Consider the following 131560-nt stretch of genomic DNA (forward strand, 5'->3'; position numbering starts at 1 on the left):
ATAGATAGATAGATAGATAGATAGATAGATAAGATAAGATAAGATAAGGTAGGATTTTCCATACGAGCTCACATGACAGTAGTAGTACTTTCTCTGTCCTGTAGATGGTGTCAGCAAACCAGAGGAAAGTAAATTGTACAGCAGCATAGCAACTGTCTATCTGGTGTTTATTTTCTTACTGTATGAAATTATACTTTAATTTAAAAAACAGACAGCACATTTGTGTCAGAGTATAGCTTTTATCCTTATCACACCAGTTTGGCATATGAATGGAACAAATAACAATTTTCTTGTTTCCAAATTGCTCCATTACTTTTCCTAATTTGACATGAATATTAACTCTTCACACTTTGACACTTTTTATTGAACATGTAAGTAGATCATCCAAAAGAAAAAACATAGTCCAACCTTCTTGTAATGCTTTTCTTTTGGGATATTTGAATCACTGTTCATGTCTCAGCTTAATATTTCCACCACACTGGCCTACTTCCTTAATATGGTGTAAATGTATGTCTAGGATCTGTGTACCACCACTAGAGTAACTTAAATTATACTTAAATTCTGAATTATTAAATAAAAGCCAACTGGTGCTAATCTATACTTAACTATGATACTGCTACCTACCACCATGATGTATGATAAAATACTGAGGTGGATATTTGTCCATAATAAGAATCAAACTTGAATTAAAAAACATTATTGATGCACCTTGAGGATGTAACATACATAGGCAAAAGAACTAAACAAGTCACTGGACCAAACAAAGTCGTTGTGTTTTGTTGGGATTTATTTATCCATTGCAAGCAATTAAGCAAGCAAACAAAAGATTAAATGAAAGCTGGACTCCTGTTGCCTGTCTAAATATAGACCCTCCCAGGTGCTTACTGGTCCTATATACTTGCCTACATATCACCTTTAATGGCACCTTTAGTGTTGCTCAATTCTCATAAAACAAAACAAAATGACACCAGTAAACTTGATATGTTAATCAATAAATTACTTATAATCTAAATGAGGTATAAATACTATATCCAATCCAGAATAAGTAAATAATAAATACATTTATGATAAGTTATAGATAGCATCTACATACACTACTACCAAGGTAAGTAATAATAAACATCATATCATATGATCATAGTTATGTTTTTGTTTGTTGATAGTATCTTTTTTTATTTCCATCATGAACTCACTAACATCACACAGGCAAAACAAATATTGACAATAACACCCATCAACACCCCAATCCCATCAACCCTGACAACAACATACAACAACAACACAGATAATTACAAATGACATGCCCAGTTAATGCTCTGCCACAAAAACAGATCCCATGCAGACCAGAAATCAATCTAATATAGAGGTTTTCAAAGTAGGAGGCAGGCCTCCCCAGGGGAGGTTCGGTGAATGGGAGTGAAAAATATTACATTAGCTGTTACATTAGTTATTAAAAGACAGAATAGACTAAATGTGTGTTATTTGGTTAAAGAGATAGATCATATACAATATAGTTTGGGGGAATTTTACTGTTTTTCTCACTTTCCTAGTGTCAGAAACCGATAAATGCCATTGGATAGACTTTTTTTGTGGACTACTTCCTGTGACATGTGGAGTTCCTCAGGGGTCAGTTCTTGGACCCCTTCTGTTCAGTCTATATATGCTGCCTTTGGGTCAAATTCTGCAGAACTCTAATGTAGACTATCGCAGTTATGCAGATGACATGCATATACCTATACGCTTAAGAACATATCCAGGGTGAAGGGTTTTATGTCTCAAACAGACCAGGAGAAGTTGATTCATGCTTTCATCTCAAGTAGACTCGACTACTGTAACGGTCTTCTGACTGGACTCCCACAAAAAAGCATTAAACAGCTGCAGCTCATTCAGAACGCTGCAGCTCGAGTTTTAACCAGAACAAAGAGATCAGAGCACATTACTCCAGTTCTAAAGTCTTTACACTGGCTCCCAGTCAGCTATAGAATAGACTTTAAAGTTCTGCTACTGGTCTACAAATCACTGAACGGTTTAGGTCCAGAATACATGAATGACATGTTAGTAGAATATAAACCCAGTAGAGCTCTGAGATCTACTGACTCAGGTCAGATAGTTGAGCCCAGAGTTCAAACTAAACATGGTGAAGCAGCTTTTACACAACTGGAACAAACATGCAGCAGAACTGAAATCAGCCCCAACTGTGAACATTTTTAAATCCAGATTTAAAACACTTCTCTTAACCTGTGCTTATAATTGAGCTCTTTTAAAGCACTTTACTCTTTAATCTTTCATTTGCACTCTATGTCCTTTTAATGATTTTAAAGGTGTTTTAATGTTTCCATGTGTTTACTATGATTGGGTTTTATTTTTATTTCTCAAATTGCATGTTTTTATGTTTTTTTTGTTTTTGTTTTTTTATTTCCAGTTCTTACTGTTAAATGTTTGTTTTATGTAAAGCACATTGAGTTGCTATTGTGTATGAAATGCGCTATATAAATAATAACTGCCTTGCCTTTTATATACTTGGTGTAGTCTGATGTTTTTTCAAACACCAATAACAGGCTATTTTGGCTCAATTATTGATTATGTATATGGGATCAAATAACATAATCATGATCCCATAGGTACAGCGAAACTTACATTGGATGGGGTGAACTTTTCCAAGCTTTGCCTGAGGGGAGGCCCAAAGACTTTGAAAAACCCAGCTCTAATGCAATACAGAGTTGAAAAAAGAGAGTAATGGCCCCAAAAGGATATAACATTGTGCTACAAAGAAGGGAAAGATTTTTTAAAAAGAAAGGAAAAAGTTGATCAGTACCTCTACAACAAATCCTTAGCCTACATTTCATTAATCCGTTGACCTCATTTCTTATAAATCCTTACATTTTCAATTGACCTTCTTTCATGTATCAAATTTTCTTTTATGTAACAAATTCTTCCTAACAAATCTGGCCTAACCTAAAGAAAATGTAGGCTATAGGCAGTCAGTCCTGTAAAAGCAATGTATTTCCAGTGGCTTGTTGCACATGATTTCACTGACACTTATTATATCATACAATAAATTGTCGGTATCACGTGTTGTTATTGTTTAGTTGAAACTGTATCATGGATACTGTACTTCCTAATGCTTTGCGCGCACGCCCCCGGGAGCGCGGATTCCCAGCCAAGTTCTCGGGAGCGCGCGCGGCGAAGGGGCGGGGCCGCGCGGAGTCAGCGCAGGCAGGGATGAGAAACTTGTCCCGGATATTTACCTAACTCCTACCTCTACCTGGCTCTTCCGACGCACCCCGTCCCGAGCGTTTCACAGCGGGCTAGTCTGAGGAATATGATCCGTCTCTGAAGCGGGACGACTGAGGTAGAGATGACTTTTCTTTCTCTTTCTCCCCCCAAAAAAAAGAAAAGAAAAAAAAGAGAAAAACATTCACTTGTGCAAGTTGTAGTTACGAGCACCGCTGAAGGAAAGTTTGCCAGACAGACTGCTGTGTTCCTCCTTTTGGGTGTAGCTGCAGAAAAGTCCAGGTTGTCAACAGGTTCCTTGTTCGCGCTGCGGTTCAAAGTACAGTAAGGTCATAGCAGAGCTTATCGACAGGCTGCGATAGTCGGAAAACAAAAAATATATGGGCCTCTTACTTTGAGATAGGCCTTATGTGTGCGTTTGGTGGAGACTAGCCTGTAGATTTGACCTTTAACATCCATGTTGGGTGCCGTACAGATTGGATTATGGCTGTAAGAGGTTAGTAGGCTAGGTGTTAAAAGCTTTACAAATTCAGAGAACACAAGCTTTAATGTCCTTTAATGTCTTCATCTGTGAGAAACTTGTGGGTACAAGCCACAACATATTAGAAACAGATGCAAAAATGCAAAACACCCAGTGAAGTCATTATCTACATGATGATTAATCCACTTTTAAGATGTTGCATTTACTTGTTAATTCATTAGAGACCTGCCTGTGGGAAGGCTAATATGGAAAACGAGTCATCAAACTGGGACCAGCTCTGTTTTTAACATATTCAGAGTGTGTCACTGTGTTCAAACATTAACTCAAACTCTGTGTGTCCTTTCAGTAACAGTGTCACTCAGGCCGGCTTGGATCCATTAATCGTTCACCTGGAAACCAACTCAAGACAAATGTAATTACACACACCTGCATGCATATAGATGTTTATACACACACACAGACATACTCAAAACTTATTGGCTTTAAGTGTATGTGTGCATTATTGTGTCTGTTTGTGTATATTCTGCAGCAGGTGTTACGCCGTATTTGGTGACCTATCAGATTGTGTGACCTGCAGTTTTGGAGGAAGTGCTCAGATCCTTTACTGAAGTAAAAGTAAGCATATCAGTATCACAATGTATAATCCTGCAGTTAAAATCATACTTAAGTAAAGGTTTGTAATTATTACCAGATAATAATAATTGCTTTAAGTACTAAAGTAAAAGTAGCTACTAATTTTGCAGAAAATCAGGCTGTGACTGATTTATAAAAATGCTGCTTATGCACTGACTCTCACTTAAGTGAAAGATCTGAGGGCTTCTTTCCAACACCGCAGGTCACTGAATCAGATGGGTCACCAAATACAGCGTAACACCCGTCTGAGGTCTGTTGTAGTGCTGTAGATGGGCGTGTTCAGCTCTGAAAATGTTTAACATTCTTATCATTCATCTGCCTGCGAAAGGCGGAGAGACACAGAGGGAGAGCAGCAGGGAAAGGGAAGAGACATGTTCAGACCCAGGCCAAATTATAAGGGATTACACAAACACACACACATACACAGTCACTCCTTCGCATTCACACTGCATTACTCACTGCAGCCCGATGCTCCATCCAGCACATATATTACTCACCACATAGTGTCATTCTGAGGGAGGTGCTTTCGTTGGAAGACAACAGACTGGAAACATCTGATGCTGTTTTTGTGGTTTTGTGTGTTTCCAGGTCCGCTCTCAGTGACGAGCTACGAGCAGGGTGTTTGTCTTGAGAGGGAGGCAGAGTTACCGTGGTAACAGACATGCCAAAACCGGACCTGCTCTGCCTAGTTCAGCTGCTGGACGGCACTATCGAGACCTTCAGAGTCAACGTACATAACACACATAAACACACACACACACACACACACACACAGTTTCCTGTCTGTTGAGGAGATCATATGTTGCTCCTCTCTGTCTCTGCGCTCTGTTTATGATCATAATGTCAGTGTGCGATATAGTGACAAACTATTCTTCCGTTTTTCCCATTGATCCACATCTCTTGTTCATCACAACGACCTTGCTTTGAAGGACAAGCTCACCTACTGTAGCTCACAGTGCTTGTCACACTTGGGGACTTTTTACATAATCAGCATATCATGTCGCACAGCAGCCTGACAGCCGTATTCACTCACTCTGACAAGCGTACACACATGCAGGAAGGCAATCACAATATTGCTCTGTGTGACAGCAGCTGTGCAGCATCTTTATGTGAACTGCGGGAGAGCAGGCACCGTGCTGCGCTTCTAATGTGCAGGATCCTAATATTAAACTCCTCATTACTATTTATATAACGCTCCTATGTTTCTTGATTAATGTTAAGGTTTATGGCTTTTACAGATTTCCATTGAAAAAGATAAGCAAGCAAGGGCCAGTATAGACAGATTTTTGCTGTGTTTTATGTACCCACACATCAAAAGTGCATTTGCTGGGGCAAGATTACACCTCTCATTGGAGTTTACAGTAAATACGGGAGGTGGGGAGACCTTTCGTGATGAAGAGAGCTCAAAATATGCTTCCAGTAACAGAAAGTGAAGAAAGGAAAGGGGACAAAATGTAACTGAGCTGCAGGGTATCCCATGGAGTGATTAATAAAACAATAAATATTTAAAGAACAGAGTTTTGGACTGCGCTATGATCTTTTATAAATCACATTTTTACTTGGATAAATGCTTTATTAATAGTTTTTGTCTGATATACAGCTGTTGAATTACTTTTTCTAAACATGGAAAACTGAATAAGTGTCCCTCTCCGCAGACCGCAGTCTATATTCACAGGATATTTACTGTACACATGCAAATAAGCCATCGTTAAATGTCACTCAGAGTTTTGGCCCGGAAATAATGTTGTTTGTTTGTTTCCATCTTTCAGAAGCAGGATGAAGGCGTGGGCCTGTTGGACCTAGTGTGCGACCACCTGGGCCTGCAAGAGAGGCAGCTCTTCAGTCTGCAGATCAGAGAATCCAGCACAGCCATCGCCTCAATCACAGCCAACACACACTCTCCTGTGAGCTCACTGTTCATCTGCTGCACATTTTTTTGCTGAGATTGTAATGCATTGCACTCACTGATTGCTGTTCAAATGATGATAACCACAGGCAATGCTTCCACAAATGCTTTTTTTTTTTTAGCTTTTTTAGTTAGCCATTATACTTGCATGCATTTCTTTTAAATTCAAATAAGCTTTATTAGCATGACAAAGCTAACATTGACAAAGCAGTAAAGGAAATGATTAACATTGACAGATGATAAGGAATAAATATACATTAATATGCATCCCTTTCTCTCAGAGATGGTTGGAGCCGGAGAGACCCTTGAAGAAGCAGATAAAAGGTATCTGACTTATTCTGAGTACTCGTTGTCTTTACTTTGAGTGGCTTGACCAGTCAAACACACATTCTAATCCTTTTGTTTAAAATATATTTTGATAGCTTGAGGTGTACTTGTAACTGTAGATATCTGCCATTGTGACATGATGAAATCTCCCTGCAGGTCTTGCATCTCCCTTTTATCTGAACTTCAGAGTGAGGTTCTTTATGTCTGATCCTAACTCTCTGCAGCATGAACAGACAAGGTGAGTGTATGTGCTCCTCTTGTTGTGTGTTTATATAGAGGTTATATATACAGTAAGTGGATATTAACCTGGAGAAGCTGCATGCCACAGAAGGTCATCTGTGCAGGTGTTATGAATAAAAGGAAAGGTTTTTTTTAAAACTTGACACACTCGCGCCAAAAATGAACTTCCTCTTCTGCGATTCTTGTACATGACAGTAACAAAATACCAGTTGCAGTACACAGACAATACATTTGTGGGGTGGTAAAGTTCCCTTTGTGTCGTCCCTGCAGGCACCTGTACTTCCTCCAGATCAGGAGTGACATTAAAGAAGGACGGTTAGTACACACACACACACACACAGACACACACACACACACACAGAGATCATGTGTAGATGTTACAATGTGTCATTATGGAGTGTAATTGCAGGTTGCAGTGCCCGCTGAGTGCAGCTGTAGTGCTGGCCTCTTATGCTGTGCAGTGTAAGTCAGCTTCCCATCTCTTCCCAGCGAAAATGATTAATGACTTAATAATAACTTGTGTGAATAATTATTCCTGCCTGTCGAGGGCTCTCAATAAGCAGCAACTCTATTACATAACCCAGTGTGTGTGTGCATGTGTGTTACTCAGTGTCTCTTTCTATCACCTGTAGCTGAGCTGGGGGATCACTGTCCGTCCCGACTCCCTGGTTACCTGTCAAAGTGCCACTTCATCCCAGAGCAGGATGATGACTTCTTATCTAAAGTGGAGGATCTGCATCCACAGCACAAGTAACGCAGATCATCATATCTATGTGCTGTTCAAAAACAACTGGCGTGTTATGCAGCTAGTTTTTGTTGTTATTATACTTGACTCTCTGCGGCTGCGTGTGTGTTCCCAGGGGTCTGAAGCAGAGCGAGGCAGAGCTGTGTTTCCTCAACACAGCACGGACGCTGGAGTTGTATGGAGTGGAGCTACACGCTGCCATGGTATTGTGGTTGCTTCAATTAAATGTACAGTTTCCTGCTCCAGTTTAACTTCCTCTTGATCCTTTTTATGTGTGACACTTTTGTCTTTTCCTGCCTTTCTCTGTCAGGACACCAACAATGCCCCTCTGATGGTGGGTTTGGCATCAAGTGGTGTTGCAATATTCTGTAATATGATTTGTTCCAGTTTCTTCCCCTGGTGAGTGATGATTGCACTAATTAGATCTCTTGTTTCTGTATTTTCTAAGTCTGCAACCAATTATATTCTTCCTGTGCAGGGGGAACATCATCAAGATTTCATTTAAGAGGAAACGCTTTCTTATACATCTGAAACGCAAACATGTAAGCCCCTTTTTACCTTTTATGTGTTCTTAATAATTTTAAGAGAGGCTCTGCATCTATACTCTTGGCTCTTAACCCTCTGTCATCCTCAAATTGACCCCATCTCTTTTGACTGTTCCTTCTTTCATACCTCTTTCTTAAACTTTTCCTTCGTTATTCCCTTCCTTCCTTCCTTCCTTACTCCCTCCTTACTCCTTTCCTTCCTTCCTCCCTTCCTTCTCTCCTTCCTTCCTTCCTTCCTTCCCTCCTTCCCTCCTTCCTTCCCTCCTTCCTTCCCTCCTTCCTTCCTTCCTTCCTTCCTTCCTTCCTTCCTTCCTTCCTTCCTTCCTTCCTTCCTTGACCTGAGGACAACAGGAGGGTTAAAGTCATTGGAAGTTTGAATTCAGCCTGTTTCTCTCATAGCCTTATGGTTGAGTTGTAATATAATTATAGCTAAAATGTTTTCATTGTGGGGAAAAGGAAATTATGAACAATGTCTGCACAATATTTTCAACAAAAATTCACAAATACAAGTTCAACATGATGTGAATATTGTATTGATTTAAAGTTTTGTATCCACAGTTTTTGCAGGTTTTCTCTGTGTGTTTCTATGTGTGACTAGTAATAAATCCCTCTTAATAAATAGCACAGGCAGATTTATTGTATTGCCAGCAACAACTTCAACCTGAGCAGCCTAATTTATATAAGAGAGATGATGTGATGAATGTAAGAGCTACAAATAACATCAGCATCACACAAAAAACCCCTGAAAAGTGAAAAAGAGTCTAAACTCACTGTGTTGCAGGGGGAGACCCAGGACTGTGTGGTGTCTCTTGCTCTACCCTGCTCCAAGACCTGCAAGAACCTGTGGAGGTCCTGTGTGGATCATCACTCCTTTTTCAACCGTACTGCCAGGAGCCCAAAACACAACAACAGCACCGTCCAGTCCTACAGAAAGCTGATAACACAACACCTTGGCCTGGGAAACAGTAAAACTGAAAGGTCAGCTTGCATTTGTTTTAATGTATTCATACATTTTTGATATAAATACTGAACTTTTCCACATTTATTTCTGTTCTTTCTCCCCAATTTGCAGTGGTCCGGTGTGCCAGCGTGTGGTGGGAGGGATGGTGTGGAACCCAGTCCTGCAGAGATCAATTTCATCAGAGCATCTTGAGACTAAGAGTCTGCCCTCCAGATCCCCCCCAACCACTCCCAACTGGTACGACCTGCAGCATCCGCACCGGCTATAATGAGATGTCACATGTTTTGTCCTTGAGCTGATTTCAGACATAAATCAAACATCACTTTCCCCTCCCTTGATCTTGGGTTGTGTTGTCATTTCACAAAACCGTAGCTAGTTTTGAGCAGAACGTAGCTGACTGCTCTTTCATCTCTTTGGCAGGCGAAGTCCGCGAGTTCGCCACGGTATCCGGAAACCTCGCCCATCCTCCATGGAACTGACCAATGATCTGAAAGACATGTCGGAGGGGGAGGACGTCTTCTACACATACAGGGCCTCCGTCACCAGCAGCAAGGACAGCGAGGGAGACTCTTCACCACATCAGTCAGTATTAGTTAGAATAGAGATTATGTTTATCTCTACATTTTAGGCTCTGTGTCTTTTCTCTCAGTTCAGTGGGCTTTGCTGACATGATGTGTGTTAGATTGGTTTTATATTGACATTGCAAATGGATTTAATGCAAATTTTGAACAGATAGAGCCACAGTTTAAAGTCTAAAGAGGCGAAAGTTTTAATTCATTTTAATTTAATTAAACTGTTGCCACCCAATTGTCTGAAATGAAACTAATTATCTTAATTTCATCAGTTGGCCGATCTAAAAGAAACTCTGAGCTGTTGTCTGGTTTATACGCTTTTTACTGCTTTCTGTGCCAGTTTCACTCAGACAATGATGGGCTATTTGAGAAAGAATCAATTAAAATCTGTATCATTTCGACATTTTAATGTTTGGAAAAATCACAAGTTGACATATTTGTGATTATTGGTACAAACGTCTCATAGTTTCTTTTTTTAAATCAAAATATTGTAACGTGTTATCAGAGCATTCGTGTTAATCATAGGGGGAAAGACAGTAGGCAGAAATATACTATCATCATATGACATGCAAGTCATCTTTTTGACATTCATTAAAGGTGAAATATCTCTTTAATTCATCTCTTTCAGCCTCTCTGGCACTTACAGCCAAGGACCAGATGAGGTTTTGTTACAAGCTGATGACAGTATAGGAGAGGATGATGTTGACAACTCACTCTACAACAAGGTCAGTTATCATTGTTGAATGTGTTGGTGGATGTGCCTTCATACACAGTGTGCGTTTGTGTGTCTTCATTGTGAGCACTTGTGTCCGTGCAGGGTGCTCCCGGCGACGGTGACCTGTTGCTAATACGCATTGCCCCTGATCATGAGGGCAAGTTTGGCTTCAATGTTAAAGTGAGTCTCTTTCACATTTTTCTCTCTGTCTCTTACACACAGCACACAGGGCAATGTTTTATTATTTTTCTTATTTACACATAATAAATTGGTGTCGTCACTCCTCCACTGTTGCTCCATTTATGCAATTTCTCAACTCCTCCTAGGGCGGGGTGGACCAGAAGATGCCTCTAGCTATATCCCATGTAAAACCTGACTCTCCAGTAAGAAGAAACTCTGATGCATTTGTGTTTTGAAATTCTTGTTTTTTGGATGTTGAGTCAAACTTTTATATGTCACTTTTATGATGAAATGTAAGTATGAGACTCATGGGTTGATGACTGGACTTTTAAATGACTAATGTGTTTTTAGGCAGGTCGATGTGAACCGAAACTCCTGGAGGGAGACCTGGTGGTGCTCATCAATGGTCGAGACATTTCTGAACACACACATGACCAGGTTGTCATGTTCATTCGGGCCAGCAGAGAGTCACACTCCAGAGAGTTGGCGCTGCTTATCAAACGTAAAGGTGTGTGTGCGTTTGTGTGTGTAATAGAGGTAAAAGCGCTGAAAAAGCATGTGATCCAAGTGTGCACTCCTGTCATATCGCTTTGAATATGCATCGCATCCTTGAACGTCCTTGTGCTCCAGGTCCTGGCCGGGTGGCACCCCTGCTGCAGTTACCTCCCGCGCTCACACTCACCAGCCAATCACAGGGGGACAAGCCGCAGTCACCCGGCCATTCAGAGCGGGTCACGACACTGGAGGAATCAATGAGACAGCTGGAGAGAGGAATACAGTCTGGCACACTCTGTTTCCACTTTGAGGTATTTCAAAATACAGGCTTTAGCTAAACAGTGGATGGGCATTTAAAAGTGTATTTATACAACATTTTACCCAAATGCATCTATTTAGGAGGATTTATTCCCACTGAGGTATTTGGGGGTCTTTTAAATGCTGTTTTCGGGACAGATGTTGACTAATCTTCACTTGGACTACTGACAGTCTAAAACAAAGATGCCGTGATTGGCCTGGAATTTAGTTTTTGTTTATGTATGTTGCTGTGTGTGTTTATGCGCATGTGCGTGTTTGTATGCTTGTAATTTCTAGAATTTATACAGGAGGAAGCCCGGCCTCACGTTCAGCTGCGCTCGGCTCTCTGAGAACATGGACATGAATCGATATAAAGATGTTTTACCTTGTAAGTGTGGTTTATTCTGACTGTCTGTAGCAGTCTCAGCTCTGTGCCACCGTGTCTAACCTTGATCTGGAACTCACCGCTGTGCCACCTCCTGAAATTTAATTGGCTAAGCCTGCGGTGCATCGATGGCTCTGTTATGACCCTGCTGCTGCCCTGCTCTCCTTTTCAGATGATGTTACCAGAGTGGTGCTCCAGGGCCAGGAGGACTACATCAATGCCAGCCACATCACGGTGCGCATCTTCGATATGGATTTGTGTGTCTTGTCCCTGTTTGACATTTAATGTAAACTCATCCTCTGTGTGGGTGTGTGTATGTGTGTGTGTGTTTGTCTGTTTCTTAGGTGGCGCCCCCAGTGTCTGGTGTGTGTTTACGTTATATTGCAGCTCAGGGTCCATTGCCGCAGACCTGCACTCACTTTTGGCAGACTGTTTGGGAGCAACAGTCACACACCATCATCATGCTTACAACTCTGACAGAGAGGGGACGGGTATACATACTTCTACATATTCATACTGTAAACATTTATCCACGTTTATCCAGGACTACACATGAGTAAACGGCCAGGGACACATTTGAAATTACGTAGCTCAATATCAACAATTCATCAACACAGTGATTACTGCAGCTGCAGCAGATGATTGCATGCTGTTGTTTCATGTGTTATTTGATTAATGTAATTACAAGGATCAGTGGTAATGTTTATGCACAAAAATAATCAATTGACACAGTTTGAGTAATTATATGGTTTCACAGGGTAGAGAATTGCTAAATTCTAACGTGCAAGCTGGATGCTAATGACAAATAATTTGAGGATCAAGACAGACAAAGAAAGAGGCAGTGAGATATCAAGGTCTCGTTGAATGAAGCTGTCTCTGTCTGAGCTTGCCTGTTGCTTGGTAACCAGATGCTCTCATTAATTGATCATTTTCATGATATTCATCAAGTGCCCTGGCTTTCTCTCTACTTGAGGATCACACACACACGTACACACACAGTGCACTCCACACACGCACAAATTGACAATCAGTTCACATCCTGCTCCTGATGAATTGCTTTTGTTCTTCAGGCTGCCGGGTGGAACATACCATGCTGTTGAATATGAGTTTGATTTGAAGAGAGCAGAGCGGAGCTGATGTAGCAGCAGTAGTAAATTGTATCTTGACTGATGACTCATGTGAAAAGTAATATAATTTGCTGGTGATGTCATACACTTACAGACCAAGTGCCACCAGTACTGGCCGCATCCACCGGAAGTGAAGGATTACGGGCACATGCGGGTGAAGTGCCACTCGGAGGAGTGTAACCTGGCGTATGTGACACGGCAGTTCACTCTGACACACACGCAGGTACAATAGCAACATCGCAGCAGAGTGTTAGAGCTAACTCCTGCTTTCATGACCACATGAACCATGAGCTAAGCATGACCACAGTGACACAACACAGCTTTTTTTTTTTGTTTGTATGTTTTTAGTGGCATGTGCCATGCCTGTGCCATATGCCATGTAACAGAGCTCACCGCAGGCAGCAGCCACTCCTGGCAAACTAACTAACATACAGTTGCTTCCGTGTGGGTGGGTAGGTGTGTGCATGTGTGTGGGTGGGCGAGTGAATTTGTGTGCATTAACAAATGTTGTGGCATGCTTGTGTGTGGGTGGGCAGGTGTGTTGGTGAGCGGGTGCTTATTTGTTTTCTCCCTGAGAGCGACAGAGTCACATAAAGACTTTCTATGGTAGCTAATCTGATCGAACAAGCTGTTTTCTACATTAACTTTCAGGGCAAGCAGGTAAATAAACAGATAATGCTCAAGGAGGCATGAAGTATGAAAGCACACACATACATACACAGATACTGCTGTGTGGGCCCATCTGTTCCTCTGGCGGAGCAAGTTAATCCCTGCATGGTGTCACAGGCCACATGTCCATAACTCTAAACTCAGCCATTCTCCTCCCCGCCTTCACTCTTTTTTTCCCAGGTCTGGTCTTTTTCCTCTATTCTCTCTCTCCAACCCAGCCTGTTTTTTTTCTGATTTCATCTCGCTGTGTCGCTGTGTACTTCCTAATCTCAGTGTCAACTACTGGTCACGTGCAGTTTTGCTCTGCTCACCTGCTCTGTTTTTCCATTACACCGTCTGTGGTTTTTGTTTTCCTCCCATACTGATTAATGTCAGTGTGTTAAAGCCTGTAGTGTACTGTACGTCCCATGTGGATGATTTATTCCTCAAAGGTTACGTGTTTATTATGTTAAATACAGGTTATTCAATACTTTAATTCTCTGTTTTGTGTGTGTGTGTGTCTTAGCTTGGTGAGGAACGTGCAGTCACACACCTGCAGTATGTCGCGTGGCCGGACCACGGTGTACCCGATGACCCTTCAGACTTCCTGTTGTTCATCAGCTCAGTCAGGGAGAGAAGGAGAGGTGAAGAGCCACTAATGGTACACTGCAGGTAACACGCACGCACGCACATACACACAAAGAGAACTCTAATTGAACACCGCTTGCACATACTGTACACCCCTCTACTGTACACTCAATGCTGTGTTTGTTTTGGATTACTCTTTCAGCGCTGGGATTGGACGGACAGGTGTTCTGATCACCATGGAAACGGCTCTGACTCTGTTGGATCAGGGTCGGCCGGTGTTCCCACTGGACATTGTCAAAACACTGAGAGATCAGCGAGCCATGATGGTTCAGACCACGGTACATAGACACAGAACAAGGCCTTATGCTTAAAGACGACTGTTGGTATTTGTAAATTATACTTTTTACTGTTGTTAATGTCTTCCTCATTAAAATCTTGTTTCTGTGGTTACCTGTAGCACAAGGGATGTTGTAGTTACACTCCAATTTACATTTCTGTATTTTCTAAATAACAAGACAAGCTTTTAATTCTTATAAGATCCAGTTGATTTTTTTATCTACCTATTGACTAAGATGTGCTTATTTTGCACTTTATTTTAGTCATTTTCCTCAGTTGGAAGGTCTGAAGTAGCACAGGATGTAACCACAGAAAACATTAGTGTTTGAAAAGTGCAAGTAAAGATTATTAGTTCAAAGTGAAACTTGCATCTAGTCACACTAACAGTTACAATAAAGATGTTTTTATTTTTTTGTTTTATCTTAACTTATCTGTAACTCATTAGCTGTGATGTTTTTCCTGTTTATTTAGTTGTTTTATTTTTTTTTGTCTAATGTAGATTATTGTGTTTTCTTGGCTCATTCATACACAAAGAGCACACTACTATTAGGTAGCAGTTACAGAAATGTAACTTTCTTAAAGATTGGAATATAATTTACACAAAGTTCCCTGAAAATATCATGTAAAATTCCCCAGGAAGTTTTCAGGAATGGGGACTCACTGTGAGCAGAATTACTTCTGAAGATCCAGCATCTTCGTTTTGACGTCTGTGGATTCGCTCATTTATTTGCAGACGGCAAATTTGTTTACGACAGAATTACACTGATGGCTGATGAGCCTGAGCTCAAAGGCTTGGAAGTCTTTTGTTGTGACGCCTCAGTGGTAGTTGTCGAGGGAGAGGAAAGTGTTACTCGCTGCCTTGATAGGAGGTGGTGCTGGGAATATGGCAGCCCTCCAGTCAAAAGCCTGCTTCTAGGCCACTGCTGCTACCACTATCACCCCTATTTTGAAAGGAGATCCGGTCCCTCGGGCTTCTTCTCTCTGATGTTTTTATGCTGATGGAATGTTTCCTCAGGTTTCCCCTCATATGTTCCCAGTCATGAAAAACATGCACAGTCAGGGGACATCCTTTCATGCTGAGGATGGCATACGATTTTTATTTTATTATTATTTTTTTTGGAAGCATTTTTATGCTTTTGTTGTTTTGTTGCGGAAAGTTGAGGAATGACAAAAATGAGCGGGGAGAGAGAAGAGGAATGACATGCAACAAAGGTCCACAACTGAACGTGAACCAGCGATGTTACGGTTCATGGTCGGTGCCTTAATTCCAAGGCTACTGGAGCACGCTATTCTGTATTTTTTCTTAATGTCAACAAGTCCCATGACAAGTCTGTCTCAGTACTCTGCAGCCACTCTGTGGCTCTCTGCTACTTTTGTTCCTACTAAAGAGATAAAACTTCTTTAAAAGCTGGTCACAAATATATGGTTTCATGTTTTTTTCCTAAAACAACCTGACACTGTAGTTTTCAAGTGTTATTCAACTGAGATTAAAATGTGCATTTGTTTGAGACTATTTTTAGGTGCAGAATAATACACATTTTGTCTGTTGGTGAGTGTTTACGGCAGCATGGTGGTGACTGTTGGATTGACTCAAAATGTAGTGCAGCAAAAATGTGACCCGAGTTTATGGATGTTGCTTAATGACATATCTTTTAATAGTTTTGGACACCAATGACACAGAGGATAATGATACGTTTTATCAGGCTTCGACTACACAGGCAGTACTGTTTAGTGTGATTACTTCATTGTTGATTTCTTCTTTTTTTAAATTAATTGCATTTTCCTTTAAAAAAACATCAGTTTCTGAAAAACTAATAATTATTGTATGTTGTGTGTTTCAGTGTCAGTTCCAGTTTGTGTGTGAAGCCATTCTGCGAGTCCACAAAGAGAAACAGGAGGGATCTACAGTGCCGTAGTCCATATGAGTAACAGAACCAGAGCAGACGCACTTAACTGCTTCAGCCTCATCTCATAGAAAGTGACTTCCACAGAGGGACCAACAGTGCTAGAAGAGATTGACCTCTGTCATGCCTATGGGGCCGGTACACAGACTGGATATTGAGAGTGTAACTAGCGTCAGAGCACAGCTGTCTGTGATCTGTGTAGGCAAACTATAATGTGAGCATATGAATCTTACACATAGTCTGCCTTAGTTATTGCTGATCGTGCATTAAGCTTGCACGGCTGCAGGCTGCAGTATCCGTATATTTATACAAATTTGATGTGAGCTGCTAATTTCTGTCCAAGTGGCCACTCAGGAATGATGCCTCTACCTAAGCTATGTGTGCCTCAGACTGACTCCTCCCAGATCGAACAGGGCAGCAGAGGCAGACTAGGATCGTTATTATCTGTAGTTCATCTGTGTGTCCTAAGACGAAGAGCATGGCAGGCTTTAGATCGTGACAGCAGATACTGTTTGAGGTCAGTGTGGCGCAGCACTGCACACGGACCACCAGAGGAGCACCCAACCTACTTTTCATCACTCTTAAATTATTAAGACACTAAATAAACACACTGATTTCTACTTATGTGTCTGCTTTCTCATTAAAGGAAGACATGTCTCTTTATATTGGTACACTGATGATATCTCATAGGCAATACGAGCCTCTTCGTGCCACTACGCCTCCTTGCTGCTCGCTGAAGTGAAGAGTAGTCTGCTTATTTAACCTTCAGCTGAGTGCCTCAATAGCTGGCATCATGTCAGCACAACTATCTCAGCATAACAAATCAGCCCTGACTGTCTGGTTATGACAAAATATTGGCTTTAAAGAAGATACTGTGACATCTAATATTGCTGAGTATTGCAATATCTGCAGGTTCATGAGGATGATATACTTAGAGGGTGTAATAATTAGTTCAGAGTTTAGCTATGATATTTTTGCAATCCTTATTGTCAGTTTTACTGCGGCTCTTTTTTCATAAAAGCACAGTATAATGCAGGCATGTGGAGTTGGTGGAGTCTTTAAAATGCACTAATGAGCCTAATATTTGTGGGGAAGGTGCAGTATCTCATTTCACTAATAAATTAGATTAACACATCCAGAACAACCTGATTAATGTGCAAAACTCCCACATGCCATGGCAAATTGTTTTCAGGGATTGGAAGACACAGGACCCTCTTTTTCAGGGCTGGGTGACAGGGAAGTTGCTACATATGAAAGAATTTCATGCAGCTTGTGTAAGAAGACAAAGAAGTGTGTATGTGTGTAAAGATGAGGTGGAAACGTCAGATTTATAAGAAAAACACTTGTGTTTGGGAATAGGTTTTTCTGATTTACAATACTGATATATTTCATAAAATGGCATGTCATAAAAAATCATTTTCATGAAGGTAATTCACACCCTGATTTCTGTATTGTTTAACTTCAATAGATTTAAATTTGATTTTTTGTATCTCAAAATAAACAGTAAATAATTCAGTGTGTGTAAACCACTTTTCGTGACAGTGTGGAGATGTCTCTTATAACATCACGCTGAGAAATCTAATCAATCAGTTCACTAGATTGATAAAATGTTAAATTATTAGACACTGAAGGCTGGAGACCTCCTAGAAGCCCTTTAGCGACCCCTGGGACACCCTGGACCGCATATTGGGAACCGCTAATGGTCTGCTAGGGACTGTATTCCCTGGGTGGACCAATGACAGACAGGTGGCGCTGCTTCACCGGCGCTGATGGGTCGGCCAGTGTGAAGGAGCAGAAGTTTGTTCTGCGCTGTGTTTTTACGCAGGCGCAGATCATGCTGTTTGTCCAGTTTCGCTGGTTGAGTTTTACCTGTGAGGTAGACTAGTTTCGGCTCGCCGGTGGGAAGAAGAGCTACCGAGCACCGTCCGGTCCAGAGGTGACGAGACTTTTTCCTCCTCCCCTCCTCCCCTGGACCGTGTGACTCAGGGGTTCCCGCTGCGGAGCGTCGGCCGGGATTTCTCCGGGATTTTAGAGTCGGTGCGCAACAGCGAGCGAGGCAGGAGGCAGGTGCACGGGAGAGGAGGACAGGACAGGGGGAGGAGGAGGAGGGCTGCTTCCGTGAGAGACTCCTGTCGTTCACACCACAACGAATGACTGGAAATCAACTGGTTGGCGCCTCGGTGGTCGATCTGTGTGAGTTTCATTAGTATGCGGCCGGAGTCTCCCCGCTGCTGCCGACTGGACTGATCGGCAGCCCTGAAGTCTCCTCCGTGGCTGCTGAGTGACTCCTCGCCCCGGGGAGGACGAGGGGGAGGAGGAGGCGGCGGCAGCACAAGCAGGACCCCGGCTGCACCGACTGGTCGCTGGGGCTCTTTTCACGCACACAGCGCGGACCTCCTCGCCCTGTGGATCAAGAAGATGATGGGCTTTCTGCGCCGGACGTTCAGCCGCCGGTCACGGAGCCGGTTCCAGGCGAGAGAGAGGGACGAGCGGGACGGTAAAGGAGGAGGAGGAGGAGGAGCAGGAGGAGGGATGACCGGGAACCCCCTGCTCATGGCTCATCAGCAGCAGGTCGTCCACGCGCCTGCCGTAGTGACCGGTGGAGCGTCGGTCCACATCCCGGCTGCCGGGACGGCGCGGACCACCATCACCTGTAGGGTCCTGCTGCTGGACGGCTCGGACGTCAATGTGGATTTGCCTGTGAGTGAGCGGAGGGCTGTCCGGTGTGCTGACTGCGGCTCTGTGTGTTTACACTGGCCGGCAGAGTGTGTAAACAAGCGCAGGACTAGGTGGTAGCCTAGGTCAGTGCATGGTTTCAAAGTGTGGCCCGGGGACCCCGCGGGGACCTTGAGTCCCCGTGTAAAATAGATGACAGGCGTATTGAACTAAACTGTGATTAAGTCCTATAGAGGCAGAGCTGTTTTCAATTTACTACAAACCCCCGTTTTAATTCAGATAGTGTGGACAAACTGCATCACATGATTGAAGTGTGGAAACTTGATTTTCTCATTTAAAAAGTTGTCAAATATCTTAATAACACAAGTTTGGTTAGATAGTAAGAAAATAGTTTTGTTTCTTAACACCCTCTTATGACCTCATTCTGTCAGCAAATATGCAGTTAAAAGACAATACCTGAAAACAATGATCAATTAATCGATTTGTTGTCTGACCTAAAAATATTCAACAGTCTTCACCAGTTCAAGCTTACTAAAAGTTTCTATTTCTCTGCCTGTAGTGTCACAGTGGCCTACATAGTATCTGCCAGTGTATACAAGCGTGTCTCTTCCCTTTACAGTAAGAGGTGCAACTCCAGATGGTGTTATGATCTGCCAATTCATCACATTACTTCCCCATTCTGAAAGCAGGGAAATCTAACATGATAGACCTGAAGCTGCCCCCTCCTGATTGCTCTTTCACAGCATCTTCCTCTCACTTACTACCTCTCTCTCTCTCTCTCTGCTTCTCTCTCTCTCTCTCTCTCTCTCTCTCTCTCTCTCTCTCTCTCTCTCTCTCTCTCTCTCTCTCTCTCTCTCTCTCTCTCTCTGCCTCTCTCTCTCTCTCACTCTATCTGATTTTCCTCCGCTGTCCCCCTGGCTCTCTCTTCCTTGCGCCATCTTCTCTCCTAATCTTCTTTTACACTCCCTCTGTGGCCTGCTCTTTTGCTCATCATCTTACTCTTTCATTCTCTGCCCCCCCCCCTTCTTCATCTCCTCGTTTTTGCGCTCCATCCATGTCTCTCTGTCTTTTTTTTTTATTCCTCATCTCCCTGATCTTATTTAGCACTATGGGGACTTTATGCCACAAAGGAGCGCTACGAATGTGTGTGTGTGTGTGTGTGTCTGTGTGTGTATATGTGTGTGTGTGGGAGGGTAGGTGGGATGATGAGTGAGTGTGTGGGCATGCATGCGTAAGTGCCTTCTTGTGAGATGTTTTCGTTTTGAAGGTTGTGTGTGTCACTGAAGCTGTTGCGTGCGTGCGTCACCTCCGATCACCCGGCCGGTGTGTGTAGTGGGTTATCAGAGCAGAGACACTTTCTCTGGTCCTACAGGGAGATTACAGCACTAACGCAAAAAGCCACAGCTTCTGGAGGTATCACAGCTCCAATAAACAGCACAAAATGACACATGGCTCGTCATACTGGCGGCTTAGTCACGGGTGTTTTTTGAACAAGTTTGCTCATGTCTTTGTGTTTTCCCACAAGCAATGACACAGGTGCACTGAACAGAGCTGAAGTCGCCTGAAGCTCATTAGCCTGCCACTCCAGATTGAATATTACCAAAACACAAGGTAGAACAGGAACAGTAAAATAGTCATTGCATGTGATAGAGGCTGTGATTTCAATCAGCCTCTCTAAACTACACACTGCAGAATGAACAAGACTGTTCTGGTGATTTTTTTTACTCTGTCCCCAATCCCTTAATACCACTGATTTCCTCACACATTCATACACTCACCAGGAAGTTTAGACTGGTTATCAGGATCCAAAGTACAAGGCTGTCATCTTTTTACCCACCCACTGTGTGTTATATGGGGCAAATACGGGTCAGGTCTTCAAAAGAGACGGTGAGACACATCTGCTCGTAAATTGTTCAGATAATGTTTGGGGCATACACATGTGCGGCAATGACAAAGGCCTGAAAAAAGGGCCTTTACTTCAGAGGCTTTCTCCTTTTGACCCAGATGTGCACACACACACACACACACACGGACAAATAGCCACATTCATGTCCACTACAAGTCATTATGCTCCTGATATGGACACCAGGTCTGTTGCTAATTCACTTTCATGCCTAAATCACCGGAAAATCTGCAGCCACCTGAACAGTGAAACTCCTTACTCGGTTTTAAGACTCAATTTATCCACGGAAGATCCGGTTACTACAACAGAGAAGATGAAAATAAACACAAACACACACACACACACACACACACACACACACACACACACACACACACACACAATGCTCCTTCAGAAAAAATAATTCACCTTTTGTTCTTCTGTTGTAGAGCAAGTCCAAAGGCCAGGACCTTTTTGACCAGATCATGTATCACATAGATCTGGTTGAGACAGACTACTTTGGACTGCAGTACATGGACACAGACCAAATCTCAGTGAGTGCGCACACACACACACACACGCACACACACTTGTCTCTATATCCCTGTAAGGACCCTCATTGATATAATGCATTCCCTTGTCTCCTTTACCCTAACCATAACCATCACAACTAAATGCCTAAACCCAACCCTTACCCTAAACTGAGCCTAAACCAGGTTCTAACCCTCACCTTCAAACCGAGTCTTAACCCAAGATGTTCTCACAATGCTGGTTTTCAACTGGTTCTCACAAAGATAAAAAAAAACTTGCACAAACACACACCATAATTTTTGTCACTGTGGTCCACAAGCTGAAAATCATTCTCACCTTTTATTTTTTTCTCTCAGCACTGGCTGGATATGTCCAAGCTTATAAAGAAGCAGATCCAAGGTAAGCTTGAGTCAGGATGTTTTTCTAATTAGACAAACGTGTGTGTGGAGGAAATGTGCAGTGAGCTGAATGTGTGCATGTGGAAGCAGGTAAGTGGGGAGCAGGTGGCGCATTATCAAATGTTTACATGGCGATTAGCGTGTGTGTTAGGAGTCGTACCCTTGTTTGCTCTCCAGCTTGTAACAGGGGGAATGAATGGTGCTGGCAGGGGGAGGAGAGACGCATGTTGTTCTACTTGTTTGCGAGTCTTTTCTTCACTGGTAGTAGTTCAGGTGTGTGAAAGAAGTCTGATTGATGTTCAAGTGAAAGAGGGAAGAAGTAAATATGTGTGAATGAAGATTTGTGGCCTGTCTGAATGTGATTGATCGAGCGCATGAGTAGAATAGAGTGAATGAACAAATGAATGAGACAAAATGGATAAAAAAAAAGATCAGATTCAATTGAATTAATGTTCACTCGATTACTGCTTCATCTCTCTCCATCCTTTTCCTTTCCTTTTTTCTGTCTTTCTCACACAAACACACACGCTAACACACTCTCACACACAGTCTTTTCTCACACTTTGCCCTCTGTCTTTATTCCTTTTAGATGGGCCACCATTTAGACTGTTTTTCAGAGTGAAATTTTACTCTTCAGAGCCAAATAACCTGCGTGAGGAATTCACAAGGTAAAAATCTCTCTCTTATACACCCATACACATGCACACACATACACATGCACACACACACATGCACACACACACACAGTTTTCTCCAGAGCCCCGTGATGAGGTCCAAAGGGGATGTAGGGCTAATTACTTTGCTGCTGTGGGCAGATTTAAATCAAGGCCAAATGGACAGAGACTTGTTAAAACAAATTATGTGTCAGACATGAGAAAACGTCAGTGAATCAATTGATTTATGCTCTCTTGCACTTGTTTTTTTTTTGTACCCCAACAGGTATCTGTTTGTGTTGCAGCTTCGACAAGACATCTTGTCTGGCAAGTAAGTCATTGTCATCGTTAATACTCACAAATGTGACATACAGCATTGAAAACATACATACTGTACATACACACACATACTACAATGTTATATATTGCATAAATATACAGTATATATTATATATTTTTGCTGTTCAAAGTAATGGACATTTTGAATTTGGAATAAACTGAGTGATTAAAGACTGGAAACAGCTTGCCTGGCCCTGTCCATGTCAATATATACCATATAATTTACATAAGATAATATTAGAGAGATTGAAAGCTAATAGCTTGTACAACGAGCTTTCCTAAAAACTTAAAGCTAGATAGACAAGTACTCTGCCGTGTATGTGAGCAAAGGTTTACTGACATGAGGAAAGTACTGGACGTTGAGGATGGATGGCTGTGAGAGAGAGGAAAAGATAGAAAATGACAGAAGGTCAAAAATCATAAATCTTACAGTGTTGTCATTCATAAAATATTATAGAAACATCCATATCAACCTTTGTGTTGCAGAATGCCCCGATTCAAATAAATGAGCAGGTTGTATTTTTACACACAGGACTAAAGTCGGTCTGAACACAGCCTTAGGAAGTGATCTTAAAACAACCAGTATGAACAGAAGAAAGCAAAAACTGTTTCAATATAAATGTAGACACATAAACATTGTTTTAACACAGAGCATCACAGAAAACAATGTTAATGCTTTCATGAAACCTTGAATCTACATCTGACCTCACATTAACTGGAACAGAAGAGATTCTCACCCTAAAATACATTTCCCTCCTCACAAGGACAAAACAAGTTCTCATCAGTCATTTCCTTGTGATTCCTCTCCATCTGTGAGAAACTGTGCATCTCCCAACCTGGGATACACTCGCTCACCTGTGGGAGCGTACACACAGGTCACCTAGATGAGAGTTTGTGGGACTTCTGTACAGTAAAGTCTGTTTCTTATGCAGAAACACAAGCATGCATCCACAAAAACACACAAACGCACACTCAGTGTATTACCCCCTCTCCCTCCTCCTGGCTCTATCTGGGCCACGGATCCCCTGAGTCCAGCTCTATTATAAAGCTGAAGATCAGGAACAGCAGAGGGCTGCTTATTTTAGGAAAAGGGTTGCTCCTCTCCTCCTTGACACACGCACACATGCGCGCGCACACACACACACACACACACACACACACACACACACACAGTCTAGGGTATTCAGACACTTTTATGTCTCTCCAACACATGATAACATGTAACATCAAACCACGGATAGGGCAGTGTTTTTGATTTGTTGAGAGTGTGTGAAGCTCAGCTCACCACAGCAGTGTCACTCTTTTTCTCTCTTCAGATTGAAATGTCCGTATGAAGTCTCAGTAGAGCTGGCGTCGTATTGTTTACAAAGTAAGTAGATTTCACAACCTTATCAAAAAAATTGTAAAAAACTACACTCCTGTAGTTTCGTGTATTTTAGCCCATCATGTAAGAATTGTATGTTTCACATCACTGCTACCTGTTTTTTATTGCATATTGTGAGCTTTTCTCCTGATTTTCAATATGTTGTTCCCTTTTTATTTCCGTGTGACATGAAAATCAACTAGCACATACAAAACATGAAAGATGTTTTTATCGTTTGGATAATGGTGTAGTTGTGAGCAGTAACAGCTTTTGAAACTCTTTATTGTTGTCTTGGGCATTTACTTCAAAGCCCAAGATTTGAGATAAGTTGTCATAAAGCAACGAATTTATGATCTGTGGCATCAGAATATCAAACAATAAGCAGAAGTGGATGCTGTGAAAAGTACGGTATGTATTTCCTGTTTCCTTGCATGAAAAGGAAGCCTGCAAAATCCCAGATGTGAAATTGTCCTTAAATGTCCCAACCAAGACAATTTCATAAAGCAATTTCTGTTTGCATAGTGCATTATCTTACAAAAAATAATCCAATATTCGCTGTGAATTGCTTGTCTCAAATGAGTTTCCAGTATGCAGCTGTTGGAAGAATTTGCAACTTCAAAGAGGAAATGTCAGGAGTGTCATCGCCTCTCGTGCCGCTCTCCTGATGTGTTTATGTGTTTCTGAATTTCTTGTTTTTGGTGCGTCTGTACTGAACTGATGTGTGTTTGTGTGCATCATCATCATCATCCAGGTGAGCTTGGAGACTGCGACCCCTTGGAGCACTCTCCTGAGCTGGTGTCAGAGTTTCGTTTCACTCCTAAACAGAGCGAGGCCATGGAGGCGGACATATTCGGCAGGTGGCTGGACCTTAGGTGAGATGTCATGTTGTCGAGCCACCGTGGATTCAGTGTCAGGCTTTATTGAGGGGGACTAAAATCCAGGATGCAGGATACTTTTCACTGTGTCAGAGCAGCTCATTGGAAGGTGTCCAGTCGTCCCTGCAATTTGACCCGAGCAGGTTTATCTCCTCATTGGATGAAACAACTGGGGCAAAAAGCTAAACACTGAAAAAAAAATCAAGTCAGTGCTCTGCTGGCTTACAGTGCGTACATTTCCACTCACAAGGGCGTCTACATTTCACTGTCCCTCCACTCTCTCCTCCTCAGCCTTACCCGCACTGGTGTATGTGTGTGTGTGTGAAGGATTAAGGGATTAATCCCTGGAGGGTCTTGATTGATTCCAGGCAGTATTTAACCCAACCGCGGTCTGATTGCTCCCATCTCGGATTAGATTACGTACACATATGCTGTGCTTCACAGAGCCGACGGAGCCACACAAGGACAAAGACACACAAAGTTCACATCTCACACACACAATACTGAGACTGAGACTGAGTCAGAGATGCAGCCAGAAGGTTTCTCACTCAGTATTTCCCTCAGAGCTAACACCAATTACCAGTACAGGCCACGCGATTGTAACCGGTAGTTTTCTTTTTCCGACCAAGCTGCTTCACAGTGTCACAGGAGGTGATGTTTTTCTTGTGAGAACTCAACATGTGTCTTGTTTTGTATCGTCAGGGGAAAGAGCCCGTCTCAAGCAGAGATCTCCTTCCTCAACAAATGCAAGTGGCTGGAGCTTTACGGAGTAGATATGCACTTTGTTAAGGTGTGTGTGTGTCTTTTTTTTGTGTGTCACTGCATTGCGAATGTGTGTCTTTGTGAGAACTGAAGGTGTGTGTTGTATCTTCAGGGCAAAGATGGAGGAGAGTATGCACTAGGTCTCACTCCCACTGGCATCTTGGTATTTGAGGGCTCCAACAAAATTGGTCTCTTCTTCTGGTAAGTACATTAAATGCTTCTCTAATCATCGTGTCCTATTAAACTATGAAATGAAAAACTGCCAGTACTGATCCCATAACAGTGCTTTAGCTGCAATGATTAATCAATCAATTAGCCTATTAATCAGCAACGATTGTGACTATTTAGGTAGTTGTTTGAAGCAAAAAAGGCAAAATATTTGATGGTTTCGGGTTCTCAAATTAAGTAATTTGCTGCTTTTTTTGTCTTGTTCAACAACGAATATTTTGGTGGTTTTGGGTTGTTTGTCACATCATGGTGTCCTTAGGAAATCAAGATGAGTATTTTCCACTGTGTTTTGATGTTTCATAAGCTAAATGATTAGTCATTTAATTGAAAAAATAATTGAATAGTTGCAATCCAGCAATCCTCTTTTTCCTTAATTTTAAATCTTTATATCTGTGGCTGAATAAATTTCTTAATAAAAACTGTATTTACTGTGGATTGATGATTCATGCCTGATAAATGATCTGCTTAATTTGGTTGGTATTGGTGCTTGTACAGAGTACGTACTTGGAGTATGAAGTACTTTCAATAACACTCAAACTTAAGTACTAATACAGACTTGGTTTTCTTGTGTCTTTGTGTGTATTTGTGTGTTATCCAGGCCCAAAATCACTCGGCTGGACTTTAAAAAGAGTCGACTCACGTTGGTCGTGGTGGAGGACGACGATCAGGTTTGTATCTTGTCGTGAACACATGTCTACATACACAAACAAATGCAGATGTGAGGTGACTTATTGGTTGTTTTCTGACTGTGGAGGGCCGGGAGCAGGAGCATACGTTTGTGTTCCAGCTGGCCAGCTCCAAGACCTGCAAACACCTGTGGAAGTGCGCCGTGGAGAGCCACGCCTTCTTCCGGCTACGCCAGCCAGCCACAGGCAAGGCCAGCCGCAATGACTTCACGCGACTCGGGTCTCGCTTCAGATTCAGGTAGAGCTCAGAGACACACCTGCTCATCACTCACTTACTTTTATTGACGTCTGAAACTGTACTGAGGAAGGATTATACAAGTTGGCTTGCTCATCTTGTTGTGACCAGCTCTAGTACCAGCATATGGGGAATAGTGTGTCACATAAAACAGAGCCTTTGTATCTATGGTTACAGTGTATCTATGGTTACATGGATCTGTTCCTATGGCGACTGAGATATTCCACTCATATTGTTTGTTTTCTTCTGAGTATTATCAGAGATGGTCAAAGCAAATTCTCACACTTGAATGGCGCTTCCTGTCATTTGTCAGAAGTGGTATAAAGTCTGTTTTACATTGGTAAGACAATGGATCAACAATAGATGAGTTACAGGTGGTTGAAGTGAAAACAGGAACACTTGAGTTATAATAACCATACTCATGTTACTTACCTTTAAAAGAAAAGCTCAGATTTTTTTCAAGTGTGTCTTAAATCAATGTTAAAGTGATCACTTGAACATTGAACAGGTTTTGCTTCTTGTAATCATTCCCTGCAGAATTCTGAATAATGTGATTCCAAATCAAGCAGGTCTCTTTGAAATTTACCGTATTTTAGTGAAAAGAATTGCTCTTTATGTAATAAGCTGCAGTGCAGAGATAGTAACACAAAGAGGGAACGTTGCGGTAAACAGACTCTTGGCAGACTTTAGAAGATATCCACTTAATTTGACGAGCTCAGCCTCAACACTTTTTCTTGACGGTAGCACAATAGATCATTTAAAACTTTAATAGAAAAAAAATAAAGGATCAGTGTGTAGCATTTAGGGGGATCTATTGCCTGAATGTTCATAAGTATGTTTTAATTTGTGTATAATCACGTGACAATAAGAACTATTGTGTATTCGTTACTTGAAAATGAATCCTTAGGGAGTGGACCCTCTTCCATGTTTCTACAGTAGGCCAGAATGGAACAACTAAACACTGGCTCAAGAAGTATTATTAGCAGTATTTTCAATCTCTGCTGCTTACAGCTGTATTATTTGACCTAAACCTAGCTGTATTAATATTCCCCTTCTTGTGTCTGTCTCAGTGGTAAGACAGAGTACCAGGCCACTCATGGAGGCAGACTGAGGCGAGCCAGCACGTTTGAGAGAAGGCCAAGCAAGCGTTACCCCTCCCGCACACATTCACTGGGTAAAGGTGAGTCTTATCAGCAAGTACTGTACAAAGCGCTGATGACTAACAACACCTGTGTCTGCCTTTATTGTATGTTCCTGCGCATGTCATCATTAAAGGTCACACCCTGTGTAGTTGTATAGCTGTTTTAATCCAGTTTAGAGTTTTTAAATGTTAGCTTTGAACATATTATTCATTTGGAGAAAAGGATGAGGTGCAGCCCCATCAACATGTTTTTGTATAAAATGTATAATTAGTACTTTAATACGTTTCTTTGAAAGACAGTGCGTCACCTTCTTAAGCCAGACTCAAGTGTCGGCTTCCTGCAGTACTTCACTCCTTCATGATTCAAACCTTCTGTGATCAACAGCAGCTTCACAGGCGTCTGTCCTACATAAATGATCAAGTGCAGACTGTATTTACTCCAAATGGCTTTTATCTGTTAGATCTGAACAGCCATTCGACCCAGGAATACAAAAATGAATGAAGATTCAAATATTTGTAACAGAGTGCCAGAGTAATAACATCTATGCAAATAGTCTGGGGATGACTTGTACTACGTGTTCAGTGTTAAAAAGTACAGATAAATAAAGATACAAAGTCCTGCTTTCTCTTTCTCTCCTCTTCTTCTTCACTAACATCATGTTTCTCTCTCTTTTTCTCTCTCAGTTACCATTTCTCCAGCCAAGCCACCACACATCAGGTAAACCAGACATGCACAAACACACACAGATATACCTAAAACACACATGCACATTCATATTATTGTATTTGTGAGGACTTTCCATTTATTACATTCACTCCTTATCCACTAACCTTGACCTTAATCCACATAGCGGCCTGGATAATCTTAACCGTAAAACTAAAATATCCTTTTGTAAAAGGAAAAAGACGATTGTGTGGTTTTCCACCACATATAAGGGTATAGTGCTCAAAACACACACCATGTAGATTTAACAATGAATGAATTTATTTGTTTAGTTTCTTAATCTGCTATCAATTATTGTTGTCATTCTTCTTCAGCTCTCACGCCAGCCCTGATCCGAGCCTACATCCGGTGAGTGGCCTCAGATAACCCACTTTCATGCACACGCACACATGCAGCAGACACTGATCTGGCTTCGCCTTTGCGACAACATTTAATTTCAACATCTCTTCAATCCTCTCCTCCCCTCCAGTACCAGCACAACATTCCTATTGGTCACGAGCCGTGGCACCCGCAGCATCCTGCTCTCACACCCCCAGTTTACCTGCAGCCCTCTGGACGCACGCCTCCTCACAGGTAAGACAGCTGACTGCAGAGTGTGGTTGTAGAGATGGCTCAGTGTTGAGGTTGTGATTGTGAATTTGTTCCTGGATGATGTGTGTACCATCTGTCGTAGGGGGTCCTTGATCAGACTTTGACTGAAGGGCAAGTTTCTATTTTTAGACAAAGTCACTCATGTCGTGCTCGCTATTCGGTGCTCCATGTTATCTGTTTTTCATCACACTTCTTGTCACTCATCAGCCTCATATGTCTGTTTGTACCTGCCCGTCTATCTGCTTGTCTGTCTGTCTCCATGTCTGCCTCCATGCTTGTGTGTGTGTGTGTGTGTGTGTGTGTGTGTGTTCAGACTTCCTCTTGAGGCTGCCAGTCCCGTGTCCAGTCATCCTCCTGCCCCAGAGCGAACCAGTGGCACCTTCCCAGGATCCATCAGCGTGGTTTACAGGGACAAGGTCATGACCGCACTCTGACCTCTGTTTGACACCTAAAACTGACACTTAACACAGACTGGCACCGCAAAGAGAGAAGCTCTGACAATGGATTCACCGGAAGATGTTGTCTCCATCACCATCATCATTTCCACCTTCATCCATTCGTCTCCCCTCATGTGTTTATATCTTTAAAAAAAGGACAAAGGACCATATCATGATTATGGACTAAAAGACACCACTAGGACGTAACTACAAATAAGATTGAATCGCTTTGTGCCTCCGTTTGCTTGTGGACATTTACATGTAATCATGGTTGGTGTTTTAATCCCATAACATGCCAAAACTGCCTTGGAGTCAACAATTTCTTTCGTGCCTTAGAAACTTTCTGACTTTTGCTAAATTATCACATAATCACTTTAATTAGAGAAAGTGATGCAAGTGCTGAATGAGGTCATTCTCAACAGGTGAATGGGGGTCCAGTCCTGCACATATGCAGGTTTTAGGGATGAAGCTGCTTTATATTTAGTATGTAGTTCAGTGTGAGAAACGTGCACTAGAGTCCTTCTTATCTGGGATTTTGCTTTCAATATATGAGGTTTTCAATAACTTTTGCATTAATGCTCTATCAGGTTATGGATTTATTAAATCAACCAATTGTTTACAGAAAATGTGGCCCATGTTTTGCTGTTGTAGTGTGCCTTTTAGTCTATTATGTTTACCCAAATATTCACACTATGCCTTCAAAGATGTTGTGGCTTCTCAAATAAATTTAATGTTTATAATTACAAAAATGGCAAAGATCTGTTCTTTGGTGTGCTGTGTTTTGAACTTATCCCACTATAGGGAGATGGTAGAAGTCATGAAGTTGGAATGATTAGACAGTAAATTATGATCTTCTGTTCTGAGCTTCATTACAGCTGCTAGAAAAATGGAGGAAGCCGTTTTAAATGGCATTTTGTTTTGGGGGTGGGGGTCTGTTTTTGATTGCATGTGTCGTCTTCAGTTACCCTCTGAGCGGTCCTGCTACAGACCATCAGTTCAGCGTTGAGGAGAATGAGACTTCTTATTCTGGCAAGATGCACCACCATCATCGTCGCCACACACACAGCCAGGACACGCTCTGCCATACACACACCAAGAACAGTGAGTATGGTCCAAACAGTTTGTGTCTGTGAATCCGTGATACGTCTGGACTGAATGCTCTTTCATGTTCAGTGCTGCACGTTGGCTTGGAAGCCTGTTCTGTTAAAGGGCCAGTTCACCCAAATCACAAGAAAACCCCATTTTTCCACTTAACAATAGAGTAATTCAGTGTTCAGAGTTATTTAACCATACAGCTACATTTGGTCAGGTTTTGAAATAAGTGGTGCAAAGACCTCTTCCTTTACTACCTAAAATATTGTATAATAACATTTGAAAAACTTAACAGCCATGTGTTGTTGCAGAACTAATGTTTTGTCACCTCATTGTTTGTTTTCATTTGAAGCAATTTTATATTCACAGTACAAAATATTGTTAAAACCAGCTATGTGTTATCCAGAGTTTCACCTCCATGAAGCAGAGTTCTTATTGAGTTTTGGATGAACTGCACCTTTAACATAATTGTATGTTTCCTTTCTTTCTTTCATACTGTTTTTCTGTTCTTTCTGTATTTCTGTCTTCTAAAACATTAATATAAAGCATTATTACAGACCATATAGGTACTAGCTTTACCGTCTCTCCCACATCAACCCCCATTATTTATCCCAGTGAGTCTGTTCATATTAAATGATCAAAAGTGTCAGTAAAACTTCATTTCTATGTAATGGCCTACAGTGTGTCTGTTTACTCATTTAACCTTGTGTGTCTCAGAACGTCGAGTTCCTCCCTGCCCAGCTGATGAGATGGAGATCTCTCAGTCTCTTCTCAAGGCTCTGGAGTCGGACAGTGATTCTCCTCCCTGGCCTTCACTACACGTCAACATGGACAAGGTCAGACACATTTCCTGCATACCGCTTTCCTGTTCTGCTTGAACAATGAGATGTTAGCCAAACCTCTCCTCACCTTTCTCTGTGTTTCATTGGTAGGGAGATGAGAAGCAGCTTTCAGAAAAGTCTCTCCACCCTCCTGCCTCCCCAGCGATGCTCCCAGACCATCTTAAGTGTAACATCCTCAAGGCCCAGATGGAGGCAGCTTTCAGGGTGAGCAACAAAGACCCAGTTAACACAATGTGTAGCCTGCTGTGAAGTGTGACTTCACTATGACGCCCATGTCTATAATGCATTATAAACATACATATGATGTGTTATAATGATTATAGCACTCTATGATTATAGTTACAAGCACTCATAAATATTCATTATGCTTTATAAGAATAATAATAATCATGGCACATTATAAAACATTATTCTATTACTTATACTTATATGAAGTATCACCTTTTTTTTTGTTTTTGCAAGCACCGTAGTTTTCATAGTTGTAATGCATTACATTCATTTTATAGTGCATTGTAATCACTTTTATAGTGCATTGCATTACTCCAAGTGGTCATAGGGCACTTTAAGAAGGATTTAATTAGATTTAATGAAATTCCTGAAGTATAGGAAAATATAATTAATTACAAGCTCATTATAAGTCAGTAGTAGTGGTCATTGTTTGCTTTAAGTTAGGTGAACAAAATATTAAATCTATGCAAGAACAACACAAAATGTAAAATTAATTTATTTGTTGTAACAGACAATTAACTGGGTACTCCAAATTGACACAACTTTTGTGATGGTGAACAACTGTATAATGGACATTTACATGTCACTAACATGTCACTTATGTAGTGTTTCCCCAGAAAACTCACTCTAAACAATACATTTCAACTGTATCTGTACCTATTTTACTTCTATGTAAATCAACAAGTGACTTCTTAAAAAAACTCGGGAAGTGATAAGTGTTTATTATGCCTTATAAAATGATCATAATGTAATACAACTACAAGAATTATAATACACCGTGATCCTTATATAAAAATGTCAGTGTGACCAACTATTATTATAAACTATTATGATAGGGTTAGGGTTATTTTATGAATATTATTTATGTTTTGTTAAACATTACGAATATTTGTAAGTGTTAAATCTATCTCATCCTTTTCTTCTCCACACTGTAGAAGGAACCTCCAACAACGCCTAGAGGAAAGAACTCAAATGAGACCCTTAATGACAGGCCAGTACCCTTTCTTTACATGTTTACTCATCTTTCTGCACCTGTATTGATAACAAATTCTCAATGTGAAGATTCTGATCTTCAGATATCAGAGCTCGTCTCAAGACTCAGCTGGATCCAGTCTCACCGCAGACAAAACTCCCCACCGGCAAGAGTGCAACCCGACGCCAGAGAGGCCCCAACCCAAAGCCAACACAGGCACCAATCGCAGGAAACGACTGGTCAGACAGTTCAGCTTGTGAGTACACATCTCCTCTGATTGCTGTTGAAGTGCAGTGCCCCCAACCAGCTCTTGAGCTCTTGTAGGAGGAAAATTGAACTCTGGAAATGAATACTTAACTGGGTACTTGAAGCATATGTAATGCTATCTCCACTCTCTGGAAATTACATTTTGCTCAGAACAGTCCGCAGGTCATGAAAGTCATTTTTGTCTCTCTCAATTCAACCTTCATCAGTAACCATGAAGATGAAGATAATCTACCAGAAGCGCTTGCAGCCATCTCCTCCCAGAGTATGGCAAAGTCAGGCTCCAGCAGCTCATTGGACAAACAGATACAGCCGTCTATATACCCACAGGTAACGCTCACTTACGCACAGACACACCTTAAATAAACCATTTGTTCAGTGAACTGCACTCTGCTCATAGCGGGATTATTTCAGACTGTCAGCATTATCTGTAAGTAAACAGAGGAATGTCTTTGTGTGTGTATACATGAATGTGTGTTCCAGGTGGATAATATGCCAGCACTGGAACTGGGTAGTCCGTGCTGTCTCTCTCCTTCGCCTTCTCCCCACGTCTCCCCTTCTTACTATCGTAGCTCCATTCCTCACCTGGTCCCTTACTTTGCTGCCCATAACGACAGGTAACACAGCTCCGCCCTGCTCTATATTCGTTAAAACCTTTCTCCAATGATCCCGCAAAGTATTTGAAAAATTAAAGTGAGGATTTAATGGGTGTAATACTGCTCTAAGTGACTCAAAAAAGTGATTTCAGTCAGTCCAGTTCACTCGTTTTCTGACCATCGACTAACTGATTCATCCACTAATCATTGCAGCTCTACTTTTATAGTGTGTGGTGGTTGTCCTCAACTATTTCTGTTGTTTGTATCTTATTTAGCCTTTAAAAATATGTTATGCTGCCCTTTTGTCCAGGTCTGCCTTGGAAAATATATTTTATTCTCCATGAGATTGAAAAAGGAAAAAACAGACATACAGTGTCTTGAACTCATCAGGTTTTGTATGTTTCCATTTCTGTAGCGGAGAGGAAATGAGGCTGGACAGAGAGAAGATACTAAGAGCCCTCCTCATGACAGAGCTCTGAGACATTGACCTTCGACCCCTGTGACATTGCTGCCACGTCCAGCAGGCCAGGCATTGAGGGTGGAAAGTGAAAGTGGATATTGGTGACCCAAAGGTGTTAGCTGCAATCAGCATTTGTATATTTGCATAATACATTCAGTAGGTATGAATATATGTATATTTGCATAAAGGCAATTGTTATATTTGCTTAATGGTTACTTAAGAAGGATCTTTATATTCTTAAAACTGAAAATGTATTAACTGTAAGTGAGCTTGAATCAAACTGACTCACAGGCTAACTGACTGACTCACACATTCACACACATTACAGAAAAGCTACAGATGTGACTGGTGCTGCCTGCATGATAAATATGTTACAAGATGAAATGTTATCTGATTTACTTTGAGGTTATGTTTAGTTTTTATGTGATTTCATCATCACTGTGTCTTTGTTGAACTGTGTTTCAGACAGCGACTGAGGAATTTTGGCTACTGTTGTCAATCTCTACACTTTAAAAAAAAAAAAAAGGCTAGTCTAAAGTTAAAGGATAGGTTCATGTTTTTAAAGTCTACCTTAAAGGGGCCATATACATATTTACAAGTCTATATTTTAATCTGGGGCTCTACAGGAACATCTTTGCATGATTTACAGTTTAAAAAACTCCTTATTTATACTAATCCTTTATGCAGCACCTCAGTTCAGCCTCTGTCTCAAATAGACTGTTTTTACTCCTGTCTCTTAAAAGCCATCCTCCCAATGAGCTCACTCTGTTCTGTTTGGTTAGATTTCAGAAGCTGCGTCAACACACCACGAAATAAACTCTAGTTGTACGGTTTTACCACATTTTCTGGTTCTTTACTCAAAAACTCTCAAATACATCTGGACTTGTTCAAACCAGAATCTGATCCAAATGATGTTAGTAGACAAGATAATAAAGAAGTGCAACAATCTTAGCAACCAAGGCGACAGAATAGATGGTAGTTTATGACCATGTGACCTGACATCAGCTTCGGAGCAGGTTTTTGACTTGCAGGGAGCATTTCTACATACGTTAACCTAAGGTTTCTGACCATGTTTTACATAGATATTTAACATCATAACTTATGTAAATAACAGAAAACTAGAAAATGGTATGGCTCCTTTAAAACAAGACTCACATGTCCATATGTTGATTGAAACTGTTTCTGGTTCCTGTAATTGTTCCTGGACATGAAGAGATCCCCTCCTTATGCAGTTTCAATGTAGGGGCAAAATCCACAGTCCTTGTTCTTTACATAAATGAGTTCTGAAGTTCAAGATTTGAGTTGGATAATTCAAACAATATCTTCCAAAGTTACAATAATTTTGTGTTTAAAATTCCCCATGTGTGTTACTGTGTCAGAAACACTTCTGAAGAAGCAACACAAGGGAAGGGTAAGAGGTAGGGGCCTAATTTTGATGTTGGACTACATAATTTGTGCTTTTTAATTAGTATCCTTTTAAATTTTCGGTGAACTTGGGCTTCTTTATAGAGGTGTGGGAGGTTATTTGAAAATATCAGCAAAGGTATTCTTGTAAAAAAAAGACTAGCATTGAAAGATACCCACTTGATTTGTCTAACACAGACTGCTGAACTTCATCTGAACTTGATGCATTTTTGCAGACTGTAGATTTAGTCCCCTATCACTTACATTAGGATCACTTTAGGAAATTAACTGTTTTAATATGCGTATTGGAATATGAGTACTGTTCTTAGATAGAACTGAAAAGGTGAACCTATCATTAGTAAATTCACTTTCAAATCAGTTTGTTCAAAATGTAAATAGGACTTGTAATTAATACGCTGATAAATGCTTATTTCCTTACTGTATTTATTTTAATGTCAGATATCTGTTTTGACATGCCAAAACATTTGCAGAGTTTGCGTTTTTCAGAAACTTAACTGTCTGGACAGAGTGAATTGAAAGTGAACTGTATTCTGACTCAGTCTCGGAGACGCAGAGATGGGACTGTACTGTGAGTATCTGCAGGTTTTTGAGTGCGGACAGTTGCAGCCTCAATCTTCCCACTAGAAGGAGACAAATCTGCAGTAACTGCTCCTGTGGCAGCTGAACACATCTATCTTGTTTTACAGGTTGTCATGAAAAACATTTGAATACAGCTTTTTTTTTTTAACACACAGTGTGAGTTTCTCATCCAAGATCAAATGCAAAACTGGTAATTAGGTTAAATTGTAACTGTGTCGCTCAACAACATTGTCAGCCCTTGTTTTGTCACAACCACATCTGAGGCAGCGTACAATCTGCCTCTCTACTGTATGTGTTCATTGTGTTGTTCCTGCCCTTGGTTGGATCTTAATAAAGGTCAAATCTTCAGTTTGACAAGTCTGCAGCAGCATCTTTAGTTTCTGCACTGACACGGGAATGTGGATTGGCCTCGCCCTGTGTGTGTGTGTGTGTCGGTTTCACACTCCCTGTGAGGGAATGTTCTTATAAAGGGTATTGCTGATTTATCTGCCTCTACACACCTATCAGGTACGGTACAGTGAATCAGCCTTTAATTGCACCTCAGTTCTCTCTTTCAGTGAAGCACTAAACACTGGATAATTCATTTTCAAATTTTAAAGAGGCTCTGGTATGAGGAAGGGAATGTGTCATAATATATTCACATCGACAGTGACATAACTGATCACGCGGGCGAGAAAATAAACCAAACTTCCAAGGCTTTACATCCTGCTTTAAATCTTTAGATGCAATAAAGGCGTGTACTGAAATAATGGGGCCAAGGAGGAGGGGGTGGAAACTTGTAACTTTTTTTTTTCTCAACATTTTGGTTGATTTTTTTAAACAGGAAAACAAAGTTTACAAAAGAAATGTGTAAAGTGTACAACAAATATGTAAAGTTTACAGATCAAGTGCATGGTAAAGGAGCATGTCAGACTTTCTTTTTTTTTTTTTTTTTAATATTAACACATATATGGCAGAACAGCAAACACTCTGGTGTTATAACATTGTATATATCCATGAATAATATAACATAACATAACCAAAATGTAATGTAACTCAGGCAAAGACAAAGCTGCTCTCCTAAAAAAGGAGGAAGTTAGTATAAAGTTAGAGTTGAGACCAGACTTCTCAACGAGCAGATACAATATAATATTAACCCCTTCTGTCCAGTAAATACTCATATTGTTCACCAGGATATTGAGATCAGTCCACTCAGACACGGTTTCAAGTACAGATAACATCTATAAGCAGCAGATGAGCACTCAATATAGAAAATCCATGAAAAATTAGTCCTATTGTAGGCATCATGCATAAACAATATATATACATTTACAATTTTGATTACTGTCTCTCTAATTGGGAAAGAAGCAGATCCTATAATTCAGTAAAAATATCTCCTCTCCTAAACAATCTATAAGTAAACTGGTTCAAATCAATTCAACCCATTCTTTGAAAGGAGGGTTTCCAACAACATAAAATTATTCTCATTTTCACCACTTTTTTACTTATTTTTTTAGTAAATGATTAAAATTGCTCAACAGATTCTGTACTAATAAGTATTTGCTCCTAAAGTCTGCCAGTGCAGTGATAAAAGTTACAGACGGGAAAAGGTATTCTGGGCTTTGTTGCATAGATACTTAGGATGTTGCCATGCTGGTTCAGAGAGCAAGTTTCTGAGTGGGAGAATGAGCGTGTTTAAAAGGGATCGAGTTGGGTGGGGTACACAAGATTGTATTACACAATGCCAAATCTGCCCTGAGGGGGTCTGACATGGTTTTGTCTGCCTTCCTCCTTCTCTTCCCCCTTCCTGCTCGCTCTATTCTTCGGTTTTCCACCCTGTGAAAAAGGCCATCCTCTCAGATAATGTGCTTAGTGTCCAAGTGACAATAGTTTCTTTGCCCTAGTGTATGTGTGTGTGTGTGTGTGTGTGTGTGTGTGTGCGAGAGAAATGCAGATGTATTCAGTGAGGACAGTGTAGGAGTTCCCACAATTTTATCTCCAGCCACATTCTGTCATCACCAACTCCACCTGTGTGCTTATGCTCCTGCACAACACAAATCCTCCCAAAGAACAGACATCACTGTGAGTACACTTTAATGAAACGCGCAGAAAGCAAACAGTGAGATCAAACAGCTGGAGACCGGCTAATTTCACTTTATGTTTATTGTTTTTCAGCATGGCCGCAGCAGGACGTCCTGAGCAGGAAGTTCACGTCCTACTATAGGACAATGAGCCCAAACAGTAACATGGCAGGGCACAAATGACAATTAAATTCACAAGATAAATGTTAGAGGTGTCCTTCATTTCCTTTCCTTCTCAACTCTCCATTTACAAATGAGCAATCTACAAAACAGATGGATTTTAAAAAATCTTTTTTTTTTTTTTTTTTTTTTTTTTACAGGGCATTCTGTTTATTAGATGGCATTCCCTGAAATTAGCGTAGATTGTGGAAAGAAGACAAGGAAAGTGTGAGGGACTGATGAATGCAAGTATGCAGAAAAATCTTTATGAAACCACCTCTGGCTCCTAAACGTCACTCTGTAAGCCGTTAGGTTAGTCTTAGGTTAGGTTACAGAGAAGCAGGACGGTCTTCTGTTCAGATTTGAATCCAAAACAAAAGGCAAGACAACATTGGCATGACACAACATGGAAACAAACTCATATAGCGTTTACATGAAAGAATAAAGGAGGGGGGTGAATGAAGACTGAGATGTCACATTTTTGTAAGTGAAGTCTGATCAAAACTATTTTTGATCAAATTATTCGACAAACTCACAGTGTAACGTGTTATAATTCAAAGATACTGCTATTATATTCATTAGTAGTCTTATTGGTTAGCAGTGCATTGATATTTGGCATTATGTAAACATCTTAAAGTTTTACTACTAACTTCTTCATGCACTAAAGCTTCCAATACAATCACTGTGTACTGTATCAAATGTATATAAACACATAAAATGTAATTGCATAAACAGATTAGGTATTAAAACATATTGACACAGCCATGCATAATACTCACTCATCTTTTGCACACTGAAACACACTCACACACACACTTTCATTCTTCACAGAGAAGCTTAAAGAAAAGATTTAGCTCAGTTGCTACAAGGTATTTCTTCTCTAGTTTGGCTAGCAAATATATCATAGTGATTATAATATCGTAACATGTTTAAAAAAAAATCTCTATAAAGCTTTTAAAATACACAATGTGCAATATAAGACAAAACTGCTATTTTTGGCTAAGGCCACAATGATTTTGGTATAAAATACATTAATTTCTGTTCTTAAAGATATAAATAACACATCTAAAAGACTATTTAAAAAAAAACCTAACAATACATTACAAGTTTTTACACATATATCAAATTGTCAAATGACAATGTTGTATATGTGTACATGTGTGACCCTACAGCAGGGTCAGGTCCAGGTACTGTCCCGCTGGCTTGGTCATGAAAGCGGGGAGGGACATGAGAGGAGGATCACCTCCGCTGGACTGACCAATCAGACTGCTGTTCAAGACAGAAACGGACTCCGCGGGACTCTAGGAGGAGGAGGGGTAGAAGATTTGGTGGGGAAGAAAGGAAAGAGTGAGTGTTATCTCAGTGTAAAAAAGGGACAAATTCAAAGCCCATACACCAGCACCAGGCTCTACCCATCACCTTCTCAACTCCCTTAATTCTACACCTGTTATTACCCAACTACGGCATTATTATACTAGCTACAACACCATTCACCAAGTCCCACCTTAGTTACTGAAGCTACGCCTGTCAAGCTTTTCATTCTGACGCGACACCAACAGGTCTTTGATTTTACACAGAAGTAACCAAAAGTAGACTTCTTATTTCTAGCTGACCACCATACTTTTGTCAGCTGAAAAGACGACTGTCGCTACCTGATTTTATTAGCTGTGGTTAGCTAGCGTAGGCTAATTTAAACCATAAAATTACGTGAGATGGTTGAAAGCAAGAGAGATTGGAGGATGATCAATAACTGATGAGTGTGACAGTTGTAGGAGTTGCTGTAATGTCAACCCCAAAGCAAACAGAGCAGGACAGAGCAATATTGTTTAGGGCTGCAACTATTATTTTCATTATTGATTATTTTCTCGATTAATCCATTACTTATGTAGTCTATAAAATGTCAGAAAATAGTGTAAAATGTTATTAAAGTCCAAAATAACTATTTCTATGTTTTGTCTCCCCAACATTCCAAAATCCAGTTTACTATCATGTATCACTTATGAGACTCTGTAACCAGATAATATTTGATATTTTTTACTAATAAGGTAATTTGGTTATCAAAATAGTAGCTGATTAAGTTTCTGTTGATCAACTAATCAGACCTATTGTATGACCTACTTCTGCTTAGCCTGTTGCATCTCAGAGTGAATGATCCACTTCTGAACAGGTATTTCTCTACTGTAAGTAGCGAATTTTGCCCCCATGTTTTTTGTTTTAGAGAGGGGACGTTAAAAAGACATTACCCTCCAAACACGTTAGATGATGAGCACAGAGCCCGTTGCACACAATTTTAGAAAATCTACAGCTTGACAGGTCTGTAGTGCATAGCTACGGTTGTTAAGCTATCATTGGATAATTACTATTAGGTAGTTAGCTAACGGTCAATTATCCCTCTTGGCTATTGCTGTACCCCATAAAAGACGTCTTTAGAGGGCAGGAATGTATTAACTGCTATCAAATTACACCAACTGCAATAGAAGGGTCCTAGAGTCGCTCAGAGAACAGCAGCCCATCAAAATGATTTGAAATAAAACCCAAGGATTGATTAAAATCCAAGAAATTTCATTTAACCACTCACACCCAATCAAAATTGTTCTACTGTATGTGGTTAGTGGAAAATTCCCAGTCCAAATGGGAACATGTTGCGGTCGTGTTGAGCCCTTTATCCCACGATGACCAGTTGAGACCCAAGCCACAGCTACAACCACTGCTAAATCCCCCTCACTGAGCCCTCAGCCAGTCCTTACCTGCCACCTGCCTCAGACACCTTAAATACACACCCATTCTTTGGGCTGCGTAAGCAATGTCCTGGCCGGGTCGTGAGCATGCACGGGCCCATGGGCGTGCATAAGAGCATCCTCGGGGGCATACTGTGGTGTGGGTAAGGGGGAGGAATGACAGAGACAGGGGGCTGAGAGACAATAAACCATAGACACTAACCTAAAAGGCCATGTGGACCTGTAATCTCCAATATGGAGGTGTCTCTTAATTCACCCTCCTCCAAGTTTAAATAAGAGTCAAGTTCCTTCAATTCAAGTTGAAGCAAGCAGTGTTGTATGTGTGTGACAGAAGAAGGAGAGTAGACAGGATAAACTAGTTTGATAGCCTCTGGGCAAACACAGTGGATGCCTGACAATACACACCCACAACAGAAGAAGATTTGAATACAACACTTGAATCCAACAGAAGGGTGTGTGAACTCTGAAGTCAAGAGGATTTTCAAACGTAGAAACTTTATTATTAAGCATATAACATTTATAAAGAAGTGTGTCTTACCTGGTATCCCTGCACTGCATTAATGAGGTCTTTGACTCCGTTGCTGTTGTAGGTCATACCTGGCATGCGCACCAACCCCCCTGGGGAGGACAGGGATGAGGGGGAGGGGAAGTAACCTACAGTTGTAGGAGAGCCAGGTGGGCTGGAGGAAAAAAAGGAGAGGTGATATAGACATGCTGTTATCTTAAAAATATCTAAAAAGCAACATAAAAGTCTTGAAAGGAGCATGTTTCTCAGCAAACAAACAAGTGAATCATAAGGCTGGAAGTAAGTTTGGGCGTCGCCTATAAATGACCCGCTTTCAATGACACATGGCTTAACAGCGAGAAACAGAGGTCACTGATGTTTACCAAGTTCTCTGATATCACAGTGCTCAGTTATTAACTACCCTTGTCCCACCCTTTCTCCTTGGCAAGATACAACCAAACACAAACTGTTCCTCTTTCCCACTTTAAACCATAGACTCTTAGTGTCAAACACAAAATACAACAAAACAAAGATACCAGATAAAAGTACAAAAAGTATTTTGTCAGTGTAGCAGCCCAAATGAAGACCTTTGTGTTACTTTGTATTAAAAGTTTGATGATGTGAAAAAATGCTGCAGTAAAAAGTTTTTGTTTTAAAGGATTCAACACTTTAAATAACATGTAATCATTGAGCGTAAAAACTATCTTGACATGTTTTAGTGCACTTGCGCTCTACACGTTACCATAATAATTAATACCTGTGCAAACAGGAGGCTCAGAAAATCAAACATGTAAACAATGCCAGTTTAGGTTCTTATTCAGCATAGCACAGCCCACAAGTAAACACTGTCTAATAGGCTTGGTTTAGAAAGAGGAAGTCCCTTGATTCTTAAATCTATTTCAATCTACTTAAATCTCTTTATAATGGTTCTGAAGAGGTTCATTTTATGTGGGAAAATGTGATTATCGTGTACAACGAATTAGCAAACACTTCTGATTTGATTACACCTTTGCGGGGAAAGAAGCAAGCCCCTGCATTAGGAGTGAGCTTTATGGATGAACTGAATATAATGAAATGTTTTAGATCGTTTATCAACATCAGTAAATTACAAAATTTACTTTAAAGTGGTAAAAGAATTGATATCATGTACTGTAAATGTCCCTAATTCAATTGTGACAGCAACCATTGTTGCATGTCGAACCTCTCTCTCTCTCTCTCCACGTTACCTAGCTTTACGATAAACGAAAAAATGCCTCAAAAATATCTTCATTCCATTGATCAATATTAAGGGTGTTTAACTAGATCAAAAAAGTCTTAATTTTTAAAATACATATTGTGAAGCTTTTAAAATCTGTGAAATGTATCACATGAAGATGTATATTTTTACATCAGCATACAGCTGTCTCTAGTAATCTGTAAAATAGATAACTGTATTTACCTTGGGTAGTAGGCTGTGTAGTTCATGTAAAGCTGAGCTGAACTAGGGTAGTAGGCATGTCCTGGAGGCAGGGGACGAGGGGTCAGCAACACCTGCCCAAGGGGAGGGTAGAGGGTTACAGCAGCCTCTGTAGGCAGGACAGGTGGAGCATGGGTGAAGGAGTAAGATGGTGGAGATAAACCTGGAGAGGAGAGAACAGAGAGAGACAAAAGACTTAAAACCAGACAAGCAGCAACAGAGGGACACAGAGTCATGATGGTGAAGACTGGTCATTGTTTGTTTCAGAGAGACGCTCATGCAAACTTTCAAACAATGACGAACATTACTCAGCTCCTGACACGTGTAATGCATGATGGATGTATGGATGTGCACACGTTACAGAAAGAGCTGCATTCCACTGTGGCTCACTTTGAGTATTTTTATTTGTCTTCACACGTGGGTCACTTTTCTCTCCTAACTGGCAGGTACCACTTTTGATTGGTTTAAAAGTCAAATAGATGAACATGGTTTCAAGTTATGCGGTTATGAAACATTTACTATCGTAACAGAGACATTGCTTTGATCTCAGATCATATCTGCAGAACATAAAGTCATTCAATATGTGGTAAGACCACATTTATTTGCATGGTCCATGACATTTTAGGCCTATTGGTAGTTTAGTGTGTTGCTCCCTGAACCCTTTCCCTTCACCAAAATATCTTCCTGGCTACAGGCTCTGGGGGTTTTTTTCTCAACAAGAATAATAAACATTACATTGAGTCTTGATATGACCTCACAACTACCACATCACCAGCCGTGAATACCTCAGTGTAACCTTTTTCTTTCATTTGAACATTTGCGCTTCATTTCAAACAATTCATAAACATCAGACCACTTTTTCAATGCTTTAAATTGACATTTTTACCTCTTTTTGAAAACTAAGAGTGAAGAACTACAGAGTTGAAAGCACATTTCTACGCACCAGCTCTGCCCACCTTTCCCACAGCTCCACTGATTGGATAAGCACAGGAGACGCACACGGCGGAGGTGCGCCGCTCCACTGAGGTTGTATCCCACAACCACCACTACCAATCTGATAAGACTGGAGAGTTGTAAGCCATATTGCCATACTGTGGGCTAATTGGGACTACAGCTGTGTTGCTTACACTTTTCCAACCCTTTCAGATCTTTATGGATTACTTAAGCAGTGGTAAGGGTGCACAATTAAGAATGAATAACAAACATGCTGTTGAAAACATGATCTACAAGATTCAGAGTGTGTGAACACAGGTCAAATTTAAAAGAATAAACAGGTAACGGTTTCTCAGTGCATGCAGACTAGTAAATGAATCACGCTAAATTACAAAGAGGTACCACACACACAAACACACACATAAGTGAACTCTCTCTCATACACACAATTTTGAACCCACTTGGTTAGACCAGTTTTCCCCATCCTCCCACAGTTCTAGATTGGAGAAAACCCAGCAACCCTGCCCACGGCAGGAGCCCACCTACCCTGCAGTCCCGAAGCACCCCCAGCTCCCAGCAGCACTTACGTCTGGACTTACATGGCGGCGGGCTTAGCCCTGTCCCACTCCTGCTCCGGGTGTGTGTGTGTGTATGTGTGTGTGAGAGGGAGCCTCCCATCAGCACCAGGCCCATCTCTTCAGCGCTGCAGGGAAACACCTCCACATAGCGACTGTTTGCCCCCCGCTGGCTGGCCATTACGTGCTTGTGGAGCCGCTGTGAGGCCTGAATTGCCCGCTCAGCTGAGGTCATCTGGATGAAGCAGTCCCCTGAAGGACGGCCCTGGAAACAGAGACATTCAGGCGTTACGCTGCAACTTTGTGTCAGAAAGTGTGTGCATCCATGGGTGTGTCAGTGTTTTCATTTGTGTGGTTGTTGCATGTACCTGCTGGTTGAGGACCATGTGCACACCATGCGGTCTGATATCGTGTGTAAACTCGCCCAGGAAGGCGAGGATGTCCTCTATGCTCGCTGTGTATGGCAGCCCCCTCAGCCTCAGACAGTCCCGCACACCGCCAGGTGGGGGCAGAAGAGACACCGCAGGCAACATTGACACCAAAGGGGCAGGAGCAACAGGGATTAATGGGGCTGATGAGTACCGGTTCAACACCTGAAACACATAAATACAGACAAATGAAATATTCTGCATGCAGTGAAAGCAGTCAAGAAGTCAGAGCTGCTTTCTTAGTCAAATTACTTTCCATTAAGTAAAGTTTAGGGAGAATATTTTAAGAAAAAATACCTAAATTATACATACTTTATTATCAATGTTTCAAGTTCAAAAATTAAAGAAATGTATGCCACCTTCTGTCAGACTTTTTGTGCACAACAAAGACAAGTTGACGTTCATGGCTTGTTGCCAACAGGACACCAGCATGTTTGCATTTCTGGAGAGGACCAATAAAACTGGCTGTAGACTGTCATACTTAAAAACATAAGGAAAGGCCTCTGCATAGATAGGTGTGTAGGCCGTAAGCTTATCAGCCAAGAAAGATAAGAAAATTAGTCCACATGTGTTCACCTCACGAGAGAAGGAGAGAGACAGAGAGAGAAACAAAGAAAGAAAGGACAACAGAGAAACTCTGTGTACTTAAAGGGAAACAAAAACACATACACAGTCCACCTTGTTATGCAGGTCCCCACCCTTAAGCCTTGCTTCAGTATTTCATTTAAATAACTTGAGGAGCAAAGAAACACACCCACATTGTGACTCTCTACTGTGTGCACGCAAACACAGAAGTCATGAAAACCTTCAGGTAACAGAGATCAAAAGTCTCTCTAAAACCAAACTTAAGGGACAAATACTGATGGTGTTAAGTTACAAACAAACACATCAATGTATCCACTGCGCACAAGAACACGCTGTACAAAGTAGCACACCCACATCCAGGCGGACACCCTGACATACCTGTTGGACCTCTGCTGCCGTACTTTTGAACAGCTCAATATATCTCCTGCCCAGGATTTCCTTGTGTTTCCTCAAAGCACACTGAGCATGTTCCTCACAGGCGAACAACACAAAGGCGTCTCCAGTGGGACGCCCATCTGGGTAGCGAACAAATAGGATGCCATCCTTCCCTCCGCTGACGGGACACGCTTCTTTAAGACCCTCCCCCAGCGAGAAAAAGGCAAGGACCTGCTCGTGTGTGGCGGTGAAAGGGAGACCTCGCATCCTCACTATGATCTGGTCCTCGCGGGACAGGAAGATCGCTACCTCGTTGGAGGTACCTGGCACACACAAAAACACAGACACACAAAAACTTTTTAACCGTGAGTAAATAAACGGATACTGTGTTTTCTTTTATTCCATGTTTTATTAGAACATTTAGAACAATTATTCTTTCATGATTTTGAGTGATTTGTGTTGTATTGTTTTAGTACATCTACTAAATATTAATAAGGTCATTTGTGGTTTTTGGGGAGGGGTCCAACACATGAGTAACATCTTTAAAATGCAGACAATAAGTTAATAATTTAATGAATTTATGATCTGATTGATATTGTGCTCTAAATATAAAAATATATATTGATAAAATTACATGCACACAATCAATCAGAAGGATAGTTTGGTTATGTGTGCTTTTTTTTAAATCATCATAAGCATTAAATCATGTCTCATAAAAGGAAACGCATCCTGAAACCACAGCATCACTATCAAAATCATCCTGGACATCTAACCATATTCTGCAGAAACACACAACAAAGTTAATACCATCAATAATGTGACTTCACAGAGAGTTTGAACTATATGCCTCGGCCGCTGCTGGTGACAGTAAGTTATAGTACACATGTTTTTGATGTCTCACCTCCTGCTATCTTCAGGAAGTCCTCTCCTGTTGCTTTGTAAACCTGCAATTAGAAGGTAACAAGGTGGGTAATTAAGTCAGGTGAAAAGTTTAGGTGATGGGTGGTAAAATGGATGATTTCTTTAGTTTATGACCGCTAACTGGGTTCAGACCGATTACCTCTATGTATCTGTTGCCCATATGGTGTTTATGTCTTTGGAGAGCCAGGTCTCTGTGCTCCTCACTGATGAAACGAACAAGGGCTTCTCCATTCCTCCTCCCCTGAGCATTAAGACACAACGCAGCCCCTCCTCTGTACAAAATAAACAACATATAGAACTTTATAACACCCTAAAAACCTAATTTCAACAGCAGGTTTCAGAGAGTTTTCAGTATATATGATGAGTTTAAGTAGAATGAATACTCCATATATTAGTGTCAACAACATACTTGGCAATGTTAAGTCCTCTGAAAAATCGAGCAATGTCCTGGTCAGACGACTGCCATGGCAACCCTCTGGCTCTGATCACTGTGTTGTTGCACACTTTCTCCATCTTACTGCTACACACACACACACACAGCACACATGAGTTGATTTCCGAGCTTGAGAACAAGAAGAATATTTGTCTTGAGCAAACTTTACTTACCAAGTGCCGGTCTCAAACTTCTCACTAACTCTCTCTGGGTTGGAAAACGTGTGGCCTGAAATGGGAGTGCAATTAAACAATCAAGTTGACTGCATGTTGAAATAAATAATGACAGCATAAAACTAAAAAACAACATATGGTATTTTATAATCAACATAGTAACTGTCAAAACACAGATTCCTTTTACAGAAAATAATATAAAAAGCAGCAAAATGTCAGAAAATAGTGGAATATACCTATCATAGAGATAAGTGGGACATATTCAAATAAAAAACGTAACACATTTTCTGTACTAAACACAGAAACTATGATTATCATCTCACGGTAGCTGTTCTCTCGATTTCTGATCGTACTGCAGTATATGTCAAACTAAAAAGATCCTCACATTTCACCTTTCATCTCATTGTGTAAAATCATATGTGGTACTCACTAAATGGCTCAGAAAGCATGGCCAGGATGATGTTGCCCATAATCTGGACCTGCTGTACAGCTATTTCTGGGGGCAATACGGCTGATGGATCCAATGTGGCTGAGGGGCCCCACATGGCCGGTACGTCAGCAGGTATGCAAAGAGCTGAGGAGGAGGCCATCAAGGAAAGCAAACTATCCATATACATCAATGTGTGAGAGATGTTAGATGAAAAAAGTGCATGAGAAGAAGTTGAAAAACTGAGAAAAAAAGAAAGATAAAGAGCAAAGCAATAGATAGAAGGAGAGATGTTAGTTTTCCTGTTGCAGTGGGTGTGGGGTTTGCCATGTTGGCTAAACACACACTCTGTCACTGAGAGCTTAGTAAGGTGCTGCCATTGTTTCCCTATTTGCATTTCAAAACCTCTAGTCTGGCAGCCAACACCCCATGGGTTATACATTTCTAATATGTTTGTTGTTGTGTGTTTTTGAGTGTGATATGTGTTTAATACATTGCTCAACACAGAAATAACTATAGAAAATAGAAAAAAACCATCCAAAATCCCCCCAAGTGAAAGAGTCAGAACATAAATGTCACCTGCGCACCAAATGTAAACATGTGACGTGTTAAAAGGATACACTCTGCCATGCTGTGTACATTCAGAGTTTTGAGGTCTGATGACGAAAAGTGCTTCTTGAACTCTTTCCGTAGGTCAAAGAAAGAGTAGAAACAGTCTGGGACCGGGATGTTCTGGAGAGGGAAGAAATTAAATAAGGATGTGAACATGTGCACCATCGACAGCTGCCATTTTATTGCCGTCATATTGATGTTTGCTCAAGCCATCAGAGTATGTCTTCATGGCTCCGGCCTGTAAAACACTTTAGGACATGTGGGAGAATTTCATGCGCAGCACTGTGTTTTGCACAGGTACGGTATGTGCATGGGCGTGTGCAATTAGACAGGTTTGCATGAGTGACTCTGCCGAAGATCAACTTTTCCCATAAGATGAAGTTTAACCAGGAGTGCAGTGCTGTCACAACACATCCCTTTGTGGCTGTGAGAGTGCCAAAAGGTTCATGCAGCATTGAGTGAACATCCACCCTGGCTGTGAGGCGTTCACCCACCCAGCTTGCTCACTCACCTTGCTCGCAGCCTCGGGGTGAATCACTTGACGGATGTGGAGCTGCCCGTCTGTACACAAATATACAGAAGTGCCTGCGCCAGCGCTGTTCACTTCATTAGTCAGTTTTAGATGAAACTGCAAAGACAAGAGTCAAATATTTAGAAAAGAAATGCAAACTTACTTTCCTAAAGTCACTTCAGATACAGTCAGTATCAGTAAATTGTATTAATAATTACTACATAAAAGGGGCTTAAAAGGTTACTTCAAGTGACTTTAAAATACATTATTACCAGATTTAAAGCTGTCTCAAGGCTCGTGGCTGTAAAGACACAATCTGCTCCAGATCCATTCTCCTCCTCCAGGCTCTCTTCCACCACATCCTCCTCCTCTTTCTCCCCTGACAAGTCTGAGAGGTCAGGCTTAATGAGGAGCTCATTCACCCTGCCCAACTGGTTCAGACAAAAAAACAAACAAACAAAAAACACGTCAGTCTTGAAATGGTTGCCTATAGAAACTCACAGGCTGATATAGCGTGAAACGGCTGTGATAAAAAAAAAAAAAAAACTCTTATTAAATAGATATTATCACACAGAAGAACTACAAAAGTAGGAGTCTGTAAAATACCTGACAGTCATTAGGAAATGACTTGTGTCCTATCAATATTAGACTCTATATTCAAGCCATAGATGTACAACAGAAATGTATCGAGAGGAAACTTACATATGAAACATTTTTAAACAATCCAATACACATTAATGTGACTTTCTGAATTTATAGCCTACTTTACCAGTCCACTCCCTTATTCAAAGTTACAAACACATTATCTTATTGTGATAATCATCTAAATGTCTAGTTTTAGTTTTTTTACCTTTTTGTTCTTTATATCCACCAGCTGCCAAACCAACTGCCCTAGCTCCTTCTCGTCGGACCCGAGCAGCTCTCCGCTCGCGCCAGATGTGGCGGCGAACACCACCACCAGGTAGTCTACCTGCTCCGTCATTTGAACACAAAAACAACACAAAAACCTAAACTAATACCACACAAAACTACTAGACAGCGACTGAGAGTAGACACGCGCGGGAGACGAGAGGTAAGAACACCTTTACTTTCACACCTGTGCGCAAAGGTGAGCTCAGTAAATCCGGGTTTGGTCGCGTGTGAAATGTTACGTGAAGCCTCCCGCAGTCACCATCGCGGAGTAATGGCTGAACGTTGCTCGTTTTTGTAGTGCACCTACCTGTGTGACCACGTGACTCTCTACCTGCCCCCTCCCTCCTTTCAGGTGATCCACAGTTTAGTACGTGGCAAACGAATGTGTTTTTTTTGTGTTCACATTTTAAGCCTCTCTACCTATGATAATTTACGTTTCTCCAACAGGTGTCAAAGTTGACTTACCTATGTTGTTTAATTATAACAAAATATAAACTTTACACATGATCAGGGTTGGGAAGGTTACTTTGGAAATGTAATAAGTTACAGAGTAGTAACTCTATTTAAAATGTAATAAGTAATGATTTCAATTAGCCTACTTAATCAAATTAATGTAACTTATTACATTTAATTACTTTTTGAATAGTACTACCATTTAAGCTCAGATGTGTCCCATATAAGGTCCACATCCTGATTTATATGGATTTCAAAGAATTAAAAACAGCATACAGTAACATTATATATTTTTAAAATGAGGGGGAAAAACCCCTCATCCTGAGCAAAATCTTAAAGGTCTGACTTCAGATTTAACCTCCTTTGTAATCATCAACATTTTCATGAATAACTAATTTAACTACACATTTTTTTTCAGTAACTGTAACGAATTACATTTACATTTATTTTGTAATTAAATTACGTAACGCCGTTACATTTAACTATTTACATTTAACTAGTTACTCCCCACCGCACATGATTATATCTGACAGAGATTAAAATATCTGACCATTGTTTTCTTCTTGCTAAAATGTCCTTATTTTACATTTAATATGTTTTGAAAATGAACCTAAATAAGCTAATAGTAGACTGAATCTCCTAAAAAGTTCAAACAGAAGAAATCCAACATTAGGCTACTATTATAGCAATTTATCAATTTTTACATGTCCAAAATTAAGAAACACACAACAAGACTATCCAGTCTGATAATAGGCTATACCATGTAAAGTGCAGCCTGCTGGGAGTGTACCTTTTACAGCAATTTACAGCATTTGATTATAATCATTTAATACATTATAATATTGTATCATTAAACCAGCCTTTAAATTGTGCACTAAAATTCTGGAAGTAAAATGAAGATATTCCTCTGACATAATTCAGACCAAGGTCAACTAAACATTTAGAGTTTAGTTTATGATAATAATGTTAAAACTGAATACTACTACTTCTACTACTGGAATTGGAAAATTAATTGAAATTTCAGTCTTAAGGGGCTGACCTACAACCATCATTTGTGACATTACAACTGGTTTTTTTAAAGTAAATTCTGGTCAAAAGTTCAACTTACACACACAAGTGTGATGTGGTAACTTAAAGCCTCTGGCTCAAAAACATTGAGAATGGACTTTACATTGAAGTAGGAGACAAACAAAAAATATTTTTATATTTATTTTTATATTTTATTTATATTTTATAGATTTATAGTTTCTAAATTTTTAACGAGGGAGAAGGAGGAGATGTAATTTTATGTATTTTTCAAGATAACTAAACTTTCTACCTTATCAGACACAATATATTATTCATCATTGCTGGCAGGGATCTTTTAGGATGATTATTCTTTTCTCTTTTTTCTGTTCATGTATTTGTTTGTTGATGTTTTTTCCAGGTAAAAAAAAAGGATTGGACAGAGGGATGGAGAATCTTGAAGTAGAAGTGAGAGAGTCTCAGAGAAGAGACAGACAATGAAAGCTGATTCATTGAGTCATAGTGAGAGTAAACATGAATTAGAAACCTACATGGTTGGAGAGAAGATTCAGGGTTTGAAAGACGATGCTGGATTAAGAATGAAGAATGCATGAAAAAAATATTGGTCAACATCGGAGAATAACCGTCCAAAGAGAACAGCTACTGTAAGATGATAATCAGGGGAAATTAGAGCCGAAACACTTGTTTAACGCAGAAAATGTGCTAAAATAATATAGCATTTTTGAATGTGTCAATTATTTACATTTTTAAAGCCAAAAAATCCCCCCCAAAATTGATGGTTTTAGCCTCTCTGGTGCATTGTTTGCCTTATATGAAAGTAAACTGAGTGTCTTTGGGGTTTGGACTATTGGTCGGACAAAACAAGAAATCTGAATATTTCACGTTTGTGTCTGTACAATAGGCATATTCTTTATTTTCTGACATATTATGGACCAGTAGATGTCGGTAATGAGACATTTTGACCCCGGAAGTGTTCCCCGCCGGAAGTTGACCCCTGGCCCGACGGATAGCAGAGAGCGATGGCGGGGGACACTTCAACGGAGCTCCTCTTTCTAGACACCTTCAAGCATCAGAGTGCAGAGGTAACCATCCTGACAACTCCACACATGCTTGCATAGTAACTCCAGAGGAGGTGCATGCTTACAAAAAACTAAACTTATTTGTATTGAGTTTCTGGAGGGTGATGCGCAACTTCCGAGCTAACTATGCTAACTTCGCTAACGCTTATAGCGATAATGATTATTTTTCTACTACACAGTTGTGCAAAGTTGTACACCAAAGCATAACCAATACACCACTTTACTGTCATTTCGTTAACGTTTTTACATATAGCTCCATGCAGGTGTTTTGCTATTGCCTCCATGTGCGGTTTGTTTGCTAATTAGCCAACTGGCTAATGCTAACTTTTAAGCCTCAACTTGTTTACATCCGAGCAAACTGCAAAAGTGACCACACTGGTCTGAGTTGTAGTTGTGGTTAATTATGATGTTGTGCTTGTGTTAATTGTGTTAAATGCATCAACAGTTAACCAACGTAGATGTGGTGCGTTTTCCCTGTGCGGTGCTGGTCACAGAGGTACGGGTCATCCCTCCAGGGATCAAAGCACACAGCAACCTACCTGACAACAGAGCATTTGGGTAAGAGCTTATGCACTAAAGTTATCAATCGGTGGCGCACAAACACGAAGTGGCCAGTTCATTAAGAGTATTCAGCTGAAACAAATGCCAAAGACCTGTAATAACACTTATATACATCATCATCATCAGACTGTAAAACGCTACAGCTCCCAGTACCTCCCACTCCCACTGAAACAGGCTGATTTTGTCCTCACTATGTAAATCACAGGAACATTGCACACATGTATAATTTCAGGAACTTCTGCACATTGCACATTTATATATTGCAGATTTATTTACACAGAGAATGTTTACTGTATGTATATATATTTTAAATTTAAATTTTATTTTATCACTTTCACCCTTGCGCTGCTACTTTTTTCCCCTCTGTACTGCTGTGTCAATTGAGTTTCTCCCAGGGGGGTTAAATAAAGATTTATCTTATCTGAAGGTTAAACTATTGAAACTGTTTTATCTACTTCTTAATTCAACTTTATATTCATTTATTGCAGCTGTTGAATCATATTGTGTGTCTTGTCCTACTTAAGTATGCTAAATATAAATGTTGGCTAGACTAAATATTATGCAGATGTTTCAGTTAAGATGTACCTAATGAACTGGCAATCACATACTTTTGAAAGTGGGGTAAGTAGCAGCGTAAGGGTGAAAGTGATAACATGGATAAAAAATAAAATAAAATACTGTATAGGCCTACAGCAAACAATCTCTGTGTTAATAAATCTGGAATTTATAAATATGCATATATGCAATATGCAGAAGTTCCTGATATTATCTGTATGTGTGCAATGTTCCTGGGTTTTACACAGTAAGGGCAGTATCAGTCTTTTTTAATGGGAGTGGGATGTACTGGGAGCTATTGTGTTGTATAGTCTGAAGGCTGATGGAATGAAATAAAAGGTCCCCCCAAGCACTTTGAGGCACATGGCTGGATGAGTCTGTTGAATCATACTCCAACTGTCCAACTTATGTTTGCTAAATATATTAAATGTTGGCTAGACTAAATATTATGCAGATGTTTCACTTAAGATCTACCTAATGAACTGGCACTCGCATACTTCTGAAAGCGGGGATCTTCCAATACGTTGGATCAGTGTATCACACACACACAGGTGCTGATTTTATTAAGTGCATCAGGTATTGCCCAAACTGTGACAACTCCAGAATAAACACAGTGTGTCAATATCTGTAATCAAATTTGTTTTTTCAAGATTCAAGAGTTTTTCAAGAGCTCGGATGGCAACCATTAAATTCAGTGAAGTTTGGCTTCTTCAAGCTCTAGTTCCAATTCGAGTTTGTAATAAAATATGTACAATTATAATATTAAAGAAATCACTTAATTCTGTCATTGGAGGCCACTGACTCAGTTTTACATGAGAATGATCCCAATAACATGAAGGCAGCAATATACAGATTTTTAATTATAGAAAAACAGAGCTCTGGTACTGGATTGGTAATCAACAGAATATAGCTATGATAGTAAAGGTTGAATCCCCAATGGCAGGAAATCCTCATCTTCATAGCTGGAGACATGTAACCTCTGGAGATGTTAGTGTGCTACAGATACATCTGATGTATGTGTGTGTGCCTGTAGGAAATAGAGAGGCCCACTGTGTGAGAGAATGTGTCACCTGAGCTCCATTGTTGAGCAGGCCGTGATTCCCTCTAAGCCTGTTGGGTTATGTGTGATGTAATTTAACTGACTAGATGATCTCAGTGATCCACACTGCACAAACCTGAGCATATTAGGCCATTGTGTTGTGTTATATAGGGTTGGCCAATGTGTCTTTTTATATGGCATTGGTTAATCTTGTGATACACAAAAATGTATGGAGAATAAATCAAGAAATTGTTAATGAATAAAATAACCAGACAGACACTTCTGTACTTGGATCATAATAAATTAATTCACTGACAAATCAGATTACTTTTGCATATTGATGGAACAAATGTGTGAAATCTCCATAAAACTGGCCTGCTCTGTGATTTTAACATTTCCCAAATTTATGTGATGTGTTATATCTGCATCTCCTAAGTTGACGTAAAACTCAATACCAGTGAAGCCTGTTGGATAACTGTCTCGTTACTGAGTGTGTCGTTCTGTTTCTGTTTCCAGGGAGACATCTCCTCATGCTTTCCAGTTGGAGCTGTTCTTCAATAATGTCCTCAAACCCAACAGCCCCACCTTCCACAGACTGGGCAGGTCAGAATACTTTTTCGGTTTTTCCCCCCTTCTTGTTTTTGTTTCTATATTCCTTTGAGGCTCTCCTCATTTTCCAGTTCTGTATTTCCTTGCCAGATCTAAAAAGTGTTTAAGATGTAGATGTCTGTCTGACCTGTAGAACCAGTCATAGTAGCATTTGAGCCCTTTTCAGAGGCCAGTGGGGTGTGTGTGTGTCTGTGTGTGAGTGCACCCACCCATATTCAGGTGTCTTTGTTCCTACACCAGCCAACTGGTATCTCCAGAAACTCAACCCCACCCACACAGTAGCTGAGAGTGACTCAAAAACTTTTAGGTGCCAGTGAAATAGACAGGTAAAGGAATGTTTGAGTCAAGCATTTTTATTCTTACCTCATAATAACAGAGGTGTGTACAGTCGCACCAGAGCGTAAACTTGTATTTAGAAGTGTCAATTGTGTAAGAGTGGTTGAAAACTGTAAATACGACACACCCCTGTTATTATCTCTGCTGGGAAAGCAGCAGTTTGTTTTAGCTGTATGGTTGCTGGTATGATATCTCGCCAATCTTAAACAGAAATATGAGCTAAATGTTTTTTGTGACAACAGCTTGTGGTGTAAGATTCTGTTTTCATCTCCTATGGTGGTATTTGTTCCTTTTTACTGTCCTAATTGAAACCCAAAATATAACAGTTATGGATTTTATGCCTTTATTAGACAGTAGAAAATCATGAGAGAGAGAGAGATGGCTTTTAAACATCATTTACATGAAATTATTTCAACATTAAAAAAAACTTAGACTAAGACTAATTATTAACAAAAAAGGCCATATAGTGGATATTTTCTTTGTAGCTGTACCTTCTAGTTAGTGGTCAGTGATATTTTAATCTGCCTTGTCTTGCTTTCTGTTCTCAGTCTGGAATACGATGAGAACAAGTCCATCGTGTTCAGACCCAGTGGAAAGGTAAGCAGACGTTCTGTCCTCAAACAAGATTATTTATTTATTTTTTGTTGACTTGTAACTTGAGAGGTTTATATTTGTGCAGATAAACACAGATGGCCTGGTGCTGCGGGGGTGGTACACCAGTCTCACTTTGGCTGTGTACGGGACAGCAGAGCGCTCACACGGACATGACCAAGACTCACCCCCTCCACCTCCACCTCCACCCCCCCAACAGCCAAGTGGGCCCAAAAGGATTATTAAACAAGGTGGGCATCATTAAACTGCAACTGTGCGGTGCTCCCTGAAACTTAAACAACTTCTCCCCCAATATGCTTGTTGTCTCATAAATCTGTTGCACTGTTTGTTTTTTAAGAGTGGGAAAAAGACGACCAATACAATGGCAGCCCACCCAGACCAGCACCACGAGGGCCTCGGACTCCACCCGGGCCTCCACCTCCTGATGATGATGATGAGGAGCAGGTCCAAGTGACAGGTCAGAATATTTGCTCTGTGCTGTCACATTACTTCAGGCAATAGATCTTGATCGATCAACAATGACTGAGGTGCTGAATTCATTAGGCTGATATTTTATATAATTAAGTGTAGCATTATTTATTTGGAAAGTCTGCCACTGTGTTCTTGAACAGGTAAAGGGCAGCAACATGTCCTCTGATAGTTTTAAGTAAGTCACAGCATATAGTGAACATTTAAAAAAATACAGATGAAGCGTTACACCTTGTAGAAAGAGTGACATTAAGGGCTAGCGCCATGTTGTAAATGGGTTAACAAGTTAAAAAAATTGGTACGACCCTCAAGGTGTTCTGCATAAAAAGATACCTCTTTTTGGTAGATGAATACCTGGTTTTGTATGCGTATATGTTCCATATGAATGTTTTGGCTACATTTTGTGACCCCTGGACTGTGTTGTGACATCTTCAGTGGGCGTAGTCAAAGATGAGCCATGCGAGGGACGTGATGACTACCTGGAGGCCGTATCACCTGAGAGGTCCCTGCCCGCTGATGAAACGTACTCAGACGCTGAACAAGAAGAAGAAGTCGAGGAGGAGGAGGAAGAAGAGGAGCAGGAGGAGGAAGAAGACGCACGGACCGAGGGCAGTGCTCCGGAGGAAGAGGAGGAGGAGGAAGAAGAGGAAGATGAGGGTGAGGAAGAGGAAGAGGAAATGGAGGAAGGTAGGGGAGTTCTTTAATGAGAGTGGGATAGTCTACAATCCCAAATGGACGCGCAGCCCTGAACCCCTTTTGGTACCTTGACCTCAACACTACATGCGGTCATCAAACTTCCCAGGGGGCCACGGGAGCCACGTCCATTTGGGATTGAGTGACAGTTCGAGAGAAAGTGTGTGCTCTGGCGTGCTTCCTTCATCTATGATCGCTGGATGCTCCAAACTCTCAGTTAGCCTGCCTGGGCTTCTGTGAAGGCTTATGATGGATGTTCATAAGCTGTTCCGTGCAGGTCTACCTCACACATCCTCACAGCCATGGCTGATGCTTGTGCTGTAGTGACATTCTGCATGTCAAACTAACCCTGCATGTTTGGAGTGATGCTACCGTGTGTGAGTAGATTAGTCAGTGTAAGCATCTGAATGAATAAGCAAGGGAGTATATAGTAGCGCTGGCCTCCTCATTGTCACATTTTTTATATCCAAAATAATTTTTATCATCATTTTGTTTACAGTAGATCAGACAGTAGACATTTTGTCAAATTTTCCCCTAATTTTTGTCTCTCTCGCATTGCTAGGTGATGATGGCTATGAGCAGATTTCCAGCGATGAGGACGACCTGGATAATGGTAGCTTTAAGTTGCCCACCTTTGACATGGACTACACTCCTGAGGATCTGGCATCTGTTCCACCAGTCCAGTATGACCCCTATGAGCGAGAACTCAGACCACTGCTCTTTTTCAGCCCTCCATACAAAACTCGCTTTGATACCCAGTTTGAGAAGGCCAGTGTGGAGGAACCCAGGGACCCCAGCTCAGAGGGACCAGCAGTTGGAGAGGAAGCTGAGGCCGTTGCACAGCTGAAAGAGCTGCTTGCTAGCATTGGGGACGACAGAGACGCCCGCTGGGTCACAGCTCTGGAAGAAGCACCTGGACTACTAGCCAAAGGGTTGGCTTACATGATTAAACAGGGAGATGGGGAGGTGGAGGATCCTGTTGGAATACTAGTCCAGTGGACTCTCCAAGCTCTTAGTATGGAGGTTGCTCTCACACAACCAATTGCTCTTAACCTCAGACAATTGAAAGCTGGTGCCAAGCTAGCGTCATATCTGGCAGAGTGTCCGCAGGGCCTCACATTGCTGCTGCGTAAAGGGGCTCTGAGTGTGCTGCTGGAGCTGCTCCACAGGGACCATGTCTCTTCCACACTGAAGCTATGTATCCTGAGAGCTCTGGATGCCCTGACCAGTGCTCCTGCTGGGGTGGAGGCTTTCTTACACACTGGAGAGTCAGACAAGAGTGGCTATCAGGTTAGGAGCACAAAGTATACAGTCTTTTCTCGTTTGTCACTTGTTTTCTTTAAATACACATTAACAAGTGTTTCCTTGATCTGCTGATACTGTGTATACTGAAAAATACATTGGTGAAGGACACCCAGCCTGCGATGATCATTTAAATACAGCACATATTAAACTTATTGTGAAGTGTTTGTGCCTCATAAATATCTGTCACTAAGCTATTTATCCTCCACAGCATTTAGTCCAGCTGTACTTACGTGAAGAAACAGTCAGGGTCATAACAGCTGGCAACGCCGTAATACAGAAGAGCCACATGTACGAGGTGCTGGTTGACCTGCAGCGAACTGCAGCAGCATGGAGTGAACCACAGCAGGTATACGCACATACACACATACATACATACATACATACATACATACATACATACATACATTCAATATATGTCTGTAACTTTAAAGACAAAGCATATTTTTCACAAAGATCTTGACTGACTATCGTTCTTAGGAGGAGATGGAGGATGGTGAGAGCCCCATGGAGGAAGAGCCATCGCTAAGCCCCTCGCCTGTGAGTGAGTCAGAGCTTGATAGGCTGGCAGGGGTTTTGGAGGAGTTACATCACCTGCTAGAGACGGCCAGTCACTGCATGGTACAGCCCCCTGGAAAAGCCTTCCCCACTACTGCAAGAATAACAGGCCCACAAGAGAGGGACGACCCCTACCCAGCACTGTACAGGTACACATTGAACTTTATTCAAAACTCGAAGAAGTTTAGAAAGATAGACTTAAAGTTATAAAACTCTGGTTGTAAATCATTGATTGTATTTATAATGTTGTACTTGCCCTATTTCAGGTATATGCACGCATGCCACTTCCTGGAAAGCACGACAGTGGTGTTGTCAGCAGCTGCAGCCGCCGGGCACTTAGGTGTCACCCAAGGTGTTAAAGAGCTCCTACGCTTCCTGTCGCTCACCCAGTCGGGTCTGCTCTTCCTTCTGGCCCAGCCCACTCCCACCAGCCTGCTACTGCGACTCCTTGCATCTGTGGTCGAGGCTGAGGTCGAGGAGACCACCTTTACAGGAAGTGAGGGAAGTCTCACAGGGCCTGGGTTCGGTGAAGAAGGCTTTGGCGTGTGGCTGATGCAGGCACTGCACGCCTTACAGGGTGTGTCAGAACTCATGAGCCATGTGGCCACAGGAGGAGATGGGGGAGCAGGGCTAGAAGAAGGGGACAATGCAGAGGTGCTGGGCATGCTCCATGCGCTGTACCTAATGACCTTCACCCAGACTGGCCGCAGCGCTGTGGCTCACGTCCTCAGCCTGGACAACAACCTGTCCTGTCTGGTCACTCTGCTTCAGCACCACAGCAAGGACGGACAGGGGTGAGAACAGCTTCTTCTTCTTGTCTCATTCTGTAGTTTCTTGGATTTGTAGGTGTGATTTCACTTTTTTGTTCCTTTTTCTTGCAGTGAAGCCAAGGCTCGCAAAGCAGTGACGTATAACTACGCCTGTATGCTGGTGTTACTGGTAGCGCAGAGCTCCAATGAACTGAGGATGATGGAGCAGTATGCTGCTCCACTACTTGTTTTAGCCAAGGCAGATGACACCAATGCCAAGTTACAGGGTAAATATTACTTATCTAGCATTCACATATCATCCCTTAAAAGAAAGTTTATGCTATGAGTGTGTGTGTATATGTGTGTTTTTTGATGACTGGTGTTTTGGTCTTTCTTTGTATTTCAGAGCTCAGTAAATGGCTGGAGCCTTTGGAGAAACTACGCTATGAGATCGGTAGCATTCCCACCCTCATAGACTACATCAAACAGGTACAGAATACATACCCTCACTTCGTTTTCATTCACTTCGTTACAGACTCCTGCTCTGTAGATATTTGCGTCAAGGCTGTATGCAGATAAGAGTGCTATATGTCATTTTTAACATTTGTTTTCTCTTGACTTCAGAATGTGGAAAATGTGTTGACTCCTGAGGGAACTGGACTGGTCACTGCTCTCAGGGTCCTCTGTCACATTGCCTGTCCTCCGCCTGCTGTCGAGGGTAAAAATTAAATGTTTCTTCAGTTGTCACATCGGGCCTCATTGACTAATATTAGGGGTGTGACACTCAGCTCACGAGACGAAACACGATATTGGGTTCACGAGATCGAGACGAGATTTTAACTATATTTTTAAGAAAACTTCAATGAGGAAATACATAACTGTTCTTTTATTTGAAATTCACAAAATGGAAATAATACAGATGCATTTTGAAATGTTTGAACTAATCATGTTGTAATGAATTACTTCAGTTCTACTTTCTTAATATATAATTATCATATGCAGTATGCAGCACTGTAAAAGGTTTCCCCATATAGAAATTGTATAGATGGATCTTTTTGGTATTAATTGAAATAACAATCACGAGAAAAAGAGTAGAAAAAATTATAATATATAAATTAAATAAAGAATCCAATTATCACAAATTATAACATATTGCTAATAAAAAAGTAAATTACACAAATCCTGTATCACATAAATACACAAGTAGAACAACATATAAATAGTGTTATAATTTGGTAGTGTGACTCATTTTACTTTTGGCATCATTAGGCTTCCATAGCTGCTCCTCCTACCTCAGGCTCAGTGTAGAGACCTGAGGTTAACCTGCTGCTCTCCTCATCTCCTACTTCTGACTGAGATCTTCTCAGCAGGTAGAAGCTGTAACAAGGTTAATGATCCACACATGACATTATAAAAAGAAGACGTGCAAATGAGCGATAGAAAACTGATCGTCTTTTTTTCTTTTCTGTGCACCCCTTAATTATAGCTTCGCGAGACAACATTCACTTTGACGAGAAACTTTGCAAGATCTCGTCACACCCCTAACTAATATGTGTGTAAAAATGTTCTTACTTTGCACTCAAAGTATGTGCACCCGCAAAATTACCATCAGATCCATAACACATACAGACACGATCAGAGTATATTGATGAATCCTGGATTTGTGCTTAAAATGTTCGTACACATGGTTTAAGCACAGATTTGTGTGTACTCACTGTTTCTGATTTAGGCCAATTGTCTAATTTTAAGAAGGTTTTACATGCAGTTAAAAATTGTGTGCAGTTATTTAACTGTTTAACATTAATGTTGAGTGCAGTGTTTACAGAAGTGACAGCTGTTGTTAAAGTATTGTACACATTCTTCAGCATGTGTTCTTTATTTCTACAGGTCAGCAGAGGGATCTCAAGTGGAGTCTTGCAGGGGTCCAGCTGTTCTCTGGCGAGGGTCTGGATACATGTGTGCGTGTCCTGCAGAAGCTCTTTAGCGTGCTCCTGCAACCATGGCGCATGCATGGACACATGGGCCCCACGCCACAGCGCTGCATGATCCTCAGTATATGTATCAGCACACTCCGGTTGTTGCGCACCATGCTGATGGAGCTGCTCCGTGGGGGAGCTTTCCAATTCAGGGACACTCGTGTGGCCAGTGTGTTGGTGTCACTCCACATGATTGTGTGTTCAATCCCGGCATCTGGACGTCTAGACGGGGAGGAAACCAGAGTGCAGGCGCTTATTGTTGATGTTCTGCTCACCTTCACACAGGGTGTCAATGAAGAGGTGCGTGAATGAGCAAGACACACAGAAACACATAGACATGTTTGTTTCAGTAACAAATATGGTATAGAAAGTGTCATGCTGAATCATTTTACATGTTTGCTGCAGGTCACTCATACAGAGGAGACTCTGGCCAGCAACACGTGGTCTCTGATGCTAAAGGAGGTTTTAGGATCACTGCTGAAAGCTCCTGAAGGCCTCTTCTCCGGCCTTACGTTGTTGTCTGAGCTCCTGCCTCTTCCACTGCCAATGCAAAGCACTCAGGTACTTTAACTCTTTGTATATCATCCAGCTATTCTATACTTCATTTCTTCTTTGGGTGAATATTTTTCATTTAAAGTACTTGTTGTTGTTGTTGTTGTTGTTGTTGTTGTTGTTGTTGAAAAGTGCTATACAAATAAACTTGCTTTGCCAAGGGTGTACATATTTATATTGATATTCTTGACTCCTTAGGTGATATCAGTCCAAGATGTGGCTGTAGCCTTAAACACAAGGAAACTGTGGAGCATGCACATACGAGCACATTGGAAAGTATTTTCCGAGGCTTTGAGGTGTGTGTGCGCCACTAGCTGCCCTCCCCTGCTAGCTATGCTCAGGAGAGTGTGTGTTCAGCTGGCGGACCTGTCTTCACCCACGGCAACACTCATCATGAAGACTCTGCTGGAGCTGCTACTGGAGGAGCTGCAGCCGTGAGTGAACGACACACATACACACTTGATTATTTGCGCTTCTGCTGTAAATTGTATTTTAAATGTATGTAATGTGTGCTAACTGCAGGGCGGAGGGGAAAGGTGTGTGCTGGGGCCAGGTCCTGCGTCTGCTTTCTTTGACTGATGCCTTGGTGTCACAGAGAGCTTGTAAGAGCGCTATGTTACACCTGCTGTCTGGGTCTGTGTCTGGAGACGAACAACTGGCAGATCTGTTCCCCTTGCTCCTGTCTCTGCTGGTTCCTCCCACTGTTCACTCCATACAGCAGCAGCAGTGCAGTGAAATAGTGGGGACAATATTACAGTCACTGTGTGACCAGGTAAATAAAGTTATGAGTTATTAAATTAACAGATGCACAGTTGTGGCAAGTTTCAAAGCAAACAAAACACAGACACTCACAGATGTATAGTCTTTTCATTTAACAAGCCGGTTTGAACTAAACGCCATCATCCGCATCATATCAACATCATCATGCTGATGATGGGTTTTAGTTGAAATATGTTCATTTTTGTCCACAATAAATAAGAAGACTGTGTCTGTTTTTGTTTGTAATTGTAAAAACCTTTGTAATTCACATAGAGCCAAACAAAGTGCAGAGAATAAAGAATAAATATTTATTACTGTTTTCATTAGGACATTTCTCTGGTGGTGTCTCCACCCAGTGAAAGCTGTTTGTCAGAGGTTGAACTTCTGGCCAATGCACTACCTGGGCGAGAGATCATGTCATCAGTGTGCAATGCCTTGTTGGAGGTTTTGGGAAATGCAGAGAGCAGCGTCCCACTTCTCCTCACCTGTATCAGGACTTTGACATTCCTCACAGAGCACGACTACGGACTGTACCACCTCAAAGTGTGAGTGGCAGTATTCTGACATTGTTTTTTTTTTTACCAACGACTCTTTACAATCACTTCTCTTTCTACTTGTGACTGTGCTATTTTCTTGATACAACAAGACTCAAGTTAAATGTTTAACGTTGTTTCAGAGCTCTGAAGAAACACAGTGCGGAGCTGTACTCACTGTTTAAGAGATTGGTGTCTTTTAACAAGGACTCAGCAGACCTGCTCTCAGCTCTGCTGGACTTCCTCAGACAGATCCTCAACACAGAAACAATGGTGAGCTTAGATGTGTGTAATTCTTAAATCTTAAAATTCTTACATTTGTCACATTCAAGCTGCTTTTAAGTCTGGTTTAAGTTTCATGCAGATGTAAATACAAGTGAACATTCTGTTGAAGTAACTGAGACACTTGGGATGTACATCTAAGTTACTAATAAAAAAAGAGAGTTTGCATCTCTTGCAGAGTTGTATACAGTGTGTGATAGTTGGATTTCTGTCATGAATGTCTGTCTGTGTCCTAATCCAGTGTGTTGAGGAGGGCCAGGGGTCTGGTGAGGAGTCTGCCTTCGCTCCTCCTCCACGGTTGCTGACTGCCTCTGAGATGAAATCTCTGCTGCAGTGGGAAGAGTCCGAGTCACATCCACTGCCGACTTTAGAGAAACAGATTACGGTACAAATGATGCACTCACAACATTTTTACAGTAGTAGTAAATGGGGGTTGATGCGCCTTTGAATGTAACTAACGGTTTGTGTGTGTCTGTAGGAACTGTGTAAGGAAGATGATTCACTGGAGACGATGTTGGAGAATGTGATTGTTTTGAGGCAGACGCTGGAGACGGCCACAGACACGCCTCCTGCAGCTGATACTGAGCCCACTCTGCCAGCACCTGAGACACTTGGGGCCCAGTTTAATCACAGGTACTGCTTCTGATGATACGAAATAACGAATAATACTTTTTGTATACTTAATTTATTCAGTCATTAACCACGGGTTGGAAGTTACGATCCTGCAAATGATAGATGTTTTTATTTAGATATTCATAACAAAGTGATGAAAACACATGACTTTTATGTGCTTCAGTTTTCCCTGAAATGAGAATTTAACCCAATACAGATGTTCAAATATATTGATGCATTTTTTTGCCTGTAGGACGGTGTTCATTCTGTCAGAAGCTCTGGACGAGCAGCTGAAGGCTCTGTGGTTCTCTCCTTTCCAAACTGATGACATAGAGACAGACCTTGACATGGTAAGAGGTGTATGCAACACACAGTATGCACACTCACAGAATCAAGAACACATGTTAGTGCCTCATAATTATGGCAAAAATTATAATCCTGGTTCTTTTGCTAAATATTAAATACTATAATTAACCCTCCTGTTGTCTTCCCATCGACTGTACTTTAGTCCTCCCAGGTGAAAAGTGTCTGTGTGGTTTGACATTCAATTTGGTGTTAGACCTTTTTAGCCAACTTCATTCCAACTTATTCCTGTAGGTTTTACACATATTTATTTGAAATTATGGGCAATAAGCCTCATTTAAATTAAATTATGCCTCATTTTTGACTTAACGCCTGTTGTCCTCTTGGGTCAAAATTGACCCGAAGACAACAGAAATACAACTAAAATATAATTATTAATCTTTTGTGGAACATTGTTTTGCGATTTTGCACTTTTTCTTTTACAGTGCAGTATTCTTCACAGCTCCAACAGCTCAAATAGCTCATGCTCACACTTTCTGTGCTGCTCCTGTATTACTGTAAGGGGAGTGTCACAATCTGTACTAAAAAAACAGGTTAATTGTATATCTAAATGTTTGACACTGAAACACTATATGCATTACTATTAGCACTATAAAACATTTTCATGTTCCGACTTACCCAAATCTCCAGTATTACTGACTCAGTGGTGTTTTCCAACTTTGTGCAGTGCCACATTTTTATAAATAGTTTGTGTAGGACTTAAAGGAGAATTTGATTTATCAGACAAACAATTCAGTGTTAATGGGCTCATTTTGGAAACATAAAATCTTCTTTGTCGTAGGTGAAGGTGGATCTGGTGGGTTTGGCTCAGGAGTGTTGTCCAGAACTGGACCTGAAGTCAGAGCTGGAGCGCTCCTTCCTGTCTGAGCCCTCATCTCCTGGTCACACGAAAGCTACAAAAGGCTTTCGACTCGGCAAACACAAGCACGAGACGTTCATTACATCAAGGTACTGAGCTCCCACCCATACAGTTTCTGTTTGAATTTCAACTTGTTTCAATCAACTCACTGAATATTGATTCCTCATTCCTTCGTCTTTGCAGCGGTAAATCAGACTACGTTGAACCTGCTAAGAGAGCCCACATCATGGCTGCTCCACGTGGCCGCGGAGGTCGAGGAGGTTTTGGACAAAACCTCAACCGGCCCCATGATATCTTCCGCCAGCGCAAACAGAACACTTCCCGTCCTCCCAGTATGCATGTGGATGACTTTGTGGCAGCAGAGTTTAAAGACATTACAACCCCTCTTGGTCTTTTACCCCCTAAACGGCCACCTAAGAGCTCCCCCAAACCCCCCACCAGAGGACTGTTCACTGGCAACAGAGGCAGAGCCACCTTTCACAGCCAGACACGCTTTTTCACTCCACCACAACCTAAAGGTGTACTACTGTCTGGTAAGTACACACACAGACACACACACATATAGTTTCAGCCACTCACAATCCTTCCTGCTGTGATAATATTATTAAAAAATGTTCTGGTGTCTGTAATGGCGCTTTTCCACTATACAGTTGTAGCACTGCTCGACCCGACTCGGTACCGTTCCAGGAAGGACCTTTTCCATTACAAAAAAGTACCTACTCAACGTGGGCGGGGTTGTCATAGCACGGCTCCTTGAAACTGCCTTGACTTTGTTTTATACGCAACACAAACACATAAACAATGGAGGACATGGAGGTGATGGTGTACTTGCTGCTGTATGTGGCTTTCTGTCACACACAAAGCAAGAGAAGAGAAGCGAATGACTGTTACGCTGTTGACGGTATTTAAAAATGCCGGGTTTGATTCTTGTGTGGGACGGCTCATGACTCTGCCAGCGACAACTCTTCTGACCAATCAGTGGCCGGCAGTCTGTTGACGTCACATTTAGTATCGGCTCGGCTCGCTTGGAACCTCAGCAGAGCTAAAAAAGTATCAGGTACCAGGTACTATCACTAGTGGAAACGCAAAAAAAAAACGAGTTGAGTCGTGCTGGAACTGTGTAGTGGAAAAGCGCCATAAAACCTGTTTGACCTTACAAGTTAGTGCAGTTACATGACTTGAGCCCCTCAGCTAATGTCCACACATTAATCATGTGTCACTCACACTTTGATTGTGTTGTTTGAAGGACAAAGCTCTTGTGTGACAACACTAGAGATGCAACTAACTACTATTTTTCAGTGTTGATTAATCTGTCAATTATTTTTTTGATTAATTGATTAGTCATTTGGTCCATTAAATGTCAGAAAAATGTTGATCATGGTTTCCCAAAGACCACGTTGACGTCCTCAAATGTTTTCTTTTGGCCCAACCAAGTTGTGAGAGCTTTCAGCTGCATCTTAAAGTCTTCGTCAGCAGATATAATTTGCTCAGAAAAGGTGGGGTGGGGGTTGTTGAATGTTTTTAATATGCTGATGTAGAAATTAATGGCATATTGTCGTTAATGGTTTTAGCATCGAATTATTAAAATTGCTGCAGCAAAAAAATAGGAACGCACCATGAACTTTCACACGTTTTGCCACATAAAGCAATGTAAATTACAGAGTTTACGAGGTGGTCCTGAATGCACCATGGAGTCTCTTGTTTTTACAGTGTTTGGACGACGATTTACAAAGTGATCTTAGATTTAAGTGGAGTTAGTGCGACCATGCCTCTCAAGTGTAGCTGGTGTGACTGCAGGGTAAAAGCTCAGAAGATGGTGTTTGTCTGCAATGGGGGGAGAACGAGTCGGTGCAGGTGCTTCTGCGTCTGTTTGGGAGTATATCAGAGAGCCAGCGTGAGAATGAGGTGCGCAGCTCCAGTAATCAATTTGGGCAAAGATTTATTGAGGCATGGCATCACAAATACATGAATGCATGAGAAACCCTGAAAGTGATGACAACTGATCAAACTGATCTGTTAATGAAGAACAAAAAACCTTGTTAGTTAAGTCAAAGCAATAGTATAGTTTATATTGTAGTAGTCTGGAATTTGGGCACACTGCAGGTCAGAACCACAGGAAGGCCAGCAGAGGGTGATAAAACCTTTTTTATGGTCCTGTAGGTAATTACACTCGCAGAGAAGGCCGAGGTTCATCGTGGAGTGGCCAAGTCCCAGCTGTCACTCACAGAGGAACCTACAGTGAACCTCGCGGAGGCCAGAGCAACTTCACACGTGGACCTCTGCCCTCCCGACAACCCCCTGCAAGTAAGCGTGTAAACACTCTGACTTTTGTTTGATTTTGTAATATGAATCTTGAAACACTGAACTAAAAACACTGTTCTTTTGCCTCCCATTTCCCAGGTGCATATCGCCTGGCTCCACGAGATCGTGCTCCACGAGGCAGGGGAGGCACCGGGCTTTCGTGGCTCAGCGGGGGAGGAGGCGGCGGCAGTGCTGGAGGAGGTGGTGGGGGAGGTGGAGGAGGAGGCAGAGGATCTCAGGGGAGCAAGTTCAGTGGCGGGGGAGGGAGCGGAGGTGGGAGGGGCAGACACGTTCGCTCCTTCACCAGGTAAAGTCACCTGGGCAATGACTGCAGCCTTTCATGGCAACAAATGGACCAATCAGGATATTCGATATACTGTCTCCATGGAAACGTGTCCGTGGTGGGATGATGTTGTCACAATGACGTACAGACTTTGTGTTGATGTTTTATGTTTTGTTATCATGAGTTATATTCAGAGAATAAAGATCATAGAAACTGAGTTCACACTCGTGTTTTTAAACGATCATCTTCGTCCTTATTGCCTTAAAAAAAGTCAAACTTGAATTAACTGAGTTTAAAAACAAAAGGAGAAAGTGACAGTTTTGAGTCTTTCCTGTTGATTGAAACAAATGAATGGTATGAAAAGACAAAATTAGTGAATGACTGACGAAGCTTTAACATTAAAATCATGTGCATTAGGCCGCTGTGGCATTCAATATGGATGGTAGGTTCAGATGCAAACTAGAATAATTTTTTTTAATTATAAAATTGGATTTGAAAGGGTTTGAGCTTTGTACTCCTCGTGCATTAATAGTGGCACAAGGAAGCCTTTTTGCCTCAGATACTTTTTAAAGATATTTTTTCTTTTACTGTAATGAGTAAAAGTAATAGATAGAAGGGATTGTGGATTGTGCACAATGAAATTTGAATGACACAATCAGGCACATTAATCCAGGTAACTTCTCTGGTTTTACAGATTATATAGTTATTTTAATCTAAAGGGAAACAAAACATTCAGTTTTGCACGTTCTTGTCAGTTGGTGTCACCTTTCTTTTCATATGATGTATGAAGGATTTCACAATTCAAGTTAACAGCAGTATTTCAGGTAACTTAGACTTCGAGAGTTCAAAACGTTTTGTTGAATTTTAGTTCTTGCAAAACAATCAGAAATGATTTCAACATTGTACAAGTAGAAACTGCTGCATCAGATAGATCAGAGACACTTTTAATGGATACAAAATTGAAGAGAAATTTAAATGATTTTGAAATAATTAAACCTTTCCTATTCACCTATTCATTTTCAAATAAGCCTACAGTCAAACAATCACTTTCTTAGTAAAGTAGAAGAATTATACGAAACATCCTGTCTTCCAAACAACATAATGGCTGATTCCATGTACTGATTTTCTTCTTCTGCAGATTAATAACAAATTCATCCTGAATTACTAGAACGTAGTGCACCTCTGCTCTAATCTGATAACAAAATGGCAGAAATAGTTTTCCAAATATTAAAAAAATATAGATTTCATCTTTTCCAGTTTGACTAATCTCCCCTCCAGTCCAGTGTACTCAGATGACTGTGACCTCCCGGCTCTTCCTCTTGATGCAGTCCAGGGTCAGACTTCGGGTACCACCCTTGCGCGCCCCCTCACTCAGCTGAGGTGATGTAGGTGGACCTGATACATTTATAGCCTGAGATGAATGAAGTGATAGACTGGAGGTGTGTAAGGAAGCCTTCCTCGTTGGATGTCTCGTCAGCTCGGTGTGGAGCTCCCACCCGGCTGTCTGCTGGTCTTCCTCATGTTCGTCTCTGGCTGCCTGTTCGACAGGATTCTGACTCCTGGTAAGCTGCAGGTCTCTGAGGAGCTCCAGCAGTTCCCTCTTCTCCAGCTCTGCCTCCGCCAGCTCCTGTCTCCTCAGACGCTCTGCTCCCAACAGGGCACGCATGTCACACATCACGCGGGACAACTGACCCTGCATGGAAGAGTTTAGATGACATGGACCCACACAGTTCATGACATAGTGTGAACTTTTCTGTGTAGCTGACAAAGGTGTAAAAACTTTTAGGTCCTAAATGTGGAAAAACATACTTAATGGTTAAGTGAAGAAGGTAAAACAACCTTTTCCGTGTTATTTGTTGGTTACCTTGAGCTCCTCGACCTCGTTCTTCAGCTGTGACTCTTTCTGCACCATGTGTCTCCTCTGTGAATCCAAGCGAGACTCCATCTCCCGTCTCACCTCCTCCACCTTGCACAGCATCTCTGCCCTATTTAATGAGACCAGATCTATAGTCAAAAAAATACAATCAGTAGTAACTAATTTTATAATCAGGGTTACTTGCAGTGCAGTACATACCTAAGCATCTCCACTTCAGTGCGCAGCTCTGCTACACAGTTATGTTGTGATTGTTCAATGGAGAGAAGAGTGTGGCCGCAGCCGTTAGGACACACTCTGCTGCGGAAGTTACATTCTGACAGGTGAGCCTCCAAACCCCGCCGCTCCACCTGCACGGGACAACCTGAGAGGACAGAGGCACAGTGATGCATGCAAGTGCACACAATAATTAGTATACCTAAGTATTGTTTAAGTGCAGTTGCTTGGCTTCAATATTACTCATGCAGAATACCTACTTTGGAAATGACTCAAGTAAAACTACACAATCTCTTAATGAACGGTCAGACATGGTTACAGATTCAATATGCTCTCAAAAGTGGTGACCATCTTTTTATGAAAGTTCTCACAGATTACCTTACAAGCAGAAAAGGGTCTAACTTTATTGCAAAGGTATATTTACCGTATTATGCTGCTAATTTTGTCACATCAGCTGTTCTATTATTCTTTCAAGGCTATTCTTATTCAAAAGTACAGCAAAAAGAGTGCTCAGCTGCAGAATAAAGGCAATATTTTCCTCCATGAGCATATAGACCATTATATTACATTATATCTCATCTTTGACAGCTTTAAGACATTCTTTGCAGCACAGCAGTCACAGACAGCAAGAAATATCATGTCTTCAAAACTTTAAAGGTCCTGTATGAACACATATTAAAACATATAAAAAGATCTGTTTGAAACAGGAAATTCATTAAAAATTCCAGAGGCCATGAATATGCAAATATCTTTCATTTCATTTTAATATCTCACAGAAGATAGAATAGAATAGTCTTTATTGTCAAGATGTCTCCTACTTCACTGTCAAGTCCTCTCTCAGTGTTTGTGCACTGGAGGCTTCAAGTTTCCACATCACACTTGTGTGAGTTGAATACTGATCGAGGATTAGGTCCAAACTATTTATGATGTCACAAATCCTGCTCGCCCTTTAAAATTGGATTTTCATTGAGCACAGAGAAACTTTCCACTTTCAGCAGATTAATGTGAAAGCAGCCTTCTAGTGTCAAACTGCACATACATCATTCTGCACAGTGAAGATCAAACATTCAACTGTAGGAACAAGAAGAAAAACACACTGCAAACAGCTGCATGCACACACTTTGTCACTATACCTACCACAGCTGTAACATATGTACTCTCCACCTGCCAATGACAGTTCACAATCACATTGTGGGACATGAGCATATGCTTGTACATACGTTTACTGTTTTGAGATGCTCATTAAAGAATGATGGAAAGTCGACCCTGAATGCACCCTGTGTGAGGTCTGCGGGAGCTCCCAAACAAGTCCCATAGGTGAACTAGTTTGTAAGGTAGCCATGACAACAAAATAACCACCTGTTGCTCTCATGCACAGTGGTGTCACATTACCTTACACACATCCACATGGATAACCATTTATTGTCACAATTAATGTCCAAAAAACCTAATCTGAACAAACAAAACATCAGTAAATGTGAGGTTTCATACCTGCATTGGAGCAGGATATGAAAGCAAACTCGCACTCATCCTCATGCGTGTGCAGACTCTCCAGTGAGCAGACCACCTCACACCCCTGCCCTGCATTCACACAACGGATCTGCAGACGGTTCAGGTCATTACGCATGTACCTGTCATCATAAAAAATATAATATTAGAGAGAAATAAGGGTCTGCATGAAGGATTCTGTTAACTTAGTACAAATTCAGAATCTTAGTAAGAGCTAAAAAAAATTATGAATGAAATGTTGCAATGAGAAGATCACAAAGCAAGTCCACACAGATGTAGACAGACCTGTACAGTGGTTTGAGACTGCCCACATCCAGTGGCAGTCTGTCCTCAGGACAGGAGTGGTGATGGAGCAGCCAGCTGCTGATGCAGGCGCTGCAGTAGGCATGTTCACAGGGTGCCTGCAGGGGGCGCTCCAGCACGTCTCGACACACACAGCACAGGAGACCCTCATTCACATAGCCCACAAACCTCTCCAGATCATACCCCATCCTATGAAAACATCAATAATATGCATTAAAAAAGCGGAGCAAATAAAAACTCCTGTGCAAACTTGCTGATTTATATTATTTCTTCTTGAAGTCTAACAAATCCTACCTGATAAGTTCACTTTGACTTCATTCACTCTTCTTCCCTCCTTCCTTCTTCTGCTGATTTCCACTTGTTCTCCACACACAGGTGACCCTTCCTCTTATCTCCACTTATCTCTCTGCTATGCTTTCCTTCTTCATTCTCACTCTTTGCTTGTTACTCCATCAAGGTGAGGGTCTCCTTTCTCCTAAAGCCCTCCCCTACTTTTGGGAATGCGTCTCCATGGAGAGGTATCCCTGACAACGAGGATTCAGGACATAGGCAGGCAGCTGTCGGACGACATCAGATCAGATCAGAGAGACAGTATTACAGGAAACACTCACAGTCAAATACAGACAGTTTTTGCAGTGTTTGGCCTTACCGATAAAGCTGGGTTGTGATGTAGCCTTTAGAGATTACTGCTGTCCTTCAACTGTTACTGTCTCGCTTAATGACCTACCCTTTCCCCCTTCGCTCTCTGTCTCTCTCTCTCCCTCTCTCTCTCTCTCTCTCTGCATGTGGGATTAACATGGATTACACTCTCTCCCTCCCTGATTGGATTACAGACTGCACAACATCAGATGACCATGAAAATCAAAGAGCAACCCAAATGACTCGAGTCATCCCAGTCCCTTCATAATAATCTGTTAACTTCTGCTAGGTCAAACTCAGTGATGGAAGAAGTATGCAGATCCTTACTTTAGTAAAAGTAGGAATACAACAAAAAATATTAAATTGCAAATAAAAGTTATGTATTCAAAATCAGCAAAAGTCTGATCAACAAAATGTATGGTAGATTATACAGGGAAGATGTTCGATTATTATATATTACCAGTATAATTTACTTTAAGGCCTTGTATTTAGCATTCATACACAGTATATAAAAATTATGAAAATGGTTTATAACACATAATACTGTAGTTAAAAGAAGCTACAGTACATTTTAAATGTATTATTAATATACAGTATTTGTCAGCAAACCTTTCCTATGAAGACATATTTTATATTAGTATGACTGTGTTTTACAATATTATCATTTATCATCTGTTTACATGCCATAATGGATGTCCAAAGGAAGAATTGTTGAGAAATACATTAACAACAACCAAATCTGCTAATAACTATGTTAAAGAGTGTTTACATTTTTATTATATTATATTATATTGCAAACAGCATTTGATGTTGCAAATAATGGTGGAGCTAATTTAAACAATTTTATAATAATGCATCTTCACCTGACTTACTTCACCTATACAACATATATATACATATACATATGACAATGACATATATAGCTACACCTACCAGGTCCATGACTTACACATATCTTAGATGGATAGACAGATAAATAGATAGATTGATAGTTTATTAATCCCACTGGGAAAATTCAGGTATCCCGCAGCTCACAGTCCATACATACACACATTCATAAATACACATAGATACATACACAGTAAATACACAACAAAAGACAAACAGATAATAACCAACCACTGAATTATAATATATAGTTGAATAAATAATAAAAGTCGTTGTATTGTACTGATTATATTGTATACAGATTGAATTCTAATTACCTGAATTCTTCGTTTGTTTGCATTTATTCCTCTTAGTTTTTATCTTTCTTTGTTTTCTGCTTCTCTCATATGGTTGTGACAGATATTAAAAATGTTCATCTGCAAAGTTGGTAACTATAGCTGTCAAATAAATATAGTATTGTAAAAAGAAAAATAGAAATACTCAAGAAAATTACAAGTGCCTAAGGATTGTATTTTCTACCATGACTAATCTAATTGGCATTCAGTCAATTTACACCAATACGAAGGCACAATCAACTGTAAAGCGGTGGATTTGTGGACAGTATAATAAAGTATAAATATAGTATCAGCAAACAAAAATGTGCAAGTCAGCGAGGATTTACAATCATATCAGAAGCCAAAATACCTGAGGATGCCTTCTTGTACATACAAACCATGGACTGTATAAAAGGGTTTAGGTGCGTTCGATTTAATACTCAGCGATCGCCGGCCTATAGACATCCACAGATGGCGGAAGCTCCGCTCTACGCTGATAATACAAACCGAACACACCTCACCCATGTTGACCACGCCCACTGTCGGGAGCGCAGCCAATCAGGTTACAGAGCTCATCTAGCGGGAGAAACAGAGTTAAAAAAAGAAAGACAGGTCGAGTCTGTCGGTTTTGTGATATTTTGTGATTTTTTATATAATTGTTTTTATCAAGCTTGTTGTTCATTTGGGTATGTACGACATGTTATCACAGTTATCAAACATTACAATCGAGTTCAGATCGTGACAGTGTTTGTTAGCGAGTGTTTGTTGTGTGAGTTAAGCTAACTTAATGTTTCCTGTTGAACACCGCAGAGTTCCTGCATGATATATTGAGACATGTACTTAATTCAGATGATTGACCACTGGATCAATATATGAGAGTTCTGGGATATCGTGAAATTGTTTTTATTTTCCCTATAAATTTGTTTTAAAGGATTAAGCATGTTGTATTATCCATGGCGTTGAAGTGAGCTTCCTATTTGGGGTTAAGGAAAACAAATAATTATATTTAGCAGCTAATTCTCTGTTATTCCACCACTTACACTCATGGAAAAGTGTTAAACATCGTGGCAAAAGCCTTAACATTGTGTTAACATACTGTCAGATCTGTGAAACCTTTATTTGGCTTGTGAAAACAATGTCACAGACCTCACCAGAGGGCCTCGTATACAGTAAGTTTAGTGTTTTTTTTATTGATTGCACTGATTTTGAGCTGTGAATTTCTGTTTTTATAAGCAACATAAAGGTTACACGAATCTGAAATTGGGTTTAAACAGCAATAAGGTTTTTATTGTGTTTCACAAGTGTAAGTGGTAAAAAACTAGACAGTGAACTGCTAAATATCATTATTTATCTTCCTCTAACCCAGAATCATACTGTATACTGTCGATGTTAATAATATTAGCAAATATATGGAATATATAATATTTAATATATTTAAATAATATAATATTTTTTATGGAGATAGTAAAGAGGAAAAAAGCAGCTCACAAGTTGTATTTGAGACACAAAGTGGTCAACTTTGTTACTGTGTTGATAAAAATAACTCATGTAGAAAATATTAAATTACTGGGGATGAACAATTTAGTGAAACAATTTTGGAGACCACCAGTCTCCTTCTCAGTACTGATTGATTAGTGAATGCAGATCCTGGCAAAATTGTTGTGTTTTTTTATTTTTTATTTCAGGGTGTGTCTGGACTATTGAATCAAATTACATGATAATAATTAGGTCCAACTACCAGTATCAATAATTGCTGAGCTGATGTTGATTGTAATATGTGTTGTTTTCTGTCTTTTAGAGATTTATGTTATTGTGGTTAAGCCAGTAGCAGAATGCGACGCTCAGCAGCTCCCAGTCAGCTTTTGGGTAATGCTGTGAAAAAGCCTCGATTTGTGCCGCCTGGAGCGTCTACTTCACATCCTGTGGCTGAATCCAAACCCCTTTCTCCTAAATTTGGTTTAGGTAATGCACTAGATAAGGTAAATACAGGTCCCCATCTTCTTGTTTATCATCCAATGATGTTCAAACTTGCTCAGATCATAAATTCTCCTCTCATCATTCCTTCACTACTTCAGGTCCAGAGAAGTCTAGCAGCACCAGCTCCAATCAAAACAGGGTGTGATGTTCAGCCCAAAGCTGCCCAGGCTGCACCAGCCTTGTCCAGAGCTCTGGCTCGAGTCCTCAATGCAAGTAAAGAAAATGAGGCTGAGACTGAAAATCCAAACACCGCCACAGAAGAGTGCACAGAAGACAGTGGACCAGCAGGTAAGACATCAAGAGCTGTTTATGGAGCAACACCTGCTGTGGTAATGAGTATGATGTTATAAGGAACTCTGTGTGTGTGATACAGAGTGAGGGATATTTATATAGCACATGTTGGGCATCCAGACACTGGAAAGTCTTGCAGATCCCAAAAGGTGATGGCAGTGTAAAGATACTTTATGTGTGTCAGTAACAAGCTGTTATTTCCCTGCTGAGGGCCTAAATACCTACATTTTCTTGGAGATAAAGATACTCTTAATTGTTGAAATTCAATGTAGGTCGGATTGAGAGATCAACCAATTAAGCCTAGAAAGTTAAAACATATACACAGAAGTATAAAATGATTAATCAATTATCAAAACAGTTGCCGTTGATTTTAATAGTTGGCAACTAATTTATTAATTGACTAATTGTTGGAGCTCTACAATTAATGGATAATTAGATAATTTTGTCACTCACATTTTTCAATTCATGTATGTGTTTCTTAATTTTTAATTTCAGTATTTATAATTTTTAGTAGTCACAATTAATTTTTTGCTCAATAAATAACTAAAAATATTTAAAATATCTGACTGACACTTTATCTCTTCTAGGTGAAGAGGTACGAATGTGTAACATGATACTTTTAATACATGGTTGCTCTACTACGTTAATGCTGATGAACTCCACATAGTACTTACTTAAAGACACATTGTAGTCATGTCATTTTGTAAATTTGTAATTGTATAGTTATTTGGCACAGATAGATAGATAGATAGATAGATAGATAGATAGATAGATAGATAGATAGATAGATAGATAAGGTACCTGATTAATCCGAAAGGGAAGTTGTTACAGCAGCCACTTGACATAAATCAAAATATAAAAACAATGAAGTAGGTAAAACAAATACAGTTAAAGACTAAATTATTTACAATAACCAAATGACCAACTGAAATATAAAAAACAAATAGAATAAAATAGATAATAGAGATGTAATTACAACTAGAATACAGTGATGAGTCTTGCTGGAAACGTGCAAATTGCTGCACAATAAGAAAGCAGAGGAGCTTCATTATAGATATGAATAAACAATACATATAAATAAATACTAATAATCTTACTTGTTCTTTAGCTGATCAGTGATAAACAATATCAGATGAATTTGTGGTAATTATGGAAAAACGTGTTTTAATCTCCTGTTCAGCTTCCAGTTATTACAACTGATTTTGCTGTCTACATTTAAGAGGAGTTACTTCTCCCTGCACAGGTTTAATGTTGCAAAGGATGTTTTCTCAACCAGAATAAATGATGCCCCATCTTGTCTGCTGGCTGTTGGTCTAGTTGCCATTTTTAGAGGCAGCAGTGAGTTTGCTCTGTGTAATCAAAGCCAATGCCCTGTGCACTTCACCTCATATGTTACATTCATTGATGAAATAAGACATAAACCGCCACAACACATGGTCGATGTTCAAAATGCGCGATCGATGAACCAACGCGCACGTATTTAAACTCAAATGTTATTTCCATCAAATCGTTTATTAACACTTCTGACATGAATAACTGTGTGTGTCGCTGGCAAGAGTCAAACGACGAGACAGCACTCTTTCATTTCTGTGTCCTGTCTCTGTGGCTAATAATAACACACACACACACACACACACACACACACACACACACACACACACACACACACAGTAGATGGATGTTAAACCAGGCGGGCTGAGGCTGAGTGACAGCAGGTCCAGCATTATGCAGATGAGCTGGGTAGTGCAGCGGCAGCGGCGTGCAGATCAGGACTGTGCTCAGGATCACTGAGCCCCGCTGCCTCTCCTGCAGGAGCAACTAGTGCCTCCTGTTTTCCACCCTGAAAACACGCGGCTCACACACACCCACTCCGCGTCTGGCTCGACACTTTCCCCACCTGCATCCTGAACGCTTGTTTTGGATCATATGAATTAGTATTGTTGATGCAGGTTGAGATTTTAATGCCTGCATTCACCTCAGACTGCACATTACAGGGATAAACGCTGGTCTCACGGGTATGCGCAGCGCGCTCTCAAGCCCCTCCCCCCACTCAGTTAGTTAAGCCAGCGCTATTTCCAAGCGTCACTCACTTTCGGGAACTCATGACCCTTAATAACCTGCAAGACAATGTTTGAATACAGTTTCTTCCACATTTGTGCATGCACAGCCCCGCTGCAGCCGTGCATATGTTGTGTAGTGTTGTGGAGGCAGTGTGGCTCTGCTCTGTGCTGTGCTTGGTTTGGGGTTTAGAGAGACCGAGCTGTAAGTAGGTCGGGCTGGGTTTAAGCAGCTTAGCTACGTCAGCCTAAGCTGGGAGGAATTCATCCAAAGCCCTCCGCGGTAGGCGGGGGCCTAAACGAGGCTGGCCTAGTTAAGCCTGATTCTTATTGTGTGCAGCACAGCCTGTTTTTGTTGTGCAACGTAGCTGAGAGGGAACCAAGGAGAAGTGTGAATCCATGCACATGTTAGACATAGCTTATATTTGATTCAGAGAGGAAGAAGAGAAGGAAAAATGATAGATGTATGGGAGTTAGACCAGTGTTAGCTTCATCACCGTGGACCAAGAGAAGCCAGCAGAAGGGACACAAACAGACAGTCCTGAGTGTGGCTGCTGAAGGGTGACAGCTTTAGGCCTGACTTGGTCTGTGAGGGTGGGCTATGCTATAAGATGGCGTCCAGCTCTGTTTTTCTGTCCAGTATGGTGGGTAAAGCTCGCTCCTCCAACTTCACCCTCTCTGAGAAGCTGGACCTGTTGAAGCTGGTCCGTCCTCACATCCGCATCCTGGAGGAGCACACCAACAAACACGCTGTCATTGTGGACAAGAACAAATGCTGGGACACTGTGGCTGAGCAGTACAACGCACTGGGAGGGGACAGACCCCACCGGACTGCTCAGGGCCTCCGGACCCTCTACAAGAGGCTGAAGGAGTCAGCCAAACAGGAAGTGATGCAGCGGAGACACGCCCAGCCAGAGTACAGAGCGAGCATCTCTGAGCCAACCAGGAGAATTATGGAGATGATCCCTCACCTGTTTCACCACGTGCCCATCCATGAAAAGGACCAGGCACTACGCAGGTAAAGTGTGACGCACGAGCACAGACACACATTTCACTGCAGAACAGCATAGATAAGAAAACAGTCAGATGAGAGTTAAACAAGCGCAGACAACAAGACTGTATATCCTCAGCTCCAAAACAGCATGTAGTCACAATACAATTCAAGCCTTAGAGGAGGAGGAGGAGGAGGAGTGAGGGGAGGGGCTGTTCTCAGTTTCCAAACCCAATCAGATAACTGACTAACTGTGCGTTGTGATCTAACTCCACAGAAAAATACCGTACGTTCTGCCAGTGTTTATTGGCTGCTTAGTAGTAGTTTGTGTTTTTCATTACTTTACATGGAAAACACTTTGACATTGTTTAATCTGTAAATCAAATTTCGTGTGAATCACTTTGTGTTATTTTTATCTTTTATTTTTGGATGTTGTAACTTGTTTGACAAATACACATCACAAATTGAACTCCAAAATGATGTTTTGAGCTTGGCTTGATCTTCTCATGCTGCAGAAAGTAAATGAAAATGAGGCTGAAGCAGAATATCCTGACATTAGCTGTGGACACTACACAGAAGACAAATCTTTAAATCATTTATTGGAAATTGTCTTTCACGTTATTGTTTTAAGACACAAATTAGACCCAACAGTGATATTTTGACAAAATCTATATGTCATTTATTTATGCCATAATTACATGAAACAAGAAATCTCGACATCTGTGAGGTTGAACCAGCAAAAGTTTGTTATTTTTTACTTTTGGTTAATCATTTAATTTCCCTTCAATCTCCTCTAATTAGTAAACTAATCCTTTGATTAATGTGTATAATCACCAGAGGTCTCCACACACTTCAGTAAACAAGATGTAGACACTTATTAAGTCTGTTTAGGCTCTCTATCCTCACATATTTTTATCCTTCATTCCATCCTCAGATTAATATACAACAAGCACAACTCTCCCATCGAACCTCCTGGCAGCAGCTCCTCTCTGGCTGGACTCCAGGACTACTCAGCAGCTGTCCCAAGTATTCCCCATGAGGTGGTCCAGCTGGACCCTGAAGATGATGTCAAACCACCGCCCGATCTCCCCATTCTCTCCTCGCATGCAGGGTCTGGGCTGGAGGCAGGCCAGGAGCAGGAGGGGGAGCAGGACTTGGGCAGCATCCACAATTACGAAGGATCCCTATCGCCCGCCCCTTCCTCTGTTAACATCCCTCTCTCTGCCTCGCCGCTGCCGTTAGGCCACGACCTCTACCCCAACGACATCTACCCACACCACCAGCCCGACAGGTTTCGCCCCCTGCACCTCGCCAGAGAGGAGCATGAGCTGGTGCTTGCCAATCACAGAAAAGTTGCCATTTACCTGGAGGAGAAGAGGGAGGGGCTGAAGAGGAAGCAGGAACTGGAGGAGGAACTCCTGAGAGCCAAGATCAAAGTTGAGAAACTGAAGGCTGCCCGACTTAGACACGGACTGCCAATTCCTCTATAACAAGCGTGAAAATGTAGTTTTGTGGCCAATGCTGGAAATGAATACTCTGAAAAGTTTGGAGAAATGACTGAGGGGCAACTCACACTCATCAGTTTCATGTTTGAGAGATGTTTCAGAGCTTGGATTTCTTTTGAAAACATAGTGCCTCATACAGACACTTGATAGCATATCACAAAGTCCAGCTGACATCAGTCTCTATTAAAATCAGTGTTAAAAATCTGTCGCCATTCTCGCACTTATTGACAGAAACGGCAAACTTTCAAACACTCCCGTTGCTAACACTGTCAGGCCGAAATACGTTAAACAAATGTGAAAGTCCAGATTTTCAAGAATATTTGTTATAGTGACTGACGTGCATCTCACTGATTCTTCATCTGCATCGATCTGCCACCATTATGTATCCACAGGAATGTTAGCATAGAGCTGTTGATCTTTATTATCCAAGATTGATAGAAAATGTATGACACCATAATGAGACACTAGAGCGCCAGGAGTGTGACAGTCAGCCCGGTTCATATCATTTCATTATTTCGTGCTGTGTCGATTCTTTTTGTAAAGAAAAATTCCACCTAATCTGACATCTGTAGAAATCAGATGTGATAAACTAAAGAGTCATTTCCTTTTAGCACTTATAGGGAGCCATACAAGGTGTCCTTTCTCAAAATTCTGTCAGTTGGAAAAGAAAATGATGCACAAACTGTTTTTTGTTGTTTTTTATGAGCTAAAAATGATCAGAGATACCTCAGATTGCAGCACAAGTTGAACTGTCAAAGGCCTTAACACACAATGCTAATGATGAAATGATGAAATCCTTTTCAGCAAGTTGCAGAATTCAACTGAAAAAAAGTCAAAAATTGTCTCTGGTTGCTGTTTTGACGGCCAGTCGAATGATTGAAAGAAGGGAGATGTGGAAATGGTTTTGTGAAGTTGTTATTTAATGTACGTAACTACATCATTGATTGTATTGTAATGTTGGTACATGATTGTTGTCTGTTTCTTCTACAGTTTGTTCATATGTTCACTTATTTCTATTAAAACAGTACAATTCATATTCTGCCAGGTTTGTATTTTATGACATGCCAAAACGATAATATTTCGTATTTAATTCAAACAGTGCATGAGAAAACCTGCGGTTCATGTGTGAGAATGTGAGGTGGGGGCTTTGCTCCTGGTCCTCAAGGTGAAGTATGATGTGCAGATTTGGTGCAACAGTGACCTCTGCTGACAAGTTGTGTTTTTTCACTGAGATATTCAGCCACTGTATTACATGTCTCCCTTTTACAGGATTGATGAGTTCCCCTCAGTTGGGTCCTGGATCCCCTTGTACCCCTGAGCCACCTGCAAGGTCAGACTCTGGCTGCAGTCAGGACGGAGTGCGTTACTTTAGCGTGATGTGGTGTAAGGCCAGTAAGAAGAAACACAAGCGCTGGGAGGGCGATGCAATCCTGGTGACAAGAGGACGCACGGCCACACTGAAAGATATGGAGGGAAAGGACATTGGAAAAGGTGAGGCAGAGACGCCTGTGGTGGATAACATTTCAGTCTGATTAGTATGTTTAGTTTATTTCGTTCACATGAACTCAAAACAGTCATGTACAGGAAGACTAACAAAGCAAATAATCATATTTCCCCGCTCGGTGTCCCTCATCTCCACCACATCTACTAACAAGCCGAAAGGGAAACAAAAGAAAACAAAAAAAACAAAAGTACAAATAAATAAAGCAGTTTGACCAAAAAGGTGTAGGCTGAATAGCTGAAGGGGCAGTGTGGCTGAAGCCTACATTGATTGTGACAGTTAAGCTTTAACATTAGTAACTTTTGAAAAATTGTTAAATTGTGATAATCAAGTCTGTGTGTCCTCCGAACTCTCTGTTGCACCTGTAGTGATGTTAGTGATGTTAGGGTGTAGTAACCAATGTTAGCAAGAACAAGAGTTTTAACTGTTCAGGTGCTTTTTTTAAGGCCCTGAAAACATATTTTATCAATCAACCTCTCCGTGAGCAGTGATTTCCTGCATGAACACAGTTTTCTGCCAAAGTAAGAACATCTTTTGTTATTCCACGAGACAAGTCTGTCTCTTGAAGTTGGAGACACTCAGCTAATAGCTTTCATGACTTTATAACGCTTTATTTTTATGTGTTTGCTCTTATGACTCATGCATGAGGAAAACTTTCGAATGGTAACACAATACGAGATAATAATATTATGTTTGCATATTTATGTGTAGGTAGCGGCTACAAGGTGTCAGAGCTGGCCTCACTGTCCGAGGGAGAGTCTCTGATGATTGGAGGGAAGGAAATTGAAGTGATGGGCATCATTTCTGCTGCAGACTTCGCCAAGGGACGTTGTTTCCAAGAGGTCCAAGTAGAAGTAGAGGAGCCACATACTAAGACAGCTCCACCTCCTCGTCACTTTGTGTCCAAACCTTTCTGCCCTCCAACAGCGATGGGGAGAGCAGAACCTCCAGGATCCAAACTGGAGGAGGAACAGAAAGGCAGACCTCGTCATGACCCATTAGCTCCGGGTATGTGGACTGAATCAGAGCTTATTTATTGTAACGGTCTTTATTCTGGACAATCTTGGAGTCCCTATCCACAGTTTTGCATGAAAGTTTCATTGTGCTAAAGTCTATAATCAGTTCATCTTTTTTTCAGGTGCCCTGGTGATGCCTCGTCCCTCTCCCAATCATCAGTGGTCTAATAACAAGTCAGGGCTTCATGTTATAGATGTTGTGGTTGACCCACACCTGACCACTCACCTGCGACCCCACCAGAGAGACGGCTTGCTATTTCTCTATGAGTGTGTCATGGGCATGAGGTGAAGGAGCTAAAGTGTAGTCTAAACATAAAAGACATTACATATATGGAGCTAATTTCCTGAATATAATCTGTTCTCGGCCCTTGTAGGATATGTTTTTTAGTACTTGTAAGACATGCTGTGTGTCTTTCGGAAGCGTGATGTATTAGAAATGTGTTGTGTATTTGTTTGACATGTACCTTTTTTATTTACAAAACAAATTAATTAATTTGTGAGTGTTGTTTTGTATTTCCAAATCACACAGTGTTTGTTATTAATTGTAGGGCATTTATACAACATGTTTGTTTGTTTTAGTTTTAGCAGGAAATTAGTTCCATATAATTCACAACGATCACACCCCAAGTAGGATTTATAATAGTTCTTATTGATGTGTTCGGTGTGTGTGTGCTTCAGAGCTATTGGTCGCTACGGTGCTATCCTGGCTGATGAGATGGGTCTGGGGAAGACCCTTCAGAGTGTAGCTCTGTCCTGGACGTTACTTAAGCAAGGACCATATGGCGGGAAACCGATCTCTAAACGTGTCCTTGTGGTCACTCCTGGCAGCCTTGTGCAGAACTGGGGTGCAGAGTTTAACAAGTGGCTGGGCCGGGAGAGGATCAGCGTTTTCACTGTGGATCAGGTGAGGTGGAAAGGAGAAATTTAGTTTTTTGGATTTACAAGGTGGCATAAGGAGTAGAGATCAAAGCTGCACTGTTCCTGATACTCACACTACAGTGTACACTTAACTCTAAACTCACAAGCTGGAACAAGCTAGCCCCTTTTATTTATCTTCAGATACATGTCTTAAACTATTTTAGATGTGCCTTTTCCCTAAATTGTTTTATATTTGGTTAGGTTTCCTGCCTTCTCACTCTTCATTTCATGTGATGTTTTATTTCGCTCTTTTTACACATTGTAATTTATTTCTGGAAAGTTCTACAGTATATAAATCAAGTTACTGTAGTTACTAAGTGAAAAGATAATTAACTCAATCGTATAAATACCATCAGATTCTCATTTCCATTAAAGTGCGGTGTATTCACTTATTAATATGCTGTTTTGTTGACATGTGTAGGACCACAGGATAGAGCAGTTTGTGTTATCACCTCTGCACAGCGTTCTGGTGATCAGCTACGAGATGCTGCTGCGCTGCCTGGAGCAGGTACGTTCACCTTGTGTCTGACCTTCTCTGAGTGTAAATGTTATGAATGCATCCGCTGATTGACGTCTTGTGTTTTTTAGGTACAGAAAGTGGAGTTTGGTCTTGTAATTTGTGATGAGGGTCACAGATTAAAGAACAGCAGCATCAAAACGTCCTCTGCCCTCAGCAGCCTCAGCTGCAATCGCAGAGTCATACTTACAGGTACACATGGATGTTGAGATACAGAGATGCAGATCTTTGGCTGAATCTTTCTAGAAGTCTCTGACTGACAGCTACAATTTCTTGTTTTGAAGGCACACCAGTGCAGAATGACTTGCAGGAGTTCTACGCTATTATAGAGTTTGTTAATCCGGGGATTCTTGGCTCATCAACTGCTTATAGGAAAGTGTATGAGGAGCCTATTCTTCGCTCCAGACAGCCTTCCTGTACAGAGGTAATGTTGTCTCTTTTGCTTTCTCTAGTCTCATCATATATACTGTATTTACATAACCGTATTGACCCGTATATAAGACAACCCTGATTATAAGATGTACCCACTTTTTCAAGACTCATTTTTGGAAAAAGACTTACAACTTGGATTCATTTACTCTTATTTGCTTTTTAAGTAACATGATGAGTGAAGTTAGTCGTTGTCAACTCGAGCGCTTCACCTGGTTCAGAGTGAACACACACACACACACACACACACACACACACACACACACACACACACACACACACACACACACACACACACACACACACACACACACAGAGTGCTCAGCCCTGCCCACAGTGAAACAGAGGAGAGTAGAGACAGTCTCAGTCTGACCATAAATGACAGCAAAACACTTAATTTATGTGCACTCATTTCATGTCAGCGCAGTGCAAGTCTACTGCATTTTGTTGTCAGTTATAGTTGTTCTGAGTTTCTCTCCTCTCCTCTGTTTCACCGTGGGCAGCTCAGTGGAGCAGAAGAGAGACAGTGAAGTAGTTGAGTTGATGACAATACTCGTTACATTACTGTTACACAGTTTTTGATTAACTTTGCCTACTTTTGAGCCTTTGTTTGAGACAATCACTGTCTGTTAACCAATATCATGTCTGTGTCTGCCAATAGGAGGAGAGAGTTTTGGGAGAGGAGCGAGCAGCTGAGCTCTCTCGTCTGACTGGCATGTTCATCCTAAGGAGGACGCAGGAGATAATCAACCGCTACCTTCCGCCACGTCTCGAGTGGACGTTGTTCTGCGACCAGTCCCTGCTGCAGCGAGAGCTGTACATGCATCTCCTCTCTCATCGAGTCTTCAGAGCTTGCCTGCAGAGCTCCACGCAAACTCACACACATCTGGCCTGCATCACTGCACTGAAGAAGCTCTGCAACCACCCTGGTCTGCTTCACTCCACTGTCAAGGTTACACTGTTTTGTGGTCTTTAGAAGAAGGAACGTTTTCTCAAGTTTTAATTGTTGAAGTAATTTCATTTATTGATCTCTGAACATTGTTATTGAAAATCAGTTCTGTAGTTTAAGTATTGATTCTGTATTCATGTGTGTGTTTGGGGATTTGGCTGAATCATGGTCCTAACTGTGAATACTGTCTTGTTCTGTTTTCAGGAGAGAGCAGACTGTGGGTCAGTGGATAATTCTATATATGATGGTCTGGCAGATCTCTTTCCAGAATCCTACTCTTCAGGTGGATTGAATACTGCTGACTCTGGAAAACTACTGGTTCTGTCAGACCTGCTGGCCGCTATTAGACACCTCAGCCCTTCAGACAGGTGAGTCAGGTGGTTGCATTTGCATGAGTGCATTTTTTACATCTGTTTATACTTTATCTTCGCAGGTATGACAATGTATGTGTTGCTTGCAGGGTGGTCGTAGTATCCAACTACACTCAGACACTTGACCTTCTCCAGGACCTGTGCGTACACATGAGTTACACCTTCTGTCGACTTGACGGACACACACCAACCAGCCAGAGACAGCGGCTTGTTGATGGCTTTAACAGCCCATATTCTCAAAACTTCCTGTTTCTGTTGAGCTCCAAAGCTGGTGGGGTGGGGCTTAATCTGATTGGCGCATCTCATCTGGTGCTGTACGACATTGACTGGAACCCTGCCAATGACATTCAGGTAATATACACAAACATTAAGTGATAGGCGTGCAAAGGTTAAAGTCTGTAACACAGTTTTACACACAGACCGGGTCTCTTGTGGACACCCACACGTCAGGGCATGGTCACTTTCGGGGCCATTGCTTAAACTTACGTTAATTTCCTGGAGACTTAGTCTAAACCATCACCACCTTAACCAAAAATCAGCCTTTTCCAAATGAAGGACACAGCTTTTGTCCCCAACTAACTGGTCCTCAGTCGGGCGTGCAGGTGGTCGAGTGGTTAGAGCGCATGCCATATACACAGCCGACCCAGGTTCAAATCCCGGTCAGAGGTCCTTTGCTGCATGTCACAACCCCATGTTTCCTGTCTGTCTACTGCTCAATAAAGGTCTATGCCAGACAAAATCTTTAAAAACAAAAAAAAAAAAAACTGGTCCTCAGTCTGAAATTTGTCCCCAAAAGTAGTCTATGACAGACCTCACATACAAGCAAATATTCTAATTGTAGCATTTCCGTATCCACCAGGTGGTGCTGTGTACATGCGTGTCTCTCTCCTCTGCAACACTGTTTTATTCTGTGTGCTTAGGCCATGGCTCGAGTGTGGAGAGATGGACAGAAGAAGACTGTGCACATCTACCGTCTCCTCACTGCAGGTCAGAATACACAATCACACAATGAGCCAGAAAATTCAGCATACTATGAACTAGACTGATGTACAGTTTAATGTGTTATTCCCTCTCAGGGACCATTGAAGAGCGTATATTCCAACGTCAGGTGGCGAAACAGGGGCTTTCTGGGACGGTTGTCGACCTGGGCAAAGGGGCGGATCACACCAGCTTCTCCCTCAATGATCTGCGAGATCTTTTTAGCCTGACGGACACACCTTGCTTAACTCACGACCTGCTGAACTGCGGCTGCAACATGGATGGATCAGTCACTGGTAGGCTCATGGAAATGCCCCACATGACTTAACTGAGACTCACAGATTTCGACGTGCATGTGTTAACTTTTTCCTCCATTCTCAGCCGATGCAGAGGAGGAGGAGGAGCAGGTCTCCAATAGGCCATGTCAGCTGGGCCGTCAATCTGACCGCGGAGGGGCAGCGCAGAAGCACCTCAGCATGTCCGAGCTGATGCAGTGGAGACATTTCTCTGGTGACACACACACCTTCTCAGACCCCTACCTCGATCACGCACGAAACCACATCACTTTTGCCTTCCAGACCACCATCTGTCACACAGCTCAGTAAACAAACATCACATGCCAGACTTCAATATCTCCAAAACCATAGCATCTTCACACGCGAACGTGTCTGCTAAATGTTTGTCTTTAGCCTCTCTGGGCTTCGTCTGCAGCCTGGCTACAACATACAACTAAACACTCAACAAGTGCTGCAAGTTTAGCCTCAACCCGCAATAGTACAGTCGTCAACAGTTTCAAATATGAGATTCTGTATCTTTTCCTGAACATATTTTGTATTTCCTTTTATTTATTTGAAGAAATGTACTGTAAAATTTCATGAAATAAATTATATCAAAAAGGAATGTGTGTAATAAAGAGGCTTTTAAGCAGCTGGACGTTTGTTATTGACCAAAGTGTTCTTGCTGGGGAAAAAAGCAGAGCCTGTGAGATGTATGTATGTATGCATACGACAGATTGGAAGTGTTTGCCTATCAGGTATGTTTTATAGCCACATGGTGTAGATAATAGTGTTGAGGAGCGTTACTTCTGTGTCCATCTAGAGTAATATTTACTGTGTCAGTTAGAGGATTTATGTTATTCTGGGCATGTTTAGGTGACACTGAGCCTGGTTGGTATGGGCAGAATGTGTATACAACCATCCATTCAAAAGAATCTAGTTCATCGGTAGCTCCGTAGTGAGTACATCGATTAATAGAAGAATGATTTATTTTTGTTTTAATACATAGGGTGGTTTTTTTGTGCTGTAGTGTCACAGTTTATGTATCGGTTGTAGTGACCTTACACACTGCTGTTTAGTGAATCTACTGGGTTTTCGATGTGGGCTACTCTGATCTGTTCAGTCTGTTGTTTTGAATAACACTAGTCTGTTCATGCACTGCAAGACAAAGCTGCTGCGTGGGAGTTATGTAGTTTTGTTTCTGTGTGTGTGTGTGTGTGCGCCCTGAATTCACATATGATTTGTGTTTTCGGGTCTGTCAGATTGACTGAGCTCCAGTGCATTGTGTGTACTTACATAAAGTGGTAATTATTATTTATTTGATGATCGCCACTCTGTGTGATTGTTAAGCAACTTTGTTGTATAATAACTGGGTCTCTAGGATGTCAAGCATGTCCTTTTATACATGTGACAGATCTCACTCTGCGGCCTGTTTAGTGTGTGGTACGTCGGAGACAGTGTGGCGATTATGCAGACACCTGCTGTTTCTCTGTGGTCATAGCGTGAATTCAAACTGTTGGTGCCAGTTCTGCGGCACAAGTCTTCAGGCTTATATGAGCCTTACATGTTCCGTTTGTTTTTATAATAGTTTTCTCACTACAGACTCCAGAAGCTTGCTAGTTTGGGAGAGCAAAAACGGACTGCATTTAAACCACAATACAAAGTCCATGAGTAGAGACGAGGAAAGGCAGCAGCTTGAACCTCAGAGGGAGACCAGAGCTGGCATAGCAACTGTCACCAAGCAACTTCGCGCTACTGCCCTAGCCCGGCTTTGGCCATGTAAAGATACTGTTTGTTTTCAGAGCAATCACATTTTGTGTCGCAGGGCTTCAGTATTGCTATTGGACACGTGTCCAGCAGATGAGTGTCACTTGTCCAAGTGGGATATTGATCCAAATCACATCACTAATAGTCTGCAAGGCCATGTGCGGGTCGCTGCATGAGGTGGAATTTGTCTGTTTAAAGCTCTTACCAACCGCTTGCTGGCTGCACCACCAATCCCTCTTTTTAAGCCCCACGTTCCAGCCTGACAGCTCAAAGACCTGCTGTATGGGTTGAATGAATGACTTTCCACTGCTGAAGGGGGAAAAGGGATACAGTTGTTTTGATGGAGAGACTGAATCACAGATTGGATGTTTATTCCCTGTGATCCCAGGACCTCCGGTGGAAGATCTCAATGAAGAGGCTGGTTGGCCAAGTCTCTGGTATTAACCCTCACTGAGGTCACAAGTCTTCTATTTCAGAAGCATTGGAGATTCACAGGACTAATGTAGTCTTTTATTAGAGTTTGGAAATCCTCATGAACTCAGTGCTTTTCAAGTCTTACATCCTTCAGTGGTGAAGTTGCAAACCTTTTCTCTCAAATACACTTTCAGGCTCACTTTGCTGAACTCCTCTCCCCTCCGGAGAGCTGGACAGTGACACTGATTACCCTACTTATACTTCATTGTTCTTTGACTCTTATGCACTCCTCTCCTCATAGATTACTTTATTCTGGTGATAGGAGGTTACAACCTCTGTGGCTCAATATTGAAGAATATAGAGGGCAGAAGATGTACAGTGAAGGATACTGAATGTATAGCTCACCTGAATTTCATAAAAAATGTCTCCCAGTTTATTTTATAGTACTTTATTTGTGTATTTTAAATGATATCATCTTGTCACAGTGTTCAGCTTTGTCAGTTATCCTGTTTTGTGTTGTTTTCCTGTGATCTGTGGTGAAACCAAAGGTCATTTTCCACAGTGTGGACTATAAAGTATGTACCAAAATTCTCTGTAAAGCTCTTGAAGTCCATTTAATTAAAAAAAAAATCGAAGTTCTATATTAAAGTTCTATCTTCTCATCCTAAATAAGCAAATTGAATGGAGATATAATAAAGTCCATGGGATATTGTCACCTCTGTATATGGACAAATACTGACAATCATTTAAGGTTTCTTCCCCCATTATCTGTCTTTGTGTCCCAAATCTTCATTTACATTACAGTGTTATAAAGATAGAAGCTCTTGACCAGGGAAGCATGTATTGATAATTTCTTTGGCATTTTTTGGCAAAGATGGGAGGGAGTGATGCAGTTCCATGCAGATGGGGCAGCACAAGGCTATGTTTTGGCATCTTAGTGAAAATTGCATAATTGCACAAAGAAAAGAGATATGAGCTGGTCTGTTTTTGTGCACCAACAGTTAGTTAATAAATGGGTCATCTGTCTGCACAGTCTGTTCCTTGAAATGTATAGTAACTACAGAATAATGCAGACTCAAGTAAATAAACACTTATGTAAACCCTATTCAGCAGCAGATACATTTAGAGTCACCTCAGAAATACAAAAGTAACACAACTATAGCAAGAAAAAGCCCACAAAACCTTTTATACTAAGCAAAACACTGACGCCAGAAGTAGTATAGGTTATAATATGGGCATACGGGAATATGTCCTCCTTGACCTTGCTCTCCAGCGGTCTCTACACATGTGTTGTTAAAAGACCCCCGAGGCTTTGATTGTGTAATTACCTCCTTGGCCCAAATCTGAGGTAAAAGAATTGAAAGACATCTGAAATGAGGTCACTGCAGTTAAAACTTCGAGACCATGATATGAAGTTCTTCTGTTTCTATTCAGCCTAAAACAGACTTCGCTTCACTTTCCACAAACCCACAGTTGTACTCATGAATTTTACATTTTCTGAGCAAAATATAAATCTGAGGCAAAGGTACCAACTGTTGGGTACATTTCATTATCATATATTTATTTACTATTAAAATCCATTTAGGAAAAGTTACTTAAGTTAATTGTTACTTGCATTGCAGTCCATCTTAATGGCACTTAAACGAATGGATAGGTTCCACTGGAAGTTATGCAGGTACAGTATTTATACAATAAAGTAATAGATTTCTGTACTGTCTAGTTCAATACTGGCTGGGCTGTTTAAAGTCGGTGTGGCTGCTGTCTGAGCAGAAGTTTATTTGGCAGTAATATGATGTGAGTTGTTAGATTGTGAACTGCAGAGCCTTTTGAAGTTACTGCAAGCAGTGTATCTTTATAGTTAGCCTCTAAACCAAAGTTGTATCAGATCATCAAGCAAAGATATTGTCAGAGTAAATAGGTGAAATCAGTTGTAGCTTAAGTTTTACTAGGGTTTAAAAAAGGTTCCTTTTGAATTTATCCTGTGCCTCCATTGATTTAGTGTGCAAGTATATGCAAGTATAAATATGTTTGTTTCTCTTGTATGCTGTTCTTCCAACATCTAAACTGTCTGACTGACCTTAAGAGACTGCGTATGTTTTATTTTAAGCTGAGTAAAGACAGAAAAACTGACAGAAAGAGGTCACTTTACACTCAGCTTCCATCTATAGCCATCATCACCACTCTGCTGATCTGCAGCCAGCCAGCCAGCCTCGATTCCCTCCATCGCCTCCCCCTGACCCTGGTCTGGCTCCAGCACTTAACAAGGATTTCATGTCGCCCAATCATCTGTCAGGCAGATCAGATCAGAGCTGTAATACACAGCAGCAGGTCCCACGGATAAGGCCGCGACCCAATACAGAAGTCCTGAAAAACAACAGCCGAAAAAGCAACATAATCCCACAATTACTGTAATAACTGTCCCTGCTGGCTCTGCATCGCTCTTTCTCTCAGACGCTGGCACACAGAGCCGTTTGGCAAATGTAAATCTGATATGGATGAGATGAGAGAGAATGTGATGCAGGGTCTCTTTTAGCGTCTGTGTACATCCTAAGGTGGGTCATTCACAAAATACCAAGTGGTGGTTGCCAACCTATCAACAATATGATGATGCTGCTGTCAGTAGATATCAGGCTTAAATGCTAAAAGCCTCTTATGAAAGCTTTTACTCAGTAGCTCCTGATGGGGGGATCCAAGCTTTATTTAGATGTTCTCTGACACCAAAAAGACACCAACTGGAGCTTATATGACTTTTCAGGTATGCTAGATTTCATCACATCACTCCCAACTCTTGCAGCTAATAATAATCAGTCCATATAACTTTCCTGGGGCGTGTTGAGTAGTGATATAAAACTCTGTTATCAGCTTTGACCTGCACCTTGTGTCTTTGTTCTGATACTGTTGAAAGTAAAATAAGAAATCTGCCAATACGGTTTACTGAACTGATCTTTATCGGCTACGTGTCATTGAACAGTTCAAGATTGGAGAGGAATAATTTACTTGCCACATGTTGTGATCTAGCATGTCTGTTAATTGTCTCTCAGCTCAGACAGGCAGCAGAGGAGGTCTGGATCAGTTATTCTCATCAGCTCCTGTTCAAAACTCTACCAGCATTTAATAAGTTTTTAAATAACATGAATGCTTGAAAGATGTAAATTATTAAATCATTTTATACAAACTGGATCAGCCTAAAATCCATATATGGTGTTGGGTTTTTTTGTGTGTGCCTAAACCAAACCAAACTTTTGCCATAGCAGTGTAAGACCAGAAAAAAGCAACAGTGATTTCTTTGAGTATTATAAAAGGCATAGACAAACAAGGCTTTCTGTTGTGTAGACGTCATATTAGAAAACCCTCACGTTTTTGTTGAGGGGAAAATTACAAATAGTGTATTTTGTTGTTTAATTTGAAGGACATATTGATCACTTTAATTGTTTTCAGTTGTTGTTTCAGTTCTGTCAGAGCTCCTCGTGACAGCTGCCTGTTGCATTCAGTGGAAAGAACAATACTCATGGTGAAACAATAGATTGTCATAAAATATTGAGGCTATGACATTTGCAGTTGTACAGAAGAGGATTAGAGCCACTATGTGGAAAAAAAGTAAGTTCTGACTTTTTTTCTCAGAATTCTGACTTTCTCATTTTTTTTCCCCACAGTGAGTTCCTGTTGATTTGGCCAGTTGTCTGTTGAAATATATCAATTTGGGAAGGAACCTTTGATCTTGCAATTTAAATGTACAGTAAAAAAAAAAAAAAGTTTTACAAGCCAGTCTGTTTTTACAGCTGATAAAGCCGCTTTTTCAGTGCAGAGAATAACAGATACATGACGTCAGAGACCCCACCCTCGCTGTGTCTCCCTGTCTCTCTTTGTCGCTCTCAATGATGGCCCTTTCTTCAACACTTTGGGCCTGATTTACTAAGATCCCAAATAAAGGGTACTAAATTGCGTGCACAGTGCAATAGATTGCGCATTTCGTTTGCGTGCGTTTTGCGGGTGATCTACTAAGAATAACTGGGTAAATGAAAACAGGTGCAACAGGGTGGAGACAGCAGTATTTAAATGAGGGTTTTACATGTCTGAAAGGAGAGTTTGGACGAGTAGAAAGCTGCAAGCGCAAAATGAAATGTGATCAGGTGCTAGTGGAAGAATTTAACAAATATATTAAGTTATAAAACAAATATTGCCAGAAAAACCGACATATGGGGGAATATTTGTGACAAAGTCAATGCTGTTATATTCCACTCCAAAATATTAAAAAAAACACGTTTTTGCACACGCAGACCTTTAGTAAATCAGGCCCTATGTCTTGGACCAAGTCAGTTTTCATATGTTTAACTAAAGAGTAGGCTACTGTCTATACCTATGTGTAAAATCCCTTGAGATGACTTTTGTTGGGATTTGGATTTTAGATTGATTGATCAATTAAGGATGGTAATTAACTTTTTAATATGCAATCATAACCATGTACTTGGCTTACAAGACAACACAAATAATTAATATAGGCTAAACCAGATACAGAATACGGTCATCCATGTTTTAATGAAAAAAAAAATAAGACTGATGAACTGAAGCCAATTCATTTCATTTATATAATGGTGATCTTCATGTTTATGACACAATTCATAAATTACTGATGTAATCATACTGTCATAATTAATGTAAAAGTGTCCATCTGGCTTTCCTTTGCAAGCTATTGAGACTTAAACACATAAACATTGAATAAACATTCCACTTTTTGATTACTTTTGGCTCCTAAGGTTTTGCAAGCTTATTAAAATGGGAAATAACATTTAGCTCAGAGTCTGAAAACACTCACTGATCTGTAATGTGTCTTCATTTCTTTGAACAGACCAGCAAACACAGCTTTTGATCCTACAAGTACAATCTCTGTTTCTGCTCATTTGCTTTAAAAAAAGTTGACTCCTTTTAACTATTGACATCAGTGTGATGGTTAAAAAGAGCATTCAAGGAGATGTTGTTGTCTGATGAGAGACAGTAGTGTGTCATCTACAAAACAGTGATATTTGACATTATGTTGATTCATTATATTGACCAGAGACAACATTTATAAAGAAAACAGAAATACCAAATGTCTGAATGAACAATAACTTACATAAATTGATGTTTATACATTTGAGAAGTTAATCTGTAACAAAGAAACACATTTTTTAAACTGGTGATATGTTTAAAATGTGAAATCTCAATCTGTAAAGTAACAACTAGCTGTCAAACTAAAATAAGTAAAAAGTATGTTATTTCTCCAACATTTTAAAACGGTTCCCTATGAAATAGTGAAATGGTAGGCTACCTCAAAATCATACACAAATGTACCCAGACCACGTCTACTTAAATATCCAATATACAATAAGAGCACATCCATTAATCCTCAGAAAAACCCACATATCTCTAAATATAAATAATTATTTTACTCTTATATTGAAGCCTTATATCTCTGTTGCACAATTCAATACTTCTTTGGTGTAACTAATCCCTGACTGTGTGAGAATGAATCAAAACAGTTAAAGAAAAAAAAACCCACCACATCCAAGCTGCTCCACTTGAATGACACCCTCCTCTCCCTCCTGTTTATATAAAGCAAAGGGAAACTCCATCAGAGCATCAGACACTCAGTTGGAGATTAACGATCCAGACGTGAGCACATCAAGAAGTCACCAGCTGTAAATGTCGCTCCGGGATTTACCAATCAGATGTTTCTGCGATGCCCGAATTCAAATTCAGTTTTTAATGCTTCGGGGTCTTTGCGTCTCAGTGTCGTAGAAAGACTTTTATCTGGCTTTTAGTTGCGTCTTTTACGCAAGGATGAGTTGTGATCGCCGCTGGGATGTAGAGCACAGAGTCGGACTCATTTTACCGTGCTGTGATTTTGGGACACTTTAAACATCTTTTTTGGCGGTTACTTGTGTAATAAAGAGGTTAACGAACCATCTTGCAAACCAAACTCCGGTTAATCCAGTTCATCCTTTTATTGTCACCGGCACCATGCTGTCCACCGTGCGCCGGCACAGCCTCCGCCTGCAGACCGAGCTCCACCGGTGGAGCATCTGCGACCCCGGCAGCCACCTACTCCCGGATAGTTTCCTGGCCCGGGTCCCCACCTGCATCTCCCGCTCCAAGTCCTGCGCCAGCTCCGCCGGGGAGTCAGATGGGAGCCGCGGGAGTTGGTCATCCTCAGATTCAGTCATTTCCACCGACTCCGCCGGGGAGCCCGCGGGTCCCGGGAGTCCGTACCGTGTGGTGCTGTTAGGGGCCAGCGGAGTTGGTAAAACGGCATTCGCCAGTATCTTCGCCGGTGCTGCTGACAGCATGGACAGTGATGACTGCGAGCTGTGTGGAGGTGAGTAAGAAATAACTCTCATATATAACAACCAAACTAAAACTTATCGTACTGTTATTATAGACAAAGACTCACATTAATAAATTACACATAATAGACATGACAAAAACTACTGAAAACATAAGTAAAATGCTGTCATGCTTAATAAGGTCATGATATTATCAGTGATAAGTACTACACAATTTAATTGAATCTAACAATACCATAAAACTGTAGGCTAAATATATTAATATGTCCATTAAGTCTCTGATTTCACTGATTTAAAAATGTTCTTGTGTCATTTTGTGTATCATTTCAGATGAAGTGTGTGAAAAGGAAATTGAAGTTGATGGAGAGCCTGCAACAGTAACTCTGCTGGACAGATGGGATGCAGAGGTGAGATTTAAAAAAAAAGACTTGACACTTGACTCAGTGTGAATTAGAGCAGACTCTGTGCCAGCATGCACAGACTGAACATCCTTTCTCTAACTTGGTGTGTGTTTGTTCTGCAGACTGACAGTGAATGGGCTCAGGAGCGCCACATGCAGGCAGGTGATGCCTACCTGTTGCTGTACTCTATAACTGACCGGGCCTCATTCCTACGAGCCTCTGAGCTCCGGATAACCCTGCGACGCTTTCGTCCTGCCCAACACACACCAATCATCCTGGTGGGGAACAAGTGTGACCTGGTGCGACGCAGAGAGGTGTCCGTCAGTGGTAAGGACACACTGTCCCTCTCTATTTATATCTCTTTTTTTTTAAATGCATGTAAAGATCACTAACTCGCTAATGTTCTTTATGTTTCAGAGGGCCGTGCCTGTGCTGCCGTGTTCGACTGCAAGTTTATTGAAACTTCAGCTGCCATGCAGCACAACGTGTGGGAGGCCTTCCATGGCATAGTGCGACAGCTGCGTCTACGCCAAGAGTCAAAAGAGGCCAACAAACGCTGCAAGCACAAGAAATGCAGCTCACGCCGTGAAAGCCTTCCTAAGAAGGCCAAACGTTTCCTCGACAAGATGGTAGCTAAGAACAATCCCAGTGTGGCGTTCTGGTTGAAGTCAAAGTCCTGCCATGATCTCTCTGTGCTGTAGGAACCTGACGGACATATACCAAACCTCTGAGCAGGTGAACATGTTCAGCCTGGAGGACAGAGTATGTGGGCATTGGCTGGATGGAAACCTCCCTCTGAAGGGCTACAAAGTTGGATGACTGAAACAAAACCAGCACAGTCTACCTGAGAGGTGTTTAAAACATTTCTGCACTGATGTTTATGTATTTCAGTTGAAACTACACTGATGGACTGAGCTCAGTGTGCAAGCCTTTTGTGATGGACTGACAGTCAGTCAATGAGGCTGGAGGTCAGAGGTCAACTGATGGAAACAGAGAGAAGAATGTGACGTGTTTACTCATTTCTGTGTTTTGAACAACATTCATACTAAGTTCCTTTCACACGTTTCTCTCTGTTCTTCATTTTCCTTATCTGTGGCTCTGTTACTCTTTTGCTCTCATTCCTGCCAAATTTGTCATCTTTCGATCCCTAAGTGCTAAGGTTACCAGTTGTAAACTATTGAAATAAGTGTGATCTTGATTTATTTTGTAATATGATTGTTTCATGTTTACCTTCAGTTAATTTATAAAATGTTTTATTTTGCACTTTGTGTAAATAGATACCAGATTGATAATGTACCGTATTTTGCTACTTGGAAGTAATTTCAGTGTTGCTTATTGAAATAAAGTGACATCATCCCATTTGTGGGGAAAAAACTGGCCCGTTTGTCCGTCATCTGAATCTTACTAATGAAATATTACCATGGATGACTCAGCTTTGACACAAAAGAGACACACAAACAGCAACATGACTAAGCTGATAAAAGATGAGTCAGGTGATGACATTAAAGCTGAACTTACAGAAACAAAATCAGTCCTGTGTATGTGCGTGTGCGCATGCACGTGTGTGTGTGTGCACGCCAGCTGATCGGGAACACCGTTCAGAGATTTGGGTCACAGTGTGACACCGAATGTCATGCCCAGAAACCCGGCTGCTCACATCCTAAACTCAGCTTTGTCAGAAAAAGCTGTAAAATTCAAGCAAATATGTTGCCAAGGTAACATTCAGAGGAAGTGTGTGCTCAGTCCAGGGAGCGCCAGGCAGATGGTGTTGGAGCATCTTGGCCAGAATATCTATCAAGGAACCGTGCTTTACATAATCGAGCAGCTTCCATCTGAATTAATGGCTTCATCCTCTGAACCGTCAACGCTGCAGTCACAGGTTCTGGTTAAATACTGGTCCTGTGAAGCAGTGACTCACTCGAAGCCTGTTTTTACAGTTGCAAATTCACACAAATCTCTCACCTTGTTTCAAAGCAGCACTCTAAATCATGTTGGCCCAGCTCTCTCAGTCCAGGATGGTGGTAGCATGTGCGTCAGGATGTATGCAAAATAATCTCTGGCCTATGTGAGGTTAGGTTATAAAGATAAGGATGACACCAAATGATAAACCATCAGGCTGACATTCTCTCTTCAGAGCATTTTTAAAACATGTTTTGATTTACTAATTTTAGTTGTATAAGTGAAAGTTGAGAGCTGGAATCAAATCTTCAGTTCTTCAGTTTCATGGTATGTTGCTGAATCAGCCTAGATGACCACATAGCTTTGCATTCTTATGAGGCAATGTATTGTCAGAGCAGTCTCTTAGTCCTATTGTGTACACACAGCTGCTTATCAAGTGTTGCTACTAATGGAAAATCTAACAGGAAACCGTTCAGAGGTGCATAGGTCAAAGTCTGAGGGGAAATTAGAAAACCTCAGCTAAACAGCAGATTTCTAGAGATTTTTTTTGCAGATTTTTGTTGCATCATTCTGTTTTTTATTATGGTCCAAAAAGTACAAAACATGGCAAAATCAAGTTAGTTTTTCCTAACAGTAACACACAAACAATGAGCAGCTGAGGCTTTGTGGTGAATCAGTGAAGCAATATTAAGTGGTATTGGATTTTTACAGTACAATATGTATCATTGGTCTGTTCCTCCTGTCTCTTTCTCTCTTGTCAGCTTCTTCCTCATTGGCTTGCTACCAATGGGGCAGGGTGATTAGACAATCATTAGATCCAATAAAACATTGCTGGTTAACACGGGTTAACGTTTGACCAGACAGGATGGGGTTGCTCAGATCACTGAAGTCAGAGGAGTGACTCTCTCGATCTCTCCGGTGAGGTAAGTCTCCGCACTCTACTCTCTCCCACTTTTGGTATAGTTGAGTATTTGAAGTGGATTTTGGGGTTTTGACTAGGAGACAAACAAGACTTCATGTACTGGTTTGTATAGTTTGTGTTTTGAATGTGTGATGCGTTGGGTTTGTTGAAGGAGGGCTGTGATCTTGACTTGACTTTGGCAGGGCCTTAGTGTCAGGTGTGGGCATATCTGACAACCAACTGCTCTGTCTTTGTGGGTTTGTGGGTTTGTGGGTTGTTCTTGGTTCCAGTCTTTTGGGGGCGATTACCTGTATGGAACATTGGATTTGGTATCATGGAGGCTGAAAACTAGACTATTAAAGGTCATCGAGTCATTGTACTGAAAGGAGACAGAGAGGGCCTGCAACGCCCAAATCACTGTGTCACACAGTTTTGCAACTTGATTGTTAAAGTAAATCATTTAAATTTATACTTATTTCCCTGATTGAGAGTCAGTGTAGGTGAATCTCTTTACATTGGTAATGTCAGTTTAACATTCACCAGTCAGCTAGTTTGGGAGCAATGTGGGACAAGAAATACTAAGAAATGGCAGAAAAAGCTGTAAACTTCAAGTAATATTAGTGTTCTGTCAAAAAGGGAGTGTATCAGGTCGGTACCATAAAAGTCTGCTGTACTACAAAGAGGTCATTAGCTACGACTCAATGTCACCTTCACTTTTCTGTGGCGGCTGTGTGACTTCACCCTTATTCTCTCTTTCCAGCTCAATGCGAGTTCAGGAGTCAAAAACATTTCAATAATAATAAGAAGCTGAATCCTAAACATCAAGACATTAATGAGAAAACTATTTTAATGCATGTTATGCTAGTTTTGTTTGACATTAATGAATCATAGTCAAGTTTTTTCCCATTATAATGCAAAATACTGTAATATGTAATGTTATTTTAAAAAATACTGTATATATTCTGCAGTCATCTTGAAGATACTGTAAAACTGGTTATAATTAGCTTGAGACAAGCTGAAGATACGTCAGTCATGACAACATTATGATTTAATCTCCTACAGAGATCCTCATATGTGAGGACAATTATTCTAGACTGGGAGATTCACTCGGGTTACACACAATAATTATTGATCTTTGAGTACCTGGCTTGAAAGAAATCAAATCTTTCACAGCATTTAAACGCAGACTTTCAGTATCTTCCTTTGAGCTGAGGTGTGCAGCTCACCTGGCTGTGTAGGTGGAGCCACGCATGAGAGGACTTTAAGTTCCTGTTCAGCTCAAAGTATGAGACGGAGAGATACCATGTACATGTGTGGACTCTCAAGGGCAGAGGATTTTCTTTGTGAATCAATTACAGGTCATGTTGAATGGAGACACACAGGGTTTAATTGTTTCTAAAAGGACTATGTAATACTATGTCACCATTTCTACAAGAATTCAGGAACAAATGAGGTGAAGAAAAAAAAAATTAAATGTGTTATTTAAATCCTCCTCTTCATGTCACCTCTCTGCCTCCTCAATCTCCTATCCCCCATATCTCCTCCTCCTCCACCTCCTCCTCTTCTTCCTCTTCCTTCCCAGACTGTGATCATGACACCCATGGTGCATCTGTTGTTGCTCCCACTCCTGTTCAGCGTTGTGAGTACATAGCACTGTCAAGTGCTGCTGCTGCTGCTGCTGCTGCTGCAATACATATTCATAGTAAACACGTGAACCTGTGAAACAGTGGATGTGGATTAATGCTTCAATTTATTCATATAGCATCTCTGGAGATGTTTTGGTACATAGGAACTTCAAGAGTGCTGATTTATTCTGTACAATTGTTAGTCAGTATGTGTGTGAGAAAATGTTATTTAAATCACTAAAAGGCTGTGTAAAACGTGACTAAACTGAATATCGTGCTCTGTTAGTGGCATTCTGTGGACTTTGCTCTCCTGTCCTCTAGTGGAATATAAGAATTCCCAACTTGCCATGTAATTTTGGTTCAATAAATAACTTGGCTGTAAAAACTTGCCCTTAATGTCTGACTACATCCGGTTACTGTACTGAGCTGGAGTGAAAAGGGCAAATGTAGGCGTGAGTATTGTATTTGATGACCCTTGACCTCTGTGCGTGTGCTCTAATAGGCTGGCGGGATAGGTCTTGAGGACAAGAAGGGCCCATTTAAGGACACAGAGCTGACTGTGCAAGAGGAGACACCAGTGCCCTTTGCCATATTTCAGGTATTACACACATCCCAGCCAAAACTCACTATCATGGACAAAACCTTTTTTTATATTTTTAGGTTTGAAGGAGTTCAAGAAGTTTGGTTTAAATAAAATGCACACATTTAGTTTGTCTTTTGTGCTCCTCATCAGATCTGTGATCAAAGTCTCAAATTGCTGTACGTCTCAAAATGTTATAAAATAACCAAAAACAAAAAAAACCTGTTGTCATTTTTCATCTATTGCTCCATAGTTTGAGGTGGCCCAAGGAGGTGTGAATAGTTTCAGGCTTAGTGGAGACGACAGTGATGCCATCAAGATCTCCAAGGATGGGTGGCTCTACCTGGATACGCCTCTGAAGTGGTCTGAAAAGAACATTTACAACATTAAGGTAACGTCTGTCTTTGTATAAACACAACTAAAACTATACTCTTTGTAGAACTGTAGTAAGTAAATATCAGTTTGTGTGTTTGTAACTTTATCCAGGTGGAAGCTTTGGCAGATGATGTCGTAGTGGAGGGTCCAATTAATGTGGCCATTACAGTGTTGGACATCAACAACAACGCTCCGTACTTCGGCCAGATTGTCTATTCAGCTACGGTTAAAGAAAATAATCCAGCAGGTGCGTGTGTGTGTGTGTGTGTGTGTGTGTGTGTGTGTGTGTGTGTGTGTGTGTGTTTGTCAGGAGCTCTCAAATAAGGGGAGAGGAAGCACTCCTTATGTAAAAAGATATTTTTTTCTTGTTAACAATTGTGCACATTTGAGGTTATTACAATTTTTCTGCTGCTTCAGAGGTTTTTTTTTTCACCTTGTCAGAAAGTGTTAAATACGATGGGAAACAAAATGGGAAAACAGTTTACTAGGAGGTTAATAGGTGTCTGTTTAGCAGTGGGCTCTTATTTTTTGGAATTGCAACAGTTTTTCAAATAGTCCCTTGTTACAACTGTAATACTATGCAATGATGATGGATGTGGATGTCAAAACTACCGTTGTTTGGACTATGTTTTGCATGGAGGATTTTTAAGAGACATTATCAGTAGTTTCTGGTATGCATTTGGATGAAACAGTATTTCTATTCCAGTCATGTAACCTTTATATTTCTGTTTATTTATTGTTGTGAACAAGCCAGCACAACATGTCACTGCGGTAAGAATTTAACATCTGTTTTATCTGTTGCTCCAGGTGTCCCGTTTACCCGCGTATTTGCGTTTGATCAGGACGACCCCGAAACTCCAAACGCTCATCTGATGTACAGCCTGGTCAGTCAGACCCCCAGCAGACAAAGCAATCCCCTGTTCCAGATAGACCCCAACACTGGAGAGATCTCCACCACAAAAGAAGGTGATTGACACATGCCAGTGCACAAACATAAACACAGACGCACAGAACTAGGTGCACTCTCCGTCTGTAATCTGTCCATCTCTGCCTGTAATCTGGCAGTATAGTGCCACTGTAAATCCAGATTACACAGCTCATCTTGTGTGCTCAAGATTAACACTGATTGGAGGCAGATTGCCTAAATGTGTCGCGTGATGTTGATCGCTGATTACTTTTAGTCTTTGTGAGTCTGTTCACATCTGTGAGCTCTGAGGAAAAGTTTTTATCACTTTTCTCAGACAGCAGACCTTTGTGACAGCCGCTGATCTACATGAAGACATGTTTTTAATGTGCGGGAACATACTGATGTGATATTTGCTGTGGGTGTTTTCTTTAACAGGAGAGAAAATGCTGAAGGCCAGAGATGCTTTCCAGTATGGCAGAGGACAGGATCAGGGCATCCATGCTCTGGAGACAAGGTTTAACGACTACTGTCCCGAGTCAAAGATCCCCTTTGACGAAAACCCCTTCTTCACCTGTGTGCAGAAATCAGGTTTGTGTCCAGATGTTTCCCTGCTTCAACACAACTGTCGAGCTTGTCAGACAAAACAAGACATCACAGTGGGCTCTAGGAATCTGTGATTGGTATTTTTCACTATTTTAAGACATTTTATAATAACAAAAAAACCCCAAAACAATTAATTGATTAATTGAGAAAATAATCAGCAGATCAATCAATGATGGTAAGTAAATATATAGCTCTTATATATTTGAAATCAAATATGAATATTCATAAGTCGCAGACCTTGTCTGGAGCAGCTTTCTTGGATGGTGAAGCCTGAAAACAATGTAGAAGAAAAGTTTGAACAATCTTTTTTTTAAAAATCCTGACAAGAAAATTATAAAAATTCACAGAGTTGACGACCAATGTGATGCATAACTTCATACTCACATTTACTGTTACTAAAATCTCAGAAGTCATGAGTGATCCCACTCAGAGGATCCACTTCAAAGCACATGATGACACAGGGTGTCAGATGGTGTCAGTTTTGATATACAGATGAAACAATGTCAGTGATTAGTGCGGGTGGTGTGATTTATTGGATGTTGAGTTGATGAGTTCAGCCCAGGAGAGAGGTTAAGTCATCATTAGCTTCTATAATAGAAAAACCTCAGTGACTGAAAGTAAACTCCAAAATTAGAGATCTACTCAAATCTTACTGTGGTTTTGTCCCTTTCCACTTTTCATTACTCATACAATGTTTCTAATTGCAACCTTCAACTTCTTTTGTGTGTGGTGACAGAGATGAGGAGGCAGAACGTGGACCCCCTGAATGATCCAGATTACACCCTATTCGTGCGCGTGCAGGACCAGGGAGGAGCGACACAGACTGCGCTGAGTGGAAACACCAGAGTTCAAATCGTTATAAAGCAAAACCTTTGGGTTAACCCTGGACACATATTAGTTAAAGAGAACTTAAAGGCAGTTTATCCTCATCTCATCGCAAAGGTGTGGCAAGGCACAAAAACTAATTCTACACAAATCTCACAGATGCAGACACATTAAAGTACTTTCACTACCCTACAGCTACTCTTACATCCAGTAACTGACTGACTTTCTCCTTTCTCTCTGGGTTCAGGTCCAGTCTAATGATCCCAACGCCGTCTACAGGTTAGTCCAGAAAGAGCGAGGGCTGAAATTCCCCTTCAAGATCACAGTAGATGGAGAAATCCAGCTGACAGAGGAACTGGACAGAGAGGAAAAGGGCCAGGTAAGCAACAAAGGAAACAAACCTTTTTTTAATGTAGTAATAAAGACTGTCTTTAAGAGAGTAAAAATGTAATTCTCTTGGTTCTGTTTCAGTACATCCTGGTGGTGTTGGCAGAGGATGAGCATGGCAACGAAGTGGATCCACCCATGGAGATTCAAGTTATCGTGGAGGATGTGAATGACAACGCGCCAGTGTGTGAGGAGAGTATATTTGAGGTGCAGGAGGATGAGCCTGCAGGTAAGATGTGTGTTTGAATATCACTTATAGCATGTGCTCGAAGGTTGGGATGTGTTTCTTCTATTTGTTTTGTTGTGGTTCTGTTTTAAAAAAATCAAATTTCCAAGAATGATTTAAAGAGCCAATTTAGGAGTAACTCACATGTGAAATTAATGACAAAAAGTGTGACTAAAATAATAGCCTAAAAATGACCTAAAATGGAAACATAAAGAAAGTTCTTCTGCAAGTCCATCAAAGCAATTATATAATAAAGAAACATTTGTATCACACTGACAAGTGCAATGAGGATACATAGGAAGTTGTTTCAAATGAAATCTATGCCACCTTTATTCTTATTTAAATGCAAGAAAAGTGGTATAACATATGAAATGCTCAAATCAAATGCAAATAATAGACTACACTCTGCTACTCTTTGAAGATTTTGATGAATTCAGAAAGATAAATATTCTTAAAGTCACAAGTAGTAAAATGATGGATTATTAATTTTATCTTTCACATAAGTTCAAATTTTCACATGTAGCAGTTTGATAGATTCGGTCCCTCACCACTTACTGGTTCTTCTGGTTCCAGGCAGCCTGGTTAATACACTGGTGGCTCGTGATGCTGATCAAGAAGGCACAGCTAATTCTCTGCTGATTTACACCATCGAGTCCCAAGAGCCAACAGCCTTCTCCATCGATGCTGCTTCTGGAGAAATCAAGACATTGCGCTCGCTTAGACGAAAGGACCAGCAGGTGTATAACCTCAATGTCAGAGTCAATGACCCAGGTAACACACACATGCTATGTGATGAAACACACCTGTAAGTAGAAGTTTTCACTCCAAGGTGAGGTACTCATGGCTTCTGTCTTATAGATTTCGACACAGTATGTAAGGTCGTCATCAAGGTCATTGACGTCAACAACGAGGTTCCTAAGTTTGAGAAGAATGATGTAAGTATATGAACAGCATGTAGAGTGCTGAGTGCGGCCTGCTGCTTATTTCTCATGCTGATTCTGTGTGTGTTGGTGTGCAGTATGGCAGCCTCACTCTAGAGGAAGACGCACCACTAGGACACACAGTGCTTACCATCAAAGCCACAGATGCTGATGACCCAGACAGCGGCAGCTCCCATATTAATTTTGAGATCTCTGGCGACGATGATGGCGTTTTCTCTGTGGAAACAGACGGCAAAGGTGTCGGTCATGTGGTTATAGCTAAGGTATAGTATCTCCATTTTCTAAATCTCCTACCTAAACATACACAGACGATTTCATACAATACACTGGTCCTTAACACATTCACAATAAACCTCATACAGTGTGTCTGGTATTTGTTTGATATATTCCTGTATAGGGATGCTACTAGCAATCATTTCATTACTGATTAATTACTTGTGTGATTAGACTATAAAATGTGAGAAAACTTGAGTCTACTTGCTTATGTCCAACCAACAGATGTTAGATCATAATGATAAAACCAGCAAATCTTCACATTTAATAATAAACTGGCTGAAATCAGTGAACATTTGATGTTCGATTGAAAATTACGTAAATAATTAATTGATTATTAGCATTTGCAGTACACGTTTTGTCAATAGACTAATCGATTAATCAATTTAATTCCTTCAGCACAACTTTTGTTTATGTCTCACTTGTGATGGCAGTGTTTATCCAAACAAATAACAAAAATAAAATGGGCAATACATTCGTTGGGCTCTACTCTGCAGTGACCTTCAATACTCTCTACCTCCGTTATTCCTGCTCTCTCTAACCAGCCTGCTTCTCTCCTCACAGCCTCTGGATTTCGAGTCCACTTCCACCTACAACCTCCAGATTAATGCTCGTAACCCTGAGCCTCTGATGAAAGGTATGGAGTACGGCATAGAATCCACAGCCTCCGTCAGTGTGTCTGTCACTGATGTAGATGAGGCCCCAGAATTCAGCCTGGACATCCTGGATGTGACTGTACCTGAAAACACCACCAAGGGAGCTGTGCTGCTTACTGTGGGGGCAAAGGACCCAGAAGGCAAAGAGATCAGGTAGAAAAGCACACCGACAACTGCTCAACATCCCAGTCAGAACTGATTCAAGTACAACAGCTGCATAGGAGTCTTGAACTGGTCCAAGCCAGCTTGTAATACAGATATACACAATGGAACATAAAACCACAAGAGTACCTATACACAGATACCCAGATGGATCTATATGCACACATGATAAGAGTGTATGTAGTATCAGATACCAAATGAACGTACACAGACTCTCAAGTGTGTAGTCCATCTGGCATGTAGCACTTTATTAGATGTCTGAGGATGATCTGCAAGAATCTCTGACTCCAGAGTACAGATGCTTTTATGTTGCATGATTATTCATCTCTTGGGGGATGGGGGGTTCTGTAGTTTTGTGGATGTCCACATTATTACTACTATTATTAGTAACAATGTTTATTATACTAAATATTGTAGGCAAAAATCAAGTGGTCCCCACCACAGTGTCTTAAGCTGCACTTCCTCTAATGGCCACTCTATCTTCAAGAGAACTCAGTTTGTTTGTTATTTTTTGTAGCATACATCAGCTATGTGTCTCGGAGGCAATTAAAAATAATTTCATTAAAAAGATAAATAAGGTTTAACGGTAGGTATGTTTGGAAGTGTGTTTGCAAGAGTCTCTTACATTTAACCAAAGTCACCTCATGCTTCTTCTTCAGCTCCACCCAGTAACTACAGTACAGCTACAGTAACAACCAACAAGGCTGCATTCTGTAAACCCAAACACCCACTTCAAAACACCCTCTTAGAAACCTAAAGGAGACAACACTGACAACATGTTCATTTTTTGCAGTTTTTGAGCCAGACTCTAACAAGATGTTCTGCATGATAGTAGCCTGAGCATAAACACGCCACATGTGTTTATGCTCTCATAGCTTAGAAATAGTTCCATTAGATCAACTTTGGCTTAGATCTTAACATCATTCATTCCTTCTGGCTGCTAGTTTGTGGTTTGATTTGTTAGGACCATCACATGTGCACAAAACAGACTATTGATTTGTTTTGACTACCAGTTCAACGGAGGCTTTCTGATATCGTCTGTGTGGATTTGTGTGTAACTGCTGTTGTGTGTTCTTGCAGTTTTAAGTTGGATGGTGACACTCAAGGCTGGCTGGAGATCAATGCTGCCACAGGAGAGATCAAGACCAAAGGCAAGCTGGACAGAGAAACCCTGGAGACCTTTGAAGTCACCGTCACTGCCTTTGAAAAAGGTAAGATAATACAGAGACATGTTACTGGTCAGTTATTAAAACAACCACATAGTTTTGTGCTGAAACAGCATTTCTGGAAGTTGATTCAGTACCTGTCTTAATACTATTAAAGGATATAGATTTTATTGATGTTATGATTTCTGCCCTCTGATTTCCCTCTGCAGAACACCCAGAGAAATCATCTGAACGCACTCTGTCTGTGAGGCTGTTGGATGTGAACGACAATGTCCCCAAACTGATGGAGAAACAGGCCTTCATTTGCGTGAAGAAGCCTGAACCTGTCATCATCAAGGCCTATGACACAGACAGCGCCCCCTTCGCTCAGCCTTTCTCCTTCACCTTGGCCCACGGCAAGAAATCCCCCAACTGGAACCTGCACGTGGTTGATGGTAACACATATAACATATTTAAAAAACACGTTTGAGGATGGTACAGTAGAGAGGTGGATTTTTGAACTTTCAGATGTGATCACAGTCTTGTTTGTCTGTGTGTATCATGCAGGAACAACGGCGAAACTGATCATGAAGAAACCACCAACTGAGGAGAAAATCTTCCATATCCCCGTTACCATTAAAGATAACGCAGGCATGGGAATCACACATTTATTTGAGGGTGAGTTCATTCTTTAAGTTAATCTTAAAGGGTACAGCTGGTAATATTTTGTAGTTTTTTATATGTCAACAAGTTACATAAAAAGACCAGTAGTGAATTGATCCTACTAATGCTGTATTTTCTCCTGTTTGCATAAATGTAGTTATATAATCAGGAAGAAAAACAGATTTGTGGCTGAGAGCTAAAAAGGATGGAGAGAAATCAGGAACTATTATGAGATGATAAAATGTCTTTTATTTTTTATGGGATTTGGTGACAACATGAAAAATACAGAAAAAGCCAGCCTCATTTGATCAAATGACACTTTACATCATTGTTTCTGATGATTATTCAATGCATGTGTGTGTTGCTCTCTACTCTCTATACACCAGTGAGGGTATGTAACTGCACAGTGCTAGGCTACTGCTACATCCCACCACTTGAGCACGGTTTCAAATTGGGGATGGGACCCACCATCGGGATCCTTGCTGGCACTATAGGATTCTGCAGTGAGTTTGACACACATCTTTTTATATAGGGGAACATAGCACTGTACAATAATGTTGTTGTCTAGTGTTGCTATAACTGACTGCTGTTTCTCTGTCTTGGTGCAGTTATTGCCTTCATCATTGCGGTGAAACGCTCAAATAAAGGAGGCAAGGAGACTGAAGAGGGGCAGAGCATGATGTAGAGACTACACACATACACACACACACATATTTGTATTTCCGTACTCATGAGGGCTCATTGGCATAGGGCACTCTCTATTTCCTAACCTGAACATCTAAATCAACCCTTTTTCTAAACCTTATTCTAATCTTAGGCTTAATTTTATTCTATTCTATTAGTCTTTTTAAGATTTGACAATTTGACAACAGATCATTCTTGTTCATTTAGTGATAAGAAAAAAATAAATATAACATAATAAATACATACATAACCCTTGACCTCCCTCTTAAGGTCTAAAACTCAAAAAACAGTTTTTTACACACACATTTACTTTATCTTATCTTATTTTATGTACAAGAGAGAGTTAAGCTTGATTAATCAGTGCTGTGCATACTAAATTAAACTGTCAGGTCCTCCCAACCTAATCAAGCTTTTATGCTGCTTGTTGACTTAATTTATTAAAAATGTGACTCCCAGACTCAAATTGTTTCATTAGCTGTTTCATCATCTCAAATGATTCAGATTGTCCACGTGCCCCAGAGCTTGTTTTTGTTATTCACTTCCGCTTGAATGTAACATCTAAATTTTGAATGTTGAGATATAGCCAGAAACGTGTTATGTTGTAAACAATGTAATGTTAAGTGACGGTTAACACCCTTAACATGTAGATGAGAAGTAATGACTGTGTTTTAAAATAACAATCTTTTTTCCAATAAACAAAGAAACTGGGAACTCATCATCATCGTTTCTGTCTGTGTGGGTGCGTGAACACGTCAGGGCAGACGCGTGGTGCTGCAGGTGATCAGTAACATAAGACATGAACCCTCAGCTTGCTCCACAAAACTTTCTCTTTGCTCTCTTTCATCAGGTAGCCTTCTATTCAGATTTCTACTCTGTTTTTCCAGTCAGTACTGTTGCATCTGTTTTTCTCCCTCCTCCTCCTCCTCCTCCTCCTCCACCCTGCCTGCCGGTTTGTCGCTGAGCAGTTAAGGCCAGGGTGCTGCAGAGAGTGGTGATGCTCTGACTCATCTCTTTAGACAGCGGGAGAACAGGCTGCAGATTGTTAGGAAGGAGGATGGCATGATTGTGGGCTTTTGTGTCGCACAAAGAGGCCGCAACACAAAAAACACACGCAGAGTGGCAACGCAAAACACACACATGTGAGACTTGAATGTGGATGCCACATGTGCTGCCATGACCATCCCTCCAATCCATGTGCCCCATTTGTGAGTTGCAGTATATGTGTGTGTTTGGGATGAGTCATCCATAGCCCTGCTTCAGCTCCTAAAAACCAGAGGAGTGGACTGAGCTATAGCCTCATAATGACAAACTCAACATGGAACATCTCCAGTGTTTATGTCTGTGCTCTCTCTTTGCCTGTATCCCAGCAACACACACATAGTCTTGGACAGCTGGTGGCAGAAGCTGATAGATTGAAGGACAGAAGAGAAGTGGTGGTGGTGGTGGTGGAAAGACAGGCAGAGTAAACTGTGTGATGGATGACTTGACCACCACCTCTGGATGTGAAACCTCACCATCACCACGCAAACACACTTTGTTTTTAGTCTTTACACGTTCACCCCTGCTGTGTAGGGGAAACTTTTTATCCTAATATAGAAATACTAAGGGTGTATTTTGGAATTTCACCATCATCATCAACAATGATCAGTTGATTTAACAACAGCTCAGATTACAAAGGTCAAGTCCAAAATGATTTATTACATTTGTTCATTCCATGTTTTTCAAAAACAGAGTTGGGAATTTGTCTGCCTGTTGATTATGAATAATATTTGTTAAAAACATGAACAAATAAGGTGTTTTTAAGCTGTTTTCCACCTCTGAAGTGCCTTTTTTCTTTAAATTTTTCTGGGGTAACTTTTTGTTTCAATTTGTTTGGAGGCTGAGCACCTAACTGAGTTCAGTGCTAGAGAAGTGCCCCTGTTCCCTCTTATGAATTACCATTTGCACATTTTCTTTGCACATTTTTAATAATACAATCCAATAATACAGTTAACAGTTTCTGTACTTTGTACAATAAGTGACAAAAATGGTCAAAGGCTTCTTTTAAACTGGGGAAGAAATATCATAATATGTCTAAAAACTGGGAGCCTGACAAGTTGAACACCTGAATTGGGTGTTGCGCTCCACTCTGCTGTTATATTGTATATAATGACGTCAGTTTGGTTATGTGGGATGTTTTTGTTATCCATCCTGCGTCTTATTCTCACAGAACTGTACGAGCCTGTTAATAAGTTCCGTAAGCAAATGTCACTCAGTCGTCTTTTACAAACTAGTTATGGAATAACATCTGTGTTGACGTGGAAATGAGACATGTAACCAAAACCAAATGACGAAAGTGTTCTGTGGAGGTGTTTCATTTCTGTCCTCTGTAAAACAAATACAGGAGTAGTTCTGGACACTTACAGTACATGGTGATGGTCAATCAACTAATTTCTTCTGTAGTAATCTATGATACAGAACAATAAATTAGGTCACATATTCAACAACAAATAGTCCCTTTTTACAAATAAAAACGTTGCTTCATTTTGACTTTAATATTCCTGGGAAGTGTTCATTTATAACAAATAAATGTGTTCTTTGTCAGAAAATATCAACAATTTTACATCAGGCTTTGATTCCAGGAAATTGTTCCCCCACAATACTATTTAAAGACAACAATAGATGAGGCTTAATGATACAATGAGATGTTTCCAGGAATCACGTGAGGATATTTTGGATCACAGTTACCTAGAAAAAATTCTAGGTCATCGTCTCTGGTAGAAAAACCGGCTATGTAACAGATTGCAATGTTCTTAAAACACCAAACTGTTACTATAATAGTTTCTACTCTTTACTGGTGCCAATACTGCATATTTTAGCAGCTGGCAAGAAGTTACGTCTTGTTGGAAAACTAGATTTTGTGAGTGAAATTATGTGACAAAAGTATTTAACTTTGTGACTCATTGAAAGGTTTTACAGGCCTTACTCTTTAGAAGTTTTAAACCATTATTAAAAGAGCGGTAACTTTTTACTTTAAGTCCCCCTATTTAAATAGGTAATAAATGACACGCAATGTGGGGGAAAGCTGTAGATTGTCCACATGTCAAATTGCCTTTGAACCACAAATGGCTGCTGATGAGTGTGTATGTGGAGGACAAATGTAAATCACTTTGGACAAGTGTCTCACAGATGAATGCAGCACAGAAATAAAATTAGGCCATGATTCCAGATTTAGTTATACAGCATCTGGTATGAACATCAATAAAATCCATACTAAATGTCATAGTTTATTTTTAGGTTTTTGTTTAATTTGCATATAAACTTTTTTCATTGCAATAACAGGGCACAGCTGTTACACAAGTGGAAGTTTTTTACCTCACCTGGTAGCATGTGTGCCCCACTTTCACACTACAGAGGATGAAGTGTGTTTAAATTTGAAAAGTGACAAATTGAGTATACTCACTGTCAACACACATACTTTAAAAACATGATTTTTGACTGTGCTGTTAGGATGAGATATACTTTACTATCCCCTTGAAGAAATAAAAAGAATCTCCAGACATACTTACATACTTATTAACATCCTTACAAACAATCAATCATACACACACAGACATGCATAATAAAAACAATACAAATTGATTGGTGTTATATAAATCCAGTCAAATAATATTAAAGAACTAAAACATTTCACAAGCTAACGTAGACCCCACTATAGAGTGCTCTGTGACCATAATGTTCCACCAATACAATGTTTATTGACTTCTAATTTAAATCTTAATGGAAGAAGGAACTGGTGGGTTGTTTTTTAATAATGGTCCAGTCTACATTTTGGAACTCTTAACTGTTGGCCAGAGGTATAATAACTGATAACTGGTAGATAGCTGCTGCAAAAAAATAATTGAGAATGGCGCCAAAACAATTTGAGGAAAACAGAAAATGACTATTATATAAAATTTTGACACATTAAAACATTTTATCTCTTTGTGAAGTTGTCAAATGACAAGTCGTGTTTCATCTCCTGTTTGTGTGTTGATTTCAAGTATACTAAATGAGAAAAGTGTAAAGTTCAATATTGTTCATAATGTGTATAGTAGATATATAGCACCATCTAGTGGTGATTAACAGACACACTGTCACACTGTTAGTCAGTATCTAACTATCTGACATTAAAATAACATCTGGGTCACTGTCATATATAACTTTTGAACCCTTCATATGTACTACTCAATGACCAGCCAAGGTTGCACTAACTCTCATATTTGAAACCTGAGACACGCTGACCTTCCAGAGGGTTGTAGGTTAGTGGGACGGTCCTGCTGCATTCCAGACATGTTGCAGCCAATGTCAAACAAAACACACAAAGAGTACCAGGTGGTGTGTACACAGTTTTATTTAACCATTCCATATACAAAACTTAACCCACATAAGTTACAATTTATACATACAACTGTAGATTAAGACGTGTAACATAATGCTCAAGCTGAATAAATAACTCTTAATACTCAAACAGCTTCTTTCAAATGTACATTCTGTTGATTTGTGTGTTTAAATACAGAACAGTTACAGCCACGACCCTGTGAGTAGAGTTTTACTGGAAGAGTCACAGGAGAGTGATCTGCTTCTGCTTTCACCATCACAGAAAGTAAAAACTGTAAACCAAACAGCAAATGACCTGCCACAAAGAACAGAAGATGAAAAGTTTTAACAGGCGTCCCTTTGAAGCCACAAGCCCTGGAAAAGAATTCTCAAACTCTAATGTCATGACGGCGATATGAGCTCAGTGTGTTTGTTTAGAGATTCACTTGCAAAATAGTCTTGTACAGAAAATGGAACAATTCGCTTTATATTTATTACTTTACACAACAGAGAAGCCAAGTACGTGTCATTCCACCTGTAGTGGTGCATTGTAAAATATTTGTTAAAAACACAGTAACGCCTGTAAATATTTGGACAGTTTCGTTTTTTGCTCCATCTTGTAGCACACTGCATTTGAAGTGTAAAACAATTACTGTGACCCTTTTAAAATGTTATAAGCAGTTGAACCACATTCCTTCTGTCTCAGTTAAAAGATTTTAGAGGCCCAAAGAGACAAAAGTATCCAGTATTTAATTAAAATCAGAAAAATAAATAGAATTTTGTGTAACAGGTGTATACGTCTTCTTTCTTTATCCCTACAATCATCTTGTGTATCCTCAGATTTATCTTGGGGCACCTTGTGGGTCGGGGGGGGGGGCATTCACCCTCTTTGGAATTTCTATCATTTCCACAAAGAGTCTTCCCGCAGACGAGGAGGTTAAATGTTTTGGCACAAAAATCCATTTGTAACAGCATCTTGTCAGCCATATAGTGAGGTGAGTATGAAACAGGTATATTGGCAGCATAAATCATATGTTATGAAAGAGACTTTGATCCAGCCTTTAACGGAGATGTTTAACTTCATAAGAAATTGGATCTTCTCTTGCACTGCATACAAATGATACAAAGTCTTCACATAAATAGTGTTAAAACAAATTCATCCTGACTGCTGGACAGATGAGATTTTCTTAATATGGATTGTTTGTCCGCAGAGTGTGCTTGTTGGTAGACCTACAGTACACAGTTACAGACGTGTGTGTGCATGTGTGTTCTCCTCAGTGTGACACGGTGGATGGCTTTCACACAGCTCAGGACTGCTGGTCCTGTCTCTGTGCTCCAATCACATGAGGGTTGAACTGAGCAATGATGATGGTGATGTCATCGCGGTACATGCGGGCAAGCTCCTCAGGCAGAGACAGCATTTTAGAAAGCCTCTCATGGTCCACTGTGCCAAACTCATTGTTACCCACTGCATGGCGCATCAGGTGGGTCGCCGAATTCTGATCCTCAAAGGCAGAAGACACGCGAGCCTTCCTCTCGTGCAGCAGCCCCTGCATCTGTCCCAGGGTAACCTTGTAGCCTCCAACTTTGAGCGGCTGATGCAGGTGCACCCCTGTTAAATATTCCCCAACAACACGAACCACTTCCTGTCTGTGGAGGACCTCCCAGAGGCCATCAGAACCAATCACCTGCAGGGACAAACACAGGGGAAAACGGAGATAGAGGAGACTGTAACACCAGATAGCAGATGAGTTGGTTACAATCTGCAACCAAAACTGCTAGAAGTCAATCTTACACACTGATCCTTTAAGTTATCATGACTAGATTTAGATTAGAGTAAAAGAGCAATTATGCAACACTAAACATTTATTCTAACACTGCTACTGGAAACTAATTGTTTCTTCACAAATACAACTTTTGTCTGCAAAGGTCACAGAGTTCTTCTTTCAAACTAGCCAGACAAATTAAAAAGCCAAACAATTTGCAATCATGAGCCCTGTAGCGAGATAATTTCTTTGAAAAAAGTCCCCTCTGCTTTTTGTTTTTTTCTTTTTAAAGACAAAGTTCACTCTGTCTTTTTGAACACCGGAAAGATCCAGAGAAGAATTTAAATATGCAATTTTACCAAATCACAAATGATCAAATCTGTTGGTGAGGCAATTCAGTTCCCTTATTTATCTAAATATTATTATTATTATTTTTTTTTTATTTAACACTTATTTAATTATGGGAACCTTACAAAGATTAAAAATATTTTTCTAGAGAATCATGGCCAAGATAGTCAGCAAAAATGATGAATGCTCAAAATCTAAATAATTGCAAGAATGCAAAATATTGCATTATGGAGAGCCAGATCAATTATATGATGTATAAGAATTTTGTAAAAGAAAAGAAAGGAAAACAACTGTAATGTTTGTGTTAAAAACACAGAGGAGAGCTCTCGTCTCACCACGAAGCGATCCTGTGGCCGCAGTTTGTGGTGTGTGATCTCAGGCTCAGCTGTCAGGTAGGGGGGAGTGTGGTAATTTGGAGGAATAAACTTTGTGTGCTCATTTTCATGGAGCTGATCGGGCCCAGACTCCAGCACACCCTTCTGCAGCTCAATACTCCACTTAAACTTCACATCCCCAAATGCACGGAAAGGCATGAGGAGGCCGAGCAACCGGTCCTGAAAGATGGAAAAAGATGGAAACAGCAGATAAATAGGTTTTAATAAATGACGTAACAACAATGAATGAAGCAGATTGGTCAGTGTGCTACCTGTCGTATAACTGTCTTCCTCTCTGATGGAGGGTGTTCGCCCCGTATCCGAGCCATCTCATCCTCGTTCTGAGCGCTGTGGTCATTAGAGAGTGTGTGAGCTGTGAACGAACCGTCCTCCTCCTGCACCCCCAAAACAGCCCGAGCGTCACCTGCATTGGCTATAAACCTTTAGAAACATAGAGGACAGGCAGAAAAATGCTTCACTCACTCAGGTTTATTTGACTATTTTGATATATTTGGTCAAGAGGAAGTTTTTAATTCAAATAAAGAAACCACTAAGATAACGTATGTGCTTGTGTGTGTGTGTGTGTGTGTGTGTGTGTGTGTGTGTGTGTGTGTATATAATCCGTACAGGTCTTGTCCATCGATGTGAGCCACACATGCTGTCGCTCCAGAAAAGGCCACTCTGAGAACCCAGTAATGCAGGAAGGCATTTGGGTCTCCAACCTGCATAGCAAAATAACAGTGTGAGCCTTCAGACAAGTTATGGTTTAAGTTACAGGAGTGAAGCAATGATACCTGAGCTCCTCTTTGAACTATTAAAGTTTAAATTTGGATGCTCACATTTTTCTCACAGCTGCCATATGATATTCAATATGAATCTTAATGTTTGAAATGGAACTCAAGTCCTGGAGTTGGACAAAATGCAATGACATGCACTTTCATCCAGTAGAGTTCACACCAAGGTGAATTGAAGCTGTTCTGGCTGCACGTGGTGGCCCTACACCTTACTAAGACACTTCATGTCGTTTAACAATATAAGCTTGAAGTACATGTGACATGCATGTCTCTTATGCAACATGCCACTGTATACCACCTTGGGGTGAGAACACTGAGTCAAGCAGCAGATCATAAACTGTGAGCTTCATTTACATAGATTTTACATAAAATATTGTTACAAGTAGTTTCAAATGTAAAACAAGTAACTATATGACCGCTTCGAGGTTTCAACTGCAGTTATCTAACAATGACTATATATGTATGTAGACTGATTCAACTTTAGTGGGTTGAGTTTTCCTCCATAGTGCTGCTGTCCTAATGTCTATTTCACAATACATATTACTGAGTAAAACCGAGAATTAATGCCCTAATTTGGGACTTGAACTGATGTTACAGGTTCTGTTCAGCAAAGTTAAGCATGAAATCAGAAAAATGTCTACAGGTTTTGTGGGACCAGCAACACTATTTCACATTAAGAGAAGACGGTTCATACCTGAGCCTCCAGTGATATGTCGTTGTCCAGCCTTTTGAAGGCATTTAGCAACGCCTCCCGGGTGTCTGGAACTTCACCTGGGCTGGGGGGGGGGAGAGAGAGAGAGAGAGAGAGAGAGGGAGGGAGGGAGGGAGAGAGAGAGGGAGAGAGAGAGGGGAAGTCAGAGATCAAGAACAAAGACCAACAAACTGAACTACTGGCAAAACAACAGATGGGCCTGTGTTGGTGTGGGTGTGTTGCTACGAGCTACAGATGACAATAAAGAAAGAAACTGGGAAGTCCAGTTTGAAATGTTAGCAAAAGCACTGAACAGCAATTTATTACACCTCAAGATTTTTCTCCTTGGTCTTGAGGCTTTGTTTCAGTCCTCACCTGGTCAGATCTATTAACTCCTGCCAGTAGGTTCGAAGGCTGTTGAAGTAGAGAGTCTGAGCCTCCCTGCTGAAGTAGTCGTTGGGGTGTTTGTGCCACTGCAGGATGGGACTGAGGGCCCTGCCAGCTTCCACTGCAGCCTCCAGCTCACACAGGGTGTCGTGGGGCAGCAATGACACTGCTATGTAGTAAAAAAGCCTCTCACTCAGTGCCTGGCAGAGAGAAGAAGATCCTGAAACTTCGAACAATTCCCAGGAGAAAACTCCAGCCTCCATGCTTATTTGTTAACATTGTTGGACAGATAAGTGCAGGTTTCAGTTACAAATTGCGCCATAAACCATTTTCTTCCACTTGACAATTTCCTTGTCAGCGCACTACTTGATCAAATACTGTATAATGCAAATGTAACTTTATAATATAATGGGTTTTACAAGGACATAGAAATACATTGAAAATAAGACAATAAGACATTAAGGTGTACTGCATGTACTGAAATTTCTTGTTATTCAACAGCTGTCCCAGTCCCACATTGATACCAATATATCGGCCTAGTTTGGAAACTAATTTTGACATTTTCAACCTGACAAAAACTCATTTAGCGATGAAAGGGGTATCTTTCTTTTATGTTTACTGTATCAACACTCAATGACAACTGCTAGAACAGAGTTGTTTATTTTTTAAACGATGAACTAATCCTCTAAAGAGCAGAAGACTACACAGCATATTATCATGACAGGTTGCATATGATATGATCATATAAAAGTCAGCTCTACCTGTGCACAGGCACAGCCAGCGTGACCATCAAACACACCCAGCAGCATTCCTCGTGTCTGCAGGCATGTGGCGGCACTGCGGCGGTCTTCTATAGGAGCGTTGGCTGGCAGCTGATTACTCTCAAAACCCATCACTGATGACACATTCTTGCCATCAAACTCTGGCACCTAGAACGATGACATAAATGTAGTAAGATGCTTAATGTAGAGACTGAATGGAAGTTGACAGGCAAAAGTGTTTTCTCTATGTGTGAAAGACCCAGCAAACCTTGAAGCTGTACTCGTTGGCTTTCAGAATGGAGTTGACCTGTGGCGGAGTGAGGAAGTAGCTGTGGAGCACTGAGGCTGTCTGGTAACATCTTGAGTGCTGCTGACTCTGCCACAAATGGGACGGCCGCTTTGAGGCAGGTCGATGAATGATGGGCCCTAACTGGGACTGGTGTTGTTGGCATGGTGACAGACTGGAGGCAAGGACCTTGGCACGAGGCAAACCCCTGAGGAGCTGTGATGTTACATGCATGGCTGACAGAGCACTGCAGACACACAAACACAGCACTGACATTTATACACCCACAGTTGATGTCCAGACATACAGAGTTCAAAGGCACAGCAGTCAAAGCTACAGCTGTATGTCCTTTAAACTAGACTGCTTGCTTTATGCACTATTAAGCAAACAATGTGAAAAAAGTCACAGATTAAATCCTGAAGTTGGGACAGGTAGACAGTTGCAGGATCCCAAATTGATTACCTGAACAAGAGTAACTTAAAAAGATAAATGGTTCAAGCAACTTGTTGATTAACTGCTAGTTGTTATGACTTTTTTGATTACATTTCTATGCACTCTGGATGGTTATGATGCTGACCATAAGACAAAAAAATAATGTCAATACTATGTAGTGATGTTCAATGGATATGAGGCCATTAAACAGGAAATTTAACGGTATGACAAAAAGATCCATGCTATTAAATCGGTGTAAATATTAGTGGGTGCAATTAAAACATTTTTAAATTTATTAGCATTAAAATATTATTTCTTTGCATGCAGAATTTGTTAACAGCCTTCGAGTTAACTTTCAGACATTAGATGTGAAGGGTGAAGGATGGAAAAGGGAGAGATCTGGTGTGAAGAGCGTGTGGTGAAAGTGTTCGAGGAGGACTTCTTCATGTTAAATTTCAGTGTTTTATCATTACATTACAGATGCCTTTTTGTGGTGTGATTAACACAGGAAGTAACATTCCTCTGAATAGTCAGTTTTATCTTGCACACAACATCTTGCTCAATGTGCATCAGTGCAGGAATGTCAAACCTAAGAGACATTTTTGCAATTGTTTAAATGTCATAACATCAGATAGTGAAATTTCAGAGCCTTCTTGCAAAAATGTGACTGACAGCATGTATTTTTTGGTACTAGAGCCTCGAGACAGTTAACTTTTGTGAACTAAGGTGTCAGTAAATTATGAACTGGAGACAGCACCACTAGCAAAGCATGTACTGGCTTCAGTTGCAGCTCAAAATAGGTCAGCTAGGCCAAAAATAGCTCTGGCAGGAGTTTCAGCACTGACATTTGAATCTTGAGAAATGTTATTTCAGGTCATAGCCCATTGAACTAGATGCAGACCGCGTTCTACATTTGATATGCCCCTGATTACATAATTTAAGTACATCTGCAGCTCCACATATATCTACAGAGAGGCAGCAGCAGCAGCAGCAGCAGCACTAGGTGATGTCAGCTCAGGTGAAAATCTGCGCTGCTTACACGTTCAATTGAAAATGTCCTAAAGCAGCTAAAAACCCTCCCATTATCCCGCTGACAAAGAGGCAGTCAGACCACAGAGGGCCCGATCCAGCTATGTGAGAAAGTTGCCATGTTTGTTGTCATCACTAGCCTTTCCCAGCTAGCAACAAGCCAAGTCCATCTAACACCACACCACACCGAAGCTAGGTGGACGTGCAGCACAGAAAGACCCTGTTTCAGAGTTGTATGACAAACAAACGATGAACACAACATGACATTTACTGATAAGGCGAGTTCTCCAACAACTACGACGTACGCCACTGAAGCACTTTCATGCTAGCTGTAGCTAGTGCTGTCTGAGGTCCACACCCACTACCAACTATCGCTCACATAAAACACGACTTCACCAGCTGAAAACCCCCTCAAAACCCCCTCTCCAGTCGACTGTGTATTAACTAAAAACTCGTGCATGAAGAGCAAAATGCAGACTGACCTCAACCGACGGATGTGAAGAAGTTGCTGAAGTTCATGTCTTCACACCGGCCCCTGTATCCTCCTGGACTGGACGCTGATTGGTGGAGCGCCTGACAGCCGCGGTGACGTCACGGCCCTGCTTGTTATAAAACAGCCTCTCCCACAATGAATCAAGGTGTTATATCACTTAAACCCCAAACCTGATAAAGAGGCCCTATCAGGGTTAGGAAGGTTACTGTGAAAAAGTCATAGATTACAGATTACTTGTTACCCTGTTTAAAATGTATTGTTTCTTCAGTTAGTTAATTAAAGTAGTGTAGCTTAATACCAGTGGCGGCTGCTGGTGTTTTAAACAGGGGAAGCTCACTTTACATCTTCATCATAAAACTTGTCATATTGAAGCGAGGCAGTTACAAATAAAAGGAGTGTTTAATTGAGGCTGTTGTATGCTTAATCTATGCCATAGAACCACATCAACACACACGCAAAAAAAGATTTTCAAAACTAGCCACTAGCCTGCCCAGGTAGGCCTGCACAGGACAAAGGGCCTTAAAGCAACACTTAACACCTCACCCACCCAGGTAACAGAGCCCTATAGTAAAAGGTGAAATAATCACCCTATGAAAAGGTTATTATTTCCAATATACTGAATGCAAATTGAATTTGCTTTGGGGGGATTATAACAGTCTTGGATATGTCATTGATGAGTAACAAGATTGATTTCCAGGGGGTTTTAGTTTTTTGTCCATGTGACTCTCAGAACCAAACTGGCACAAGTACCACATTGGACAAAAGTATCCAACGTGTTTGATGCCATAAAAAAGGCATATTTGAGGTTTTTTTCCAGTTTTTTTTTTGCATGCATATTCTAATCCACTTCTCCTCTATTGATTCAAACCATTGATTTAATTAATGCAAATTGAATTTGCTTTGGGGGGATTATAACAGTCTTGGGTATGTCATTGATGAGTAACAAGATTGATTTCTAGATTTTTTTATTTTTTTTATTTTTTTTGGTGAACCTGACCGTCTGTGAGTGCTTTGGGACGGGGGCAGGGCTCGCAGCAGCACCCTCTGCTCGTTGAGGACAGAGTGACACGTGCTTTCATGTCAGAGTCTCCAAAACATCAGTAAACTCTCCAATAACACAAGAAAAACTCGCTAGATGTGTCGAAAAAAAGTCGCCAAGAAGAGTTGGAAAGTCGCCAGATTTAGCGAGAAAGTCAGGCTACATTGGCAAAACTACACTCAGAAGAGTCAGCCTATCCAAAGCTGTCCATCAAGGGCTTTGAGCCCTATAAAACATTTCCTCCAATCATCATACAGCAGCAGAGCGTCCGACCCATAGACATAATAAAGAGCAGTCAAGATAATCTTTATTATGTCTATGGTCCGACCCATAGACATATATACGTATACTATACGTATATATGTCTATGGTCCGACCCGCCCACTGCTCCATTGACCGCCAGAGACGCTCAGCGTCCAGGGGCGGGACGAATTTGTCGCATTATCCAATGAGCGTCTTATTTGATGACATTTTAGGGGAAGGCGAGCTTCCCTTGTTGTCTCAGAGCAATCGCCCCTGCTTAATACCTTTGATTCATTTCTAATTTTCTAACAAATGTTTTCACCTGTACCCGTTAATGCCCACCACAACCTAAGTTCATCTGTTTTTCATGGATATGGACATGATGTATAAGGGAGACCATTTCTTATAAAGTGAGATTCATCTCTCATTTGAAAATGTATTCATCAGTTTGTGTAGATTTTGGATTATAAAATAAAGATATTTTAAAAGTCAAAATTCTGGCATGTGCTTAATTGGTACTGTGACACCATTTAAGCCCATGAGTATTTCAAATAAGGTCCACTTCATGATTTATTTACAAAATATAACAAAATATTGATTTCAAAGAATTAAAAACAGCATTATATGTTTTCAGTAACATGAAACCCCCCCCCCCCCCCCCAGCAAAATCTTAAAAGATCTGACTTTGGATGTAACCCTGTTTGTAATCATCACCATTTTCATAAGTAACTGTAATTTAATCAAATTTTTTTCTCAGTAACTGTAACGGATTACACTATTTTGTGATTAAATTACATAACGCTGTTACATGTAACTCCCCCCATGTTACTCCCCAACACTGTTGACAATTACCATGGATGCATGAGGAATTTTCAAAAGGATAATAAACTACCATCTAAAGCTACTACATATCCTGTTCAAGAATAGCAATTAAATTGCTATTTTAAAAAACAACAAAACAAAAAAACAGACATGAGAATGTCTGTTTCAGGCTAATCCAGTTCATTAAATAATTGACATGAAAAAAAAAATTATCCAAAGTGGCCTAGTATATCAAGAGGTGTTATTGTCCATTGACAGATTCATATGGTCTCACACTATATGTTGTCACACACACTAAATGTAATAACTGAGGTTCTTCTTAATGCCATCATATGGATTCCATAATTACCATAATACATTTGGAGAATCAAATGTGTTTTATTAAAATCACCTCAGAACAAAACTGAGAAAAAAACTGTCTTTGTAACAAAACGTTTTAATCAATAGAAACATTAAAATATTTACATCATAAAAGAGCAGTGAAAAACTTTTTTTCTGTAGGAAAAAGTACAAAAAAGCTGCACAAGCTGAACAATAAACATCTTCAAGAAAAATGCAACTAAACAACACTTACACTATGAATTACTCAGCAGGGAATTTATATGAGAAATCTCTCATCCACCAAAGTCTTTCTGACAAGGTTCTTTCTCCCGAGAGTGATGCGGATCATGCGAAATATCTGGAAGGAATAAAATGTTTTTTAATACACTGAGTGTCCTTTTATAACAAAGCAATAGTACAAACTGTACACACACCAATGTTCAATATACTGACCATTTGCTGTATGTATGTAAGGATGGCTGCAAGTACGAAGCTTTGAGATCCGAGGTCGACGACACAGAAAAACAAAGTGTCAAAGATCAGCAGTGTGGCCTCATTTCCATAAAACAACACATCGCTGAAAGAGTGGGCCTCATCTGCAGTGAGAAAGGCAAACAGACATTATTTACACATACATACATACATAAGCAGAAATGTACAGTATGTCTGGGCCAGAGATCAATACCATTATAAAATATGCTCTTGTCACTGGGTTCCAGGAACTCCATGCCTACGACCCTCTCAAACATCAGCTTGTCCTTCACTATATAGTCCATGTCAGGGTGGGCCTATTGTACAAAACACAACATAAGAGAAAAAAACTGCTTGAAAGCACAAATATATCAGGTCAATGAAAAACAACATGTACTCTGTAATTTGACAAACTTATACAGCCAGATCAAATCAAACACTGCTGAGTTGATACATGCAGTATTTGTGTGCGTTTACATATGTGCATTTGTACTAACATGGTCTATGATAGATCCCAGGAAGTAGTTCATGGTGTGGTAGGCTCTGAAGCTTTGATCACCCGGGTTGGCTGAGGAAGCGTCTGCCAGTCGTGATGGTGCGTTCCTCTGGAGCACATAAGACAACCATCAAGTTAAAAAAGGGTGAATAACTTTTCTCCTTGTTTGAAAGATCAAAGCTCAGTTACAACAAACATAACAGAGACAAGCACAAACCCTGCTGATTGGCTCCCGTATCCGATCGTACTGCAACCGCACACGGTTAGTAAGGGAGACCTGAAATGTCTGGATGTCTGTGTTGGGAAGTAGACCTCTTTGGCTGCAAAGTGATGCCTGGAGACAGAAAGGAAGAAAGAGGATGAGTATATTGTTGAGTTGATAATGTAATAAATCTGCTAAAACATCTAAAGCAAGATGCAGTCTATCGGTATACATACAGATTCTCTCTTCAGATTGTTATTCATTTCCTCCATGTTTGTATCAGCGTGGCCATGCACTGATCGTCCATGGATGTAGTAACCAAAACACCGGTGAGATAACAGCAGCACAGAAATCTACATAGAAACACAGACAAAATACATGCGTAAAACACTACAATACAAAAAAGATAAATTGTTCACAGTGCAGTTCATGTATTTCTACTTACATTACTGATAGAGCAGAGATCCACAAATTGGCGGATTTTGTCCTCCACAAAGTGCTCATGAAAAACAGTGAAGAAAATCACCTGTAAGGATAGATGATCATCTTTAAAAGGGGCTCTCCACACTTGTTCTGTATATTTCCCTCATTTGTTAAGACAAACACAAAGAAGTGGGATACAAAAGCAAAAGGTGGCATTTTTACCTGCAGAAGTCCAATGCAGAGCCAGAGTGTGGCTGCCAGACCATAGCGCAGCGTCAGGCTGTATGAAGGGGTGTACGCCTGCGGCGAGCGCTGTAAAGTTGACCAGGGGTCCCTCAGAGCTAGGCTGGAGAAACCAAACACCTGAACAATACAGGGTGACAAATCAGCAGTGACAAATCAGGAATAAGGAAAATGGACATAACAAAAACTGCAAAAAAGAACGAAGAGTAAGAAAGAAAGAAGAGTGTATGATGTACTTCAAGGAAGAAGAGCACAGCCATGATCTGAAAGGTCGGACTGATCTTGCGGATGGACTGGATTTCGTTCCACTCATTGGCCACAAAGCAGGTCCGCCAGATGCTGACTGGAGAGGGGTCACGTTTCACCTCACTGGTTGCTGATAAAAGCAGTGAATACGGTGAATAGCTGGACCAGATTTACTAAATCACAATGGTCAGACATTTGTGAATACAAAGTGAACATGTCTGTACCTTGCATAGTTTTGCTGGCTTTGCTCCGTGGCCGCTCCCAATCAATAAAGAACACATCAACGGTCAACTGCAGGAACAGCTTGTGTAGAAACTGGACCGCCTGGATACAAACACACAGAACGATTAGTTTCCCATAGTATTCCTTATAGAAGCACCCCACCTAGCTTTCAAAACAAAAAATGCTCATTGTTACAATTGTCCAGTAGGTGTGTCTCACCTTGAGAGCGAAGGCACAGCCGACGTACGTCACAAACTGCTCCTCCTGAGCAGGCAGCGGTAACAACACTGATACATACTGTTGGGCCTTAACACAAACATACAAAAATAACTCACACAAAACAGCTAATAATAGTCACATGTATATCTATACATTCAAAAACTTGCTCAGCCAAAGAAGGTATAGGAGGAAAAAAACTTGCCTTTAATGTCTAAGGAGAGCAGAGAGAAAAATAAAGTTAAAGGTTTAAAAATTAGAGTTAAAAGTTCATGCAATTAAGAAAGAAATAGTGTTGAAAATAAATCAAGAAAAAAGGGGCTAAAGGGAAAAAATGCTACAGAAAGGAGATTGGACATTGAAAACAAATCAAGTAGTCATGTGTTTGAGTGGAATGAGGCTAACCTTGTAAAAGATGAGCCAGTAGAGTCCAGTTCCCACAGTGACAGCAAAGAAAACATTGGCCAAATCTCCAGCGTAGAACAACAAAAACTTCAGCATTGTCTGGAGCAGGAGGAGGAAGAGAGGTGAAGACAAAAGGAGAGAGAGACTAATATTACTTCCATGTTTAGACAAACATATTGATCTAAGTGGTTTAAATTATGACCTGTTAAAGATGCGTTACCTCCACGTCAATGAGCTGGGAGGCGATCCTCCTCTTCCAGCTCACTGTCTTCAGAAGCGAGTAGAGCACTGCCACACCGCCCATCACACCCAAAGCAGTCTTTACACACACAAACATAAACTGTATCACTAAGTGCTGTGACACGAACACTCAACAGCATCAGTCAACCACAAGAATTCACTGTTTCCTGTCATATCGGAACATTTAACAATCATCATTTTGTTCATACTTCTACTCACATCTGTCTTCATGCGAGCTTCATTCTGATCCATCTCGTACTCCACAGAAAATGTTGTCTGGAGGTAGATTAATGAGTTGAACTCTTTTTAATGTGTTCATGAGATAAATCAAGACACAGTAACTCATTTAGCAACATTTTTCTCTTTATACGAGTCTATTCAGCAAAACAATCTTCATCAATCATCTTACTGCAGCTTATGTATTGAAAGGTGTGTGTATGTGTGTATGTGTGTGTGTATGTGTGTTCACGCAAACAACTCACAGACACAGTTTGTGTATTGATATCTGTGATGAGGACGTCTCTGTAGGCCACAGTCATTAAAGGGGGGAATACCTGGCCCTCCATGGTTCGTGGAACCAGCTGGAACCTGCCAAAGAAACATTTGTGCAAATAGTTACAAAAACAGCTCTAATTTCTTTAATTTTTTCAGGTGATGGTGTGTGAATTACTTTATTTTGATGCTGCTGGCGACACGGATGACCTTAGGTTGGGAATTCACACGTTTCTCTCTTCCACTCAGCGTGTCAACAAGAAACATACGTCGAGACAGGTACCAGTTCTTCATGTTCTCTGTGTGGAGACAAAGGGAAGGATCTTATACATTCTACACATAATCAATTTTGAATATCTTTATTGCACATGTTCGAATGTAATCACATTTAATTTCCACTATGTTTAATTATTCTGAATCTCAGCCTGTAAGCTTTAATTTAGCGAACTGTAGCTTGATAATATACAAAAGTGCTATCTATGTAACAGAAGGTTCATGGAATGTGTGAATAGAGATATCTTAGTCTTAGGGAGGGTGAGAACTGTTAACTGTTTAGAAAGGCCAAGGCGTAGAAATGTATCAAAAGTGAAGCTGTGTGATTTGACCTTCAGCTTCGAGTTCTCAGCAGATAGACAAAGAGTCAGTAGCTCCTCCAGGAGAAAAACACTGATAAATGACAAAAAACGGCTGTGTGCACACATGATGTTCTGACCATAAATAAAGTGTGACCATACTGTAAGAGATGTAACACACACACTATAACACACACGCTTTAACACAAAGTTGAGTGAGAGCAATGATTTAATTTCCAGTAAGCATTCCAATAGCGCTGTGGGTGGCAGAGTGGAAGTAGGCACACACTATAACAGACTATTACATTCACACTGTAACACGCACACTCTAAAAAGTAAAATCCCACCTTGGTTGATGAACCGTCCGTTGTATTGCTGGTTATAAACTAGTGTGGGCAGGGGAAGGAGTTTTCTTTTCTCTTTTCCACTGAGGTCCATAAACACATCATAGAACAACGGCTCGGGATAAGTGTTCACCAGCTCTGCTACTGAGAGATCACACTACACACATACACACACAACTTGTATTACAATTGTACATTGCAAAAGAGTTTTCACACCATCTCTGAGGTAAATGAAGAAAGAGACACACTTACACTTTCTTGGTAAGCGGTTCCAAAGCTGAAAGCTGCCTTCTGTTTGGTGGCTGCTTCTGGACAAAGCTGAACGAGAGAAAATAGTTTTTTTCTAGCCTTTATATATTTACATTGTATATGAATCACATATAAATATAATAAGGCTGTCAATATGTCAGCTACAATAACTATTATGCTTTTTGTTAACAAGCTATAAAATAGTAACGACTCTTTTGGTCGACATTTGTGGTATTAATATGCAAATGTTTGGTGGGCAATTAAATTATCATTTTTTGGACACCTTACCTGGAGATTACCTCCTCCTATGTCTTCCCATCTGAGGAACTCTCCTTTGACATTATAGACAGCAGCAATCAATTTAATGTCAGTGTTCTGTCAAACAAACAGAGGGTGTCAATTAACAGAACAATTTTTGTATCATTTCAATGAACAGAGTACTGTTTTTACAGTGTTATTATTTTCCTTAGGAGTCCTTTAAATTATGATTTATTTCTCGTGTGACTGAAGTTCATCACTGACCTTGTTTTTTCCTCTGAAACTGAACCCAATCGGAACTGGATCAGTCTGAAGTACTCGACTCGCCAGTCCTGGTTCGTCCCCGTAGTAAAGCCATGGCAGGTTAGCTCTCCTGGAGACAGAATTACCAAAGTGCTTACAGTCAACTTGAGCGGTATACTTAAATTTAACAGGAATGAAACTCATCCATAATTTACAAAGATAAAGCACAATATATACATATGTGTCATGATAGCGTTGATTACCAGTAGGAAATGTCTTGAGTTGAGCTCAGAGCAGCCCTGGATCTGAAGATGATGTTAAAGAGGCCACAAGCATCAGTGCTCACACCGCTGAAGGAGTGCATGTTCATCACACACATGTTCCCGAGAGCCTGGCACGCCGTCAGGTTGGAGAAGACCTGCAGACATCTGACTTGTTTACACGCAGCAGCTAAAGCACACAAACTGGCTCAGAATAATCCTAATCTGTCATTATGAGATACAATACAATCTAACTGAAGAAACAGCTACAATTTAAAATCCTATTATCCCAAATACTTTGTTGTGTTATGATGAGCACTTCACTTGTGGCTGTGTGTAGCTGTGACCAGAACAAGAACTAGTTCATAGACTGTAAGATAAAGAAAATTATTATGTTTCAAAGAAAAAAAAACTTGTATAATTACAAGGCAGGCTGCTGACGAGGAGTACAGGTTTTTGACGAACCAGGCAGACTGCACACTGAACTTCTGCAAAGGTTAAACAAGAGAGGATACAAATCAGAATGAACAAAGTAAATGAATAGAGACAGAGAGGATGAGGAGACTCACCAACTGAGCAAAGTTGACACTGGGATTCACATTGGTGGAGAGGCTTCCTGGAGCGAAACATAATCCCCCGGACTGAAAAATCACATTGACCCTTAATGATACAGGTAAACTCTGGGCTTTTTACTCAAAGGTATGTGTATGATATGTTTGAGAGTGTGAGGGGAGAGGATCAGCTAAACTCACCAGGACATTAGGAGCGTTACACTCACAGGAGGTGTTAATGAAGGAAGCCTGACATCTCTCACACCTGAAAGACAATTTTAGAGACAGTTCCCTCACATACTGCACAAATCAATCCTGCATTCAAGTCAGCCTTTCTCCAAATGTTGACAGCAGTATGTCAGAGGTGCTAAGAGAGCAGGCAGGTATAGCTTATTTATCAGCATTTGTTGAATGAAAGGAAAGAAATTGTCAAGGAAGGATTAAAATCTGTCCTTGCAATGATGAGGGTAATGGGCTGATGAGGGGTACAGAGGATTGAAGGCAAGAAAGAAAAAAACAGCAGTCAGTACTAAGGATTATGAGAAGTGCAATTAATATTTGGCTGCACGGTTTGTGTATGTGTAGTTAAATGTTTGAATGTTTAATATTTAACAGGACAGTACTGCAATTGGATTTGTGTTATATATATTCTGATTAGCTGCTGAGGTTCCAAGCCGAGAGCCGAGCCAATACTAAATGTGACGTCAACAGACTGCCGGCCACTGATTGGTCAGAGAGTCTTCACTGAAGAGTCATGAACCGTCCCACACCAGAATCAAACCTGGCATTTTTAAATACCGTCAACAGCGTTACAGCCATACGGCTCAATTTTCTTGCTTTGTGTGTGACAGAAAGCCACATACAGCAGCAAGTACACCATCACCTCCATGTCCTCCATTGTTTATGTGTTTGTGTTGCGTATAAAACAAAGTCACTGCAGTTTCGTGGAGCCGTGCTATGACGAACCTGCCCACGTTGAATAGGTACTTTTTTGTAACAGAAAAGGTGGTTCCTGGAACCATGTCGAGCTGAGTAGTGCTAGAACTGTGTGAACATAGTGGAAAAGCGCCATTTGTGGTTGATACCTGTCTCCACTGTTGTTTGGTACTGAGAAAGCAGGACCAGTTCCATTACAAGTCTCACACCTGGCCTCTTCCAAAACATTTCCACTGACATCTCTCTCCACTGGAAAAAACAGGCAACATTAGGTCATTTATAAATAAAATATGATTAAATCTATGCAGTGACCACATTCAACATTAAGGCTAGCATTTAGCAAATGTGCTGCATGTCTTATTCATATCATTCTTCTGTAATTTGTGTATTGAGTGACTCACCAAGGACACTGCCTTTTGGGCAGTGGCACTTCC

At 40.8% G+C, this 131560-nt stretch overlaps 11 protein-coding genes across 15 annotated transcripts in view; 7 read left to right on the forward strand and 4 right to left on the reverse strand.

The window, feature by feature from the left end:
- The first annotated feature begins 3230 nt into the window (after positions 1 to 3230).
- On the forward strand, positions 3231 to 17562 carry ptpn3 (protein tyrosine phosphatase non-receptor type 3). 3 transcript variants are annotated; one of them, XM_053326606.1, is made up of 28 exons: positions 3231 to 3352; positions 4062 to 4127; positions 4245 to 4330; positions 4937 to 5078; positions 6118 to 6252; positions 6536 to 6578; positions 6738 to 6819; positions 7092 to 7136; positions 7231 to 7283; positions 7454 to 7571; positions 7682 to 7769; positions 7877 to 7965; positions 8045 to 8108; positions 8893 to 9089; positions 9184 to 9309; positions 9493 to 9654; positions 10273 to 10369; positions 10462 to 10539; positions 10686 to 10742; positions 10891 to 11047; positions 11170 to 11345; positions 11629 to 11719; positions 11889 to 11950; positions 12061 to 12207; positions 12938 to 13066; positions 14018 to 14163; positions 14282 to 14417; positions 16257 to 17562. In XM_053326606.1, exons 4-28 carry the CDS (start codon positions 5010 to 5012, stop codon positions 16329 to 16331), a joined length of 2622 nt encoding a protein of 873 aa, XP_053182581.1. In that variant the 5' UTR covers positions 3231 to 3352; positions 4062 to 4127; positions 4245 to 4330; positions 4937 to 5009; the 3' UTR covers positions 16332 to 17562. The 3 variants fall into 3 exon arrangements, with proteins under 3 accessions (XP_053182581.1, XP_053182583.1, XP_053182582.1); XM_053326608.1 differs by having other exon boundaries at positions 4248 to 4330; XM_053326607.1 differs by lacking the exon at positions 4245 to 4330.
- An 85-nt stretch (positions 17563 to 17647) lies between these two features.
- epb41l4b (erythrocyte membrane protein band 4.1 like 4B) lies at positions 17648 to 34754 on the forward strand. Its single transcript, XM_053326609.1, has 23 exons — positions 17648 to 19019; positions 21327 to 21431; positions 21765 to 21807; positions 22396 to 22474; positions 22746 to 22790; positions 24115 to 24167; positions 24913 to 25033; positions 25739 to 25826; positions 25911 to 25999; positions 26625 to 26694; positions 26781 to 26950; positions 28018 to 28127; positions 28773 to 28806; positions 29127 to 29160; positions 29282 to 29385; positions 30802 to 30941; positions 31650 to 31768; positions 31865 to 31978; positions 32938 to 32993; positions 33079 to 33231; positions 33449 to 33569; positions 33723 to 33856; positions 34251 to 34754. Exons 1-23 carry the CDS (start codon positions 18738 to 18740, stop codon positions 34312 to 34314), a joined length of 2328 nt encoding a protein of 775 aa, XP_053182584.1. The 5' UTR covers positions 17648 to 18737; the 3' UTR covers positions 34315 to 34754.
- A 6532-nt stretch (positions 34755 to 41286) lies between these two features.
- esrp1 (epithelial splicing regulatory protein 1) lies at positions 41287 to 50172 on the reverse strand. The gene is made up of 15 exons (XM_053326818.1): positions 50041 to 50172; positions 49463 to 49621; positions 49191 to 49307; positions 48647 to 48799; positions 48071 to 48122; positions 47641 to 47695; positions 47444 to 47554; positions 47174 to 47306; positions 47015 to 47057; positions 46117 to 46436; positions 45094 to 45318; positions 44738 to 44990; positions 43200 to 43380; positions 41795 to 41936; positions 41287 to 41388 (listed from the first exon to the last, which is right to left on the reverse strand). Exons 1-15 carry the CDS (start codon positions 50170 to 50172, stop codon positions 41287 to 41289), a joined length of 2178 nt encoding a protein of 725 aa, XP_053182793.1.
- Positions 50173 to 52581: 2409 nt separating this feature from the next.
- Positions 52582 to 68879, forward strand: virma (vir like m6A methyltransferase associated). Of its 3 annotated transcripts, none has more exons than XM_053327172.1 (27): positions 52582 to 52663; positions 53106 to 53218; positions 55332 to 55418; positions 56309 to 56357; positions 56440 to 56602; positions 56710 to 56829; positions 57276 to 57527; positions 58096 to 58823; positions 59047 to 59184; positions 59316 to 59542; positions 59660 to 60187; positions 60275 to 60429; positions 60549 to 60631; positions 60767 to 60860; positions 62030 to 62418; positions 62524 to 62679; positions 62869 to 63104; positions 63193 to 63442; positions 63757 to 63974; positions 64106 to 64235; positions 64486 to 64629; positions 64723 to 64877; positions 65110 to 65206; positions 66001 to 66167; positions 66262 to 66611; positions 68239 to 68382; positions 68479 to 68879. In XM_053327172.1, the coding sequence occupies exons 1-27, from the start codon at positions 52601 to 52603 to the stop codon at positions 68688 to 68690; spliced, it is 5448 nt and encodes a 1815-aa protein (XP_053183147.1). In that variant the 5' UTR covers positions 52582 to 52600; the 3' UTR covers positions 68691 to 68879. The 3 variants fall into 3 exon arrangements, with proteins under 3 accessions (XP_053183147.1, XP_053183148.1, XP_053183149.1); XM_053327173.1 differs by having other exon boundaries at positions 57276 to 57497; XM_053327174.1 differs by lacking the exon at positions 57276 to 57527.
- Positions 68880 to 69652: 773 nt separating this feature from the next.
- On the reverse strand, positions 69653 to 72751 carry rnf41l (ring finger protein 41, like). The gene is made up of 5 exons (XM_053327177.1): positions 72546 to 72751; positions 72243 to 72382; positions 70737 to 70899; positions 70527 to 70647; positions 69653 to 70355 (listed from the first exon to the last, which is right to left on the reverse strand). Exons 1-5 carry the CDS (start codon positions 72749 to 72751, stop codon positions 69951 to 69953), a joined length of 1035 nt encoding a protein of 344 aa, XP_053183152.1. The 3' UTR covers positions 69653 to 69950.
- Positions 72752 to 76236: 3485 nt separating this feature from the next.
- On the forward strand, positions 76237 to 88638 carry rad54b (RAD54 homolog B). Its single transcript, XM_053326972.1, has 16 exons — positions 76237 to 76383; positions 76480 to 76643; positions 76697 to 76724; positions 82515 to 82716; positions 83438 to 83734; positions 83865 to 84027; positions 84421 to 84646; positions 85082 to 85168; positions 85249 to 85369; positions 85462 to 85601; positions 86268 to 86558; positions 86760 to 86923; positions 87016 to 87277; positions 87847 to 87913; positions 88003 to 88200; positions 88286 to 88638. Exons 1-16 carry the CDS (start codon positions 76237 to 76239, stop codon positions 88507 to 88509), a joined length of 2781 nt encoding a protein of 926 aa, XP_053182947.1. The 3' UTR covers positions 88510 to 88638.
- LOC128366290 (fibrinogen silencer-binding protein) lies at positions 79237 to 81210 on the forward strand. The gene is made up of 2 exons (XM_053326973.1): positions 79237 to 79747; positions 80655 to 81210. Exons 1-2 carry the CDS (start codon positions 79341 to 79343, stop codon positions 81208 to 81210), a joined length of 963 nt encoding a protein of 320 aa, XP_053182948.1. The 5' UTR covers positions 79237 to 79340.
- A 7702-nt stretch (positions 88639 to 96340) lies between the features above and the next one.
- gem (GTP binding protein overexpressed in skeletal muscle) lies at positions 96341 to 97782 on the forward strand. The gene is made up of 4 exons (XM_053327140.1): positions 96341 to 96712; positions 97011 to 97087; positions 97204 to 97408; positions 97499 to 97782. The coding sequence occupies exons 1-4, from the start codon at positions 96358 to 96360 to the stop codon at positions 97780 to 97782; spliced, it is 921 nt and encodes a 306-aa protein (XP_053183115.1). The 5' UTR covers positions 96341 to 96357.
- Positions 97783 to 99869: 2087 nt separating this feature from the next.
- cdh17 (cadherin 17, LI cadherin (liver-intestine)) lies at positions 99870 to 110567 on the forward strand. Its single transcript, XM_053326891.1, has 19 exons — positions 99870 to 99903; positions 101464 to 101520; positions 102009 to 102104; positions 102340 to 102477; positions 102573 to 102708; positions 103269 to 103427; positions 103804 to 103956; positions 104708 to 104913; positions 105044 to 105175; positions 105268 to 105412; positions 105983 to 106180; positions 106268 to 106344; positions 106428 to 106613; positions 107188 to 107432; positions 108522 to 108652; positions 108817 to 109041; positions 109154 to 109264; positions 109636 to 109752; positions 109858 to 110567. The coding sequence occupies exons 2-19, from the start codon at positions 101473 to 101475 to the stop codon at positions 109932 to 109934; spliced, it is 2580 nt and encodes an 859-aa protein (XP_053182866.1). The 5' UTR covers positions 99870 to 99903; positions 101464 to 101472; the 3' UTR covers positions 109935 to 110567.
- A 3724-nt stretch (positions 110568 to 114291) lies between these two features.
- pdp1 (pyruvate dehydrogenase phosphatase catalytic subunit 1) lies at positions 114292 to 121685 on the reverse strand. Its single transcript, XM_053326641.1, has 9 exons — positions 121622 to 121685; positions 119661 to 119925; positions 119393 to 119560; positions 118620 to 118831; positions 118248 to 118329; positions 117387 to 117481; positions 117032 to 117200; positions 116721 to 116939; positions 114292 to 115959 (listed from the first exon to the last, which is right to left on the reverse strand). Exons 2-9 carry the CDS (start codon positions 119910 to 119912, stop codon positions 115579 to 115581), a joined length of 1578 nt encoding a protein of 525 aa, XP_053182616.1. The 5' UTR covers positions 119913 to 119925; positions 121622 to 121685; the 3' UTR covers positions 114292 to 115578.
- Positions 121686 to 124196: 2511 nt separating this feature from the next.
- The window catches only part of tmem67 (transmembrane protein 67), a 10957-nt gene continuing 3593 nt past the window's right edge, over positions 124197 to 131560 (reverse strand). Inside the window, exons 3-28 of the mRNA XM_053326785.1 lie at positions 131528 to 131560; positions 131276 to 131375; positions 130392 to 130455; positions 130209 to 130280; positions 130065 to 130127; positions 129643 to 129797; positions 129401 to 129509; positions 129167 to 129253; positions 128882 to 128947; positions 128633 to 128786; positions 127892 to 128012; positions 127704 to 127809; positions 127441 to 127497; positions 127202 to 127300; positions 126982 to 127080; positions 126580 to 126666; positions 126363 to 126462; positions 126129 to 126268; positions 125872 to 126012; positions 125672 to 125752; positions 125463 to 125579; positions 125242 to 125358; positions 125026 to 125133; positions 124743 to 124845; positions 124511 to 124653; positions 124197 to 124415 (exon numbers count right to left, since the gene is read on the reverse strand). The exon at positions 131528 to 131560 is cut by the window's right edge and continues 58 nt beyond it. Coding sequence (XP_053182760.1) covers positions 124335 to 124415; positions 124511 to 124653; positions 124743 to 124845; positions 125026 to 125133; positions 125242 to 125358; positions 125463 to 125579; positions 125672 to 125752; positions 125872 to 126012; positions 126129 to 126268; positions 126363 to 126462; positions 126580 to 126666; positions 126982 to 127080; positions 127202 to 127300; positions 127441 to 127497; positions 127704 to 127809; positions 127892 to 128012; positions 128633 to 128786; positions 128882 to 128947; positions 129167 to 129253; positions 129401 to 129509; positions 129643 to 129797; positions 130065 to 130127; positions 130209 to 130280; positions 130392 to 130455; positions 131276 to 131375; positions 131528 to 131560 — 2603 coding nt within the window. The 3' untranslated portion in view covers positions 124197 to 124334. The remainder of the gene's footprint in view (positions 124416 to 124510; positions 124654 to 124742; positions 124846 to 125025; positions 125134 to 125241; positions 125359 to 125462; positions 125580 to 125671; positions 125753 to 125871; positions 126013 to 126128; positions 126269 to 126362; positions 126463 to 126579; positions 126667 to 126981; positions 127081 to 127201; positions 127301 to 127440; positions 127498 to 127703; positions 127810 to 127891; positions 128013 to 128632; positions 128787 to 128881; positions 128948 to 129166; positions 129254 to 129400; positions 129510 to 129642; positions 129798 to 130064; positions 130128 to 130208; positions 130281 to 130391; positions 130456 to 131275; positions 131376 to 131527) is intronic.

Source organism: Scomber japonicus, chromosome 10 (genome assembly GCF_027409825.1).
Source record: "Scomber japonicus isolate fScoJap1 chromosome 10, fScoJap1.pri, whole genome shotgun sequence".
Classification (NCBI taxonomy): Eukaryota; Metazoa; Chordata; class Actinopteri; order Scombriformes; family Scombridae; genus Scomber; species Scomber japonicus.

Excerpts from the sequence above, each read along its gene's own strand:
- ptpn3 (XM_053326606.1), top strand. The coding sequence starts at position 5,010 with ATGCCAAAACCGGACCTGCTCTGCCTAGTTCAGCTGCTGGACGGCACT. Across the intron at positions 6,820-7,091 it reads CTGCAGCATGAACAGACAAG|GCACCTGTACTTCCTCCAGA; the intron begins GTGAGTGTATGT and ends TCGTCCCTGCAG. Across the intron at positions 7,284-7,453 it reads GGCCTCTTATGCTGTGCAGT|CTGAGCTGGGGGATCACTGT; the intron begins GTAAGTCAGCTT and ends TATCACCTGTAG.
- epb41l4b (XM_053326609.1), top strand. The coding sequence starts at position 18,738 with ATGATGGGCTTTCTGCGCCGGACGTTCAGCCGCCGGTCACGGAGCCGG. Across the intron at positions 29,161-29,281 it reads CTGATCCGAGCCTACATCCG|TACCAGCACAACATTCCTAT; the intron begins GTGAGTGGCCTC and ends CCTCCCCTCCAG. Across the intron at positions 33,857-34,250 it reads TTTGCTGCCCATAACGACAG|CGGAGAGGAAATGAGGCTGG; the intron begins GTAACACAGCTC and ends CCATTTCTGTAG.
- esrp1 (XM_053326818.1), bottom strand. The coding sequence starts at position 50,172 with ATGACGGAGCAGGTAGACTACCTGGTGGTGGTGTTCGCCGCCACATCT. Across the intron at positions 47,307-47,443 it reads AGAGGACTTAACATTGCCAA|AGGAGGGGCTGCGTTGTGTC; the intron begins GTATGTTGTTGA and ends TATTTTGTACAG. Across the intron at positions 45,319-46,116 it reads CGGCAGCAGAGGTCCAACAG|GTGTTGAACCGGTACTCATC; the intron begins GTATGTCAGGGT and ends TATGTGTTTCAG.
- virma (XM_053327172.1), top strand. The coding sequence starts at position 52,601 with ATGGCGGGGGACACTTCAACGGAGCTCCTCTTTCTAGACACCTTCAAG. Across the intron at positions 56,358-56,439 it reads TGTTCAGACCCAGTGGAAAG|ATAAACACAGATGGCCTGGT; the intron begins GTAAGCAGACGT and ends ATATTTGTGCAG. Across the intron at positions 56,830-57,275 it reads GGAGCAGGTCCAAGTGACAG|TGGGCGTAGTCAAAGATGAG; the intron begins GTCAGAATATTT and ends TGACATCTTCAG.
- rnf41l (XM_053327177.1), bottom strand. The coding sequence starts at position 72,751 with ATGGGGTATGATCTGGAGAGGTTTGTGGGCTATGTGAATGAGGGTCTC. Across the intron at positions 70,900-72,242 it reads CATATCCTGCTCCAATGCAG|GTTGTCCCGTGCAGGTGGAG; the intron begins GTATGAAACCTC and ends CTGTCCTCTCAG. Across the intron at positions 70,356-70,526 it reads ACGAGGTCGAGGAGCTCAAG|GGTCAGTTGTCCCGCGTGAT; the intron begins GTAACCAACAAA and ends TCTTCCATGCAG.
- rad54b (XM_053326972.1), top strand. The coding sequence starts at position 76,237 with ATGCGACGCTCAGCAGCTCCCAGTCAGCTTTTGGGTAATGCTGTGAAA. Across the intron at positions 84,647-85,081 it reads GCGTTTTCACTGTGGATCAG|GACCACAGGATAGAGCAGTT; the intron begins GTGAGGTGGAAA and ends TGACATGTGTAG. Across the intron at positions 87,278-87,846 it reads ACCCTGCCAATGACATTCAG|GCCATGGCTCGAGTGTGGAG; the intron begins GTAATATACACA and ends CTGTGTGCTTAG.
- LOC128366290 (XM_053326973.1), top strand. The coding sequence starts at position 79,341 with ATGGCGTCCAGCTCTGTTTTTCTGTCCAGTATGGTGGGTAAAGCTCGC. Across the intron at positions 79,748-80,654 it reads AAGGACCAGGCACTACGCAG|ATTAATATACAACAAGCACA; the intron begins GTAAAGTGTGAC and ends TTCCATCCTCAG.
- gem (XM_053327140.1), top strand. The coding sequence starts at position 96,358 with ATGCTGTCCACCGTGCGCCGGCACAGCCTCCGCCTGCAGACCGAGCTC. Across the intron at positions 96,713-97,010 it reads TGACTGCGAGCTGTGTGGAG|ATGAAGTGTGTGAAAAGGAA; the intron begins GTGAGTAAGAAA and ends GTATCATTTCAG. Across the intron at positions 97,088-97,203 it reads TGGACAGATGGGATGCAGAG|ACTGACAGTGAATGGGCTCA; the intron begins GTGAGATTTAAA and ends TTTGTTCTGCAG.
- cdh17 (XM_053326891.1), top strand. The coding sequence starts at position 101,473 with ATGACACCCATGGTGCATCTGTTGTTGCTCCCACTCCTGTTCAGCGTT. Across the intron at positions 103,428-103,803 it reads GATCTCCACCACAAAAGAAG|GAGAGAAAATGCTGAAGGCC; the intron begins GTGATTGACACA and ends TTTCTTTAACAG. Across the intron at positions 106,181-106,267 it reads TGTCAGAGTCAATGACCCAG|ATTTCGACACAGTATGTAAG; the intron begins GTAACACACACA and ends TCTGTCTTATAG.
- pdp1 (XM_053326641.1), bottom strand. The coding sequence starts at position 119,912 with ATGCATGTAACATCACAGCTCCTCAGGGGTTTGCCTCGTGCCAAGGTC. Across the intron at positions 117,482-118,247 it reads ACATATCACTGGAGGCTCAG|GTTGGAGACCCAAATGCCTT; the intron begins GTATGAACCGTC and ends TTTGCTATGCAG. Across the intron at positions 117,201-117,386 it reads CACATCGATGGACAAGACCT|GTTTATAGCCAATGCAGGTG; the intron begins GTACGGATTATA and ends ATGTTTCTAAAG.